The 143561-nt window shown below is 43.8% G+C and overlaps 6 protein-coding genes across 21 annotated transcripts; 1 reads left to right on the forward strand and 5 right to left on the reverse strand.

The window, feature by feature from the left end:
• Positions 1-4483: 4483 nt before the first annotated feature.
• On the reverse strand, positions 4484-20768 carry LOC124046540 (tRNA (adenine(58)-N(1))-methyltransferase catalytic subunit TRMT61A-like). Its single transcript, XM_046367015.1, has 4 exons — positions 20498-20768; positions 19182-19544; positions 12449-12715; positions 4484-5427 (listed from the first exon to the last, which is right to left on the reverse strand). Exons 2-4 carry the CDS (start codon positions 19510-19512, stop codon positions 5135-5137), a joined length of 891 nt encoding a protein of 296 aa, XP_046222971.1. The 5' UTR covers positions 19513-19544; positions 20498-20768; the 3' UTR covers positions 4484-5134.
• A 1623-nt stretch (positions 20769-22391) lies between these two features.
• LOC124046544 (creatine kinase, testis isozyme-like) lies at positions 22392-26835 on the forward strand. Its single transcript, XM_046367031.1, has 8 exons — positions 22392-22548; positions 23257-23458; positions 24298-24452; positions 24587-24719; positions 25231-25402; positions 25695-25818; positions 25971-26160; positions 26536-26835. Exons 2-8 carry the CDS (start codon positions 23266-23268, stop codon positions 26712-26714), a joined length of 1146 nt encoding a protein of 381 aa, XP_046222987.1. The 5' UTR covers positions 22392-22548; positions 23257-23265; the 3' UTR covers positions 26715-26835.
• Positions 26836-26906: 71 nt separating this feature from the next.
• LOC124046541 (MAP/microtubule affinity-regulating kinase 3-like) lies at positions 26907-64724 on the reverse strand. 12 transcript variants are annotated; one of them, XM_046367026.1, is made up of 20 exons: positions 63393-64724; positions 61747-61929; positions 61443-61496; positions 51241-51289; positions 46284-46349; positions 40701-40771; positions 39134-39190; positions 38290-38526; positions 38013-38153; positions 36586-36685; positions 35362-35474; positions 35119-35266; positions 34801-35003; positions 34574-34698; positions 32340-32606; positions 31774-31800; positions 30790-30869; positions 30568-30621; positions 27959-28003; positions 27507-27598 (listed from the first exon to the last, which is right to left on the reverse strand). In XM_046367026.1, the coding sequence occupies exons 1-18, from the start codon at positions 63441-63443 to the stop codon at positions 30569-30571; spliced, it is 2025 nt and encodes a 674-aa protein (XP_046222982.1). In that variant the 5' UTR covers positions 63444-64724; the 3' UTR covers positions 27507-27598; positions 27959-28003; position 30568. The 12 variants fall into 12 exon arrangements, with proteins under 12 accessions (XP_046222976.1, XP_046222973.1, XP_046222975.1 ...); XM_046367024.1 differs by lacking the exon at positions 30568-30621 and having other exon boundaries at positions 27384-27598; XM_046367027.1 differs by lacking the exon at positions 31774-31800.
• A 202-nt stretch (positions 64725-64926) lies between these two features.
• Positions 64927-71890, reverse strand: LOC124046543 (eukaryotic translation initiation factor 5-like). 2 transcript variants are annotated; one of them, XM_046367030.1, is made up of 12 exons: positions 71725-71890; positions 71025-71232; positions 70056-70335; positions 69791-69872; positions 69458-69630; positions 68508-68619; positions 68276-68397; positions 67927-68088; positions 67550-67711; positions 67249-67413; positions 66966-67103; positions 64927-65287 (listed from the first exon to the last, which is right to left on the reverse strand). In XM_046367030.1, exons 3-12 carry the CDS (start codon positions 70125-70127, stop codon positions 65189-65191), a joined length of 1287 nt encoding a protein of 428 aa, XP_046222986.1. In that variant the 5' UTR covers positions 70128-70335; positions 71025-71232; positions 71725-71890; the 3' UTR covers positions 64927-65188. The 2 variants fall into 2 exon arrangements, with proteins under 2 accessions (XP_046222986.1, XP_046222985.1); XM_046367029.1 differs by lacking the exon at positions 71725-71890 and adding an exon at positions 71477-71629.
• A 1837-nt stretch (positions 71891-73727) lies between these two features.
• LOC124046545 (tumor necrosis factor alpha-induced protein 2-like) lies at positions 73728-89911 on the reverse strand. Of its 2 annotated transcripts, none has more exons than XM_046367032.1 (13): positions 88477-89911; positions 87852-88064; positions 86372-87020; positions 86162-86273; positions 85822-85944; positions 84715-84809; positions 84485-84580; positions 81864-81990; positions 81565-81687; positions 81320-81475; positions 81115-81236; positions 80746-80878; positions 73728-73787 (listed from the first exon to the last, which is right to left on the reverse strand). In XM_046367032.1, exons 2-13 carry the CDS (start codon positions 88060-88062, stop codon positions 73752-73754), a joined length of 1983 nt encoding a protein of 660 aa, XP_046222988.1. In that variant the 5' UTR covers positions 88063-88064; positions 88477-89911; the 3' UTR covers positions 73728-73751. The 2 variants fall into 2 exon arrangements, with proteins under 2 accessions (XP_046222988.1, XP_046222990.1); XM_046367034.1 differs by having other exon boundaries at positions 73737-73794.
• Positions 89912-98175: 8264 nt separating this feature from the next.
• exoc3l4 (exocyst complex component 3-like 4) lies at positions 98176-115145 on the reverse strand. Of its 3 annotated transcripts, XM_046367036.1 has the most exons (15): positions 114957-115145; positions 114627-114669; positions 113409-113780; positions 112759-112881; positions 112365-112580; positions 111529-112162; positions 109751-109868; positions 109465-109593; positions 109207-109307; positions 108965-109063; positions 102653-102776; positions 102239-102361; positions 100203-100355; positions 99834-99955; positions 98176-99138 (listed from the first exon to the last, which is right to left on the reverse strand). In XM_046367036.1, the coding sequence occupies exons 3-15, from the start codon at positions 113731-113733 to the stop codon at positions 98910-98912; spliced, it is 2496 nt and encodes an 831-aa protein (XP_046222992.1). In that variant the 5' UTR covers positions 113734-113780; positions 114627-114669; positions 114957-115145; the 3' UTR covers positions 98176-98909. The 3 variants fall into 3 exon arrangements, with proteins under 3 accessions (XP_046222992.1, XP_046222993.1, XP_046222991.1); XM_046367037.1 differs by lacking the exon at positions 114627-114669 and having other exon boundaries at positions 113409-113775; XM_046367035.1 differs by lacking the exon at positions 114627-114669.
• Positions 115146-143561: the final 28416 nt, after the last annotated feature.

Consider the following 143561-nt stretch of genomic DNA (forward strand, 5'->3'; position numbering starts at 1 on the left):
AGGTGCAGTTATTATAATGAACTTATCCTCTGCAGTAGTATCCTCCGCTGGTGATTTTCTGATCCACCTCTACGCAAAAGACACCATTCTGTATATTTATGGCCCTTCTTTAGACACTGTGTAAACAAACATCCAGACAAGCTTCAATGCCATACAACTCTCCTTCTGTGGCCTCCAACTGCTCTTAAATGCAAGTAAAACTAAATGCATGCTCTTCAACCGATCGCTGCCCACACCTGCCCGCCCGTCTAGCATCACTACTCTGGACGGTTCTGACTTAGAATATGTGAACAACTACAAATACTTAGGTGTCTGGTTAGACTGTAAACTCTCCTTCCAGACTCACATTAATCTCCAATCTCCAATCCAAAATTAAATCTAGAATTGGCTTCCTATTTTGCAACAAAGCATCCTTCACTCATGCTGCCAAACATAACCTCGTAAAACGGACTATCCTTGTGATCCTTGACTTTGGCAATGTCATTTACAAAATAGCCTCCAACATTCTACCAACATTGGCTGGCCCTTACTTCATATTCGTTGCCAATCCCACTGGCTCCAGGTCATCTATAAGTCTTTGCTAGGTAAAGCCCCGCCTTATCTCAGCTCACTGGTCACCATAGCAGCACCCACCCGTAGCATGTGCTCTAGCAGGTATATTTCACTGGTCACCCATAAAGCCAACTACTCCTTTGGCCACCTTTCCTTCCAGTTCTCTGCTGCCTATGACTGGAACAAATTGCAAAAATCATCACTGAAGCTGGAGACTCATATCTCTCTCACTAACTTTAAGCATCAGCTGTCAGAGCAGCTTACAGATCATTGCACCTGTACATTGCCCATCTGTAAATAGCCCACCCAACTACCTCATCCCCATATTGTTATTTATTATATGTTTCTGCTCCTTTGCACCCCAGTATCCCTACTTGCACATTCATCTTCTGCCCATCTATCACTCGTGTTTAATTGCTAAATTGTCATTATTTCGCCACTATGGCCTATTTATTGCCTTACCTCCCTAATCTTACTTCATTTGCACTCACTGTATATAGACTCTACTATATTGTTATTGACTTGAACTCTTTATTTACACATGTTTACACTCTTTAGTTACACATGTTGATTCCATGTGTAACTCTGTGTTGTTTGTGTCACACTGCTTTGCTTTATCTTGGCCAGGTTGCAGTTGTAAATGAGAACTTGTTCTCAAATGGCCTACCTGGTTAAATAAAGGTTAAATAAAATAAATAAAAGGGTAACTCTGGGTCTTGCTTTCCTGTGGCGGTCCTCATGAGAGGCAATTTCATCATAGCATTGATGGTTTTTGTGATTGTACTTGAAGAAACTTTCAAGAAACATGAGCAATGGACACTAGACCAGTGGAAATTTGTCCAATTTTTAGATTTTTGGTTCCAACCGCTGTGTCTTTGTGAGACGCAGAGTAGGTAAACGGATGATCTCCGCATGTGTGGTTCCCACCGTAAAGCATTGAGGAGGTGTGATGGTGCTTTGCTGGTGACACTGTCTGTGATGTATTTTGAATTCAAGGCACACTTAACCAGCATGACTACCACATAATTCTGCAGGGATAAGCCATCCCATCTGGTTGCACTTAGTAGGACTATCATTTGTTTCTCAACAGGACAATGACCCCAAACACACCTCCAGGCTGTGTATTTGAACAAGGAGAGTGATGTCAATTAATTATAGTCAATTAACTAACCACTGATCATAATCTTGATGTGATTGGCCTAACTGAAACATGGCTAAAGCCTGATGAATTTACTGTGTTAAATGAGGATGCACCTCCTGGTTACACTAGTGACCATATCCCCCGTGCCTCCCGCAAAGGCGGAGGTGTTGCTAACATTTACGATAGCAAATTTCAATTAACAAAATAAAAATGACGCTTTTGTCTTTTGAGCTTCTTGTCATGAAATCTATGCAGTCTACTCAATCACTTTTCATAGCTACTGTTTTACAGGCCTCCTGGGCCATATACAGCGTTCCTCATTGTGTTCCCTTAATTCCTATCAGACCTTGTAGTCATAGCAGATAATATTCAAATTTTTGGTGACTTTAATATTCACATGGAAAAATCCACAGACCCACTCCAAAAGGCTTTTGGAGCCATCATCGACTCAGTGGGTTTTGTCCAACATGTCTCTGGACCTACTCACTGTCACAGTCATACTCTGGACCTAGTTTTGTCCCATGGAATAAATGTTGTGGATCTTAATGTTTTTCCTCATAATCCTGGACTATCGGACCACCATTTTATTACGTTTGCAAATGCAACAAATAATCTGCTCAGACCCCAACCAAGGAGCATCAAAAGTCGTGCTATAAATTCACAGACAACACAAAGATTCCTTGATGCCCTTCCAGACTCCCTCTGTCTACCCAAGGACGTCAGAGGACAAAAATCAGTTAACCACCTAACTGAGGAACTCAATTTAACCTTGCGCAATACCCTAGATGCAGTTGCACCCCTAAAAACTAAAAACATTTCTCATAAGAAACTAGCTCCCTGGTATACAGAAAATACCCGAGCTCTGAAGCAAGCTTCCAGAAAATTGGAACGGAAATGGCGCCACACCAAACTGGAAGTCTTCCGACTAGCTTGGAAAGACAGTACCGTGCAGTATCGAAGAGCCCTTACTGCTGCTCAATCATCCTATTTTTCCAACTTAATTGAGGAAAGTAAGAACAGTCAAATTTATTTTTGATACTGTCGCAAAGCTAACTAAAAAGCAGCATTCCCCAAGTGAGGATGGCTTTCACTTCAGCAGTAATACATTCATGAACTTCTATCCACCGGATGTGTACCAAACTCACTAAAAGTGGCAGTAATAAAGCCTCTCTTGAAAAAGCCAAACCTTGACCCAGAAAATATCAAAAACTATCAGCCTATATCGAATCTTCCATTCCTCTCAAAAATTTTTGAAAAGGCTGTTGCGCAGCAACTCACTGCCTTCCTGAAGACAAACAATGTATACGAAATGCTTCAGTCTGGTTTTAGACCCCATCATAGCACCGAGACTGCACTTGTGAAAGTGGTAAATGACTTTTTAATGGCATCAGACCGAGGCTTTGCATCTGTCCTCGTACTCCGAGACCTTAGTGCTGCTTTTGATACCATCGATCACCACATTCTTTTGGAGAGATTGGAAACCCAAATTGGTCTACACGGACAAGTTCTGGCCTGGTTTAGATCTTATCTGTCGGAAATATATCAGTTTGTCTCTGTGAATGGTTTGTCCTCTGACAAATCGACTGTAAATGTCGGTGTTCCTCAAGGTTCCGTTTTAGGACCACTATTGTTTTTACTATATATATTTTACCTCTTGGCGATATCATTCAAAAACATAATGTTAACTTTAACTGCTATGCGGATGACACACCGCTGTACATTTCAATGAAAACCTTAAGTGTTTTTCAAAAGTATTTGTAATCCGAATACAATACTTTAGCTGGTAATGTAACCGATTAGTTAGTACCACAACTCAGCTCAGCAGGGCAAATGACAAGCTGATTAAGGGCAGGATTTCCAGGGGCTCAGAGCTGCTATTCCCAGTTTCTGTCCTCCAGATTAGACCTCCTTTAGCTGGGGACAGGCTGATGACACCAGACTGCAGGTGAGACAATGCTCTCATTTGGATTGACAATGATTTATTGTTTAAAAAAACATATGACTGAGTTTAAGAAATTAAGATTTACATAAACAGATTTAGTCTCTCTCTAGTTAGCAGATTGTGCAGCCAACCTTTCTATATGTTCTTGATTATGCTTAAACACTTGGCAGACGTTTTTCAAAGCGCCCTTCTTTTTATCACAGGAGAGTTTTATTACTCATCACTGTATTCTTTACATAAAGGTTGGGTGGACCTCTTTGAAGTCATGTAGATCACATCACTCTCTTTTTGTTTCAAAGTCCTGCTCCACAACTTCCGATTAACCTAACATCACTGTTAAGATTTAAAATGTCAAGTTACCAAACCCGTTCAAAGGGCTGGTTAACTCTAGAGACACCTTTGGTGTCTAGATGAGTTAGGCAAATCAGACATCAATTTCCTGGAATGATCTACAATACAAATATTGCCTCTAGAACATTTCAGGTTGTTAGGGGACCTTTTTACAGAAGAATGTATTTTTTATGATTGTGTTTGTGTATAATAACATGTCTTTTGTATATATGAATGTGTAGTTTAATGTTTGTGTATTGTGGCGCTATACTGGGCTAATATGGAAAAGAGACCTTGGTTTCAGCATTAAAAATAAAGGTTCAATAAAAAATATCCCACCAATCAAAGAGTGAGGTTTACAGTCTCTTACAAAGAGAAAGAGCAGTGGAGAACATCTCCTCCTCCCAGCCTAGAACGGCTGCCATTTCTCTGCCTTTTTTGGTCTGGAGCCACCGGCCATCCAGCAATGACGATAATAGCAGACCATAGTTAAAGAAAACATCACAAGCAGAGGGCAGTAGGAAGAACGGTAAGGTGTTTATTTAGCCTTGTTACAGCATCCCCCTCAGCTGAGACAAAACACAATTTCTCCCACCATTCTACAAATGTAAAAATTGCAACAAAAAAACTGTCCCCGAGAGAGAGATAAACTGAGTAACAACGGGGGATAAGATACTATTATTTCAATCCTGAATGATGCAAGAACATATCAGTAGCGTGATTAGAGCGATTGTACATGACAGACTAAGAGCAAACCTCTTAGACAGCTCTTCACAGCCCTGTGTAGAGACCCTCAGCAATCAGCAGCCCATTTATAGAATCCCACTTAGCCCGCTCTTCCTCCCTCTGTTAAAGTGTGTTAGGGATGTGTGGGTTTGTGTGTATACATTCATCAAAGTCTACGAAAGACACTGGAAATAGCCTAAAACGGCAGCAATTTCTCAATCATGTCTCTCTCCAAAAGGATGTCAGCTGTCGACTGAAATGTCGAGTTTTAGCTGAGCAGCGGAAAGGAAGGTAAAGTACAGTATATCAGTCTGAGCAGGTTTTCCACCCGTGTCAGGTTAGGTCTCAAGTCATCAGCACTGCATTTAGACCTTGTGTAGTTCCCCAGCCATAGACTCCTAGACAACAGTCTCTGCCCACTCCAACCTCCAGCAGTCAGTCCTCTACACAGAGGGTTTGGTGGCGAAGGTAAGGTAGCCAGTGTGCCCTGCCATGTCCCTGGGCGGCGTGGTTGTCTTACAGAGAACAGAAGCATTGCTAGGGACTCGGGTGTCAGTCGGGGTCTCCAAGGGCTGGTCGGACCCAAAGTCCGGCAAGGGGAGTGTGATTGAGCGCACGTCATGCACCCGTAACAGAACCTCTAGAGTGCTGATCTCCTGGAAACCCTCATCAGCCAGCGCCTCAACAGTCTTCTGCACCTGCTCAATACACGGGGAGAAGGAGCACACACGACCCCCTGCAGAGAGAGAGAGGTGGGGACAGAAGGAGATGACAGAATAGAGAAAGGGGTGGGGACAGAAGGAGATGACAGAATAGAGAAAGGGGTGGGGACAGAAGGAGATGACAGAATAGAGAAAGGGGTGGGGACAGAAGGAGATGACAGAATAGAGAAAGGGGTGGGGACAGAAGGAGATGACAGAATAGAGAAAGGGGTGGGGACAGAAGGAGATGACAGAATAGAGAAAGGGGTGGGGACAGAAGGAGATGACAGAATAGAGAAAGGGGTGGGGACAGAAGGAGATGACAGAATAGAGAAAGGGGTGGGGACAGAAGGAGATGACAGAATAGAGAAAGGGGTGGGGACAGAAGGAGATGACAGAATAGAGAAAGGGGTGGGGACAGAAGGAGATGACAGAATAGAGAAAGGGGTGGGGACAGAAGGAGATGACAGAATAGAGAAAGGGGTGGGGACAGAAGGAGATGACAGAATAGAGAAAGGGGTGGGGACAGAAGGAGATGACAGAATAGAGAAAGGGGTGGGGACAGAAGGAGATGACAGAATAGAGAAAGGGGTGGGGACAGAAGGAGATGACAGAATAGAGAAAGGGGTGGGGACAGAAGGAGATGACAGAATAGAGAAAGGGGTGGGGACAGAAGGAGATGACAGAATAGAGAAAGGGGTGGGGACAGAAGGAGATGACAGAATAGAGAAAGGGGTGGGGACAGAAGGAGATGACAGAATAGAGAAAGGGGTGGGGACAGAAGGAGATGACAGAATAGAGAAAGGGGTGGGGACAGAAGGAGATGACAGAATAGAGAAAGGGGTGGGGACAGAAGGAGATGACAGAATAGAGAAAGGGGTGGGGACAGAAGGAGATGACAGAATAGAGAAAGGGGTGGGGACAGAAGGAGATGACAGAATAGAGAAAGGGGTGGGGACAGAAGGAGATGACAGAATAGAGAAAGGGGTGGGGACAGAGAGAGGACAAATAAGCAGAGAAAAGGAGAGCCAGTTATTGAGTCAGTTATTCCGTTTTAATCTCACACACTTTACTTTTGGCAGTATCTATGTAAACTTCCAGAGTTTGGTTTATTCATCCCTAATGGAGATTTTGGACACTCCTCTAGCCACCTTTAAGAGGCATATTGTGATTCACAAGACAGACTCGGCTGGTGAATTGGATTCCAATGCTGACATCAAACACGTCAAGAGATTTACAAAGCCAAAGATTTTTAGATATCCACAACAACGAAATATTGGCCTAATCATAAACATCTTATTGTTCTTGTGTGTTATGTTGACCACAGAAGAAGCAAGTCAACCATTTTAAAAGCAAGGAGTAAAATGCTATACACATGATCCGTGTTTAGTTTAACATCTGAGATAGCCTTGCATTCTGACCAAGGCTGCCTTGCCTCAGATGTTTTGACTAGCTAGTTGTCGAATGCCTTGAACAATGGCTCTCACACACTTTCTGGATTTGTGTTGTCGACAACCTGGTCACCACTAGCTCCACCTCTTCTGCTTCTCTCAATCAACCACTGGTCAACAAGGGTCATCACCATAGCAACATACAAATAATTTCAAAGTGCATTTAAATAAGAGAAAATCAATTCTATATCTATTTTTTTACATTATATTTTATCTCATAAAAGTCTTCAAGGAAGGGTAGGCCAGCCGATCAAGATGAGTCAATGGTGCAATATGCAGAAATTGCCCCACCAATTCCTGGTTGCTAAAATTCTAACAGTTCACCTAATTTCAGTTTATGTGACAAAATAAGCACCCAGAATGTAGAGAATCATTGTACCATTTAAACCGCAGTGAAATATATTTTCAATAACAAACATTTTATTTTCAGCTGGTGTACAAAATCAAAAGTAAAAGAAGTAAAAACTAAAGTTAGGAATGGGAAACATAGAAATGGCGCACAAAAAAAAACAAATGTACTGCTTAGACTTTTCATCTTTAAGGCCTGCTTTAAAAGCCCCAACAGTCTAAGCAGTCCTGAGACTGTCAGGAATTGTCAAGTGCCCTCATCATTAAACAGGGACGTTCTGTGTGGCCAGGCCTAATAAGGATAACAGAGGGTTGTGTAAGGACAGATGGGGTAAAGCAGTTGGAGCAGGACTAGGACAGGTGGAGTGGGAGAGAGGGACAGCCCTGCCACTCATTAGCGTAGTTTAACAGGATCACAGCAGATCCACTTAACCCAGGATCACTAGAATCGTCTCCTCCTCCTGCTCTCTAGTCTACCTCCACCACCTCCTCCTCCTCTCTGGCCAAAATCTGGACGTGCAACACTCAGGCTCCAGGGAGGAGATTGTGTTTGTGCGCATGTTTTGCTTCTATGGTGACAAGAAATCAGTCACAGGACCAGTGTTGTAATACGCAGATCTGAAAGATGAAGCAGAATGCAATACGAGTGGGTAGAATCACAAACACACAAGACTATGCATGCGTTTCCACTGGGCTAAAATATCCAGAGAAACAGCCTACACACATCATTAAATATCTTCAAGAACCTTGACAGACTTGAGGAAAGAATGTTGTCTAAATCACACATCTATTACACAAGCCAAAATCAAAGAATTTATCGTTAAATCTACAAAGTGAGGTGGCTTTTTAGCCTAACGAATCCAGCAAGCAACACATGCAGACATTTACTAGTATGTGACAAGTACACACACACACACAAAGTTGAAGTAAAGTAAGATATGCCTTACTAGACAAGACCTTTGAAAAACTAGTGGCCACGTCTGAATACCTGTACTTGCATTACAAATAGCAGGCATTTTGGATAGGCGAAAAAATAAATGTTTATGGTATGTGAAATTCTGAAACTGTAGTATGCTTTAAATGCCAGGATGTCATACTGCACACTATTGAGAATTAGCTGCACACTATTGAGGAAGAGAATTGTCTTTCGAGACCCATGTGTGTCTGACACCAGCTGAGGGGTTACACTGTACTAAAAATCAACGAATGGCGGGAATCAACGCAATTGTGCATTAAAATCCAAACCGGCTGCACGCGCCATCGTGCATACATTTCTGTTGTCCCCCTACACCAGGGGTGTCAAAGTCAAATGGACGGAGGGCCAAATAAAAAATTTAGCTACAAGCCGAGGGCCGGACTGTTCGAATGTTCATTGAAAATTTTTTAAATGACGCATATAGTCTAGTGAACCTAATTGAACCTACTGAAAACCTAACAAATATATTCCAATATGATCAGATAAATAAAGCAATATTTTCTTATGGCTCTGTCAGTAATCTTTAATTTTCAACAGACACAAAAGACAAATTTCCTTTATATAAAAATCCCCATAACATGAACATTAAATGAAAGAAACCGGTATTCAAGGCACCATCAGTAGCCTATATTTTCTATTTTAGCAAAAGTGGGCTAAATTTACTTCAAAGAAAAAAACAATAATAGCAATTTTCTATCATCCACTCAACTTGGTTTTAAATGCCTTCACTGTACTGTACATATCAGAGATGACACGATCCCGACCCTGCAGCTGCAAGTTCATTGCATTCAGATGACTCGTAATGTCACACAGAAAAGCCATTTCACACAGAAACATTTCGTCTCGGAGTTGTGTTGTGTCTTTCCCTTTGCTGTCCAAGAACAGACAAATCTCCTCACGAAGCTCGAAACATCTTTGAAGCACCTTTCCCTGGCTTAGCCATCGCACCTCTGTGTGATAAGGCAAATCACCATGCTCCGTTTCTAACTCCGTCAGAAATGCCTTGAACTGGCGGTGATTCAAACCTTTGGCTCTGATAAAGTTAACTGTGCGCGTGATGATGCTCATTACATGCTCCATTTTCAAGGCTTTACCGCACAACGCTTCCTGGTGTATGATACAATGATAAGCTGTCAGCTCACCTGTCGCGTTTTCCTCTTGCATCTTTTCCCGTATCTTTGCCACCAGTCCGCTCCTGTGTCCACACATCGCAGGTGCTCCGTCGGTTGTCAAACCCACGAGTTTTTCCCAAGGCAGCTCCATCTCATTTACACATCTTGACACCTCTTCATACAAATCATGCCCCGTAGTTGTGCCATGCATAGGACGTAAAGCCAAAAACTCCTCTGTCACGCTTAGGCTGGAGTCCACTCCGCGGATGAAAATTGACAACTGGGCAATGTCAGAAATGTCGGTGCTCTCATCCACAGCCAAGGAATATGCAATGAAATCTTTTCCCTTTTTCACAAGCTGCTCTTTTAGATTGATGGACAACTGGTCTACTCTCTCGGCAATGGTGTTTCTGCTCAGACTCACATTTAAAAAGAGTTGCCTTTTTTCTGGGCAAACTTCGTCACAAACTTTAATCATGCAGTTTTTGATGAAATCCCCCTCCGTAAATGGCCGGGCTGATTTAGCGATCTCTTCTGCCAAAATAAAACTGGCCTTGACAGCAGCCTGGCCTTGTGATTTGGCTTTTTTGAACAGAGCCTGTCGAGATTTGAGGCCTCGTTTTAATTCCTCTGCCTTTTGTAGCCTTTGTTCCATGTCCATATTCTTGTTTTTGTCCGCGTGTTTCGTTTCATAATGTCGTCTCAGATTATACTCTTTCAGTACCGCCACACTTTCTCCACACAGAAGACACACAGGTTTTCCAGCTACCTCCGTGAACAAATACTCCGACTCCCACCTTGTTTGAAACCCCCGGTTCTCAGTGTCCACCTTCCGTTTTGCCATTTTTGATGGGTATCTGAAAGTTAATTTTACTGTGATGCTGACAACTGCTGTGCCAATAAATATTGAAATGAAGCAGCCTACTGCTCGGTGCGTCACCGTTGCATTGTGGGAAATGTAGTATTGGTGCGTGTAAAAGATCTGCGGGCTGCCGGCTTGCTGCGGTCTGCGGGCCGGTTCTAATAACAAATCAAGATCATCCCAGGGGCCGTAAAAAACCTTCTCGCGGGCCGGATGTGGCCCGCGGGCCTTGACTCTGACATATGTGCCCTACACCAAACGCGATCACGACACGCAGGTTAAAATATCAAAACAAACTCCGAACCATTTATATTAATTTGGGGACAGGTCGAAAAGCATGAAACATTTATGGCAATTTAGCTAGTTAGCTTGCACTTGCTAGCTAATTTGTCCTATTTAGTTAGCTTGCTGGTGCTAGTTAATTTGTTCTGCGTTATAAACATTAGGTTGTTTAGGTCTTCTACTCCGACAATTAATCCACACATAAAACGGTCAACCAAATTGTTTCTAGTCATCTCTCCTTCCAGGCTTTTTCGATCTTTGACCTTATATTGTGATTGGCATCTAAACTTTCATAGTATTACCACGACACCGGCAACACAGTTAGTCTTTCCATCACCCACGCGAGTAAAACCAATGAGAAGATGCCACGTGTGTACCTGCTTCTATAAACCAATGAGGAGATGGGAGAGGCAGGACAGGCAGCGCGATCTGCGTCAGGAATAGAAAGGACTTCTATTTTAGCCCTTGGCATCGCAGATGCTCATTGACGCGCGCGAGCAGTGTGGGTGCAATAATTGAGTAACAGATTTCTAAATATATTTTGCGTCGCTCGCGTCGTGTAGTCAGGGTATAAGATGACGTACTCTCAGAAGGATGAGCCTAGTATGCTGATATTCCTTTCTTACTGCATTCGATTTCACTAAACAGTACATTCTAAATGGTATGTAGTACGATTAGTACATTACGCAGTTTAAGTAAGTAATAGACAAGCCAGATTTCGGACACAGCCAATGTCTAGTGTTGGAAACTTGGGATCTCTCAGATAAGACGTTCCATTGACAAATAGGAGCAGCACTTCTCTCTGGAAAGCTCAAAACACAGCCCCAATCGGCCCCATGTCTTTGGCAAACAGAGGGGGTGTGTGGGGGGCATGAGGGTTTGTGCCAGGATCTAGGGTCCTCTGAGCACAGCTTCTCTAAATAAAAGGTGCAGGCCACTGGCCAAATAATGAAAAGAATTAGAGAAAAAAAGGCAGCCATTTCCTCTGCTCCACATTCTTCCTCTTACCCTGGTTCCCAAATACTACAGACCAAATCTAAAGCAGGGAAAGGAAAATGCACGGAAATCTCCTTTATTAGTGGTTACACAAGGACTGTAGTGGAGCATGTGAAGCTCACAAGGGCGGTATAATTGACAGGTCAAATGCTAGATGCCCTTGGCTGAAACATGGAGAGAGACGGCTCCATAGTGTCCAGTCCTCTAGAGGAGTGTGAGAGAGACTGGGACTACAGTGTCTCAGCCCTGAAGAGAGGGAACAAAATTGTGCCTTGCCTAAAGGAGACGCACACTACCTCCCTGCAGCACATAACCCTGTATGGTCATGAGACTGATCCTACATCCAGATATCTGTCTGTTTGCTTGTGGCTCTGTGTGTAAGGGGGAGTCGGATAGCTAGAGAGAGGAAAACGCAGACGTTAAAACCATAGAAGGGAGGAGTGAACAGTCTACCACGGGAGAGAAGGTAGGAAAGGGTGCTGGAGTCTCTCTGCACCGTTACTAGTCCATGTCCCACATTCCATCTGTTTATGCACCATGGGATTATACAAATATTTTATAAAGCTGTTTATAAACCAGTGATCCTAAGTAAGTAACTGTACTAGCCTAGGGCACTATGTGAATACTTCATAACCTTGTGATGTATTCTACCCATGTCCCACCTTTAGCCTATACAGTCACGCACACACACATACTGACCACCCCACAAAGCTGCCAACTTGCCCAGGCTTGTCCCCACTGTACATGGGTCCTGATCTCTATGGAGACCACTGCATGCTCTTTAGTCAGGTCACGTTATTCTGCATCCATGTGACAAGGAAGTAACAGAGAGGAACAAGCATGAGCTGAGCCAAGGGCACATTTAATGAGAGCTCTGCTGACCCGGATCAATATCCAATATGGCACTGACTGTACTACATTGCACAGCCAGGGAACAAAGGCTGGCTGGGATTCATGAGTGGACAAGCCAAAGTCATGTTCTCTGGAATACGTTCCTGGCTGCTTCTACACACGCACACCCCTTCTTACCCTGTCTCTTCATGGCATTCTTGGCATGTTTGATGGCCTCCCAGGGGGAGGGGATGTCCAGGAAGACAGCGTCTGCAACCCCAGTCACTCCAAAGCCCTCCTTGCAGACGTCCTGGTTGCGGACGGTGACCAGGTGGCCTACGCGGTGCTCCCTGAACTCCTCAGCTGCTTTCTCAGCACGCTGCTGGTGGAACTCCACAGTGTGTAGATGACCAGTAGGAGCGATGGTGCGCAGGATGGCGTGGGACAGAGAGCCGCTGCCCGTGCCTACAAACAAAACATACAGGGAATGTAATGGGTTATGAGACTAGTAGCAGTGGTGGTGTCATGAATCAGTGTTTCCCAAACTCAGTCCTGCCCCCCGGTGCACGTTTTGGTTTTTGCCCTAGCACACCGCTGATTCAAATGACCAACTCATCATCAAGCTTTGATTATTTGAATCTGCTTTGTAGTGCTAGGGCAAAAGGTCAGGACTGAGTTTGGGAAATCCTGTTATAGATGACTAGGGCGTTCACAACAACTGAGAAAAATGTAGAAAACAGATCAATACAGAAGTGCTTCCATTTTCATGTCATTATACTCAATCAACGTGTCTGATGTACAGTAGTACAGTTGTGCAAGCATCAAAAGTGTAATCAAACCTTGGAGTGTCATAACCACAACAACTGCAGTCGTGTCTGATCGCATCTGAAGTGATCATGTGACAAGGCAGGGGAACATGGCGATGGGCTACAGTGCTCCTGAAATTGCGTCACTGCTGCTTTTGTTCTCATGGCAACAATGGGGGCAATGTTTACCCCACAGCGGTACATTGACTTGCTAACGCCACAGCAGTCGACTAACCGGATGACTGACAGAGCCAGGGGCACAGCAGAGGGGCTGAGAGCTGTACTACTGAGTCTCTCTTGGACCTTCAACGGGATCACAAGTGATTGGTCTAAACAACAACTGTATATGAAGGGTCTGAAGGAAAGGATAATAATAATATAATATATGCCATTTAGCAGACGCTTTTATCCAAAGCGACTTACAGTCATGTGTGCATACATTCTACGTATGGGTGGTCCCGGGGATCGAACCCACTACCCTGGCGTTACAAGCGCCATGCTCTACCAACTGAGCTACAGAAGGACCACAATACTATGATGATGCTGTGTGTGGGTAGTGCTGCATGGTAAACCATTTCCAAGGCTTTGTATACTGAACAAAAATATAAAACACACAACAATTTCAAAAGATTTTACTGAGTTACAGTTCATATAAGGAAATCAGTCAATTGAAATAAATTCATTAGTCTATGGATTTCACATGACTGGGAATAAAGATATGCATCTGTTGGTCAGAAACACTTTTCTTTTTTTTAAGTAGGGGTGTGGATCAGAAAACCAGTCAGTGCCTGGTTCGATCACCATTTGCCTCATGCAGCCCAACATCTCCTTTGCATAGAGTTGATCAGGCTGTTGATTGTGGCCAGTGGAATGTTGTCCCACTCCTCTTCAATGTCTAGGGAAGTTCCTGGATATTGGTGGAAACTGGAACACACTGTCATACACGATAATCAGAGCGTTCCAAACTTGCTCAATTGGTGACATGCCTGGTGAGCATGTAGGCCATGAAAGAACTGGGATATTTTCAGCTTCCAGGAATTGTGTACATATATGTGCATTATCATGCTGAAACATGAGGTGATGGAGGTGGATGAATGACACAACAATGAGCCTCAGGATCTTGTCACATATCTATGTGCATTCAAATTGCCATCGATAAAAAATGTCTTTGATGTCCGTAGTTTACAGTGCATTCAGGAAGTATTCAGACCCCTTGAATTTTTCCACATTTTGTTAAGTTACAGCCTTATTCTAAAATGTATTCCCTCATTAATGTACACACAATACCCCATAATGACAAAGTGAAAACAGGTTTAGGCATTTTTGCAAATTTATAAAAAATATATTTACATAAGTATTCAGACTCTTTGCTATGAGACTCGAAATTTAGCTCAGGTGCATCCTGTTTCCATTGATCATCCTTGAGATGTTTCTACAACTTGATTGAAGTCCACCTGTGGTAAATTCAATTGATTGGACATGATTTGGAAAGGCACACACCTGTCTATATAAGGTCCCACAGTTGACAGTGCATATCAGAGCAAAAACCAAGCCATGAGGTCGAAGGAATTGTCCATAGAGCTTCGAGACAGGATTGTGTAGAGGCACAGATCTGGGAAGGGTACCAAATACTGTCTACATAATTGAAGGTCCCCAAGAACACAGTGGCCTCCATCATTCTTAAATTGAAGAAATTTGGAACCTCCAAGACTCTTGAGCTGGTCACCCGACCAAACTGAGCATTCTGGGGAGAATGGCGGCAAGGTAGCCGAGTGGTTAGAGCATTGGAATAGTAACCAAAAGGTTGCAAGTTCAAATCCCCGAGCTGACAAGGTACAAAATATGTCGTTCTGCCCCTGAACAGGCAGTTAACCCACTGTTCCTAGGCCGTCATTGAAAATAAGAATTTGTTCTTAACTGACTTGCCAAGTAAAATAAAGGTAAAATAAAACGGCCTTGGTCAGGGAGGTGACCAAGAACCCAATGGTCACTGACAGGGCTTCAGAGTTCCTCTGTGGAAATGGGAGAACCTTCCAGAAGGACAACCATCTCTGCAGCACTCCACCAATTAGGCCTTTATGGTAGAGTGGCCAGACGGAAGCCACTCCTCAGTAAAAGGCACATGACAGCCCGTTTAGAGTTTGCCAAAAGGCACCTAAAGGAAACTCAGACCATGAGAAACAAGATTCTTTGGTCTGATGAAACCAAGATGGAACTCTTTGGCCTGAAAGCCAAGCATCACTTCTGGAAAGAAACTTAGCAGCATCATGCTGTGGAGATGTTTTCGGCAGCAGGGACTGGGAGACTCGTCAGGATCGAGGGAAAGATGAAAAGAGCAAAGTACAGAGAGATCCTTGTGAAAACCCGCTCCAGAGCACTCAGGACCTCAGACAGGATTCACCTTCCAACAGGACAACAACCCTAAGCACACAGCCAAGACAATGCAGGAGTGGCTTTGGGACAAGTCTCTGAATGTCCTTGGAGTGGCCCAGCCAGAGCCCAGACTTGAACCCGATCAAACATCTCTGGAGAGACCTGAAAATAGCTGTGCAGCAACACTCCCCATCCAAACTAACAGAGCTTGAGAGAATCTGCAGAGAAGAATGGGAGAAACTCCCCAAATACTGATGTGCTAAGCTTGTAGCGTCATACCCAAGAAGTTGAGGCTGTAATCGCTGCCAAAGGTGCTTTAACAAAGTAATGCAACAACAAACAAAAAAACAGACAAAAACTAGTTTTGCTTTGTCATTATGGGGTATTGTGTGTAGATTGATAAGGGGAAAAAATTGCATTCATTTTAGAATAAGGCTGCAACATAAAATGTGTCAAGGGGTCTGAATACTTTCCAAAGGCACTGTATGCCTGCCCATACCATAAACCCACCATGGGGCACTCGGTTCAAAATGTAAAAGGACACTGGTGGCAGCTTATGGTAGAGAAATTAACATTCAATTATGTGGCAACTGCTCCGGTGGACATTCCTTCAATCAGCATGCTAATTGCACACTCTCTCAAAACATGAGACATCTGTGGCTTGTGTTGTGTGACAAAACTGCACATTTTAGTGGCCTTTTATTGTCCCAAGCACAAGGTTCACCTGTGTAATGATCATGCTGTTTAATCAGCTTCTTGATATGCCACACCTGTCAGGTGGATGGATTATCTTGGCAAAGGAGAAATGCTCACTAACAGGGATGTAAACAAATTTGTGCACAAAATTTGAGAGAACTAAGCTTTTCTTCCATATGGAACATTTTTGGGATCTTTTATTTCAGCTCGTGAAACCAACGCTTTATGTGTTGTGTTTATATTTTTGTTCAGTGTAGTTTACTGCCTAATTTAATTCACAACTATGCTCAAATCCTATTCAAGTGTGTGTGTGTGATCTTGTACTATGACAATTCTTACGCACTAAGGTGCTTCAAATCGCAAATATCTAAAACATCTAGTCACCTTCCATGGTACTACCAAGCAGGAACATTCCTCACGAAGTACATGTGAAGGCCTATTTGTTCTGCAAATTGTAGCATGGCATGCACTGAGGACATGCCATTTCTATCTTATTCAGAATCTGAGTGGCCTTGTTAATTTAATAAGCCTGCCATGTGAAAGCCAGAGACAAAGACTGAATGAGAGCGAAAGAGGTCAAGACCGAGGGATAGAGCACCATCTGTGAGTATGGTTTGGTGATGTGTGAAATTGACTGTCCAGGCACTTGTCATCTCCCGTCTTGACTACTGCAACTCGCTGTTGACTGGGCTCCCTGCTTGTGCCATCAACCCCCTGCAACTTATCCAGAACGCAGAACCCATGTCACCCCGCTCCTCTGCACACTCCACTGGCTTCCAGTTAAAGCTCGCATCCACTACAAGACCATGGTGCTTACCTACGGAGCAGCAAGAGGAACTACCCCTCCTTACCTTCAGCCTATGGTCAAACCCTACACCCCAACCCGAGCACTCCGTTCTGCCACCGCTGGTCTCTTGGCCCTCATACCTCTATGGGAGGGCAGCTCCTACTCAGCTCAGTCCAAGCTTTTCTCTGTCCTGGCACCACAATGGTGGAACCAGCTTCCCCCTGAAGCTAGGACAGCAGTCCCTGCCCATCTTCCGAAAGCACCTGAAACCCGACCTCTTCACAGAGCATCTTAAATAATCACCACACCCTTCTAGCTCTGACTTCGCTGATAGCTACTTTATTGAGAAAAAAATGTACTTACTATGCCTGTGATGTGGGTGTCCCACCTAGATATCTTAAGATGGATGCACAAAGTCACTCTGAATAAGAGCGTCTGCTAAATAACGAAAATGTAAATGAAGAGACATTGCACATTTCTGCTGCCTGCGGAGGATGAGCGGCAGGACAAGAGCCCAAAGTCTCTCCCCATCTCACAAAATGGCCATTAGCACTGGCACTCAGCCCATCACGAGGGTGCCACCTGATTGGATAACAAGGCAGCCGCATTTGGCATGTTCTTCAGAGGCTCTGAGCAGTGAGAACCCATTAGCTTTCCCATAAAGCCAGCGTTGATGAAAACAGCCCTGACCTGGGACTCCTATCAAAAGTTCTAATCTATTCCTGGCAGCAGGATGGAGCCTGGTCAGCGAAGAAATTAAACAATGACATGTGAAGGAGCAGAACATGAGACCTTCTGCTAGGGTTGGGGCTAGAATGGCGACCTTCAGCACAATCTAGATGATTCATCTATGTGACTGTGCATTTCCCCTACAACACATGGTGTGCTCAGAACAGCCAACTGATAAATCACTGCCTGTTTACATAGCTCCTTCAAAGTCACTCAGGACACAAAATATAAGTCACCCCTGAGATTGGACAAGTAATCGCTTAGATAGGCTTATTGTCGTCATCCAGTATTCATGTATTAGCAGGTAATAAAGTAGATTTTTACATATAATCAGTTGATAAGCTTCCAGTCTTGTCAGCCATTATAATCAACATTTAGGAATAACATCTGACCAGACATCCAATAAGTATTTATTTTCTACAGAGTGAAACATGGTTTCAATGTCAAAAAAAAAAATGAAAATCTAATGAGGGCAGGTGATACTCAGGTTGGTACATTAGGGATTTTCATCACTCAAATTAGGTTACATTATATTACACAAGTTCAAAACCAACCAACAAAAATGACTCAGCATGCAATGGTGCATTGTAGTAATGCCTTAGCTTTTTGCTCCCTGTGCATGTATTTGGGAACCAGACCTTTTTCAAAGCAAAGTAAACACCCACATGAAGAGGCTAATAAATGTGACAACACTGCAGACATGTTGCAGCTCCAGGGGCTGACCAAGCAGTTTTGTTCATCGATACGCCATCTGGGAATTCGCACAAGTTTACTGGTGTTCCATCTATAACCCGTGAATCGGGAAGGAAGGAACAGCACAGCAGTTAAACATGATGAAGCACTGCAGCAAAAGCAGCCATCTGCCCCCAGACCCTCCAAGCCAGACACGTACACAGCCCAGGCTGCGTCAACATCCATTAACCACCCACCACACACAATCACTTTACTTCTGCATTGAATTCAACCAGTTCACCCTCCTTACTCGGGGAATATTTCTAGATGGTACTACTGCGGTGTTCCATCTCAAGTCTAGTTCAGGTTATTGTCATAAATTACTGACTGCTTAACTGAATAGGTTAATAATGGGATGTAAAACCACAATATTAATTTCTCTCTGCTTTAAAAGAGCATAACTTCAACAGGCCTCAATGTAAATGTGATGCTGTGACCCAATGAAAACAGACGTCTTTCATAAACTCTTGTGTAAACCAAGTGTGATGTTGTCCCAACCACTTCCCAACCTCGGCTCTTGAGCGGGAGCTTTTGCTTACCGACCTCTGTTCAAAGAATAATTGGTGTCACATTTATCCTTTTGGTTTTTAAGTGGCTTACCACTAGTCTATGACAAATACTTCCTCCAGATGTTTTCTCATTATCTGTGTCCCTCTCTTACAGGGAACATGTAATATTTCTACTTTATGAGTATGCTAAGCAATTATTTAGTGCAATGGGTGAAGTTATGGAAAGATTAAAATGACTCATGTCCTCAGATAAAGTAGCTTACATAAAGTTGTAAAACAGCTGGTTTTGTCCCTCTCACCTGATTCACAGACAACAGAGCCAGGCTTGAGCTCCAGCATCATGGTGATGTTGGCAATGTCTGTTGTGTAGAGGATCTGGGTGCGGTGGGGCAGGTTGAGGGTCCACAATTCAGGAGTGGGGTGCAGCACATAGACCCAGCCACCTTTGCTGCAGGTGACCTTGGTGCCAAAGCGCTGGCCTATAAGGTCTTTGGAGTGGCGGATGACTCCGTAGCGTGTTTGTGTTTGGGCACCCTGCTGCACCTTGACCGGCATCATTGAGTCATGACCCAGGAAGATAATTGCAACGTCGCCCTCCTGGATGAACTCTGAATACTCTACAAAACTCATGGCCGGCCTTGTTTGACTCCTATAACGGGGGTCTACAAGAGGGAACCAAAGGGAAAAGTTTCAGGTGTTTTCACTACAAAGAAATGAAGTCAAAAGGAGTGGAAACTAGTGAAGATTTCCCATATTACAACCAGAACATCTTTTTCACAAAATAATACAAATACAAGTTTGATCAATGTATTGGGCTACATTAGCTTATAGTTTAGGTGAAATCAGTGAATCAGACCTGCCTCTTCTATGCGAGTTGAAAATGTACTTTTAAATTGACAATTGTGGTCTGTCAAATATGATCCAAACCAACCTCCAAATGGGTTTGTTTACTTTTATACTCATTCAAATGGTCATTTTGACTTTTAGATGTGTGTGTATTGTTAGATAGTACTGCACTGTTGGAGCTAGGAACACAAGCATTTCGCTACACCAGCAATAACATCTGCTAAATATTTTTTTAAATGTGCGTACACTGTATCGGCGTTTGTTATTGGTTTTGAAAACAAGTATGATTTAATCATTCTAAACGGTTTGTTTATTGTCGAATAAGAACAGTGGAGACACTTCAGTGTGACTGGCGGACAATAATATGGAGAAACTAAGTGGAAAGTCGTTTGTGAATTTTTAAATATATAACGTTAGTTATGATACTTTGTTAGCTCGCTAGTAAGTTAACATATCAATCTGGGTAGCTACTGTAGCTAGCTAACGTTAGATAAATTACATTTAAAACCGTTAACTAGCAAACTAAGCTTGGTCAATTTGGCTAACGTTAACCAACTATGTTAACGATAGTTTAACTTAACAACAAATATACCTAGCTAATCTTGATTTTGCAAGTCCGATATTCGGCAACTTCACTGTGGAAAACGTATCTCAATGGTTAACTAGCTCGCTACGTTAGCTAGCTACTTATGGAAACACGGTTGGACGCTAAATCTGACCCCATTCGTTATAGTCAATGAACAGTCACGGCGAGCAAACGTTGACATACCTTATCAAATGTAACTAGGTACTTGAAACTATAAAAGCAAAATTGAATTAGATTTTAGAAGTGACTTCTAGCTATGTTGAGAGGTTGATGATCAGTTAAGACTTGCTACTTGCTGTTCAAATGCTGCAGAGCTCACGTGTGGATTTGTCATCAGACTGACCAGACGAGGCTCCTGTTCACAAACATTTAAACTATTCGCTTTCACAGTAATCATGAATCCTGCAATGAATGAGGCAGTTTAGATGATATATAAATCAATGAAAACGCACAAATGCGGCGCTTTAAATTATTCTCAAACTGAGATGCGCAGGCTCCAGTTGATGACGTATGGCATTTCTTAAAAAGACAGAACATAATCTGCATTATTGCTTAACTATCTGTGACTGCATATTAAACTTTTTATGTATATTTTTTGTTGGATTTTTTTCTTTGTATGTTTGGTTGTTATGTTTTTGTCTCTTTGGGTTTAGGGGGGTATATATGTGTAAAAGAAAAAGAAGAAAGGCCGAACAATCCATTTTCTGTAAATCATCATTTTTCACAAGATGGTCCTACATTTGTTTATGAATCCCTAGGAATTGCAAACAGTTTTAGCAAAGAACAGTTATTTAGGCCCAGAGTCTGTGTATATACGCGCTCCAGCCGGTATATCTCACTGTTCACCCCCAAAGCCAATTCCTACTTTGGTCGTCTTTCCTTCCAGTTCTCTGCTGCCAATGACTGGAACGAACTGCAAAAATCACTGAAGCTGGAGACTCATATCTCCCTCACTAGCTTTAAGCACCAGCTGTCAGAGCAGCTCACAGATCACTGCACCTGTACATAGCCCATCTGTAAACAGCCCATCTATCTACCTCATCCCCATACTGTATTTATTTATTTATCTTGCTTCTTTGCACGCCAGTATCTCTACTTGCACATTCATCTTCTGCACATCTACCATTCCAGTGTTTAATTGCTATATTGTAATTACTTCGCCACCATAGCCTATTTATTGCCTTAACTCCCTTATCTTACCTCATTTGCACTCACTGTATAGAGACTTTTTGTTTTCTTTTTTTCTACTGTATTATTGACAGTATGTTTTGTTTATTCCATGTGTAACTCTGTGTTGTTGTATGTGTCGAATTGCTATGCTTTATCTTGGCCAGGTCGCAGTTGCAAATGAGAACTTGTTCTCAACTAGCCTACCTGGTTAAATAAAGGTTAAATACAATTTTACAAAATATATATATATATATATATATATATATATGGCTCTAGTTAGGCCAAAGAAGTTCATATAATTTAACATTGTGGAAAAAAATCCCACATTTAAATTCAACTGTTGTTATGTGATATCCGTAGCCAGGCTATACAATAAGAGAAAATGTGTAATTACCAATGATTTATATACACACTAGATTACTTATAAGGGGCGTTATGTTGAAGCCACCGCACCACCATCTCCGCACTCCTCTACACCGTTGTAAAACATATTTGTTTTTGCCACATGTAATATATTACAGACACCTTAATGCATACTTAAAAATTATATTATATGAGCTAAACATAAAAATAACAAATACAAATATTTTCCTTAACGTATTTAGTTTTTAGATTACTAATGTTATTGTCCCCACTATAAAAATAATAAATACTTAAATACGTGTAATTTTGTCAATTTAATTGAAATACTGTAGAATTCCATTCATTCCTATGGAGGCCATTCTGACCATTCTGAAGTGCCAATATGGCCGACCGCTGGCTTCAAAATCTCTCAATGGCCAATACATAGCATCAGCAGCAATCCAGGGTAGATATAGGCTACATCATTAGTAAAGAAAGACCAAAGGAACATATGAAAACTGCAATCTCGTATAGCCTAATAATCGACAAATAGATGGACTACAAATACTGACCAATGGGAGCAGAGTTCGCCTACTATAAAGAACCATCTCCAAGAACATTTTCCACGGGAGAGCCAAATAACACCAGTGATTGCTCGCCACGGTCGGAAAAAATAGGTCTCGTTGTGTCTTCCCCCTAGTAGTGACCAGCCACGGCAGCAGGTAGGACCACTATTTCTACTCGTTCAGGATGACATTCATTGATCAGAATGGCATGTCGTTTTAACCCCAAATCAGCTCATTGTGACTAAGCAAGTACTTGGTTTTTAACAGAGGCGAAATTTTATTGGCTATTTGTGGCCATCCATATTTATTTTTCATATTCTGTGAACATTTCGATAACAATAGACAATGAAAACAATTGTATAACGTCTGTAGCCATGTTCGAGCGCGAGACCCCGTTATTTTGAATATCTTGCTTTAGTCTGTTACAATCTCGCATAGCCTACCCTACATTTTCTTCTTTCAGGGTCTGAGTGATTTGGTTATGATTTCCAACATGATCACACGCATTTACCACTCCAGTCTAGAGCTCTATAAAATAGTTATTCGGATTGGAATGACGATACTGCGCAATCGTTGGCATTTGACTGGAGTTCCATCACTCCACCTCTCCAGAGGACAAAGCATAATTTTTCCTTTATCAACTGCCTGTCGACATCTGCCTATACTCGTCTGATTGTCGTTCAGTGCGGTGACTGCGGTCGGACATCATTGGTGCGGTCGCTACTTTGCAATGCGCATATTCAGCCTTGCACTCGCACGCACCTGATAAAAACCAAGTATTTGACTGAGTTATGTCGTATGCCTATTTGTAGTATTTTCAAGATCACATTCACCAGTTTTTACGCCACTCCGTGTTGCGTCCAGGGATCAGCCATGCCGTTCGGAAACACCCACAACGCGCTAAAGATGAAGTACGCTTCTAGTGAGGAGTACCCAGATCTCAGCCAGCACAATAATCATATGGCCAAGATCTTGACCCCTGCCATCTACGAGCGTCTGAGGAGCAAACAAACGCCCAGTGGTTTTACATTGGATGATGTCATTCAAACCGGGATTGATAACCCAGGTAAATACCCAAGCAGCTTTCAACCATTAAGCCATCTGTTCTGCTTCTTAAATGTGTTTTTAGTGAGGGCATGCCATTTTGTTCTGCATGGTAACCTTGCCGACGGGTAATATAACCCTATGAAAGTATGTCTTCAAGTGGAATGTTGCAGGTATTACATTGGCCTGCATCAGTACCAAACTCTCAAAGCACAATGTGGCATTGATTTGTTTCAGATAACCTTTTTTATTTCTGCTGTTATCCAGCAGGGGTCAAGCATCACTTAGGAATAATACTTATTGGTCAAGCCTACCATACTAATAACTTAGCAATATGGAAATCATCATAGGTTGTCACTGCAATTAGTGATGATCTGGTGACTCCATATGAACTGAAATAGTATAGCCTAACCATTTTTGAGGGGAAATGAGTAGTGTCCATATGCATTTTTTAAGCATAGCAGGTGGCTTTCCCCTTACCCTGTAGGAATGTGTTTTGTTATTGTTCAGCAATGATAAAATGGTCAAACAGACCATCAAGAGGCTGTCTGTTGCCCGAGGAGTTCCCTGACCTAGGCCAGCACAACAACAATATGGCCAAGGTCTTAACCCAGAACATGTTCACCAAACTCAGAGACCAGACCATGCCACCTCCAATGGCTTCACCATAGATGGTGTCATTCAGACAGGGGTTGCTATTCCTGGTAAAACTAACCCATCCGGAGTCTATCGACTCAGCATTTCATCAAGCTCTATACAGGCAAACTATTGAGTGAGGTTGTCGCTGTTTAATCTGTCACGCTCTACAATTAGTTTCCTAATTGAATCCATCCCGGATGAATTTTTCTTCCCCCATTCCAGGCCATCCCTTCATCATGACTGTGGGATGTGTGGCTGGAGATGAGGAGACATACGAGGTCTTCAAGGAGCTGCTGGATCCCATCATTGAGGACAGACATGGAGGATACAAGCCTACAGACAAGCACAAGACCGACCTCAACCCAATCAACCTGAAGGTACTGCCCTTTAAATGGCTCCCTGGTTGACAGTGTTTTGAGACTCATGTTCAACAGTGTACACTGCAGGGAAGTTGACCAGTATTGATAAACACAGAGAATTCAGAACTCAACTTTGGTGTCTGTTTTCACAGGGTGGAGATGACCTGGACCCCAACTACGTCCTTAGCTCCCGTGTCCGAACAGGAAGGAGCATCCGGGGGTTCTGTCTGCCCCCACACTGCAGCCGTGGAGAGCGAAGGGGCGTTGAGAAAATGTCTGTTGAAGGTACTCACCTAAACCCACCCAAAGGGGGCTGGGGCACTGAGTGGATGCCATTCTAGAACGATGCCTGGACCATGATGCAACATTACTGCGTAGAGTCCCCTCTAGTGGTGAACTATGTGAATGTATTTCTACATCTGTTACTGACCGGAAAGGATTGCTTTAGACCAGGGGTGTCTGTCATTTTGCCCGGGAGCTGCATTTGGTTATATTTCCCAGCCGTCAACATTTGGAAAAATTGGTCCTCTTTCATTTTTGGAATTTGATGCTCCCTGAATGAATGTTTAGCTTCAATTTGTGAATATTAGCGAGCTGGACAGTCTCAGACCACTGTCATTTCTATTTGGTTAGTTTTCCCCACCCGCAGGTGGTTTTATTCAAACCACCCGTGGGCCAGATTGGACCCCATCGCTAGTTGTATGGTTGTAACGTGATCACCAGATTCGTGAAAGCCATGTAATGGAGTCTCATCCAGTAACCTCAGACAATGTATCTGACATCTGTTCCTCTGCAGCTCTGGACTCCCTGTCCGGTGACCTGAAGGGGAAGTACTACGCCCTGAAAAACATGACAGATGCCGAGCAGCAGCAGCTGATTGATGATCACTTCCTGTTTGATAAGCCAGTGTCTCCTCTGCTGCTGGCCTCTGGCATGGCCCGGGACTGGCCCGATGGCAGGGGGATCTGGTAAGACAGTGATTTCCCATTCCCAAACTTGATGTCCTCAAAGGCATTACAATTTGGTTTTGTTCTTACTCACGGAAGTCATTCTTACTTTCTACCCTGTCCAACCTATTCAAGTAAATGACTGCCAAAAGGGATAGGAAATGTAGTTACCCTCAAACTAGGTGTTCCTAAATCTTTGTTAAGTCGAAGGGAAAAAGTTCATAATAGTTTATATGCTGGCGGTGGCTTCATAAGCCACTGTCCATGACCTTGTCAGAGGACCATAGAACATTTATTTATTCTAATCTTCAAGGCACAATGATACCAAGACCTTCCTGGTTTGGGTCAACGAGGAGGACCACCTGCGTGTCATCTCCATGCAGAAGGGTGGCAACATGAAGGAGGTGTTCAACCGTTTCTGTACTGGCCTCACAAAGGTGAGAGGGAATATCTGAGGAATACATTCATAAGGCTTTGATAATGAAATATGAATCATAATTTGCCATATTCATGTGTGAAAACACGCTGGCAATGATCAATGTTTGTATTCTTTTTCTTCTTTATTTGACCCCCCAAATCTCTTCCTCAGATTGAAACCCTGTTCAAAGATAAGGGCACTTCATTCATGTGGAACGAGCACTTAGGCTACGTGCTCACCTGCCCATCCAACCTGGGAACAGGGCTGCGTGCTGGAGTCCACGTCAAGATCCCCAACATGAGCAAGCACGCCAAATTCGAGGAGGTACTCAAGAGGCTAAGGCTTCAGAAACGTGGAACAGGTACAGAAAATGTTTAATTACTGAACCAGATACCGAATTTTGTTTGCTGTTCTGTTGCTCAGGGTAACTTACAAGCACATTATGACTGTAAAATGACCAACACTAGCAATAGTTCTAGCATTCCTCTAAAAGGACTATTGTAGCTATGTTAAAGGAGGAAATATTCACCCATTTTGAATTGTATGTTCTCATATGATGCAAAACTCATCATACCGGCTGTATTTCTGCCTGCTTGCACAGTGATGGCTCCGATACACATGGAAACATGAAATGACCCCAGGAATCGATAGAGCATTGCTCAGATGCACCAAAACGATACAATGTTCAAAATGGGTGAATCTTTCTTCAGTCCCTCTTCTGATGTCTCTATTTCAGGTGGAGTGGACACCGCAGCTGTGGGTGGCACCTTCGACATCTCCAATGCCGATCGCCTGGGCTTCTCCGAGGTGGAGCTGGTGCAGATGGTTGTGGATGGAGTCAAGCTGCTGGTTGAGATGGAGAAGAAGCTGGAGAAAGGCCAGTCTATCGACAACATCATGCCTGCCCAGAAGTGAAAAATCTTGCTTCCCTTTGCCATCTGAATGAATGTGTGACACTATCCCGGAATGCACTTACTCTCTCACAAGGTCCTCTATCATTGTGATAGTGGATCTGAAAATAAAAAAACTGTTTCAATCCATGTTTCTTTCTTTCCCATCTTTGATGAAGTTGCACATCCTCAGATTAGAATTTAAATATGCCACGAGTCAAGTTTACAGAATTTTATTGAGACACTGGTGATCTTACCATGTGAGCATTTACATGAACTCCACCTCTTATATATTCTTTGAAGTTAAAGAAATTGTGTATAACAATGTGTGGCTGTCTTGAAAATCAGATTCACTCTGAAAAGGTTAACTTTCATTAGATGACAAATAATATCAAAGACAAATGCTATTTTAGTCAATTTTCTCAGTATGACAAACCATATACAACTCCTGACGACCAGATTATATACTGTAGTTATTAGTAATTCCGTGATTATTGCCACACTCAGTATTTTGTAAAAAAAAAGATTGTACAGCGTATACTTTCTAGATATAGTTTTACCCTTTTTGTTCATAGCTTTAACTCATTGGCGACTTTGGAAGCAATGTTTTTAAAAGCGATGGATGAGCCTGATATCCTCTTGAATCTCACACCATTGAGGGAGAGACGGGGCAGCTTGCACACCTCCATCACCCATTGAACCAAGTTCTGAGCATCGCCATGGACACAGAGCAGCAGGAAACACTCTTGCTGTTCGTAGTCACAATTGTTGGCCTCGAGCACCTTGCGTATCTCCCGCATGATGTCACAAGGCTCCATGGAGCTGGTGGTCCTCATACTCCAAGTGAATCTGAGGGAGCGGGGTTCACTGTCTTTACTTTCCCCTTTCTGATCCCCAGGTACATGGCGACTGGTAGGAAGGAGATAGGAAAAAGTTGAATTCACTAAAGCTGTGCAGTTTACTATCTGTATAACAGAGTATTTACTTCAATCTGCTTTAAAGGGTATTCCATGAATATGCAAGGTGTTGATCAAAGGGTCAATTAGCAGAGCATGCAAAAAACAGATGGTCATGAAGCACCATGTACATTAGGAGTGGCACAACACTCAATGAGGAAACCATAATGATCTGAAATAACCACACCCAGAGACCACATCCATTGGGAAAAGGTGAGGCATGGGTAAACCCTATGAATTGACAGAGTGAACAGATATCAAGCCTATAGTCACAGGAATATCAGGCAACAGAAAGCAACAACCTACACCTCACCTTGAGCTCTCAAATCTCCCGTTTCTTTCAAACTCGGTTGAGACTCTGTGACAGTTGAGGGAGCAGAGCAAGATTAGAAGAAAAGTGGTAAAAAACACTAAATGTGAACTTCCAAAGAGTATTTTGTCATTTCAAGAACAACAGATAACACTGATATATAGTGTGAATATATATTGAAAGATATAACATGTATATTATACGGAGTTATAAAAACAAGAAAGCCACCAAGGTTACTATAACCTCATTATGGAAGTATTGACATGAAATGATCAGTCTCGCTGGTGTTCAAACTTTCTTGCTTCTTTAACACAAAATAAAAACGAGAGCAAAGGAACAAAAAAAGTGCTTAAACAGATGACAGAGCAAGGGGATACAGGAACGGATGACAGAGCAAGGGGATACAGGAACGGATGACAGAGCAAGGGGATACAGGAACGGATGACAGAGCAGGAGGGACAGAGCAAGGGGATACAGGAACGGATGACAGAGCAAGGGGATACAGGAACGGATGACAGAGCAAGGGATACAGGAACGGATGACAGAGCAAGGGGATACAGGAACGGATGACAGAGCAAGGGGATACAGGAACGGATGACAGAGCAATACAGGGGATGACAGAGCAAGGGGATACAGGAACGGATGACAGAGCAAGGGGATACAGGAACGGATGACAGAGCAAGGGGATACAGGACGGATGACAGAGACAGAAGGGGATACAGGAACGGATGACAGAGCAAGGGATGACAGAGCAGGGGATACAGGAACGGATGACAGAGCAATACAGGGGATGACAGAGGGGATACAGGAACGATGACAGAGCAAGGGGATACAGGAACGGATGACAGAGCAAGGGGATACAGGAACGGATGACAGAGCAAGGGGATACAGGAACGGATGACAGAGCAAGGGGATACAGGAACGGATGACAGAGCAAGGGGATACAGGAACGGATGACAGAGCAAGGGGATACAGGAACGGATGACAGAGCAAGGGGATACAGGAACGGATGACAGAGCAAGGGGATACAGGAACGGATGACAGAGCAAGGGGATACAGGAACGGATGACAGAGCAAGGGGATACAGGAACGGATGACAGAGCAAGGGGATACAGGAACGGATGACAGAGCAAGGGGATACAGGAACGGATGACAGAGCAAGGGGATACAGGAACAGAGATGACAGACAGAGCAAGGGGATACAGGAATGGATGACAGAGCAATACAGGGGATACAGGAATGGATGACAGAGCAAGGGGATACAGGATACAGGAATGGATGACAGAGCAAGGGGATACAGGAATGGATGACAGAGCAAGGGGATACAGGAACGGATGACAGAGCAAGGGGATACAGGAATGGATGACAGAGCAAGGGGATACAGGAACGGATGACAGAGCAAGGGGATACAGGAATGGATGACAGAGCAAGGGGATACAGGAATGAAAATGTGTTGAATGATGGTATGACAGCTTGGTGACGTGAAGAGATTCACCCCAACATGACAAAAACAAAATCATACAGTGGAACTACATTCCACACACCCACACGTTTGCACACACAATTATGCTGTGTTCGTAGCCAAGTGGGACGTGGGAATTTACCACATACGACTGGAAAAAATCCACTTCAACAGACCTCAAACTGGAAATTACTAGTGGGAAACTCGTCTATCATCCTGAGGTCACTTCTCTCATCCTGACATCACCTTCTAAATAAATGACCTCGATAACAGCAGTTAAATGCAACAAAACATTATTTATAAAAAGCTATGTTTTTTAAACACTATAATTTGTTTATGATTTACACAGCTTGTTGAGTTAAAATCATGTGAATGATCCAACTGTTTACGACTTCACAACTGGTAAATTCCACTTTGTTACGAATGCAGCATTTGGGTCAGTGCATGCAGACTGGGGCTATTGTGGGAGGACTCATGCGGTCTAGAGGTTGACAGACAGCAGAACAGTCCTACGTTTCTTCTCTCGGCGTGACACTGGATATGTTTAAAGAATTCATATTTCATTTTTAAAATGTAATCTTTGTTTAACTAGTCAGTTAAGAATACATTCTTATGTATTAATGATGGCCTAGGAACAGTGGGTTAACTGCCTTGTTCAGGGGCAGAACGACAGATTTTTACCTTGTCAGCTCAGGGATTCGATCTAGCAACCTTTCGGTTACTGGCCTAACTAGGCTACCTGCCGCCCCAAAGAATAGGGGGGTTGGTTAAAAAGACAATCGGGCAACCAGTCATAGGGCCATTGTAGACAGGGACTGCATACCAGGTCCACAGACCCTAATGAGTTTTGGGCTCCACACATGCAGACTAGCCTTGAAATGATTCTACAGGAGGGTAGAGGAAGTTAGATTCCTGGAGGGGTATTAGTTAGTGGGAAAGATAGCAGCCTCAAGCCAGGGGGATGAGGGACACAAAAAGGTCTGAGACTTTATCTGGGACAGGGAGATGGGTTGGGAGTGTCTGTCACATACACATACTGGAGAGAAGGGAATGTGACTATGTTGGGGTGTGTATACAAATTCCTTCTTTCCACACAGAACTCTGACACACTAACTCTTGTGGGGACATAAGGGTTGAAATGATCCCTTACTCTAGGTCTCCATCTGCGACTTCCTATAATTCTCTATATCTTCCGCTGCTGAATCTGGAAGAAAAAATGGATTCTGAAAAAAGCTTGTATTTTTTTACGGATACATGAAAAGAGAAAGAAACTTGATGTACGACATGATCACAGGCCGATGATGCCAGGATGACAAGGAAGAAGAAAAAGGGGGAGAAAAGAGGGGGAGGGGTGGGTGAACAGAAGACTTACTAAGAGTCTTTGCTCCCTGGGCAGAAGGGACGTTAGGCCCTGATTTGGCCGTCTGCCGTTTGGTCGGGTCAATACTGACCCTGAAGGGAGGAAGAGCAGTGAAAAGGTCCAAGGTTAAAGGGCACAGAAAGGTCAGGGAAACATTGGCACACAGCAGTACAATAGTGAGGAGAAGAGTGAAGGGAGGGAACAGAGAGCAAAGCGCATTGCCTACTACTGAGACAAGAGACTTCCTTCCCTATACTTAAACCAATCGTTTCCAAGATGTTACTCTGTGCAGAAATAAGAATCAACAGAGAAATGAAATGAGTGACAAGGACCTGGCGAATGAAGAAATATGGAAGGGTTGCAAAAGGTGACCACTTCCCGAGATGTAGAACTCCTGGTAGCCACTAGATGTCAGTGTGTCACTTAATCAATATTATAAATTGAAGTTCCCAAAGCCTTATAAACATTCATTCTTATCTTTACACTCTATATCCTGCATCGCCACATCACAAAGTCGATCACATTCCTACCAGCCAGCAAAGTTATTATCGGGAGCATTGGTCACAACTAATAAGATACAGCAAAATCCAAATATGGACATAGATAAAGACAAGTTAGAATAGACAAATAGAATCTGTCTACCTTTCAAGCACAGACCTGTCTACATAAAAAAAACACAAACTTACCTGGAACAACAGCTCAATACAGATTAATCATTACTTTGTGAAAAACAAATCCGAATCAACAGGACTGTCCCCACCGCATGCATTGGAAATTGATTAGTGTCAAGCTTTCTGTTGGCTGTTGATGGATTTTTTAACTGACCGATCGAGAGGGTAACACTGCCCTTACAATCTAACCCATCGTTAACTCCAGAAGCCTAAGGCCAATCACTGTCACAAAACAGAGGTTCTAAGCAGTATGTCAGCTCCAGCTTGTCCTAGTACTGGTTTTAGTTGATTAATTGCACACACTGAAGGTAATAGGGGGTCCTACCTTTTCGTAAACCCAAATGAAATGTTTCTACAACAGAATCAGCAAACACACAGAAACAGTGAAATGAGGCAAGAAACTGAAAGAAGATGATTGGTTGAAACTTGAAATGAGTGAACAGAAACAGGGTGGTTGGAATCAATGGCGAGGAGGAGAAGGTTCAAATGACAGATGTTGATTTCTATTCCTCATGTCAGGTTAGTCTCGGGACAACCCCGAATTGTTGACAGTAGCCTGGCTGCCTGTCTGAGATGTGTTCAATCTACTCCGTCTGGACAAAAATTCAAGTGGGTTTTCCCTGCTGGTTTACACTTGAGGTATGTTTAATTTGATGTCTTTCTCAGACTGGCACTCAGGCTACGTTATCAGTGCTTCTGGAACAATCTATTGTTAGTAGGACTGTGGATGTTCCACTCAATGTGACTCATGATACTAAAAAGCACACCTTTCAAAGCCCACTCAGAAGGATTAAAAACTAACCATATAACTAGATATAGTCATAGTATATTTTAGGGGCTTGGACTCATAGTTGAATTGAGTGGCATGGAGCTGTAGTCCCTGACACCTACCTGCGTGTGAGTTTGGAGGTGAGTTTGGAGAAGAGGTTACTGGAGCCGCGGCTGCGGGTCTGGGAAAGGGGCGCTGTGTCTTGGGACAGGGTGGGTGAGGCTGGGGGCCCGTTGTAGGTGGCCGTGCGGCGCTCCTTCAGCTGACCACTGTGGAAGGTGCTACGGCTCGCCGTGCCTCGTGGGAAACGTAGTCTGTCTGGCGTGGTGGCGCTGGTAATGCTGTGGGTGGATGCCACGGGGTTCCGCTGGCCAGGAGACACGGCCACACTGCAGGGAGGACGGAGGGAAGAGATCAGACGGAGAAGAAAGACAAACACCTGGCTGTACATGCCAGTTCTATACATAGAATCACCAGCTGGGCCATTATCATATCAACAGAACCTTACCTTCAAGTCCTAAATTCTAAAATGACATCTGATCTGTGTCAATAATGTTAATTTAGAGTTATTCTAGTAGTTCACTATAGTGTGATATTGTTGAAGTGAGTTGGAGTCCTAATATCCAGATCGAATATTGTTTGGTGAAACATGGAGTGAATAATACAGGTTTGGATAGTCAAGCCAGAGGTAGGTAGTAGAGCTGCCAGTGCTAGACCAGGACCAGACCAGGGATCACAGGTCCAAGCAGATGATGAAGGAACAATCGGGGAACAGAGGAGTGTGTATAATAAAGGGTGGGGCGGTCTCATACAAGAGGTTAGAGAGAGGGAGAGATGACATCATCACAACGGTTAGAGATGGAGTCCATGAAAGGGATGCATGTGGGAGCCTTGTCATGGGTTAGAGAGGGCCTGAGACAGTGAGACAGGTCTACTCATGGGAGGGTGAGAGGTCAGAAGTCCAGAGTGCAGTGGGAGTGGGGCAGTGTGGCCCAGTCTGAGGGGAAGGCAGACAGGGGGTCAGAGGCCTGGTTCATCAGCTGGACCGAGGTGGACGAGCCAGTCAACACGGGGGCAAAGCCAGAGGACGAGCCAGTCAACACGGGGGCAAAGCCAGAGGACGAGCCAGTCAACACGGGGGCAAAGCCAGAGGACGAGCCAGTCAACACGGGGGCAAAGCCAGAGGACGAGCCAGTCAACACGGGGGCAAAGCCAGAGGACGAGCCAGTCAACACAGGGGCAAAGCCAGAGGACGAGCCAGTCAACACGGAGGCAAAGCCAGAGGACGAGCCAGTCAACACGGGGGCAAAGCCAGAGGACGAGCCAGTCAACACGGGGGCAAAGCCAGAGGACGAGCCAGTCAACACGGGGGCAAAGCCAGAGGACGAGCTAGTCAACACGGGGGCAAAGCCAGAGGACGAGTCAGTCAACACGGGGGCAAAGCCAGAGGACGGAGGGAGGAAGTAGAGAAGCGGTGGTGAGGAAGTAGAGAAGCGGTGGTGAGGAAGTAGAGAAGCGGTGGTGAGGAAGTAGAGAAGCGGTGGTGAGGAAGTAGAGAAGCATTGGTGAGGAAGTAGAGAAGCATTGGTGAGGAAGTAGAGAAGCGGTGGTGAGGAAGTAGAGAAGCGATGGGGGGAAGTAGAGAAGCAATGGGGGGAAGTAGAGAAGCGATGGGGGGAAGTAGAGAAGCGGTGGTGAGGAAGTAGAGAAGCGGTGGTGAGGAAGTAGAGAAGCGGTGGTGAGGAAGTAGAGAAGCGGTGGTGAGGAAGTAGAGAAGCGGTGGTGAGGAAGTAGAGAAGCGGTGGTGAGGAAGTAGAGAAGCATTGGTGAGGAAGTAGAGAAGCATTGGTGAGGAAGTAGAGAAGCGATGGGGGGAAGTAGAGAAGTGGTGGTGAGGAAGTAGAGAAGCGGTGGTGAGGAAGTAGAGAAGCGATGGGGGAAGTAGAGAAGCGATGGGGGGAAGTAGAGAAGCGATGGGGGAAGTAGAGAAGCGATGGGGGAAGTAGAGAAGCGATGGGGGAAGTAGAGAAGCGATGGGGGAAGTAGAGAAGCGATGGGGGGAAGTAGAGAAGCGATGGGGGAAGTAGAGAAGCGATGGGGGGAAGTAGAGAAGCGATGGGGGCGAAGTAGAGAAGAGGTGGGGGGAAGTAGAAGAAGAGCACAACATTGAGGATATTTCTCCCCTGAAGGCCTGGTCTTGTTTTTCTTCAATAACTTCTCTCAATTTTAACATTATTGATACACATTGTTCTCTCCTCTGTGCCCCTGGGGGGAGGAACAGTGAAGGTGCTGTGTTGAATGCTGATTCCATGTGGAAAACACAGGGAACACAGTAAAATTCTAGCCTGTTCCTTACCTGTTCTCCTTCCCATTGGGAATGACAGAGAGACAGTCCATAGCGTTCCTGTCGCTGCACACATACGTGTTTCTCCTCGTCATCCCGTCAGATCCAGTGTTATTCTGCAGGGTGGAACAGAAACTCTGAAATCACAAATCATCAAATCGGAATGGAGGATTCATCCCCACTTCAACTGTAAGAATATGTTATACAATTGATAATGGGATGGAATAGCAGACACTCACGTTGGGAACAGTGGTAACCCCCTTCCTGCCATTGGGAATATCAGCGTTGTTTGGGTTGTTGGCGTTCCCCATCAAGGGGCTGGGTGGGGGGACACAGCGCCCCCCGGGGACACTGCGCCCTCCCTCCTCTTTGATGTTGTTTTCGGCCGTGCTGGTCTGACTCCTCTTAGGGTGTCCTGAACCTGGGGGAACATTCTGACCCACTGGAGAAGAGAGAGAAAACGAGGAAGAGAGGAAATGGTAGAGCTGAAACGCATTTGTCAAAGATGAGAATTCCCTCTAAATGGTTGTTAATGACTGACTGATAAAGTGTCTCACCCTGATCACTGTAGCGTCTCTGTTTCTGGTTGGAGGAGGCGCTCCGCTGGACTTTGAGGTGTGAGGGGGACTGGCCATTGAGCTCGCTGGTGGGCCTGGGTTTAGCCAGGGACAGGTTGCTGCTGGAGGTTGAAACACTGGGCTCCAGCTAGGTCAAAGGTTACACACACACACATTAAAAAAATTGGACACTAATGGATATACTAAGCACTAGACCACAACTATCCATAGTGTTGCTCTGACCTCAGAAGACTTCCTCCCCAGCAGTAGGTAGGTGGCAGTGATCTCATCATACTTCATCTTGGCCAGAGACTCCTGGATCTCCTCTGGAGAGAAGCCCATCCCCACCATTACATCTGGAACAGTACAGAGACATGAGTTCACATATACAGCCCTGGCCTCCACAAGCATTGTCAACAACTGTCTTATTTTAAGGGACCTATCATTTAAATGAATTGACCCCCAATCCTGCAGCCCAAAATGGCTGCCATAATACCAGAAAGGTTTTTATTCGCCAGTATCAGCAACCAATCGCAGCCCACATCCTTAGTGTGTTCTACATAGATATAAACAACTCATAAGCAATTATGCACACTTGCTCCTTTTTCACCATGACGACAAGAGATCTTTCACCACTTAATAAATGTAGCAGCAACCTCATCATGCGAGTGAGTCATTGCATTCTAGCTCAGGTGTCATCACCCGGCCCCCCTCCTCCCTCTCACCCCATCCGTCAGCAGAGGAGGACAGGTGATGCAAGCAGCACAGCGGGGGTGGAAGTGATTGGTTGGGAGGCAGAGGAAGATGGGGAGTGATTACACCCCCACTGCGCTACTTGCATCACATTGAGAGGAGCATGCCAGGTGGGGAAGCTCCCGGAGTGGCAGTTACACCATATATCAGCTCCCTCTATCCATCTCCCCGCTATACAGAGCTCCACAATCAATGTGTTCAGGCAGATCAGGCATCACCAAACCCACTGAGGAGTCAGTGCTTCTCCACTGGGTGAACGAGATGGGGAACGCCCTGAAACGTGATCTCTCTACACTAGACTACAGAGCCCTCAGTGAAACATGTGCTCTCCATTTCATCTCTCCCTCCCGCCCGCTCTCTCTCTGTGCTAGGTGACTGGCGGCTCCCTCTAACCAACGTGATCTGACACAGATCCCAGCTGCTGTTATGCAATACCCCCACACTCCAGAGGACATCTTTCAGCATGTACACCCTCTCTCCCCCTCCCTCTACCCCTTAGTGCTTTTATCCAGGCCAAGATGTGGAGTTTCTCTCTGTCTCATGTCTCTTCCTCTGAGGCTCCTGCAGAAGTTGTTTTTATGCTGCGTTTTATCTTTTCCTTTTGAAAACTGTAAAGTGCTTAAATACTGAGAGCGATTATGTTGCAGTGCTGCTGCCTACACACGTTAGAGTTCGTGAAGCTCAAAAACAAGAGTAGTTTTCTCCTCTTAGTACCTATTCTCTTCTGATCTGCGATGTCCTGTTCTGGTTCTACGAAAGGCTTGAGCTCGTCCTCCTCCGATCCCGCATTGATCCAGCGGTCTTTCATGATTTGCTGAAATAAAATGTTTTTAAAAAAGAGTCCTCATAGAACAGGGTCCTTTTACTACATGGTCCTATCCTCATGATCACAGGGTAGGTGGGGGGTTTATTTTCTTAAATCCACTTAAAGGTTCACTTATTTCACCTCATTGCACTCAAAAACAAATTGAATTGTGAAAATAAGAATTGGAAAAGAGATTTTGATTTGAATCAATGCTACACTGTTTGAAAGCTGAATCGTCATTTAAAGTCAGTCTAATCTAATTCTCAAACCAACTCACCAATCAATTGGGCGGTCGTGTACAATGGGTTTACAAGATAATGATAATAGAAAATGTTCAACCACGAGGCCGATATCTGTTCTAAATGACATATTTCAATGCAGGACTGTATGTAATCTGAACTTCTAGTGTGAAGAGGGATGAGGATGGATATGAGCACACAATGTGAACATACAGAAACCAAGACAACTATGTGCTGTGCCTGCATTTCGCTCTGCCTAAAACTCAGAAAACAAGAAAGATCATGAATTATGTATTGTGCCAACAGAGGAGAGAAAGAGAATGGAGAATATATAATCAGTACAAAAAGAGAGCAGTGTGATGAGTGTCGAGCAGATGCCGGCCCAAGGAATGGAGAGGTGGATGGATGGACAGATGGCAGGCAGGCGGATGGACAGATGGCAGGCAGGCGGATGGACAGATGGCAGGCAGGCGGATGGAGAGATGGCAGGCAGGCGGATGGAGAGATGGCAGGCAGGCGGATGGAGAGATGGCAGGCAGGCGGATGGACAGATGGCAGGCAGGCGGATGGACAGATGGCAGGCAGGCGGATGGAGAGATGGCAGGCAGGCGGATGGACAGATGGCAGGCAGGCGGATGGACAGATGGCAGGCAGGCGGATGGAGAGATGGCAGGCAGGCGGATGGAGAGATGGCAGGCAGGCGGATCGACAGATGGCAGGCAGGCGGATGGAGAGATGGCAGGCAGGCAGATGGAGAGATGGCAGGCAGGCGGATGGAGAGATGGCAGGCAGGCGGATGGAGAGATGGCAGGCAGGCCGATGGAGAGATGGCAGGCAGGCCGATGGAGAGATGGCAGGCAGGCCGATGGAGAGATGGCAGGCAGGCCGATGGAGAGATGGCAGGCAGGCGGATGGAGAGATGGCAGGCAGGCGGATGGAGAGATGGCAGGCAGGCGGATGGAGAGATGGCAGGCAGGCGGATGGAGAGATGGCAGGCAGGCGGATGGAGAGATGGCAGGCAGGCGGATCGACAGATGGCAGGCAGGCGAATCGACAGATGGCAGATGGATGGAGAGAATAAAGTGTTGAATATTTACATTTTCGCTGTCCTCCCTCACCTCGAGAGTCCCCCGCTTGGCCGGGTTGAGCACCAGGAAGCGCTTGAGGAGGTTCTCGCAGTCTGTGGACATGTAGAAGGGGATACGATATTTCCCCCTCAGAACCCTCTCCCTAAGCTCCTACAGAGAGACGGACAGGGAGAAAGAGTGAGTGAGGACATCTTATCTCAAGTTTTACCCCTGTTTCACTGACTATGAATCTCCCACAGACAAATGAACTGAGTATGGAAGTATTTCTATGAGTCTTACTACATACCTTAAGGTTCTGCCCGTCGAAGGGCAGAGAGCCGCTGACCAGTGTGTAGAGGATGACCCCCAGGCTCCAGACGTCCACCTCGGGCCCATCGTACTTCTTCCCCTGAAACAGCTCCGGGGCGGCGTAGGGTGGGGAGCCACAGAACGTGTCCAGCTTGTTCCCCATGGTGAACTCATTACTAAAGCCAAAGTCCGCTATCTTAATGTTCATGTCTGCATCCAGCAGCAGGTTCTCTGCCTAGAGACACAGGAGGGGAATTGGAGAAGAATGGGGTGATGAGGTGAGAGATGGCTGGGACATCAGATTGAAAGACAGAGGTAACAGACTACTTAGGACACAGGTAAAAGCATAACACATTTGAATAACCCACAAAGATCCATGCTGACAGAGTTCCAATCAGAGGTAGAGATGTCAAAGGCACAACAAATATCTACTGATCCCTCCACAGAAAAACCCCTCACAAAACAAAGTGCTCTACAAGTCAAAGTTAGTGTCAAACACACAGGGGGAGACAGCTGCTCTCTGCTCTTACATCTCAGTCCTCATGGATCATTCATGAAGCTCTACAGAGTAAACACTGTATGGACACGCTGCTGATGGAAAGGAGATGGGAGCTCTGAACAGAGTAACTCCCACTGAGGTCGACCACCTCACGCTAACCGAGATAAAAATACAGGAGCATCAATATTCATTCTACATGTGGCAGCATATCAGAAGCTGGCTAAATGGAATGGCATTTTAAGTGAGTATGTGGTGCAATGGAGAACATGTGAGCAGGGAAAAGCACCGCCTTTGGCCACTTTAGTCCCCCCCCCACACACACCCACCCTCACTGGGTCCTTACCTTCAGGTCTCTATGAACAATGTGCTTCTGGTGGCAGTACTGCACAGCAGAAACGATCTACAGAGAAACACACATATAGAGTGATACAGTTAGTCTTCCACCTGGCACAGTTTTCACACCTCCCGTAGGTGAAGGATATGGAGAGGAGATGTGGAGTACAACCCCCCTAGGTGAAGGATGTGGTGAGGAGATGTGGTGTACAACCCCCCTAGGTAAAGGATGTGGTGAGGAGATGTGGAGTACAACCACCCTGGGTGAAGGATGTGGTGAGGAGATGTGGTGTACCACCCCCCTAGGTGAAGGATGTGGTGAGGAGATGTGGAGTACAATCACCCTGGGTGAAGGATGTGGTGAGGAGATGTGGTGTACAACCCCCCCTAGGTGAAGGATATGGAGAGGAGATGTGGAGTACAACCACCCTGGGTGAAGGATGTGGTGAGGAGATGTGGTGTACCACCCCCCTAGGTGAAGGATGTGGTGAGGAGATGTGGTGCACAACCCCCCCTAGGTGAAGGATGTGGTGAGGAGATGTGGTGTACAACCCCGCTAGGTGAAGGATATGGAGAGGAGATGTGGTGTATAACCCCCCCTAGGTGAAGGATGTGGTGAGGAGATGTGGTGTACAACCCCCCCTAGGTGAAGGATATGGAGAGGAGATGTGGTGTACAACCACCCTAGGTGAAGGATGTGGTGAGGAGATGTGGTGTACAACCCCCCCTAGGTGAAGGATATGGAGAGGAGATGTGGTGTACAACCCCCCCTAGGTGAAGGATGTGGTGAGGAGATGTGGTGTACAACCCCCCCTAGGTGAAGGATGTGGTGAGGAGATGTGGTGTACAACCCCCCCTAGGTGAAGGATGTGGTGAGGAGATGTGGTGTACAACCCCCCTAGGTAAAGGATGTGGTGAGATGTGGTGTACAACCCCCCTAGGTGAAGGATGTGGTGAGATGTGGTGTACAACCCTCCTAGGTGAAGGATGTGGTGAGGAGATGTGGTGTACAACCCCCCTAGGTGAAGGATGTGGTGAGGAGATGTGGAGTACAACCACCCTAGGTGAAGGATGTGGTGAGGAGATGTGGAGTACAACCACCCTGGGTGAAGGTTGTGGTGAGGAGATGTGGTGTCGAGTGAGAAGACAGATACAACTAAAAAGAGACCATGTCTAAGAAACAGAGTGTAGACATGAAGCTTGGAGAAAACTGAGTCTCCTCTTCCTGTGTGAGCATCTGCTCGAGGTTTATCAGAGCTCCCAATGAAACTCTGCAGTAAGATGAACCTGCGGTCAGACCAGGGAATTAGTTAGCTATAGCCTCGACATTGCTGAGTGTGCCTGCCTATCCTCCCACTGCAGAGCGCTGTGTGGAGGCAGCACATCCCCAGTGTATCACTGACAGTGGGAGAGAGATAAGCGATGTGGTCAGCTCTGTGTTTTGCCATTTCTCATAACTTTACAGTAACAGCAGACTATCCTGGGTGGTTTAGGACACTGACCAGTGAGGAATCGGCAGGCAGACAGGCAAGGCAGGGTGAGAATCCAGCACACTGCGGGTAAAGTCCTGTACCTACCTGTCTAAATTTAGCCCTGGCCTCTTTTTCCTTCATCCTTCCGTGTGCAACAAGGTAGTCGAAGACCTCTCCTGCAAGAGAAAGAAGACAACAGTAAGGATATTAAATTGAAGGCTGTGTATTTCAAAGGGAAAACGGTACGAAAACACTTTGTACATCAAATAAGGTCAAGGTTTAGAGCAGGGCTGTTCAATTCCGGTTCTGGAGGGCCAAAATACTTCCGTGTCTTGTTTCTACCTGGTAGTTAATGGCACACACCTGGTGTCCCAAGTCGGAATTAAACCCTTATTAGGAGAGGATGAAAATCAGAAGTGTTTCGGCCCTCCAGGACTGACGTTGAACAGCCCTAGTTTAGAGAATAATCCAAATCAAATCAAGAACTACTTTAAAACACAGTAGGAGGAGGATGTGAACCTAACTGTTCCTCACGCCTACAGAGAGACACAGAACTCTAATTCCTTTACTGTAGTACTGTCCTGAAGGCACAAGCTTCTGAGTACGGCAACAACATCAGATGCTTTCTTCAGCCCACGCAGCTGTGTTGTGTTCTCTCAAACCCGTCCATGCTAAAACGTGACACAGCTCTCTCGTGTGCCAACAGCAGCTGAGAGGTTAGGGGGTGAGAAGGAGGGGGGTCCAGCATTAACAACTTGCCCCATAAAACCTTTTGTTCTGCATCCCCGAAACCCTCCCACACACAATCAGTGTTGATCTGCGGTGGCAGCAAGTGAGCGTGTGTGCGAAAGAGCGAGCTTGTAGGCCTATGTGCGCAAAAGAGAGTCACCAGTGCCCTCCAACTCTGCTCTAAATGCAGGACGTGTCAACACACATTTCAGATTTCCTAGAAGTAGGTTGCCAATGGCCACTATTGCAATGTACTGAATATGATATATTTCCTGTAGGGGCAGACCCCGTTTTGTTGAATGGTCGTTTGTTTGGTCAATAGGCTTTTGGTTGACTGAGATTTCTTTAGTCGGGAAGTAGTACATCATTTTTTTTTTTAAATGTTCATGGTGTACAAGACGCCTGTCTAATTGGCACCTGCCTGAGTGGACTAATCCATTATAGTGGCCGTGGGGATGGCACAGTCCATCACTCTAAGACATGTGCTACTGAAATTGTATATGGTTATATGACGTTGGAACAATGGTGCAACACTAATAAAAATAATATTTTATAACAGATGTGCGCTTTCTCCGGCGTTGGATAGCAGTCGCTGTCAGTGGTTCTGAAACACATCAGTGCACTGTTGGCGCCTAGACCATGTTGCTTTGTGCATAATAGCAAAGTTAACCAGCATATTGGTGTTGAGAACAATGCTGTGGAGGCAGCAGCAGAATGAGGAGATGAGAAAAACAGCCTTTTGACTTAATTGTAGCCTAACTGTTAAATGTGCCTGACTTTATAAATCATCAATATATCTACAGAAATAAGACAGATCCTGCTTCTGTTGCCTGTTTGTTTAATAGCCTACTGATTCCATGAGCACCAAGCCTTCGTAAGCACCAAACCCCACACAACATGTCGGATAAGCAATTTCACAAATTTGTCTGTTTGCTATACTGTAAAAGGCTTTATCTTGTTTTTCGTTAAATAATACCCGACAGGCTGTTCTATCATTTATTTAGTGTTACTTACACTGTTCCAAATGGTCAGAAAAATATTTATAATAACCCTCCTTTTTCTTGATTTCATTATTGTTGTGACTATTATTGTTATGATTATCATTGTTATAACAATAAGTCATGTCATTATCATTAGTAGGCTTAGTATAGCTGCATCGCATAACCGCCATTGAGCTGTAGGCCTAAGAGCGCATCCTGTTAATTAATCTTAATACTGAAACTTACTTTGGTCTATCTATAACTTACAGTACTGTAACAATCAATCACTCATTCATTAATGTCATCACACAGCATAAGTCATTCATGATTTTAAATGCAATCAAGCATTGACCCTTGAATAATTAGCGTGAACAATAAATAAACCGTTCCATTTAGCTGTAATAAAGACTTTACAAAACAAAAAGTTGTTTACATTGTTCCAAACAGTCAAATTATATTGTAATCTAACAGAACCTTTTTGGCACACATAATATGCACGGAGCGCTTGCTCCTTACCTTATGAGCTAAACTACTTCAATGCTTGCATCTAGGCAAATAACACTGAAACATGCATGAGAGCACCAGCTGTACCGGAACACTGTGTGTTCACCCTCTTCGCAGCCGATGTGAGTAAGACCTTTAGACAGGTCAACATTTACAAGGCAACTGGGCCAGACGGATTACCAGGACGTGTACTGCAAGCATGCGCTGACCAACTGTATTCACTGACATTTTCAACATCTCCCTGTCCGAGTCTGTAATACCAACATGTTTTAAGCAGACTTCCATAGTGCCTGTGCCCATGAACACTAAGGTAACCTGCCTAAATGACTACCAACCCGTAGCACTCACATCTGTAGCCAAGAAGTGCTTTGAAAGGCTGGTCATGGCTCACATCAACACCATCATCCCAGAAACCCTAGACCCACTTCAATTTGCATACCGCCCCAACAGGTCCACAGATGATGCAGTCTCCATTGCACTCCACACTGCCCTTTCCCACCTGGACAAAAGGAACACCTATGTGAGAATGCTATTCATTGACTACAGCTCAGCGTTCAACACCATAGTGCCCTCAAAGCTCATCAATAAGCTAAGGACCCTGGGACTAAACACCTCCCTCTGCAACTGGATCCTGGACTTCCTGACAGGCCGCCCCTAGGTGGTAAGGGTAATAATGACAATTACAACAATACTGAATGAACACTTATTTTTACTTAATATAATACATTAACCTGTTAATCCTACCCCCTACTTTTTAGAACATTCTGTTAAAAATCGCGCAACATTTCAGCGCCCTGCTACTCATGCCAGGAATATAGTATATGCATATGATTAGTATGTGTGGATAGAAAACACTCAGACGTTTATAAAACTGGTTAAATCACGGCTGTGACTATAACAGAACGTGCGTTTCATCGAAAAGCGCAGGAACATCTGATCACTGAAAATGGAAATATATATCCATGCGCGACTTGAACCCATTGATAAAGGTGAACCACATTTAATGGGGCTGAGGTTGCAATTACCTACAGCTTCCACACGTTGTCTAGAGTCTTGTCATTTGCCTAGGCTTTGTTTCTTGGTCAAACAGACGCAAGGCAACGCATTTCCTCCGGTCTCCGACCGGATATTTTGCTTGAGAATTACCCGGACATTATTTACAGACGGACAGCTAAAGAATATACTTCACCTCGTGATCAATTTGATCGCTTATTAACGTTTAATAATACCTAAAGTTGCATTACAAAAGTATTTCGAAGTGTTTTGTGAAAGTTTATCGTCGACTTTAATTTTAAAAAATGACGTTACGTTATAAGACGCTATTTTTTTCCGTTTATCACACAGTCTTCATAGATCGATATCTAGGCTATATATGGACCGATTTAATCGAGAGAAAAAAGACCCAATAGTGATTATGGGACATCTAGGAATTGCCAACAAAGAAGATGGTCAAAGGTAATGAATGTTTTATATTTTATTTGTGCGGTTTGTGTAGCGACGACTATGCTAATGATTTTGTTTACGTCCCCTGCGGGTCTTTTGGGGTGTTACATGCTATCAGATAATAGCTTCTCATGCTTTCGCCGAAAAGCATTTAAAAAATCTGACTTGTTGCCTGGATTCACAACGAGTGTAGCTTTAATTCAATACCCTGCATGTGTATTTTAATGAACGTTTGAGTTTTAACTAATAATAATAATATATGCCATTTAGCAGACGCTTTTATCCAAAGCGACTTACAGGTCATGTGTGCATACATTCTACGTATGGGTGGTCCCGGGAATCGAACCCACTACCCTGGCGTTACAAGCGCCATGCTCTACCAACTGAGCTACAGAAGGACCACTAGTACTATTAGCATAGTGCATTTGCATTTCCAGATGTCTAGATGGGACGCCTGCGTGCCAGGTAGGACCAAGAGGTTAATATATTTTTTTTTTTGCCTTAAATAAATAATGAAACATGTGCAATTTGGTTCAAATAATGCAAAAACAAAGTGTTGGAGAAGTAAAAGTGCAATATGTGCCATGTAAAAAAAGCTAACGTTTGAGTTCCTTGCTCAGAACAGGAGAACATATGAAAGTTGGTGGTTCCTTTTAACATGAGACTTCAATATTCCAAGGTAAGAGGTTTTAGGTTGTGGTTAATATAGTATTTATAGGACTATTTCTCTCTATACCATTTGTATTTCATATACCTTTGACTATTGGATGTTCTTATAGGCTATAGCTAGTATTGCCAGTGTAACAGTATAGCTTCCGTCCCTCTCCTCTCCCCGACCTGGGCTCGAACCAGGAACACATCGACAACAGCCACACTCAAAGCAGTGTTACCCATCGCTCCACAAAAGCCGCGGCCCTTGCAGAGCAAGGAGAATAACTACTCCAAGTCTCAGAGCGAGTGACGTTTGAAACGCTGTTAGCACGCACCCCACTAACTAGCTAGGCATTTCACATCGGTTACACCAGCTGATAGGCTTGAAGTCAAACAGCGCTGTGCTTGCGAAGAGCTGCTGGTAAAAATCACAAAAGTGCTGTTTGAATGAATTCTTACGAGCCTGCTGCTGGCTACCATCGCTCAGTCAGACTGCTCTATCAAATCATAGACTTAATTATAACATAACACACAGAAATACGAGCCTTTGGTCATTAATATGGTTGAATCCAGAAACTATCATTTCAAAAACAAAACATTTATTATTTCAGTGAAATACGGAACAGTTCGGTATTTTATCTAATGGGTGGCATCCCTAAGTCTAAATATTCTTGTTACATTGAACAACCTTCAATGTTACGTCATAATTACGTACAATTCTGGCAAATTAGTTCGCAATGAGCCAGGCTGCCCAAACTGTTGCATATACCCTGAGACTCTGTGTGCAATGAACGCAAGAGAAGTGACACAATTTCACCTTAATATTGCCTGCTAACCTGGATTTCTTTTAGCTAAATATGCAGGTTTAAAAATATATACTTCTGTGTATTGATTTTAAGAAAGGCTGTAAATATGTTGCAGCTTTAGCAGCACGAACAGCGCAATAACCACTGTGGTGGTCGCTGCAGCAGGGAGGAGAGAGCGACAATGGATGCTAGTCACACAGTCACTCACTGTCATTTTTTTAAACACATCAAGTCTGAGCCCGGCTCGACACAATCAAATCAATTGCGGTCAGACTCCCTCTAGTCATGTGTGTCTTAATTATTTAATCAAACAGTGCACTTAACGTATCAGACAAGCTCAGTGAATATACTGTAGTTGATTTGATTAAACACATAGGATTTGTCTACATATGGAAAAATACACTTGTGAAAATGTAGACCAATCGATGGGTCAATAGAACCGAGATGACTCTCAGTCGACCATGGTTTTTTTTCAGTCGGGGACAGCCCTAGTTTCCTGTATGACTCTTCACCATGCCCTATGCCACCACAGCAGTTACGGGGGCTGAGATGCCGAGGCATAACATACTACTCACCTCCACTGGCATACTCCATCACCAGGTACAGCGTCCTCTCTGTCTCGATCACCTCAAACAGCTTGACTATGTAGAAAAGAGAAAGATCTGTCCTTGAATTCAGGCCCACACTCAAAAACAATTAAGAATGTCATCTTTCTGGCTCAACTGTGTAAAAATGGGTGTCCTGGATAGCTGACGGCATTATCAGGGACCAGCGGTGTAAATGGATCCTGCTAAGAGAGAGACTCTGTACGCCCGACACTGAACTGCTTTCTGTGTCACTGTGACCCTACTATCTGCCCCGTGAGTTCCCCCAATTGTTTGTTACCGTTGTGTACATTCAACCTAAAGCTAATAGAACAAAGGCATCAGAGAGGATTTATAATCTGCCACAGAAACTGGAATCCATCTCCCCGATGCACCCAAATTTATTTTAGGTGATTTTAACAACTGTACCTTGCAAAGTCCTGCGCACATACCACCAGTATGTGAAATGTCACAATAGGAAAAATAGGACTCTTGACTTCTGCCATGGGACAATACCAAATGCACTTTCTGCCACCACCAGACCACCCCTGGGGACATCAGACCACAATGTGGTCTACCTCAGGCCAACCTACTGTCAGCTCCTGGAGAGGGAGAAACCCACAGTTAAAACTGTCCAGATCTGGAATGACAAGGGTATCACTTGTCTCCAGGGGTGTTTTGACTGTACTATGTGGGAGGTATTTGGTCTCCAGGGGTGTTTTGACTGTACTATGTGGGAGGTATTTGAGGACAGCAGCTCTGATCTTGATGAACTCACAGATGTTGTTTCAGACTTTGTAATCGTCTGTGTTGAGTCAGTTGTGCCTATTAAAACCTGTAAAATCTTCCCCAAAAATAAGCCTTGGGTATCAAAACATCTAAAATCACTATTTGATAGGAAGAAGGCAATTTATGCCAAGGGTGATAAGACAGGCTTTAAGAGATGTACAATGTGAGATCAAAAGATGGATACAGTGGGGCAAAAAAGTATTTAGTCAGCCACCAATTGTGCAAGTTCTCCCACTTAAAAAGATGAGGCCTGTAATTTTCATCATAGGTACACTTCAACTATCCAGAACTAAAAATCCAGAAAATCACATTGTAGGACTTTTAATGAATTTATTTGCAAATTATGGTGGAAAATAAGTATTTGGTCAATAACAAAAGTTTCTCTCAGTACTTTGCCCCACTGTACTGGTGAACAAGGAGGCATTCAAGCAAAGGGTGGAGAGGACCCATCTCCTCAGGAAACGCAAGCATGGCCTGGCCAAGGGATTAAATCGATGGCTAGTGCCCCCCACATAGGCAGGGGGAAAACCAGTGCTGACCATGGGAGATGTTTTCTTCTCAAGATTTGAATCAGACAACTTTGTGGAGGTAAAACAAACGGAAGCACCATTACAAATGTTTGAGAGATTTGTTAAACAGTCTGATGTTATAAAGTTGTTCAGGGGATGTAACACAGACAAAAAGCCCAGGCAAAATAAGTGGACATGTGTTGAATGACTACCGTCCTGTCGCCTTGACATCCTTAGTAATGAAATTCCTTGAGAAACTTGTGGAAAGTCATATTCTCAGCATCACCCAGAAGCTTCTCGACCCATTTCAGTTTGCCTATCAACCTAGCAGAGGAGTTGATGATGCCATTCTTACTCTCCTTAACATGGTCTATAGACATCTAGAGGATGCCAAATCCCATGTTAGGGTTCTGTTTGTTGACTTTTCTTCAGCGTTCAACACAATCCAGCCCTACATTCTGGCACAGAGACTCATTCAGGACTTCTCCTTAGATGGGGGGCTGGTTTTGGGGCTGTTGGGACTTCCTGAGCCAACGCTCACAGCGAGTCAAAATTAGGTCCCCATGTGTCGGACATACGCAATAGCAACACAGGCTCTCCTCAGGGATGTGTTTTGTCCCTACTCCTGTACACTAATAGTTGTACTAGTTCCCACCCTGACAGACACCTCGTTAAGTTCACTGATGACACTGCCTTGATCAGCCTGTTGCATGATGACGAGGAACATCATGGCCCGGTCCTAAATGGCTTTGTAGAGTGGTGTGAGGAATCACACTTGGTCCTCAATACCATCAAGACCAAAGAGATGTGCATAGATTTCAGGAAGTGTACAACACCTCTGCAACATCTATCAGTGGTCAGAATATAGAGATTGTAGAGGAATACAAAATACCTGGGTGTCCTCTTGGACAATAAGCTTCAGTGGAATAAATGTACAGACCTGATCTACAAAGAGCCAAACAGAGACTGTACTTTCTCAAAAAGCTGGGATCTTTTAATGTAGACTGTACTATACTGACTCTGTTTAACAAATATTTAATTGAGAGTATTTTAACTTTTTGTATTGTTTGTTGGTTTGGCAATGCCACTGTCAGACAGAGAAATATGCTGAGAAGGATTATCACCACAGCAAGCAATGTACTTGGAGTCAAACAAACAAGCCTGGATGAGATCTTTAAGGTCAGGGCCCTCCGCAAGGCTCACAAAATGTTTAGACCCAAGCCACCCCCTGTACCCGGACTTTGAATTACTCCCCTCTGGGCGCAGGTATAGGGCACCCCTCAGCAGGAAAAACAGAACTAGACAATCATTTGTGCTAACTTGGGCTAATGTTCCTATCGACTCAGTAAGGCCAACAGGCTAGTCTTTAATTATTATTATATTTTAAAGTTTATTGGTATGTTAAGAAAGTTGTATTGTCAATTCTGTTTTGTATTGAAACTGATCTTTAAAACATGTACATGACACTACAACAACATTTCCCCATGCGGAAAACAAAGTCAGTAAGTAAGAAAGATGGTTCTAGGGAGTTTATGTTCCTCAGTATCCAGAGCAAACAATCGTAGTTTAGAGCAAGGAATCCAGTTTACAATCATTCACATGTTCTACTGCTGATACAGTTGAAGTCAGAAGTTTACATACACTTAGGTTGGAGCTCAACAAATTTCTTGTTAACTAACTTTAGTTTTGGCAAGTCGGTTAGGACATCTACTTTGTGCATGATACAAGTAATTTTTCCAACAATTATTTACAGACAGATTATTTCACTTATAATTATCTGTATCACAATTCCAGTGGGTCAGAAGTTTACATATACTAAGTTGACTGTGCCTTTAAATAGCTTGGAAAATTCCAGAAAATTATGTCATGGCTTTAGAAGCTTCTGATAGGCTAATTTACATCATTTGAGTCAATTGGAGGTGTAACTGTGGATGTATTTCAAGGCCTACCTTCAAACTCAGCTTGACATCATGGGAAAATCAAAAGAAATCAGCCAAGACCTCAGAAAAAAAATTGTAGACCTCCACAAGTCTGGTTCATCCTTGGGAGCTATTTTCAAATGCCTGAAGGTACCACGTTCATCTGTACAAACATTAGTACGCAAGTATAAACAACATGGGACCACGCAGCTGTCAGAACGCATCTCCTTCTTGAGTGGTATGTCTCCTATAGATGAACGTACTTTGATGTGAAAAGTGCAAATCAATCCCAGAACAACAGCAGCAACAGCTACCTTGTGAAGATGCTAGAGGAAACAGGTACAACAGTATCTATATCCACAGTAAAATGAGTCCTATATCGACATAACCTGAAAGGCCGCTCAGCAAGGAAGAAGACACTGCTCCAAAACAGCCATAAAAAAGCCAGACTACTGTTTCCAACTGCACATGGGGACAAAGATCATACTTTTTGGAGAAATGTCCTTTGGTCTGATGAAACAAAAATAGAACTGTTTGGCTATAACGACCATCGTTATGTTTGGAGGGAAAAGGGGGAGGCTTACAAGCCGAAGAACACCATTCCAACCGTGAAGCACGTGGGTGGCAGCATCATGTTGTGGGGGTGCTTTGCTGCAGGAGGGACTGGTGCACTTTACAATATAAATGGCATCATGAGTGACGAAAATTATGTGGATATATTGAAGCAACATCTCAAGACAAAGCTTGGTCGCAAATGGGTCTTCCAAATGGACAATGACCCCAAACATACTTCCAAAGTTGTGGCAAAATGGCTTAAGGACAACCAAGTCAAGGTATTGGAGTGGCCATCACAAAGCCTCAACCTCAATCCCATAGAAAATTTGTGGCAGAACTGATAGTGTGTGCGAGCACGGTGACCTACAAACCTGACTCAGTTACACCAGCTCTGTCAGGAGGAATGGGCCAAAATTCACCCAACTTATTGTGGGAAGCTTATGGAAGGCTACCCGAAACAATTGACCCAAGTGAAACAATTTAAAGGCAATGCTACCAAAAGTACTAATTGGGCGTATGCAAACTTCTGACCCACTGGGAATGTGATGAAAGAAGCTGAAATAAATCACTCTACTATTATTCTGACATTTCACATTCTTAAAATAAAGTGGTGATTCTAAATGACCAAAGACATGGAATTTTTACTCTGATTAAATGCCAGGGATTGTGAAAAACTGAATTTAAATGTATTTGGCTAAGGTGTAAGTAAACTTCCGACTTCAACTGTAGCCTTGAAGAGCCTGAGGAAACTGAATAAATGTATTTCTCATTTCCTTTGATCACTCCTCCAACTAACTTCTCCACTCCCTCATCTTAGAATGGTGCGCGTGTTGCTGCATACACTCTCTGGCCTACCATTTCTCACATGTGGGCATATTATACAGGGAACTCGTGTTTATTGGGTATACAGTGTAAAATCAGCCCCCCTGCAGTCTTTTCAGTGAGCTGTTCTAACAGTCTCTGGATGAGTGGCTGAGAGCTCCATGGCTATATATAGTGGAGGTGGGATGGAGAAGAGGCTCCCTCTCGCTCTTTTAAATGGTTATCATTGCACATTTAATTATAACCACATTTGAGTAGAGGAAATCATGACGTACAAAATTAAACGCAATTAACAACGTATCCTGTCTCCATCTGTAAGGTGGTGTGTAGTGTATGTGTGTGTGTTCTGCTTACCTATATTTGGGTGGTTTAAAATCTTCATTATTCTTACTTCTCTGAAGAGCTGCAGGGAGAGAAAATGTATTAATTGTTCGGTGTTGGACTGGATGTGTCAGAAACGAGAAAGTAGGGAACTGTTCGAGGTGGAATTTTATATATATACACACACACACACACACACACACACACACACACACACACACACACACACACACACACACACACACACACACACACACACACACACACACAGTGGGGCGAACAAGTATTTGATAACCTGCAAAATCGGCAGTGTTTCATACTTACAAAGCATGTAGAGGTCTGTAATTTTTATCATAGGTACACTACAACTGTGAGACACGGAATCTAAAACAAAAATCCAGAAAATCGCATTGTATGATTTATAAGTAATTCATTTGCATTTTATTGCATGACATAAGTATTTGATCACCTACCAACCAGTAGGTGATCTGTTTGAACTCGTTACCTGTATAAAAGACACCTGTCCACACACTCAATCAAACAGACAGACTCCAACCTCTCCACAATGGCCAAGACCAGAGAGCTGTGTAAAGACGTCAGGGATAAAATTGTAGACCTGCACAAGGTAGGGATGGGCTATAGGCAAGCAGCTTGGTGAGAAGGCAACAACTGTTGGCGCAATTATTCGAAAATGGAAGAAGTTCAAGATGACGGTCAATCAACCTCGGTCTGGGGCTCCATGCAAGATCTCACCTTGTGGGGCATCAATGATCATGAGGAAAGTGAGGAATCAGCCCAGAACTACACAGCAGGACCTGGTCAATGACCTGAAGAGAGCTGGGACCACAGTCTCAGAGAAAACCATTAGTAACACACTACGCCGTCATGGATTAAAATCCTGCAGCGTACGCAAGGTCCCCCTGCTCAAGCCAGTGCATGTCCAGGCCCGTCTGAAGTTTGCCAATGACCATCTGGATGATCCAGAGGAGGAATAGGAGAATGTCATGTGGTCTGATGAGTCAAAAATAGAGCTTTTTGGTCTAAACTCCACTCGCCGTGTTTGGAAGAAGAAGGATGAGTACAAGCCCAAGAACACCATCCCAACCGTGAAGCATGGAGGTGGAAACATCCTTCTTTGGGGATGCTTTTCTGCAAAGGGGACAGGACGACTGTACCGTATTGAGGGGAGGATGATGGGGCCATGTATCGCGAGATCTCAGTAAGAGCATTGAAGATGGGTCGTGGCTGGGTCTTCCAGCATGACAACAACCCAAAACACACAGCCAGGACAACTAAGGAGTGGCTCCATAAGAAGCATCTCAAGGTCATGGAGTGGCCTAGCCAGTCTCCAGATCTGAACCCAATAGAAAATATTTGGAGGGAGCTGAAAGTCCGTATTGCCCAGTGACAGCCCCGAAACCTGAAGGATCTGGAGAAGGTCTGTATGGAGGAGTGGGCCCAAATCCCTGCTGCAGTGTGTGCAAACCTGGTCAAGAACTACAGGCAACGTATGATCTCTGTAATTGCAAACAAAGGTTTCTGTACCAAATATTAAGTTCTGCTTTTCTGATGTATCAAATACCTTTGTCATGCAATAAAATGCAAATTAATTACTTAAAAATCACACAATGTCTCTCACAGTTGAAATGTACCTATGATAAAAATTACAGACCTCTACATGCTTTGTAAGTCGGAAAATCTGCAAAATCGGCAGTATATCTCTCACACACACATACACTGAAAAAATATATAAATACAACAATTTCAAAGATTTTACTGAGCTACAGCTCATAAGGAAATCAGTCAATTTAAATAATTAATTAGGCCCTAATCTATGGATTTCACATGACTGGGAATACAGATATGCATCTGTTGGTCACAGATACCGTAAAGAGTAGGGGCGTGGATCAGAAAACCTGTCGGTCCCTGTTGTGACCACCATTTGCCTCATACGGCTCCTTCACAGAGATGATCTGGCTGTTGATTGTGGATCGTTGTCCCACTGCTCTTCAATGGCTGTGAGAAGTTACTGGATATTGGAGGGAACTGGAACACGCTGTCGTAGACCTTGATCCAGAGCATCCCAAATATGCTCAATGGGTGACATGTCTAGTAAGTATGCAGGCCACGGAAGAACTGGGACTTTTTCAGCTTCCAGAAATTGTGTACAGATCCTTGCGACATGCTGAAACATGAGGTGATGGCGATGGATGAATGGCACGACAATGGGCCTCAGGATCTCGTCACAGTATCGCTGTTTATTCAAATTGGCATCAATAAAATGCAATTGTGTTCGTTGTGTAACTTATGCCTTCCCATACCATAACCCCACCATGGGGCACTCAGTTCACAACGTTGACATCAGCAAATCACACACCCACATGACGCCATATACGTACGTGGTCATGGTTGTGCGGCCAGTTGGACGTACTGCCAGATTCTCTAAAACGCAGTTGGAGGCAGCTTATGGTATTGAAATTAACATTAAATTCTCTGGCAACAGCTCTGATGGACATTCTTGCAGTCAGCATGCCATTGCACACACTCTCACTCAAAACTTGCGACACCTGTGGGATTGTGTTGTGACAAAATTTCACATTTTAGAGATCCCTTTTATTGTCCCCAGCACAAGGTGTACCTGTTTCTTGATATGCCACACCTGTCAGATAAACTAATTTGTGCACAACATTTGAGAGAAATAAGCTTTTTGTGCATATGGAACATTTCCGGGATATTTTATTTCAGCTCATTAAACATGGGATCAACACTTTACATTTTACATTTTTGTTCAGTCTATATTCTTTATATGTCTTAAATAATACAATAGTCACTTCCACATACTGAGTGATATTGTTGGGGAATGTTACTATTTTGTACTAATAATGACCTATATTAATTGAGTGACTATGACATATGATAACCAACTAATACCCAGGGCCGATCAGGCTTTACAAAAACTGGATGATACTAACACATACAGTAGTAGTAGTAGTAGTAGTAGTAGTAGTAGTAAGAAAGGCAACATGTAGGAAAGACAGTTGACTGACACAAGAAAAAAAGTTCACGGACACGTGATGACAGGCACTGATGTGGTTTTCGCTTAAAGAGCATTTCTCTGAGAAAATGTATTCTCTGCCCAAATATTTCCCAAGCACTAGTCTGTTTTTTTTACAAACGTCTAGAATAAATTGTTGTGCTCTTAAAAGAAGCTGAAGTGAAGTTACGATTATTGTTCTCGCCTATCTTTCAGAGCCTTAGACTTTACCGGTATCAACGTTATTTGAGCAAGACGCCTGCACACACAGAAACAAGACAAATGCTCCATAACCATTAGAGAGTGATCTGAGTTGTGTCAGAGCCAAAAATACTCTTTAGGGTTCAATCTCAGTGGGAATAAAATAACTAAGTGCTATTTATTATTGATCCTCCTTTACGATAGCTCACTGTGCTCCCATCCCCCCTTCCGCCCATAAAATAATAAAAGTCATCCATATTTAAAAGAGCAGGAGCCGTGCCCGATGCTGTGCCATGTACTGGCCTTTCTAGCTTCTACTGTGCCTCCTGGCATTACCCAATACAAGGTGCTGCAGCAGTCAATGCATAGGAGGAAATATATCACCATGTCTGGAACATACAGCTTAATGCCATCCTAACTGTTCACGCATCAAGAAACACACGCTCTATTCTGGGGAAGCCAGGATGTTTGGAGGATGACAGACCAGGGTAGTGTTCACATTGAAACCCAACCTGAACATCGTTCATCTCCAAGTCTCTCAACTGAATAGTATGATTTCCGGTTTCGCTAAAATACTAAAGGGTTAATTAAACTTCAACAGAAAAACACTCTGAACACAATAGTAACAAACAAGCGTAGATTCGACTTGGTTCTTCCTTGCTAGGGGAAGAGAAGTCTTAGCCTTGACTTGAGGTCTAGCCCACTTTCATTACACTCTTCCCATTATACCCCTCTACCCATTTTGATAGCAAAATATTCTCAGAGTGCTGCGTAAACATAGAGAAATAAGTGTTGTATTTGCATTTATTAGGGATCCCCATTAGAGGTACTCTTCCTGGGGTCCAAACACATTGAGGCACCTACATCACACAAAACAAAAAGATAAAACAGTACATGATATAACATTATTACACCACAACAATACAAAATGTATAACACCACCGCAAAGTGTCAGATCTGGAGGAAACCTGGCACCATCCCTACGGTGAAGCATGGTGGTGGCAGCATCCAGAGGGAATGATGAACGGAGCAAAGTACAGAGAGATCCTTGATGAAAACTTGCTCCAGAGTGCTCAGAGCCTCAGACTGGGGCGAAGAATCACCTTCCAACAGGACAATGACCCTAAGCACACAGCAAAGACAATGCAGAAGTGGCTTTGGGACAAGTCTCAATGTCCTTGAGCGGCCCAGCCAGAGCCCGGACTTTAAACCGATCTAACATCTCTGGAGAGACCTGAAAATAGCTGTGCAGCAACCCTCCCCATACAACCTGACAGAGCTTGAGAGGATCTGCAGAGAAGAATGGGGGAAATCTCCAAATACAGGTGTGCCAAGCTTGTAGTGTCATATCCAAGAAGCCTGAAGGTTGTAATCGCTGCCAAATGTGCTTCAACAAAGTACTGAGTAAACGGTCTGAATAACTAATAAATGTTTTTGCTTTGTCGTTATTGGGTATTGTGTGTAGATTGATGAGGGATAAAAAAACATTTAAGACATTTTAGGATAAGGCTGTTAGGTAACAAAATCTGGAAAAAGTCAAGGGGTCTGAATAATTTCCAAATGCACTGTACCTGATGTGGAGTAGAGTTCCATGTAGTCATGGCTCTATGTAGTACTGTGCACCTCCCATAGTCTGTTCTGGACCATTTTCCATGTCATGGATAGGCAGGCAGACAGACTTATCATTGTTTCGTAAAAAACTGAGTTCCCCTATGTGTGGTTGCTGGATGGGTTTCGTGGTGTTCTCTAGAGAAAACCATAGGGAACAGACAACACTATCCTTACAGCAGTATTGACAGGCTTGTGTAGTGATAAAGAGTGGAACCGGTCAGTTCTTGCACACACACACACACAAACAGACCACATGGGAACCACCAGGCTAAGGCACCATAACAAAACATCACAATAGACACAACACTTCTATGTAGATTGTGTTGCCAACAATCCAGGCTTACTAGTAAGGCTGGGAATTGTCAGGGACCTCACTATACCATATTATCACAATACTTCAGTTTCGATACAATATGTATTGCATTTCTCACGATTCTATATCTATTGCAATTCGATATTGTGATTTTATTACATTTCGATGTTCCAAACATATTGCTCACCATACGTCTTCTGCAGAGGGACAAGAGAAAATGAGTTTTGGTCAGTCATGGAATTAAAAGTGCTGAAAACAAATTGGCTCCCTATTTAAAAAGAAGATGGCAAACAATCTATGAAGGACAAATACTGGAGTTTTGGTGCAGGTACAGCCAGTCAAAAACAATATTGCAATATTGTTAAAAAAACTATACAATATAGTGTCATAAACTATGGATTTTTTTCCCCCATCACTACTTACCAGTGCACTAATATATGGATCAGGAACCTTTACTTATACTACAAGGCTAATTGTCACAGCAGGTCCCATTTCAACAGTCAGTTCAACATTTATTTGTGAGCACTGCTTCTGCTCTCATTAGCCTATACTGAACTTAAAACAGGTTTAGTGCTGCTCTGTGGTAACTTTATGAGAAGGGAGTAGGAGAGCAGTAGAAGAAGAGGCCACACCACACCAGACTCCAAACATCTGAGAATCAACTGTTTTTACATTTAATCAAAGGCTTTGGCCATTTCCCTAACCTTTGCCCTCTAAACTGGGCAACAACAGCCTGGCCTGGTCATGTGACCTTCAGTGAAGAGGGAGTGAGTTAGGGAGGAATGGAGGTGAAAAGATTACAATGAGCTTGTCACGGATGCTCTTTCAAACTATTAAAACCGAGGATGAAAACAAAGATCTTGGCTTAAGACTATTTTTTGATTTACTGTCCCAATAACAGAACCACGCACATTTTGCAGTCTCCTCTTCTCAGTGTACCTCTTAGATTTGTTGGTGCTGAAGAGGTAGAGTTCCTTTTGTTCACAAATCATCACCCAAGTCAGACAAGGGGATTTCAATAGGCAAAGGCAACATTTAAAGAAGATATTGATAGCTTTGTAATACTAAAAATGAGTTACATCAAGTACCCAACACAACATGACTATTCCTAGGGGCTATTACTAAATTGTTAACAGAAGCTCCATGTGTTGTGTGTTTCCAACAAGCCACCTCATAAAGAGCCTCATGATTCAGATAGGGCTCAATGAAATTTGTTTTAATCAAATCACATTTTATCGGTCACATGCGCTGAATAAAACAGGTGTAGACCTTACCTTGAAATGCTTACTTACGAGCCCTTAACCAACAACGCAGTTCAAGAAATAAGAGTTTAGTAAAAACATTTACTAAATAAACTAAAGCAAAAAATACAATAAAAAGTAACACAATGGGGGAACCGGCACCGATTCAATGTGTGGGGGTACAGGTTAGTCGAGGTCATTTGTACATGTAGGTAGGGGTAAAGTGACTATGCATAGAAAATAAATAGCGAGTCACAGCAGTGTGAAAAAACAAAGGCGGGGGGGTTCAAAGTAAATAGTTCAGGTGACCATTTGATTAATTGTTCAGCAGTCTTGTGGCTTGGGGGTAGAAGCTGTTAAGGAAACTTTTGGACCTAGACTTCGGAACCATGGGGCAGCAGAGAGAAAAGTCTATGACTTGTGTGACTGGAGTCTTTGACCATTTCTGGGGCCTTTCTCTGACACTGCCTCGTAGATACAGTTTCAGTCGGAAGTTCACATACACTTACATGCTGATCAGACCGGACACGTCGCAAAATACATTTAGAAATCCATGTTATTCAATTATTGCACCCACACTGCTCGTGCGCGCTAACGAGCGTCTGCGATGCCAAGGGCTAAAATAGAAATCCTTTCTATTTCTGACGCAGATCTCGTTGAAAGTCCTGCCTCTCCCATCTCTTCATTGGTTTATAGAAGCAGGTACCCACGTGCCATCTCCTCATTGGTCATACCCACGTGGGTGATTGAAAGACTAACTGTTTTGCCGGTCGTCATGGTAATACTATGAAAGTTTAGATGCGATCACCATATAAGTTCAAAGATGAAAATGCCTGGAAGGAGGAGAGATGACAAGAAACGATTCAGTTGACTGTGTGGATTAATTGTCAGAGTAGAGGTCCTTGTGCATTTCAGGTAAAATAATAACTCAATGTTTATATCTCAGAACAAATTAGCTAGCACCAGCAAGCTAGCTCAATAGGACACATCAGTTTAGCAAGTGCAAGCTAACAAGCTAAATTGTCATACATGTTTAATGCTTTTCGACCTGTCCCCAAATGAATGTAATTGTTTCAGAGTTTGTTTTGACATTTTCACCTGCGTGTCGTGATCGCGTTTGGTGTAGGGGGACAAAATAAATGTATGCACGTTAGCGCACGCGCACAGCCGGATTGGGTTCCGTATTAGGTTGGAGTCAAAACTCATTTTTCAACCATTCTACAAATTTCTTGTTAATTAACTATAGTTTTGGCAAGTCGGTTAGGACATCAACTTTGTGCATGACAAGTAATTTTTCCAACAATTGTTTACAGACAGACTCACTGTATCACAATTCCAGTGGGTCAGAAGTTTACATACACTAAGTTGACTGTGCCTTTAAACAGCTTGGAAGATTCCAGATAATGATGCCATGGCTTTAAAAGCTTCTGATAGGCTAATTGACATAATTTGAGTCAATTGGAGGTGTACCTGTGAATGTATTTCAAGTCCAATCTTCAAACTCAGTGCCTCTTTGCTTGACATCATGGGAAAATCAAAAGAAATCAGCCAAGACCTCAGAAAAAAAATTGTAGACCTTCACAACTCTGGTTCATCCTTAGGAGTAATTTCCAAACGCCTGAAGGTACCACATTCATCTGTACAAACAATTGTACGCAGGTATAAACACCATAGGACCACGCAGCTGTCATAGCGCTCAGGAAGGAGACACATTGTCTCCTAGAGATTAACATACTTTTGTGTGAAAAGTGCATATCAATCATCGATGCACTAACTGATGTATATTATCCGTGTCGCCGTTTAGCCACGACTCGGCGAAACATGATATTATAGTTTTTTATGTCCAGTTGGTAGGATAGTCGTGAACGGATATCCAGTTTATTTTCCAGTGATTACATGTTGGCCAATAGAACGGATGGTAGAGGTGGGTTACCCACTTGCCGACAAATTCTAACAAGGCACCCTGATCGCCACCCCCTGTATTTCTGTATTTTCTTCACAAGAATGACAGGGATTTGGGCCTGGTCTCTGAGAAACATTTTATCCTTCACATTGGGTGAGTAATGGCTGTTCTGATATCCATAAGCTATTTTTGTTCATATGAGACGGTAGCAGCAGCATTATGTACAAAATAAGTTACAAAAAATGCAAAACGGCAGCCATCCCCTCTGGCGCCATTGTAAAAGAGTTTTGTAATCTTTGCACGCTTCTGTTCTCCGTTTTGTTTTTCCAGGTTTTCAACAAAATTGGATGTTCTAAGTCCACAAAAATGCTTAAACCACATCAGGAGACCACTTTTGAGGTCTGGAAAAATCTACGAAATTTAGATTTTTGGGTGTAGTTACCCTTTATTTCAAGTACGCACCAGCCAGTGACCGTTGTTTGGTTAATAATGTTTCTGTAGCGCTCATGTGATTGCAGTTTGCAAAACAAACGGCCATTGGATTGATGCAAATAATCATATCATTCTGCCAGGTAGGGATAGGCCACTTTGTAGTTAGCATTTCATTGAGAAGGTTTTTGGGAAAAACTTTCTATCTCTACCAGAAGGTCATCATAAAAAAAAAAGTAGAAATATATACACACACAGGGGCATTCCTGTGCTGTTTCAAAAAGTTGCAGGACAAAGATGAATCACTGATGCATTTTGTCTTATTACTAACATGGGCAAATTAATGAATTTTAGAATAAATTAAATATATTTATACTGAATAAAAATATAAACGCAACACGTATTCACAGAAATGTTCCATACGCACGAAAAGCTTATTTATCTCACATTTGTGCACATAATTTGTTTACATTTCTCCTTTGCCAATATAATCCATCCACCTGACAGGTGGGGCATAAGCAAGGAGCTGATTAAACGGCATGATCATTACACAGGTGCACCTTGTGCTGGGGACAATAAAAGGCCACTTTAAAATGTGCAGTTTTGTCACACAACACAATTCCACAGATGTTTTGAGGGAGTGTGCAATTGGCATACTGACTGCAGGAATGTCCACCGTAGAGCACAGGACCTCCACATCCTGCTTCTTCACCTGCGGGATGTCGGAGGAGGGGTGGGTCGATGAAAAGTATTTCTGTCTGTAATTAAAACCCTTTTTATGGGGAAACTCATTCTGATTGGCTGGGCCTGGCTACCCAGTGAGTGGGCCTATGCTCTCCCAGGCGAACCAATGGTTGTGCCCCTGCCCAGTCATGTGAAATCCACAGATTAGGGCCTAATTAATTTCTTTAAATTGACTGATTTCCTTATATGAACTGTAACTCAGGAAAATCTTTGAAATTGCTGCATGTTGAGTTTATATTTTTGTTCAGTGGTTGATTTCCTACTGAAGTTCAATACATTTTTTACATTGTTGAATTCCATTTTAATGTCTGGATTCCGTGATTCTGTCCACAACGCTGATTTTATAGGGCCCTACTCAGAGTTTCTGTTGACTTAGCACAGCCTATGTCAAAGGACCTGTCTTTAAATACAAAGCACCGAATCAATGGTGCTTTGGAAAAACAGATGGAAACTACAGCTAAGCAGCGAGTGAGAGAGATGCTTACTCTGAGTCTCAGTGGGGCAGGCAGAATACCAACGACCACCCCAGCATTCTGGGTAAGCCCTGGCCATGCTCTCTGTCCGTCTGTCAAACCCTGCCTGCTGCAGCACATCAGTCATATCAATAATGCCCTCTGACTGGCAAAAACCACCACCAGGGCACAGGCACAAAACTACACAGGTCAGTGGTTACACAGCCACGAAAAAAATTTATCTATGTTTGCCACATAACCTCAATAAGAGTACTGGGAATCACAGCCACACAGGGAGGATCCTTACCTTTTGAAGGCTGTTTGGGTTCAGTTGTGTCTTATCGATAATCTTTATCGCCACCTGAGGAGAGAGCAAAAACAAAGTGTGTAAACAATTATGCTCTGAGGACCCTTCACTGGGATCAACACAGCACACACATACATAACTTATCTTTTATTTTTATGTCCCCCACTTATGAACAAGATACAATTCATATTTGCACAACAAGAACAATGCTATTGAGAGGGGAAATAATAGACTAGTGAAGCTAGGTAAACCAGAAAGGGGCTACAGCAGCCTGTCCTGCTGCAGGCCTAGTCTCTCCTCTCACCTCTCTGCCAGTGAGGATGTGACGGGCCAGCTTGACCTTGGCGAAGTTGCCCTTCCCAATGGTCTTCAGGAGTCGGTAGTTCCCCACATGAGGCTGCTCGTCGGCACCAGAGTTCCGGGTGCGGACCCCTGAGCGGACAGAGCGAGCGGTGACCTCCTGGCGCCCATTGCTGTGAGACGTATGCTGTGGACATACACAGACAGACATGAGTAGAACAGCGCACTGTGGATGGACTCAAGGACGGACAGACAGACAAAGGAGTGGAACAGCTCTGCACTAGCAGTGGCTAATGCTTGGGATTCCATCCACTGTAAGGTTCCAAAACAACTCTCCTATTAATTAAATCTTTAATGAACAGATTATAATCAAGCTAACCAAGCAGGTAAAGAAAGGTTAGTGTAGGTGACGGACTAATGCAGCCTGATTATCAAGTGTATGTACAGCATACTGATGTCCTGACCCTGGTTAAAAGCCCACAACAGCCCACCCCAAAATCAGATAGATACTTTTCTATGGGTCAGTATCAACTCCAACCCAGGTCAGCTCCATTAGCAGGGCCTGCTCTGTTCTCTAACTCCGCCCTAACAACCCCACCCCTAACCTGAGCATCAGTGGTTACTTGGCCGCACAGCTACACCACAGACAGTTGGAGTTGTGGGAAAGATGTACAGCGCTGAACTGGATGAAAAGGAAAAACAGATTAAAATGATTCTGATGTTTGCATTGATCAGGATGTTACCAGTAAGAACGCATTAGATTCAGCAGAACGCTGCGCTCCTCAGTCTGTTGGACAAGGCTAGACTTCCAGTATATCCAACTATAACACTGGGTTACAGTGCTGTTACCACTCACAGGGAATGCCAGGGATGCTTTATTTTCTGTTGTGATCCACTAACAACCTATCTAAATGTGAGAACAATTCACCTCTTATAAATTGCATTAAGTAGGTCACACTTTAAAAATATATATATACCCTGGGAATATGTTTCAATATAATATTCCTTTCTTATGAACCAGAATGGATGACAGGATACAGAGTATTAGAACATCTAGATACAACTGCATGACATCAAAATCGAATTAACAAAAATACATTCCAAGAGAGGCATCATCCTCATTTGGCTAAATTAAAGTTACTGGTAGCCTACTGAGATTTTTATTAAAATGTCCTTACTTACTACACTGATGGGATGTCTTTTCATTGCTTGCCGGATACTCTGAGCAAGAATGAAAACTGTCAAGACGATTGTCATTGAACTAAAGCGGTGGGAAATCAGTGTAAGCCTATATCTTTGATAGAAAGCAATTGAACTTGAAAACTAGTCAGAACCTAGTCTAACAGGTAAGGTTGTTTGGATGGAGATACAAATGAGTAGGCTATTTATCACTATCCACAGTCCAAACAGAGCATCTGGCGTGACATCAGGTAACATATTACAGCCAGGGCGTGCACGGCAGAGGATTTTGTTTGTGCCGAACATATGCCTGTCTCCCGCGTGACACAATGTATCGAACACTCAGATACAATATAACCAGTATGAAAAACCATATGACACAATGTAAGAGAAATAGTTTCGTGGTTAGGCCTACTTTCTATTGTCAGAGACAGCACACCTCTAACTGGCTAATAATAACAGTTTACTTACGCTCTCCGTCTCTTTCTCATTGACTGTAGGTAGAGGAGTTTTTGTTGACATTTTCTCGTTGAAATGTTGTCTATTTCTCTATATTCTGCACCTCCTTTGGCAATACGAGGGGAGGCGATTGTATTCTTGCATTTGGACACAAACCATGAATTCGGCAACTGTCTCAACATCGATCCATCCAATCCAAATGTGTCTCAAGATGTCCCGAAGACTCAGACAGAATTGAATGACATGTATTTCCCTATAACGCTCTTCGGCAGCAGGGCATTCGCCCTATCGTTCTTTATGTTCAGAATTAATGATGTTAACTATTTTTCATTGCAAAAAAAATACAATACATTAGCTGTTAAATTGAACTAAGCTGCGGCTGATCGACTCCAATCTAGGCTACTTAGTGGACTGCGGATGGTTCAGATGTCACCGCTCCCAAAATCGCAATTTTGTTGTGATGTTATCCGTGTGTGCCTTGATATCCGTCTGTATTCCTGGGTTTCAGAATTGTTGAGATTTTGGACTTGCTGTCGGTTCCATTTCTTCCATCTTCGATTCCGAATGAAACTAGTGTTTTAGGTGGGAGCAAAATGGCTACCACTCACGGGCTCTGTTGGATCGGCCCAAATCCTGTCAGATAGTGATGGGTCGTTCGCGAACGGCTCTTTTTGGCGAACATTAGGAACCGAATCGCTTCGGCTAAAGGGCATTTTATTTGGCTCCCCGATTTGCGTACTGCTACTGCTTTTTGTAAGCGTCAAAACGATAATCTGCAAATAAATTACAAAATCATTCTCTGAAGAGGAATCATTGCAGAAACAAAGTGTGCACGTCAATCTAGTCCATTTGGCAAACAAATGAAGGCGATCAAAATTTGTCCAGGTAAAATTTTATTTTAACGTGCATATCACGACCTGACAATGGTAGACGCCTTTTTTGGTTTTATGTGCACGTTTTCCCCTCGTTCTTGGGCTATTTTCAAGCATTTAATCGAAGAGCAGTTTGGGAGCCAAAGGATGCAGCTCACCGAAAATAATTGGGTCCGGAATGCCATCACTGCCTCAGATCACTACTGTCTAATGGCAGACGTGAGGAAACAAGCGACCCATTGGCGCTCAGTAGACAGTGATGGTAGCACCATTACTGCTCAGTGATTCACAATGACAGATTGGAATTAAAGTTTATGCCTTTCCCTACAGAAACAATGAGTCAGGGCTCATGCTTCCAAAATTAGCTTTGTTAAGACTGGATGGGCTGTTGCAATATACAGAAAACAACTGGGATAAGGAGTCACCCTGATGTGTCATAATTCCAGTGTTTTCTGTGCTCTCATTTCTCAAAACAGTTTTGTATTCAATATCTGCCGAGATTGCACTGCTGACTTGTCAAGGAGGGAATACCAATGCAGTGTTTAGTGACATCCCTAGTGGGCATGTAGTTTACACATACACCACTTATCTCAGACAAGTTCAAGAATCCCATTAACAATTAACCAAAGGTTGTTTATCTGTGACTAAAATTGAAGAATTTTTTTAAACAGTTGTGGATAGCAAAACATTATTTAATGACTGGAAAAAAAATACAACAGAAAAACTACAAAAATTAATGTGCAGTCAAGTAAATCCCCCAAAATACACCAATATCGCATAAATCAAATGTCTCAATTACAGAGTTAATGTGCAGTGACTAATAGCGCTATGTTAACAACATCAGTGAGATTATGGGAAAAGGAGAGTAGGGCTGGCAATTTGGCAGGATGAGAAAATGTGATTCAAAAATACAACTTCTCAAAATGGCCTCCTTGTTTAAATTGCATCAATATCAAAGTAGTCCTCTTCCTCCTCAGGCTTGTCCGGTTTTACGGTCTCCACTTTCAGTTCCCGAGCAGAAGAATCATATACAACCTGAGAAAGCAGGATGGAAAATAAGAGCGTTTATTTGTGCATTATACTGGCGTCAACTCAAACTTTTATCTCCACAATTTTGTGATATCCAAAATGGTAGTTAGTCTTGTCCCATCGCTGCAACTCCCGTACAGACTCAGGACAGGCAAAGGTCGAGAGCCATGCGTCCTCCGAAACACGACCCTGCCAAGCCGCACTGCTTCTTGACACTGCTTGCTTAACCCGGAAGCCAGTCGCACCAATGTGTCTGATGAAACACCGCCCAGCTTGCAGGTGCCCGGCCCGCCAAACCCTTCCTAACCTTGTCGACGCTAGGCCAATTGTGCACCGCCTCACAGGTCTCCCGGTCACGGTCAGTAGTGACACAGCCTGGGATTGAACCTGGGTCTGTAGCGACGCCTTAGACCACTGCGCCACTCGGTAATTATTTAATTTTATCTGATGTGGAATAGAGTTCCATGTAGCCATGGCTCTATGTAGGACTGTGCACCTTCCATAGTCTGTTCTTGACTTGGTGATTGTGAAGAGACCTTTGGTGGCATATCTTGTTGGGTATGCATGGATGTCCGAGCTGTGTGCTAGTAGTTTAGACAGACAGCTCGGTGCATTCAACAACTTCTTACAAAAACAAGTAGTGATGAAGTTAATCTCACCACCACTGAGCTTTACATGCATATTAATGTTAACGCTCAAGTGTACATTTAAGGGCCAGCCGGGGTGCCTTGTTCTGAACCAATTGTAATTTTACGAGGTCCCTCTGTGGCACCTGACCACACGACTGAACAGTAGTCCAGGTGTGGCAAAACTAGAGCCTGTAGGCCCTGCCTTGTTGATAGTTGTTAGAAAGGCATAGTAGCACTTTATTATGGACAGACTTCACCCTATTTTACCTACTGTTGTATCAACATGTTTTGACCATGACAGTCCACTTGCTCAATTTCTACATTTATTGCAAGAAATAGTTGCAGTTTAGAGTTTAGTGAATGTTTTGTCCCAAATACAATGCTTTTTAGTTTTGGAAATATTTAGGGCTAACTTATCCCTTGCCACCCACTCTGAAACTAACTGCAACTCTTTGTTGAGTGTTGCAGTCATTTCAGTTGCTGAAATAGCTGACGTGTATAGTGTTGAGTCATCCGCATACATATACACACTGGCTTTATTCAAGGCCCGTGGCATGTCGTTAGTAAAGATATTAAAAAGTAAGAGGTCTGGACAGCTACCCAGGGGAATTCCTGATTATACCTGGATTATGTTGGAGGCTTCCATTAAAGAACACCCTCTGTTCTGTTACAAGAAAATCTTTATCCACAGTATAGCAGGGGTTGTAAAGCCAAAACGTGCATTTTTCCCCATCAGCAGATTACGATCGTTAATGTCAAAAGCTGCACTGAAGTCTATCAATCATCAATCTCTCTCGGCCACTCATCAGTCGAGTGGCGCAGTTGTCTAAGGCACTGCATCTCAGTGCTAGAGGCATCACTACAGACACCCTGGTTTGAATCCAGACTATCACAACCGGCCGTGATTGGGAGTCCCATAGGGCGGCGCACAATTGGCCCAGCGTCATCCGGGTTTGGCCGGTGTTCACTAAGCATATCCTAGTAGCCCAACTCAAACCACAAAGTATAAACTGTGCAAGCTATGAAAATATATCAGTGGACAGTCTGACCAGTACCTCCACATTTTCATCCTCTGCCTCTTCTTCCTCACTGCCCTCGCTCTCTTCCTCCGCCTCCTTCAGCCACTTGATGAAAGGAGCTGCCTTCGCATGGATCTCTTTGGCAAGTTCCTTAGAGACATATTTCTTAGACACCTGAAATATATAAAGTAATGAGCAATGACACAAATTTTAACGACAAAAAGTTATATTTGACAAGAAACTAGGTATTAGGGTGATCAGTCTGACATGCAGCTGTATTGAACCGTGTTAGAGCATGTACAAGTTTAATCACACATACCTTCTCTGCCCAGGACAGTATTACATCCTCCTCCACTAGATCAGCATCATACAGGTCTTTGAGTATGACAGGCACACGGGACAGCAGCTGGGCTTGGTGCAGCTTTACCAGGCACTCAAATCCTCCCAGGAGGTATTTCTGGGCCTTCTTATTATTCACACAGAACTAAAGACAAAAAGTAACAAAACCACAATCAATTTGGCAAGGTTTTGGTCAACTTTGTCCCCTCTTGAACACATTACCACAGTGGTAAGAGGTTATGACTGAGGTCAACTGTAACAATGGGGGTTTGAAGACTCACGCGAAGGAAATGGCGTTTGTATTTCTTTATCTGGTCACGGATGTTTTCATCGAACAGTAGTTCACTCAGGATCAGCGGTCCCATGGCCGTCACATCCAGACGCTCTGCCTCTGCCAAGATCTCCTTATCTGCTGCATCAATAGCGCCATCCTCCCTTTTTTGCTGGAAGAAATAACCAGAGAAAGCTTTTAACATGATTTTCAAAATAAGCACAAAGATTGCTGTGTTGAATAGGAAAAAAATGATTTATGGCCAGTCAAAACTTCTAGGTCACCATCATAAAACATTCACTCATTGTACCTCTATATCAATGAGAAATTTTCACAATGGATCACTGACTTTCATTGTCCTTATAATTGATTTCAGGCACAACTTACTTTGACAAAGTTATAGAATATGTTGACCCTCTCCTCCAGAGTCTTCTCCAGGTCCTCACTGAGGGTCAGGTTTTTGGCATGGGCACTGATCTCCTCCATTCTTCTTCTCTGTGCCTCCTCCGTGGTCTCCTCTGCCCAATCCTCGTCATCATCATCACCGTCCTGATACACAACACACGTTCTCAAGGGATCAATAGCTGCTAGACAGACAGGCGTGGGTTACTGACAGACTAGTCCTTCAGAACAATAATAGCTTGGAGGGGGGTGATGGAGGTTGGTTCCCCTATTCAACCACTAGCATTAAGAACTTAAACTGACATGGTTTGCACACATTAATGAGGATACTCACCACGACAACAGGGGCATCTATGTCGTTATGGTTCCCAGCCTCTCCGCTGCCAGAGCCATTTTCCTTGTCCTTCTTACGGTTCTTCTTCTCTTTTTTCTCCTTCACAGATCCAGGTTCATTTTCTGTTGAGAAAAGACATTGGCGCTTTGTCACTCAACAGGCCACATATCAGACTTGACTTTAAGATAAGAAAAACAAACCGGTCATGGGCAAATTCTTATTGTGTACTTACCTGGTGGGTTTTTGAGGATAAACGTGCAGAGCTTGTGTCGAGTGTCTAACATGCCACGGTACCCACAGGCCTTACAGGAGTTACCAATGGTTTGTTTCTTAGGATTGATATGCTGCAATGAAAGGTCAACCAACCTATTAACATAATCACTCTTTATACCACCCATAATAGACAAGCAATCACATACCCAAAACAGACCATAACTGCATCGCAGGAGAAAAAGCCACTCGATCCCAAATGGCTGGGGCATGCACAAGCAGGACCCAAAAAGGCAGATGTAGCACAAGCAGGACCCAAAAAGGCAGATGTAGCACAAGCAGGACCCAAAAAGGCAGATGTAGCACAAGCAGGACCCAAAAAGGCAGATGTAGCACAAGCAGGACCCAAAAAGGCAGATGTAGCACAAGCAGGACCCAAAAAGGCAGATGTAGCACAAGCAGGACCCAAAAAGGCAGATGTAGCACAAGCAGGACCCAAAAAGGCAGATGTAGCACAAGCAGGACCCAAAAAGGCAGATGTAGCACAAGCAGGACCCAAAAAGGCAGATGTAGCACAAGCAGGACCCAAAAAGGCAGATGTAGCACAAGCAGGACCCAAAAAGGCAGATGTAGCACAAGCAGGACCCAAAAAGGCAGATGTAGCACAAGTCGGACCCAAAAAGGCAGATGTAGCACAAGTCAAGGTTGGCAGGATGTCAAATAAATCTACATAAAACCAAGTCTTTATTATATCTATATCTGAATTAAAAGACATGATTTTTTTTAAAAGGAAGAAACACTACCAGGAAAATAACTAACCAACATTTGTGGCTTTGATATATAAAAAAAAGTCCAATTATTTTGCGAAGTCCCACATATAAATGCACTCATCACATTTAATTCCTGTCCCACTCTTGATAGCACTACTCAAACACCCACCACAGAGGACAAATATGTTCATCAAATATTTACCAAATCGGTTTCAGGGTTATCACACTCAGGACACAGCACAAATTTACGGATAAATATGTCAAGCATGTCCTGCAACTTGTTCGCCTCATGGGATCCGTTGACGATGAAGCGGTCATTCTTTGCATCAAACTGGGTCTGCGCACCAAGCTCACAACCAAAGAACTTGGTCGGATCTGCAAAGAGGATATGAGTTGCAATCAACATTCAGCTAATGGATGGTTATGCACACAACACAGATACCTAACATTTAGTGAAGGTAACAATTCAATGTATGGTGCGAGTCAACATAACCATTTTAGAATCAACACTATGGTAGTGGGGAGGTCAACTTACATGTTGGAGGCCGACTCAGTGCCTTTGCAACATCAGTCATGTTGACAATGACCGTCTTGATTCCATTTCCCTTGCCCTCAACCTGGACACAAATCAAACCACAAAAACCATAAATAACTTAACAGAATCATTTTGCAAATGGACCACCATTGAGTCATGCACATTTGGAAAACATACAACTGACCAAGCATGCAAATATCAAGAATGTTGAATGACAATGCTATTTTCCTGACAGGATCATGACAAGATTATACCAGATAATCACCTTAGCAATCAGACGGGGCATCTTGTAGCGATAGAACTGGTCTGCCACGCTGCGGTTGACGTTGACCGACATTTTGACTGGCTACTAGCACTATCAGTAAGATAAAAAGATCTTGAATGGGGATTTTTTGGGATCTTCTGTCTGGAAAAGAGGGGATGACATAAACGACTGCAAGCGTGCTCAGTCTCTGACATGAAAAATAGTTTGCCACTGTGGCCGCAAGCGCCTTGATCGTAGACTAGGTTTCCTCCACACAGGTTCCAACAGCTGCGCAACAGCTCTGAAAAGAGGGGAGAAAGGCATGGACATCAACTCTAGTTCCACAGATTGATAACTTCCTTGATGGCAATGGCTTTTAGTGAATACCTAAGTATCCTATATAATTATCTGACTTGACCTTTTAGTTACAACCTGTATGTATAGTTGTTGGGTATGTAGCTAGCTACCCAATGTGTCAAAAGTTAGTGTGGCTCTTGTGAAATGTCGCCACTGACATTGTCAAACTCAATTACGAGACGAGACCCCGTGTGGCTCAGTTGGTGGCGCTTGCAACGCCTGAGTTGAGTTCGATTCCCACAGGGGGCCAGTACGAAAACGTATGCACTAGCTAACAGATAGCCAACTGATCTCGCTTTGCCGTGAGCTAAAACACAGCAAACGTGTCTAACGTTAACACATGTATGTATACGCATTCTTTCACTTCGATATACAAAGAGATCGGGTTGATTAGCAACCGGGAAGCCAGACTGATGAATCTAGGTAAGTTTGCGCTGCAGAGTGCGTCATGATTTATCAGATGGCACGAGTGATGGGAGACGCCATTTTGATATTCTTATTTAGCCGAGACATTACTACGCCACGAATTTCACTAGAAAAAAAGTAGCTACATCGAAATATACATACAACAAAAACAAAGCGTATATATTTACGACAGCTGCATATTTCTATAGCTGGTCGTTATGCACTCACCGTTTTCGTAAAACAAAGACATAAACAACGATGGTCGTCCAAGAGGCACAGTGAAGTGTTGCCTAGTACTGCTGCTGCCAATAGCTGGTGTGTTGCTGGGATTGTAATTCAATGATGCAAGGTGGCAGAATTTCGGAGGTGATAAACGATCTAGCAGATTCTTGCCCCTGTTGTGAAAATATTCGGGACGCCGTCAGAGTTGGGGTGTCTAAGAAAAAACAAAAATGAGTTAGTCAGCAGAAACTAGTTCGATAAAGCGACTAACGTTAGCTAGCTAAACACGTTTTGATACACTCGCGCTAACGTTAGATAGCTAGCTTTTTGTTTGTTGCCGTTAGCTAACTAGCTTTGGCTAAATACACCATGGACTCAAACCAGACATATCATACAACAATTATTAGTTAGCTAGACACCTAGCTATCAGATGGACGACAGTAAAATTGATTCGCTACCTCTCGAACGTTCTCTCAGACAGGATGATTATTCTGTAGCCAAAACGTGAACTTCTTCTTCGTTTAAGTTTAACGGCGGTTGGCACCCAATAAATGTTGCATTACCGCCACCTACTACTAGACTGTTGTACAACTCCCTTATACTTTGCTTGAAGAAATAAACAAATAACCCTAACATCTAAGTTAACACTGTATGCACAAAACAAGGACACCCCCCAACTCCACTATTTAAATCTATGTAGTCCTACCTCAGGTCAACAAGCTGAAAGGATGGGACAGCACCACTTAACACACCCAGGAACTCGTATGATGTCAAGTCTCGAACACCCAAATACCTCTCTGCAGCTGACACTACAACCTCAATTTTCTGCAACTTACGTTCCAACCTTGCAGTACAGTTGATAACCATTGCTATAAATGCTAAAAATCCAATCTTACTGAAACATATATCACTTGTTGCAAATCTACTACTCACACCACTCCTCTTAGGATCCCTCCCCCTTGACCCATCTTCCTCTACTTTCTTCACTTCCTCCACATATGAAAACTTCTGCACTATTCTAACCCTGGAAACCTCAACCTGCCTCACTCGCACGGGACATTTCTGATCCCCAGCCCCATGGGCACCCCTACAATTAACACATACCACTACTTTCCCAATGCTACACATTCCTTTGTCTCATGCCCTTATGCACACTTCTCACACCTAGGAATCTCCCTCCTACACACTGCTGCCACATGCCCATAAGCTTGACACCTGTAACAACGTAATGTATTCTGCACAAAAGCTCGTACAGGATAACTTATATATCCTAACATCCCTTTGTCAGGCAAAGAATCAACATCAAAACTCAAAAGAACAGACAATGACTCTTCTGTTTCACCACTCACGCCACCCTGTCTGTGTTGCACTAAATGATGAGCATCACAAACGCTGGGAATCTTCCCCTTCAGTTGGTCAACTTTTACATTTACAGCTACGCCAGTAATCACTCCTTTCAATAGTGCCCTTTTCTTGTGAGCAAAACAAATCACATTTCTTGCCCCCATTTGTTTAACACGGAGCGCCTTCTCCCTCTGACCAGCAGAAACACAAACAATTATCACAAGACCACTTCTGGTTACCCTCACCCATTCCACAGCACCCAACTCTGTTTTCACCCACCCTGAAACCACAAATGGATCAGCCAAAAGGCAATGGTCCACTTTTTCCCAAACCTTTACTTTTACTTTCACAGACTCATCTTTATAGTGACCCTCGGTGCAAGCCTCAGGCTCTGAGAACTTCACCACACCTACCACCTCCGATACTTCGTCCTCATTCACTTGAATTTATTATCCAGTCTTCAGCTCACTCTGCTTACATTTTCTACCATTCTTCTTTAATCAAATCTATTTATTTATTTATAAAGCCCTTCTTACATCAGCTGATATCTCAAAGTGCTGTACAGAAACCCAGCCTAAAACCCCAAACAGCAAGCAATGCAGGTGTAGATGCACGGTGGCTAGAAAAAACTCCCTAGGAAGAAACCTAGAGAGAAACCAGGCTATGAGGGGTGGCCAGTCCTCTTCTGGCTGTGCCGGGTGGAGATTATAACAGAACATGGTCAAGATCTTCAAATATTCATAGATGACGAACAGAGTCAAATAATAATAATCACAGTGGTTGTCGAGGGTGCAACAGATCAGCACCTCAGGAGTAAATGTCAGTTGGCTTTTCGTAGTCAAATCAAATCAAATTGTATTTGTCACATACACATGGTTAGCAGATGTTAGTGCGAGTGTAGCGAAATGCTTGTGCTTCTAGTTCCGACAATGCAGTAATAACCAACAAGTAATCTAGCTAACAATTCCAAAACTACTACCTTATAGACACAAGTGTAAGGGGATAAAGAATATGTACATAAAGATATATGAATGAGTGATGGTACAGAGCGGCATAAGAAAGATACAGTAGATGGTATTGAGTGCAGTATATACATATGAGAAGAGTATGTAAACAAAGTGGCATAGTTAAAGTGGCTAGTGATACATGTATTACATAAGGATGCAGTAGATGATAAAGAGTACAGTATATACGTATACATATGAGATGAATAATGTCGATCACATTCAGAGTATCTCGACCGCTCCTGCTGTCTCTAGAGAGTTGAAAACAGCAGTTCTGGGACAGGTAGCACAACCGGTGAACAGGTCAGGGTTCCATAGCCGCAGGCAGAACAGTTGAAACTGGAGCAGCAGCACGGCCAGGTGGACCGGGGACAGCAAGGAGTCATCAGGTCAGGTAGTCCTGAGGCATGGTCCTAGGGCTCTAGGTCCTCCGAGAATGAGAGAAAAAAAAGAAAGAAAGAAAGGAGAGAGAATTAGAGAGAGCATACTTAAATTCACACAGGACACCGGATAACACAGGAGAAAGACTCCAGATATAACAGACTGACCCTAGCCCCCCGACACATAAACTACTGCAGCATAAATACTGGAGGCTGAGACAGGAGGGGTCGGGAGACACTGTGGCCCCATCCCGACGACAAACCATCTCCCGTTTTTCTGCCATTTTTAACCGACTCAAGCTTACCCTCTTCCTCCCACTCTCTCTTAGACCTCCTCTGCCTCTCTTTTTTCATCCATTCCTTCTCCGTATTCCAAGTATACGTCTCCTTATGATAATACTGCACTTCTCCTGACATACATCGTGTTCTTGCCTTCTCAAAGGATGCCATTTAATTGGCTGTCACAATCTTCGTACAATCAGCACGAACCCCTCGGGATGTAGCACTCAACAGTGCATCCCACTTATAATGCAGCTACTTCATCTTGATGTTCTTCTTTATCAAAAGCTACCGCAACGCTTTTCCATTTCAAACAAGCACGCTCTTTCAACCACCATCCACCCTCTCGCTTCATGCGCTTCCAAAACGTGAACCAGTTTCTAAACCAGTTTTTGCGTGAACTGTCTGCACGATTTTTTGGTTACCCCTGTCCTCCCCTATCACCCATTGGACAAATTCACCTTCTCTGATTCATTGTTCTACATGTATTTGTACATTATGGTGCCACTGGCAGTCATAATGATGACAATACTGTTGATTTCACCAGATTTCTCTATATTTACACACAGATGAAGGGCCCTCCCTCATATCACTCCCTGCAGTCCTCCAACCCAAATATGTATGGCTCAGTGCCCTCAAAAGCATGTTCCCTTCTGATTAGTACTGACGAATAGATGTGATAGTAAACATGGACAATACAATTAGTATGATATGTTACAAATTCCAATTTGTGAGATATGTTGCAAATTGCAATTTGTGTACAAATTGCAATTCGTACAATATATTACGCATTTGCTAAACGTATGATATGTTACGAATTCCAATTTAGCTAGGCTATGAGTTAAAGTTAGGGTTAGGAGTTAGGTTAAAGGATCAAGGTTAGGGGTAGGGGAAGGGTTAGCTAACATGCTAAGTAATTGCAAAGTAGCTAAAAAGCAGTAAATGGTTGCAAAATTGCTAAACGTCTACCCATCCCCCGACCAATCACCCTACTTTAGTTTTTGCCATAAGTAACCTTATGTCTTATGTAACCATACCAAACACAATATATTATACTAATTTAAGATCTCCCGATTTACATTTACTATGTTACGTCTAGTCTATGAGACCAGGCTGGACAAAGATAGCCATATGGCTTCCCTCTTCCTCTCTGGTACTGATAAAAGTATTGCATCATCATTAGTTCAGCTTTGAATAATCATGATTGTCATGCTAACAAAAAGGAAAAGTTTTGAGCTCACTTGGGAAAATTCCCTTTATCCTGATACACAACCACTACCACACCCACTGGCAACACCATCTCTGGTTAGCTGTTGTAAAACAAACATCCTTTGGTTTGGTACTATATTTCACAGTAAATCAATATATTTCTACTGTGGCAGACACAAATATATGAACCTTTCCTCTTCTTTTTTCTCTCTCTATGAAACCAGGCCACCAGCATGTCAGGGCCAGTTATGAGTGGATAGCAATAATCCCAGGAGGAATGTTTGGGGAATTGAGTTGTATGAGTGTGGACTGAAACAACCAGGTAGAGCAGTTGTAACTATTCCCCCACTCCTTGAATTTTTTCCAGACCTAGGAAAGTTTGGGAAAATTCAAAAGGGTAGATCGTGTTCACCCATATAGGAAAGTTCTACACTGTAATAGGCTCCTGTGTGGCGCAGTGGTCTAAGGCACTGCATCTCAGTGCAAGAGTTGTCAGTAAAGTCTCTGGTTTGAATCCAAGCTGTATCACATCTGACTGTGATTGGGAGTACAATAGGGTGGTGTACAATTGGCCCAGTGTTGCCAGGGTAGGCCGTTGTTTTAAATAAGTGTTTGTTCTTAACTGATTTGCCTAGTTAAATAACCTCCAGCATGTTTATCTTTCAAACACATTTTAAATGTATTGTGTCCTTTCATCAGTTAGTCCTATTAACTATTAACAGGATTATCGTTTTAAAAAATTAGTCCTCACAATGAGTATATTGTTACAAAATGAAATGTTATATAGGCAGGCATCCAATACAATGCAGCCACAGAAACTGAAAGCAACACCATGACTGTGGAGTGTCACTAATGGGAAAATGGGGGAATTCCCTGCTCCAGCTCTACTGTACATAGTTTGGCAAACAGCCTCTTGTATGGACATTGGTGGTTGGTTGACAAACTGTGACTTCCAGTATTCCTCATTTGTACTACTGTACATGCACCTGCTCTATCCCCTCAAGATATTACATCCTAATATCTACCTACTTGGATTCTGACTGAGGACCAGTTGGGTTCAGCATTGGTACTTTTTGTGGCAATCGGTGTGTCAGACAATCAACCCAAAAGAGAACCATAAAGAGATTAATCTTGATGAACAGAAAAAGTAAGGAGGAAGGATGAGAGTCCTCTGATGAGGAACAGTACACTACCTGCAGATGGTGAGATCCAGATTCTTACTATGGTCTACCTATTGTTTGTCATTCATCATGTTTGTTCCAAAAGCAAGAAGATATGTCTACATTGCTTGGGATCAATTCATTATTTTAATGTAATGTATTATGACCAAAACAATCAGTATTCAATTTATATTGAATCGACTTAGAGTACATGTACGGTATAATAAAGGTACTTTCACCATATGGAGGCGTCTGTGGACAAACACTTCCCTAAACTGCCAGCAGAGGACACTATGAATCAACTGGAGTGCTACCTAAAGGAGGTGCAGAGAACTATGCTGGTGGAGCTCAACTATGCTGAGGCATTTGATTGCTTGCTATCATCTGTGTACGTTTGACTGTCTACACCGGATCTTCCAGCTTGTTGACACAATGGGGCAGCAGGTAGCCTAGTGGTTAGAGTGTTGGGCCAGTAACCAAAATGTTGCTGGATCAAATCCCTGAGCTGACAAGGTAAGCATCTGTTGTTCTGCCCCTGAACAAGGCAGTTCACCGGTTGGCTGTCATTGGAAATAATAATTTGTTCTTAACTGTCTTACCTAGTAGAATAAAGGAGGTCTTTACTGTGTTCTACACAGGTACTCAGTCTAACAATGACATGTTTTGGGTTATTTTTCCAGTCAGGAGCTGCTAGGACACCCTGACCTCTGGAATGAGGCTCTCCAAGCAGTTGACCTTCTCCTTGTGATAGACTGGTTCCCACAGGCTGAGAGGCAATTACTGGCCACTGTGCAGGTGAATCACGTATAGGATCGTTAATGTCATCTCAAAACTAACAAATCAGTACAGGTGTCCTACTTCTAGAGGGTTAGATTTCTAACATGTATCGAGTTTTAAACATATATTTGTGATAATAATCCAAGCAGTTCCTGTGAATATAATATTTAACTCATTTCGGTCTATCAGTACACCTCCTGAGTCTCTCTCTCTTTCTTTCTGACCCACTGTAGGAAGACATCTCTACAACACTGAGTAATGAATAGTCAGGTAGAGAGGTGTATGTGTCTGGGAAAGATGCCTTCATCCGCCTGCATCAGGATGTCATTCAGGTACTTTAACCAGCAGGCATGTGCACAGAGAATGTACCGTGTATCACTATAAGCCTATACTAAGACATTTCTCTCCATGTCTCTTTTCTTCCTCTGCGTAGTGCATCAATTCTGTGCTCCAAAGAGCAAAGATGATGAGCCAAACTCTGATGCTCATGGCACATATAGTCTGTTGGCAAGAGCTACAGGACTTCATAAAAAGGCAGGTCTCGCTTTTTCTTAGTACCACAACTGTTTCATGGTCTATACCTGTTTGACTAGGCACAATGTTGAATTAATGTGCTAAACTTTGCAGGTATGTCAATGTTGAAAATAAACACCTTCAGAAACAAGCAAGAATGGGCTTGTCAGGTGCAATGCACTTCAAGACTTTCAACACCTGCAATGAACTCAAGTGAGTTTCTCTATTCTTCTTACGCTGTTTGCAATCAGTAGTGATATTATTTTTTTCATTACAATGAGCATGACATAAAATCAAATCTCATGTATCATTGTTGGACCATGGTAATCATTATGATTATAAATTATCATGTTTCTTTTGCAGGCAGTATGCTCCAACGATTTCCAGAGATGACACAAGTTTTGACTGTGTTAAAACCATTTCAACACTTGAGGGGATGGAAGCTCTCGCTTTGAAGTTTCTCCTGGAAAGAACAATTAAATTTGCACAGGTGCACCCCCCCCCAGCTGCAAATAAATGATTTAGCAATTAGCAGTTAGCCTCTGTTAAAAATCAACAAATTCCCCACTTTCAATGTGCACTCTTCACCATCCTAGAAACACATTAATATTGTCATTGTAATTTCTTATTTAATGATATTGAAAACATTAAGAGAAACTGGACGATGTTACAATGTTTTATGATCCCCAGATTTTCCTGAAGAAGTATTTCAAAAGAGAGGATGAACAAATGGAAAATCAAATGAAAGAGATTGAAGAAATGTTCCAGAACCTTCCCAAAGACCAGGACATGCAGAAGGTGTGTTTACTGTTCACATCTGGTGTGAGAGCATTACTATTGCACTTATAACAAAACTGTAAAGTGAGGTACTCAACACTTGTCTCTTGTGCTGTTGGGAATATTGTATTATACATATTTTTTCCCTTCTCTCTGCAGATTGTGATTAACAAAGCCTTTCTGTACCTCCGCCCTTCTGTACCTTCAACACCTGGTGCAGAGCAACCATGGGAAGCCGGTGAAGAGATGGGATTAACGTGGGCAAAATAATGACGCATGATGCCGAGCTCTTTTACTCCATATTCTCAGGCCTGGTGAGATAGCTAGACTTGTACACCAGTTACTATACATTTATTCTCTCTACCTGATCAGATACAGCTGGTTCATCTCAGAATGTGTAATGACAGAAAAGGGCCAAAATTCTTCTGACATTAGTTTTTTAAATCAGAATTGTGATGTTGAACAGTGGAACCTCATACAGCTGAAAGTGAGAGAAGTGCTGGAGAGCAGCGATGTTGAAAGTCTCAAGATAACAGTCAGTGAGATACTGAGGGACTGCTCCAGGACAAGGTAAAACAGCCCCTCCTAACACTGAGTATACCACAGGGTTTTCCAAAGTCTGCATGATTTATTACATAGAGATTAGCTCGAGTACATGCTTGATATATACAGTATTATGTATTGATCAATGTTTATCTCGTTGTAGTACGGAGCACCTGCCAGCCCTACTGCGTTGGAAGGGAGGCCTGTCACGGACACAGACCTGGGAGCTGCTGGAGGCAAGCCAGGAGGTGTACCTGACTTACCTGTCCCAAACAAGGTCTGGAACCTGGTACGGCTGCCTTCTCTGTTGCTGAGGGTGGGACGCCTCAGGTGGATGACCGCACTAAACATGACCTTCAAGTTCGCAACTGACCACACAATATTTGGAGCTCTGTTTAAAAAGTTGGCAAAATATGTAAAGGTACTTATTATTTTTAATGTATCAAAGATAAATAATAAGATATCTGAAATTGGATAAAATCAAGTTTTTCATTTTGAGGTCAAGTGTTTTAATCCTAAAACATGCCTTGTGGAATGACTTGTCCATGTGCAATGAGTGTATAACCAATAGCGCCCTGTAGATGGAGATAGGCAGTAAGGCTATTGGTCATTGCTCTTCTCCTGAGAAGGAGAAGCCCCGAACAGTCTGCTTGGCTTGTGGGAGTAGTTATCTAATATTGTAAATTCCAAAACGTATAGTAATTCACAACACATACAGTAATCAGTAACTCAATTTGAATGCGTTTTGTATGGCCCCATTAGAGACATAGGATGGAATTTAGCTTATATTTTTTAATGGAAAAGCCACCAACGGCATGCTTCCTTAATTGACTCCCAGGGGATATTATCATCAAGGTCTGGTGTTTCCCCTTAAATCCTTATCACAACATATTATCAAAACACTGACAGTCTTCCAGGGGAGCTAGAGACATTAACCTGGACGTATTGGCAGCCTATCCTGTTAATGTCGTTTCCTTCCTCTTTCCAAAGTAATAGGCAGCTTACTGGTAATGTGAGCATTTACCTTGGAACTGATACACAAAACAAATCACAGTCGGCTAGACAAGTACTTAGTGGTGTATACTTCCCTTTTTCGTTGACAAAATAGTAACAATGACTTAGAATGGTTGACTAGCCAATTTTAGGGAAATCCTTGAGTAAGGAAGGAAACACTCAATAAACTCGTACTTCTTGAATCCATGAAGACGAAATGACAGGGAACTATACAGAGGTGCCTTACAGATTAAATGCGTACTCCTTGTTATTACATAAATAATTAAACATGCAAAATACAACATACAAATCTATAAGAAGCAATAACACAGTATTCTCATGGAGGAAAAAACTGCAGTAACCTAAAATAACCGTATTATACAATATAACAAATGTCTACTTTTCACAGCACCCTCAAAGGCTCATAAGACACAGCAATGTGAAATAAGTCCCTTTAAGAATGCCCATATACAAAAGGCAAGCTATTTTGCAACAATCTAATACACTACAGACTTGATTCAAGATGGCATATATTATTATTATTATTATTGTTCAACAATCATTTGACCTGTTGTCACTAGTTACCACAGCCACAAAATCATAAACCATACCCATTTTTCCAATTTCTCGTGTCAAAATATGATTTTAAAACTCTAGCCTTAACCTTAACCACACTGCTAACCTCATGACTAACCCTAACATTAAATTAAGACCAAAACGCTAGTGGTGACTAGTGGAAACCCAATACCTTGGAGAAAAAGGATGGGCCATCCTGGGAGCTGGTGGTGTCTTGGATGTCCAGGAGGGTCTTCTTTATCCTCTTCACAGCTGAGGCAGAAAGGTTGGACTTGAGGCTAAGCAGGGTGGTCACCTGGACGTCACTGTGGGTCAAAGGGGAAAAGGGTGAGCTCATCTGTTGTTCAATTCAAACACAGAATCATCTGCAGTGTGTTATTGGCCTTGTGCAATGAACTTTAACTGAATTTAGCATTATGACCTGAAATATTTCTGTATCAATATCAGCCATCACTACATAGTATGCAAAGGAGATACAAAATCACATAGCGACAGTGTTGTGTAATAACAGTTATGTGAGTAAGAAGTATGACAGTTCAACCTGAGATCAGGGTAAGCTTGCCCCAGAGTTACTATTTCCAGCTGTATGGAGGAAATGTCTTGGAGTTTCAGCACTTCAGCAATCCTGGCCAGAATGTCACTCAGCCACTCCTCCCTGGAACCCTGTGAAAACAGTCACAATGTTATTTCCAGTGTGTGTGTGTGTGTGTGTGTGTGTGTGTGCGTCCGTGTACGTGTATTCTCACCGCTTCAGTGAAAAGTTGGTTTAGTCTCTGGCCATCCTCCCACACCGACCTGGCAGCCTGCTCCTGCATCTCTTTGTCTCTCAGCTTGATCTTCCTCTTCAGTAGCCTCCTCACGTACTCCACTGTCACCTCCAAGTGCAGCTGGCTCAGCAGCTCCTTCATAACCAGCCATTCAATCAATCAACTTCTCAATCCGTCAATAAATCAGCCATTACATCTTTCAATCGATCTGTCAATCAATTTACCTGATGGCAGGAGACAGTCAAGCCCATAACATCCTGGGTGTGTTTGTTAATTCCTTCCAACAGCTTCTCAAACACATGTTTCTTCTCCAACCATATGGGCGTTCCCAGACTTCTGTACTGAGACTGTGTGTGTGTGTGTGGGGGGGGGGGGGTAGTAAGATAGACAACAGATCAATATCAAGACCAATGACAGGCTAGTAGGTACATTCCACTTTATATGACTTCCTTTTCTCAGATGCAGAGTCAAACTTTTCACAAAGCCTGGATTTTAGATGTGTAAGTCCTTAGATGTGTAATACCTTGAGGTCTTTGTGTATGGGGCTTGTTAAATATCTGTAGCCACAATTTTTCATATCAGCTACTATGGACAAACAGCATTCCTTTATATCCACTGGGAAGAGATCTGCTTTCTTCACAATATAGTCCCTGTGTGGAATCATACAGGTAGAATGACTTAATAAGACGGCTCTGAAGAGAATGGCTGACATTTTACATGCTCCTGACCAATTGTGCTATTTTGTTAGCTTTTTTGCGTTGTTTGTAACTTAACAGGTACCCATTAACATCAACAGGGCTGTAGTGGAATGGGTCGAGAGTTTCAAGTTCCTTGGTGTCCACATCACCAATGAACTTTCATGGTCCAAACACACCAAGACAGTCGTGAAGAGGGCACAACAAAACATTTTCCCCCTCAGGAGACTGAAACGATTTGGCATGGGTCCCCAGATCCTCAAAATGTTCTACAGCTGCACCATCGAGAGCATCATGACCGGTTGCGTAACCTCCTGGTATGGCAACTACTCGGCAATCTGACTGTAAAGCGCTACAGAGGGTAGTGTGTAAGGCCCAGTACACCACTGGGGTCAAGCTTCCTGCTATTTAGGACCTACAGTGCCTTGCGAAAGTATTCGGCCCCCTTGAACTTTGCGACCTTTTCCACATTTCAGGCTTCAAACATAAAGATATAAAACTGTATTTTTTTTGTGAAGAATAAACAAGTGGGACACAATCATGAAGTGGAACGACATTTATTGGATATTTCAAACTTTTTTAACAAATCAAAAACTGAAAAATTGGGCGTGCAAAATTATTCAGCCCCTTTACTTTCAGTGCAGCAAACTCTCTCCAGAAGTTCAGTGAGGATCTCTGAATGATCCAATGTTGACCTAAATGACTAATGATGATAAATACAATCCACCTGTGTGTAATCAAGTCTCCGTATAAATTCACCTACACTGTGATAGTCTCAGATAGCCCGTTAAAAGCGTAGAGAGCATCATGAAGAACAAGGAACACACCAGGCAGGTCCGAGATACTGTTGTGAAGAAGTTTAAAGCCGGATTTGGATACAAAAAGATTTCCCAAGCTTTAAACATCCCAAGGAGCACTGTGCAAGCGTTAATATTGAAATGGAAGGAGTATCAGACCACTGAAAATCTACCAAGACCTGGCCGTCGCTCTAAACTTTCAGCTCATACAAGGAGAAGACTGATCAGAGATGCAGCCAAGAGGCCCATGATCACTCTGGATGAACTGCAGAGATCTACAGCTGAGGTGGGAGACTCTGTCCATAGGACAACAATCAGTCGTATATTGCACAAATCTGGCCTTTATGGAAGAGTGGCAAGAAGAAAGCCATTTCTTAAAGATATCCATAAAAAGTGTCGTTTAAAGTTCGCCACAAGCCACCTGGGAGACACACCAAACATGTGGAAGAAGGTGCTCTGGTCAGATGAAACCAAAATCGAACTTTTTGGCAACAATGCAAAACGTTATGTTTGGCGTAAAAGCAACACAGCGCATCACCCTGAACACACCATCCCCACTGTCAAACATGGTGGTGGCAGCATCATGGTTTGGGCCTGCTTTTCTTCAGCAGGGACAGGGAAGATGGTTAAAATTGATGGGAAGATGGATGGAGCCAAATACAGGACCATTCTGGAAGAAAACCTGATGGAGTCTGCAAAAGACCTGAGACTGGGACAGAGATTTGTCTTCCAACAAGACAATGATCCAAAACATAAAGCAAAATCTACAATGGAATGGTTAAAAAATAAACATATCCAGGTGTTAGAATGGCCAAGTCAAAGTCCAGACCTGAATCCAATCGAGAATCTGTGGAAATAACTGAAAACTGCTGTTCACAAATGCTCTCCATCCAACCTCACTGAGCTCGAGCTGTTTTGCAAGGAGGAATGGGAAAAAATTTCAGTCTCTCGATGTGCAAAACTGATAGAGACATACCCCAAGCGACTTACAGCTGTAATCGCAGCAAAAGGTGGCGCTACAAAGTATTAACTTAAGGGGGCTGAATAATTTTGCACGCCCAATTTTTCAGTTTTTCATTTGTTAAAAAAGTTTGAAATATCCAATAAATGTCGTTCCACTTCATGATTGTGTCCCACTTGTTGTTGATTCTTCACAAAAAAATACAGTTGTATATCTTTGTGTTTGAAGCCTGAAATGTGGAAAAGGTCGCAAAGTTCAAGGGGGCCGAATACTTTCGCAAGGCACTGTATATAATAGGGGGTGTCAGAGGAAAGCCCATAAAATTGTCAGGGACTCCAGTCACCCAAGTCATATACTTTTTTCTCTGCTACTGCATGGCAAGCGGCACCGGAGTGCCAAGTCTAGGACCAAAAGACTGCTTAACAGCTTCTACCCCCAAGCCATAAGACTGCTGGACAATTAATAAATTGCCACCAGGCTATTACATTGACCCCCTTACCCCCAGTTATTTTGGCAAATATTTTCATAACTCTGCTTGAACTGTACTGCTGGTTAAGGGCTTGTAAATAAGCATTTCCCGATAATGTCTACACTTGTATTCGGCGCATGTGACAAATTAGATGACTAGATTATGTCATGGTGGTCCTATCAATTTGGACATCACATCACACAAAGAGAAGATAAAACATACCTAAATTGTTCAACACAGGACAGATTGGCCATTATCACAGTTCCGCTGTTTCTATTGTTGCTTCCCTTGAGAACTTTCTCCTGGAATTTCTTGTAGCTGGAAGTGTGTAATTTGGTACATTAGTAATAGATCATCTAGATTTGATAGTATTTGGAGTAGAATACAACACAATGCATTGTTACTTCATGATTCATAGCATGCAATTCTGTCCTGCAAATAGCTTATATTACCTATTCAAGAAGTCCTTCAACAGGCACGCAATCATCTGGACTTTGGACGTGTCTCCCAAAACTGTCTCTACTGATTCGAATGCAGCATGAACAAACTAAAGGGTGTTGGGGATGAATCAGAATTAGTTGGGTAACATAGATAAGATGTTTTATTTTCACAATATGCTTGTGAGATATTTGTTATTAGAATGTATCTCTTTGGACTATAGGGTTGGCAGTTTGCAGTTATCCCTTCCCAGCTAGGGCTCAGTTACTTGGGGCCCAGAGAGGGGAGAGGTCAGGCTTGTCTTATCTGTGAATGTGTCTAACTATTCCTAAACCATGTGAAGGGATGGCGTGATTAATGGGGAACCAGTTAGTTGGCTCCACAATGTCTGCACACCAGTCACTCCCTACTTTTCCCATTTGGGGGAAGAGTATGGCAGTGTCTGGAACTATTGTATGTCCCCTCTGATGTTGCCCTTCTCTTGACCTAGTATAAGACTGAGAGGCTCACTCTCCTCTGTGAGCTTGTCCAGGAGGGGGTGTATTTGAGACGGGTGTATCTAGAATTGACAATTAATATGCCATTGGATGAGGTAATGTTTTGGTAATATGAAGTACCAAGAACGAGATTAGAACCTTATCTTAGAGAGCAAACTGAACGATAATGTATAGATAATGCTGTCTGGCTATGGGATACTCCTCTCTCAAGTAAAAGTCTTCCTTTGTGCAGTTTTCCTAAGACCTATGGTTTGCCATGTCGACTAGGGGGATCTTTGCTATAAAAGATCTCAGTTGACACTCTCAGAATTCATTTATAGACACTGAATTGATCTGAGAGTAAAAGGGCTATGGTGAAGCTCATATTATTAAAAGATGAAGTTTAAAGTATAACTCTGACTTGTGTGTGGTTTGTAAACTCTCCAATCACTTTGTAATACAGGAAATTACTACGACAAGGGACAGAGAAATAGAAAGTGAGCTGGTTAATTAAAAGATGGAGAATAAGTGACCTTTCCATTTGAAATTAATCTCTGTTGAAATAAACAACGTAATTTGTGACTAACTGAATAGTAAGAGCAATATAGGCATGAAGATGCCAAATATTTCCTATATGATGTCTACCTGAATGACATCGATGGCCAAGGGGCTAAAGTAACAGTTGTCTCTGAGCTCTGGCACAGATCCCTCCCTCCAGGCTTGCTCCTCTACATTCAGCACTTTGTTGATCAATGTCTGCACCTCTGTCTGAAAATAGAGCATAAACAAAACCATGCATTATCTAACAAGGGATATCTTTATCTCTGGGATAATTACTGTAAACTTAACTTTTTTTAATGATCTACAATCAATTATTGACATCTAGGTGGGTAAAGCTAATATTTTTCTGTTCGAAAACATAAACACATGGGTCAGAAAGCTGTGCTCCAATTTGCAGGACACATTTATATTAAATCATATTTACCTCTTGGTGAGTAAGATATTGATTCTCCAGGTGTGTTGTTAACTCTTCAGTCAACAGCTTTCCCAACGCTTCAGGGTTTATCGCCTTGGTCAGTTCCAGATTTTGTAGAATCCTAAAACAAAAACCAGGAGTTACTATGTTAGTCAGTCATATCTCCTAACCTCCTTTTATAGTATTTGAATAAGGAAACAAAAATAAGATATCACTCACTCTGGGTAGGCAACATTCACCCAATGCAGGAGGTAAGAGCAGTCATCCATGCCCAGCCCATACTCTGCAATCTTTCTCATCCCTGCGCTGAAGGCTTGGTGGTAAATTCTTCCATACAGGTTGCAGATATCCATGTCCTCTGGATAACAGCCCTTCACATCCTTCACCACCCTCAGCAGGTCCTCCTGCAGGCGTCTGCCCTTCCCACAGATGTCCCTCTGCAGGGAGGAGCGTAGCTTGTTGCTCTCTTCGGGGGGCAATTCGGCATTGACCATACACTGCTCCACCAGGCTCTGGATGACAGTGTCGTGGTGACGTCTACACTCACTGGGCCTCCAGAAAGGCTGTTTACTCTCCTGCTTCAGCCATCGCCTATCCTGCTCCTCCTCCTGTAGGATAGCCTTCACTGCAGACTTCAGAGCTTCCAGACGGTCTTTGTCCGGACTGAGAGAACTCTTCACAGCCAGGTCTATGTGGCTGAGGAGGCCTTTGCGATCTCTGGCGAGCTGCTCTTTCTCCTTCTCCCTCTCTGTGGTCGGCTGAACTACTTCTGAGATCCGTCCATATAGATGCTCCTCTCTGTCTATCAGCTGTTGGCCAGCAGCAGAGAGGCGATTTCTCTCAAGGTTCTGCTCAAAAGTCAGCAACTCTGAGGGAAAAGACAACAAAAACAGTGTTGTTTTTACAGTGTCTAAACTATTTGCCATAAAACATGTACATAGGAATGTATGACGTGTTAGAACCAGTGGTGGAAAAAGTACCCAATTGTCATACTTGAGTAAAAGTATAGATACCTTACTTAATATAAGGTTACGCAAGTAAAAGTGAAAGTCACCCAGCAAAATACTTACCTACTTGAGTAAAAGTCTAAAAGTATTTGTTTTAAACTATACTTAAGTATCAAAAGTAAATGTAATTGCTAAAATATACTTAGGTATCAGAAGTTAAAGTTAAAGCATAAATAATGTCAAAGTCCTTATATTAAGCAAAGCAGATGGCTCCATTTTCTTGTACACTCCAACCCTCAGACATTATTTACAAACAATGCACTTATATTTAGTAGGTATGACAGACCAGAGGCAGTAGGGATGACCACCTGTATTCTTGATAAGGGCGTGAATTTGACCATTTTCCTGTCCTGCTAAGCATTACTCATGTAACAAGTACTTTTGGGTGTCAGGGAAAATGTATGGAGTAAAAAGGAATGTAGTGAATTACAAGTAAAAATATAAATAGTAAAGTAATGTACAGCTACCCCAAAAAACTACTTAAGTAGTACTTTAAAGTACTTTTACATCATTGGTTAGAACTATCTACAGATGTGGTATAAACAAATAAATCAGCCATTAGAAAAATGTACATTTAATATCTGGGATTTTTTTGATAACCTATGATAACCTAGGAATTATAAAATGTTTTTTTTTTTAAGAAATGGAATTACAGATAGAGAAGGGGAGAACTCGTTGTAGGTTTCACTCACCCTTCTGGGGGGCAGCTATAAGACTGGATGTGTTGGGTACATCTGGAAAGGAGACGTGGCTGTTGCTCTTGGAATTTCGTCTAAGGATAGGGGGCAGTGTAAAATGTTTAAACTTTCTTCCAGCTGATGTTGTCTTTCCACTGTGTTCCACTGGAGATTCTGGTTTAGTGGATCCTATTCCTGGGGTGTTGCTGGTCCGCAGGGTCCTCATTGCTACAAAGAGACAGATGGTCACTTACTGCATTTGCAATGTGTTCTAAACTGATTGTGTTCAATCTGCTGCATTGTTAAATATTGTAGCGATATTAACCCAACACCTAGCGACCTCAGCAAGAGGTTTGGACCTCTTAGCATAACGGTTGAATTATTGGTTTTGACTATCGCTTGACCATGGTTCGAGTCTTAGTCTGGCCACATCCCGCCGGGTACTCTACAATATTTAAAGGCGTTTTTATGTCACATTATCTCTATCTACCATTAACAAAAATTGGGTAAAAGGTTAGAAATACAGTCGGCATATGTATATATATATAATTGCCAAGTATATTTTGTAAATGAAAACATTTGACATCATAAGTAAACTTTCAGTATGCAGAGGCAAAATAAAGCATGCATAAAGACCTACCTGCTGAAGCCAGATAGAAAAATATGTGTGAACTGAAAGGAATCGATCTACTCTCATGACAGTACAGATCACGTCTGCATATCGTAAAAACACTTCCATTTATAGGCTGCAACAGGACAGGGTGGGCTCGCGTGGCAGCCTGGTCTCATAGACTAGACGTAACATAGTACACTTAAATCCAGGATACTCACATCATTATGATATGTTATGTTTGGTATGGTTGCACAAGACCACGGCCGACCCGCTCATTAGGCAGGATTAGGCGGAGACATTGTCTGAGGTAAACTGAATAAGACGCACCTCCAACAACAAAACATAAAACCTCACACAATTCTGCCCCAAAACAATGACAATTTCTCTCAACCAGTGGCATATGGGGGTTTTAGGTGAGCGCTGATGCCGCCCTGAGATAAGCAGTAAAAGACAGGGGTGCAAAATATTTTGCTTGTCCATTCCCAGTGCTCTCACCAGGGTGCTGTTGGAGTGGCAAAGCTAAAATACCACCTCTGCAAAATGAACAACTCAACTTGACCCTGCCTACCCAATAGCAGTCAGTTATCCCTTGTCATTCATCCCCCAGATCTGATTGATGCCACTCTGCTCTACCACTGAGCTAGTTTACAGCTAGGGACTGTTCCTCAAACTCAACAGTAAGGGCCATATGGTAAAGTGGGCTATCCTCAGTGCCTAGTGCCTATGCTGCCTCGCTCTCGTTCCACCAGGATCGTCCAGGCCAGAGCTTCCACCGTAGCCCACTATGAGAGGCCACTATTTCGTGGATTGACTAAGCCCAGAATCACCCCTCTTATGATGTGACCAATGCACTCAGTACCTATAGTTCGATCTCAGGTTCTTTTATTCCAGCAACTCGGGGTCACAATGGACAAATTATCCAATGTTAAAAATCCTCATTCAATCAAGTCAATCTCAGAAACCTAGAGTAAAACAACATGCACTTGTAAGACTATTTGATGACATAGGGTTTCAGAACAATAAAGCAAGTTTATTCAAAATTCAAGAAACAGGCATAAAAAGTCCCAGTTCAATCAATCAATATTGTAAAAGTTAGATACCTGGATTTCACATGACTGAATACAGATAAGCATCTGTTAGTCAAAGATACCTTAAAAAATGTATTGGATTAGAAAACCAGTCAGTATCTGGTGTGACCATTTGCCTCACACAGCACGACAAGCTGTTGAATGTTATCCCACTCCTCTAAAATGTCTGGGCGAAATTGCTGGATATTGGCAGGAACTGGAACACGCTGTCGTACACATCATTCCAGAACATCCCAAACTGGCTCAATGTGTAACATGTCTGGTGAGTATTTAGGCCATGGTGTCACGTTCTGACCTTAGTTCTGTTATTATATCTTTGATTTAGTATGGTGAGTTGGGTGGGTTGTCTATGTTCTTTTATCTATAATTTGGTATTTCTGTGTTCGGCCTAGTATGGTTCTCAATCAGGGGCAGCTGTCAATCGTTGTCCCTGATTGAGAATCATACATAGGTAGCCTGATTTCACTTTTGAGTTGTGGGTGTTTATTTTCCGTGTCAGTGTTTGTGCCACACGGGACTGTTTCGTTTGTGTCGTTGATTCACGTTTATTGTTTTGTATTTCTGTGTTAATTTTGATGAAACATTATGGACACTTACCACGCTGCACATCGGTCCTCCGATCCTTCTCACTACTCCTCCTCAGAAGAGGAGGACGAGAACCCTTACAGAAACACCCACCAACCAGGGACCAAGCAGCGTGGTAGCGGGCAGCAGCGATCTACGGACACCTGGACATGGGAGGAGATACTTGACGGCAAGGGACACTGGGCACAGGCTGGGGAATATCGCCGACAGAGCTGGAGGCAGCGAAAGCTAAGCGGCGGCGATATGAGGAGGCAGCATGGCAGTGCGACAGGCACGAGAGGCAGCACCAACATGTTTTTGGGAGGGGGCAGAGTAAGGTTGGAGACCTGAGCCCACTCCTCGTGCTTATCGGAAGAAGCGCATTACTGGTCAGGCACCGTATTATGTGGTCAAATGCACGGTGTCGCCAGTACGCGCTCATAGCCCGGTGGGCTATAGGCCAGCCCCCCACAAGTGCCATGCAAGAGTAGGCATCCAGCCAGGGCGTGTTGTGCCAGCCCAGCGTGTTTGGTCTCCAGTACGCCGTTTCGGTCCAGGGTATCCTGCGCCGGCGCTGCGTGCTGTATCTCCAAGGCGCTGGGAGGGTGCAGTGCATTCTATGCCTGCGCTCCACCCGTGCCGGGCGAATGTGGGTATTGAGCCGAAGAGAGAGGTATGAGTGGTATGCACCAGAGCTCCAGTGCTTACCCACAGCCCGGTTCAACCTGTGCCTGCACTCGGGAGGGTCCGGGCTAAAGTGGTCATGCAGCCTGGAGGAGTGGTGCCAAGGCTGCGCACCAGAGTTCCAGTGCTCCCCCCACAGCCCGGTCCATCCGGTGCCTTCTCCATGCACCAGGCCTCCTGTAGGTCTCCCCAGCCTGGTGGGCCCTGTGACAGCCCCACGCACCAGGCTGTCTCTCTGTCTCCTCCCTACAGGTGCTCCCGCCTGTCCGGCGCTGCCGGAGTCGTCCTTCACTCCGGCGCTGCCGGAATCTCCCGTCCATTCGGGACCCGTGGCGAGGGTCCCCAGTCCGAGGTCGGCGGCGAGGGGCGCCGCTCTTAAGAGGCCACGGAGGCGAATAGAGAGGTGGAGAAGGACTATGTGTTATGCAGGTGAATGAGGACCCAAAAGCGACTTGGCGAAAACAGAGTCTTTAATCCAGTAAAGTAAATTTACAATCATAAGGCATAATTCCACTCGTAATGACGAGAACAGACTGGAGACTCGATCAAGAACTGCAGGTTGCCTCGGGAAGGCACTTGAACGTAGCAGACTCAGACACCTGCTCACCACGCAGCATCTGAGGGAAACACGACACGACAGGGCGATACACAGACACAGCACGGTGAACAATAGACAAGCATCCGACAGGGCAGAAACGGAAAACAAGGGGAGAAATAGGGACTCTAATCAGGGGGAAAGATAGGGAACAGGTGTGGGAAGACTAAATGATTGATTAGGGGAATAGGAACAGCTGGGAGCAGGAACGGAGCGATAGAGAGAAGAGAGAGAGGGAGGAAGAGAGAAAGAGGGGAACGAACCTAAAAAGACCAGCAGGGGGAAAACGAACAGAGGGAAAAGCAAAATGACAAGACAATCTAAGACAAAACATGACAGTACCCCCCCACTCACCGAGCGCCTCCTGGCGCACTCGAGGAGGAATCCTGGCGGCAACGGAGGAAATCATCAATAAGTGAACGGTCCAGCACGTCCCGAGACGGAACCCAACTCCTCTCCTCAGGACCGTAACCCTCCCAATCCACTAAGTATTGGTGACCCCGTCCCCGAGAACGCATGTCCATGATCCTACGTACCTTGTAAATAGGTGCGCTCTCGACAAGGACGGGAGGGAAGACGAACGGGGGTGCGAAGAAAGGGCTTGACACAGGAGACATGGAAGACAGGATGGACGCGACGAAGATGTCGCGGAAGAAGCAGTCGCACAGCGACAGGATTGACGACCTGGGAGACACGGAACGGACCAATGAACCGCGGAGTCAACTTACGAGAAGCTGTCGTAAGAGGAAGGTTGCGAGTGGAAAGCCACACTCTCTGGCCGCAACAATACCTTGGACTCTTAATCCTACGTTTATTGGCGGCTCTCACAGTCTGTGCCCTGTAACGGCAAAGTGCAGACCTCACCCTCCTCCAGGTGCGCTCACAACGTTGGACAAACGCTTGAGCGGAGGGAACGCTGGACTCGGCAAGCTGGGATGAGAACAGAGGAGGCTGGTAACCCAGACTACTCTGAAACGGAGATAACCCGGTAGCAGACGAAGGAAGCGAGTTGTGAGCGTATTCTGCCCAGGGGAGCTGTTCTGCCCAAGACGCAGGGTTTCTGAAAGAAAGGCTGCGTAGTATGCGACCAATCGTCTGATTGGCCCTCTCTGCTTGACCGTTAGACTGGGGATGAAACCCGGAAGAGAGACTGACGGACGCACGAATCAAACGACAGAACTCCCTCCAAAACTGTGACGTGAATTGCGGGCCTCTGTCTGAAACGGCGTCTAACGGGAGGCCATGAATTCTGAACACATTCTCGATGATGATTTGTGCCGTCTCCTTAGCGGAAGGAAGTTTAGCGAGGGGAATGAAATGTGCCGCCTTAGAGAACCTATCGACAACCGTAAGAATCACAGTCTTCCCCGCAGACATAGGCAGACCGGTAATGAAGTCTAGGGCGATGTGAGACCATGGTCGAGAAGGAATGGGGAGCGGTCTGAGACGACCGGCAGGAGGAGAGTTACCCGACTTAGTCTGCGAGCAGTCCGAACAAGCAGCCACGAAACGGCGCGTGTCACGCTCCTGAGTCGGCCACCAAAAGCGCTGGCGAATAGACGCAAGAGGGCCTCGAACACCGGGATGACCAGCTAACTTGGCAGAGTGAGCCCACTGAAGAACAGCCAGACGAGTGGAAACAGGAACGAAAAGGAGGTTACTAGGACAAGCGCGCGGCGACGCAGTGTGCGTGAGTGCTTGCTTAACCTGTCTTTCAATTCCCCAGACTGTCAACCCGACAACACGCCCATAAGGAAGAATCCCCTCGGGATCAGTAGAAGCCACAGAAGAACTAAACAGACGGGATAAGGCATCAGGCTTGGTATTTTTGCTACCCGGACGGTAAGAAATCACAAACTCGAAACGAGCGAAAAACAACGCCCAACGAGCTTGACGGGCATTAAGTCGTTTGGCAGAACGGATGTACTCAAGGTTCTTATGGTCTGTCCAAACGACAAAGGAACGGTCGCCCCCAACCACTGTCGCCATTCGCCTAGGGCTAAGCGGATGGCGAGCAGTTCGCGGTTACCCACATCATAGTTGCGTTCAGATGGCGACAGGCGATGAGAAAAATAAGCGCAAGGATGAACCTTATCGTCAGACTGGAAGCGCTGGGATAGAATGGCTCCCACGCCTACCTCTGAAGCGTCAACCTCGACAATGAATTGTCTAGTGACGTCAGGAGTAACGAGGATAGGAGCGGACGTAAAACGTTCTTTTAGAAGATCAAAAGCTCCCTGGGCGGAACCGGACCACTTAAAACACGTCTTGACAGAAGTAAGAGCTGTGAGAGGGGCAGCAACTTGACCGAAATTACGAATGAAACGCCGATAGAAATTAGCGAAACCTAAAAAGCGCTGCAACTCGACACGTGACCTTGGAACGGGCCAATCACTGACAGCTTGGACCTTAGCGGAATCCATCTGAATGCCTTCAGCGGAAATAACGGAACCGAGAAAAGTAACGGAGGAGACATGAAAAGAGCACTTCTCAGCCTTCACGTAGAGACAATTCTCTAAAAGGCGCTGTAGAACACGTCGAACGTGCTGAACATGAATCTCGAGTGACGGTGAAAAAATCAGGATATCGTCAAGATAGACAAAAACAAAGATGTTCAGCATGTCTCTCAGAACATCATTAACTAATGCCTGAAAAACAGCTGGCGCATTGGCGAGACCAAACGGCAGAACCCGGTACTCAAAATGCCCTAACGGAGTGTTAAACGCCGTTTTCCACTCGTCCCCCTCTCTGATGCGCACGAGATGGTAAGCGTTACGAAGGTCCAACTTAGTAAAGCACCTGGCTCCCTGCAGAATCTCGAAGGCTGATGACATAAGGGGAAGCGGATAACGATTCTTAACCGTTATGTCATTCAGCCCTCGATAATCCACGCAGGGGCGCAGAGTACCGTCCTTTTTCTTAACAAAAAGAACCCCGCCCCGGCCGGAGAGGAAGAAGGCACTATGGTACCGGCGTCAAGAGACACAGATAAATAATCCTCGAGAGCCTTACGTTCGGGAGCCGACAGAGAGTATAGTCTACCCCGAGGAGGAGTGGTCCCCGGAAGGAGATCAATACTACAATCATACGACCGGTGAGGAGGAAGGGAGTTGGCTCGGGACCGACTGAAGACCGTGCGCAGATCATGATATTCCTCCGGCACTCCTGTCAAATCGCCAGGTTCCTCCTGAGAAGTGGGGACAGAAGAAATGGGAGGGATGGCAGACATTAAACACTTCACATGACAAGAAACGTTCCAGGATAGGATAGAATTACTAGACCAATTAATAGAAGGATTATGGCATACTAGCCAGGGATGACCCAAAACAACAGGTGTAAAAGGTGAACGAAAAATCAAAAAAGAAATAGTCTCACTGTGGTTACCAGATACTGTGAGAGTTAAAGGTAGTGTCTCAAATCTGATACTGGGAAGATGACTACCATCTAAGGCAAACATGGGCGTAGGCTTATCTAACTGTCTGAAAGGAATGTCATGTTTCCGAGCCCATGCTTCGTCCATGAAACAACCCTCAGCCCCAGAGTCAATCAAGGCACTGCATGTAGCACCCGAACCGGTCCAGCGTAGATGGACCGACATAGTAGTACAGGATCTAGATGAAGAGACCTGAGTAGTAGCGCTCACCAGTAGCCCTCCGCTTACTGATGAGCTCTGGCCTTTACTGGACATGAATTGACAAAATGTCCATCAAATCCGCAATAGAGGCACAGGCGGTTGGTGATCCTCCGTTCCCTCTCCTTAGTCGAGATGCGAATACCTCCCAGCTGCATGGGCTCAGTCTCTGAGCCAGAGGAGGGAGATGGTTGCGATGCGGAGCAGGGAAACACCGTTGACGCGAGCTCTCTTCCACGAGCTTGGTGACGAAGATCTACCCGTCGTTCTATGCGGATGGCGAGAGCAATCAAAGAGTCCACACTGGAAGGAACCTCCCGAGAGAGAATCTCATCTTTGACCACTGCGTGGAGTCCCTCCAGAAAACGAGCGAGCAGCGCCGGCTCGTTCCAGTCACTAGAGGCAGCAAGAGTGCGAAACTCTATAGAGTAATCCGTTATGGATCGATCACCTTGGCATAGGGAAGCCAGGGCCCTAGAAGCCTCCCTACCAAAAACTGAACGGTCAAAAACCCGAATCATCTCCTCTTTAAAGTTCTGGTAATTGTTTGAACAATCAGCCCTTGCCTCCCAGATAGCTGTGCCCCACTCTCGAGCCCGGCCAGTAAGGAGTGAAATGACGTAAGCAACCCGAGCTCTCTCGCTAGAGTATGTGTTGGGTTGGAGAGAGAACACAATATCACACTGGGTGAGAAAGGAGCGGCACTCCGTGGGCTGCCCGGAGTAGCAAGGTGGGTTATTAACCCTAGGTTCCGGAGGCTCGGCAGGCCAGGAAGTAACAGGTGGCACGAGACGAAGACTCTGGAACTGTCCAGAGAGGTCGGAAACCTGAGCGGCCAGGTTCTCCACGGCATGGCGAGCAGCAGACAATTCCTGCTCGTGTCTGCCGAGCATGGCTCCTTGGATCTCGACGGCAGTGTTACGAGCGTCTGTAGTCGCTGGGTCCATTCTTTGGTTGGATCCTTCTGTTATGCAGGTGAATGAGGACCCAAAAGCGACTTGGCGAAAACAGAGTCTTTAATCCAGTAAAGTAAATTTACAATCATAAGGCATAATTCCACTCGTAATGACGAGAACAGACTGGAGACTCGATCAAGAACTGCAGGTTGCCTCGGGAAGGCACTTGAACGTAGCAGACTCAGACACCTGCTCACCACGCAGCATCTGAGGGAAACACGACACGACAGGGCGATACACAGACACAGCACGGTGAACAATAGACAAGGATCCGACAGGGCAGAAACGGAAAACAAGGGGAGAAATAGGGACTCTAATCAGGGGGAAAGATAGGGAACAGGTGTGGGAAGACTAAATGATTGATTAGGGGAATAGGAACAGCTGGGAGCAGGAACGGAGCGATAGAGAGAAGAGAGAGAGGGAGGAAGAGAGAAAGAGGGGAACGAACCTAAAAAGACCAGCAGGGGGAAAACGAACAGAGGGAAAAGCAAAATGACAAGACAATCTAAGACAAAACATGACACTATGGTGGAGTGGGGTCCACGTCCCGCGCCAGAGCCGCCACCGCGGACAGACACCCACCCAGACCCTCCCCTATAGGTTTAGGTTTTGCGGCCGGAGTCCGCACCTTTGGGGGGGGGGGATACTGTCACGTTCTGACCTTAGTTCTGTTATTATATCTTTGTTTTAGTATGGTCAGGGCGTGAGTTGGGTGGGTTGTCTATGTTCGTTTTTCTATAATTTGGGATTTCTGTGTTCGGCCTAGTATGGTTCTGAGGCAGCTGTCAATCGTTGTCCCTGATTGAGAATCATACTTAGGTAGCCTGGTTTCACTTTTGAGTTGTGGGTGTTAATTTTCTGTGTCAGTGTTTGTGCCACACGGGACTGTTTTGTTTGTGTCGTTGATTCACGTTTATTGTTTTGTATTACAGTGTTCATTTTGATTAAACATTATGGACACTTACCACGCTGAGTATTGGTCCTCCGATCCTTCTCGCTACTCCTCCTCAGAAGAGGGGGACGAGAATCCTTACACATGGATGAACTAGGACATTTTCAGCTTCCAGGAATTGTGTTCAGATCCTTGCGACATGGGGCCATGCATTATCATGCTGAAACATGAGGTGACGGTGGCAGATGAAATACACGACAAATGGGCCTCAGGATCTCATCATGGTATCTCTATGCATTCAAATTCCCCTTGATAAAATGCAATTGTGTTCGATGTCTGTAGCTTATGCCTGCTCATACCACAACAAAAATGTCCACAACATTTACATCAACAAACCGCTTGCCCAATAGATGCCATAGAGTTGAACCCGGGATTCAACCATGGGTTTCCGAGAGGCACAGCAGTCTGAAGCACTGCATTTCAGTGCAAGAGGCGTCACTACAGTCCCTGGTTTGAATCCAGGCAGTATCACATCCGGCCGTGATTGGGAGTCCCATAGAGCGACACACAATTGGCCCAGCGTCATCCGGGTTTAGCCTGGGATAGGCGTCATTGTAAATAAGAATTTGTTATTTAGTGACTTGCCTAGTTAAATAAAAAACTTCAAAATCAATGAAGAGCACACTTCTCCAGCGTGCCAGTGGCCATTGAAGGTGAGCGTTTGCCCACTGAAGTTGTTTACGATACTGAACTGCAGTCAGGTCAAGACTCTGGTGAGGATGACGAGCATGTAGATGAGCTTTCCTGAGATGGTCTCTGACAGTTTGAGTAGAAATTATTTGGCTGTTCAAATCCACAGTTTCCTCAGCTGTCTGGGTGGCTGGTCTCAGATGATCCCACAGGTGAAGAAGCCGGATGTGGAGGTCCTGGGCTGGCGTGGTTACACGTGGGGCCGGTTAGACTTACTGACAAAATTCTCTAAAACGACATTGGAGGTGGCTTATTTACATTTATGTCATTTAGCAGACGCTCTTATCCAGAGCGACTTGCTTATAGTAGAGAAATTAACATTACATTCTCTGGCAACAGCTCTGGTGGACATTCCTGCAGTAACATGCCAATAGTGCGCTCCCTTAAAACTTGAGACTTCAGTGGCTTTGTGTGACAAAACTGCACATCTTAGAGAGGCCTTTTATTGTCACAAGGTGCAGTGTGATGATTATGCTGTTTAATCAGCTTCTTGATATGCCACACCTATCAGGTGGATGGATTATCTTGGCAAAGGAGAAATGCTCACTAACTGTAAGGACAGACGCTGGAGACGAGACATTTAATGAAAACACAGACATGAAACAGAACACGGACAGCGTCTGGACAGGGGAAACGTAAACGACAATAATGCTGACACGGGGAACGAACGGAAGAACAGACCGATATAGATGGGGCAATCAACAAGGTGAAGGAGTCCAGTCCTGTCAAAGTGTCCAAAAATAATTAGAGGGGAACAAAAACTCTCACTTCCCTAACAACGGGAGAAACTTGTATTCGTTTGTGGTTTAGTGACATTATCAGATGTGATATTTTGAAACCTTGTTCTGACCACAAAACAACAGGACCGTGGACTGTGGGACTTTCTAAGGGAGTCTTTTCCATGTTGACAAGTAATATGCAGCGACACATTTGAATAGCTTGAAAATAGGTAAATCAATGGTACGGTTCATTCAACACTGAACATACATTTTGAGCCCTACCATGGAGTTCATTTAGCATCAGCTTTCTTTTGCAACAAAAGTGGGCTAAAGTGACTATATATATATTTTTTAAAGAAGGCTTAATCAATGAGGTGTCTTAAATAACCTCTGACTGCATGAACAAGATTTACCAGGTAAAGGTCCATTCACATTTAAATAATCATTAGACTGTTTGCTTTTTGCGTAGTGATCATACTGGTAATCATACAGTATGTCCTTTATAAGCCTCCTCAGGCCTTCTCAGACAGCTTGGTTAGGTTACCATCTCTGTGGTAGGCTTCTGTATCTAGGCCTGTAGATTAGCTGTCTGGGAGAAGAGAGGAGAGGCAGGAGAAAGGCATATTAGCCAGACAGTTTGTATTGGCGATGGTGACCTGCATATCAATGAAGAGGCCTCTTTTTTTATCTCCAGTGTTCCCTGCAGTTCCTAGTTTCTTCTTCAGCTCAGTGAGACACTGCAGGATTACCCGCTTCTCCCTGCCCCGCACCAAGCCCCTGAAGTACAGCACGGCCGATAGGTGCTTCTTACTGCAGACAGAGGGGAGAGAGGGTACAGAATATCACTCTTGGAGAATCAGCAGGAGAAATGAACCGTCAAATGTTTTGTGAAATTAATTGGTCTAAAATGACATCTCAACACCCAGAACCAAATCAGATAGCTACTCAATTTTGTTAATGGGGCTGTCATGACAAATAATAATATATATATATATATTTTTTAAGATAACATTTTTTTTAAATAAATAAAAATAATAATAATCTGTCAATCTTGATTTGGAGAAGTTAACTAGAGTTCAAATAAAAAATCAAATTAAATGGTTCACAAAAACCCAGACCAGGGAAATTGCCTGGGAAAGAACAGCACTTAAAGCCCTATTCCGAGAAACCTGGCGCAAGTGTTCACACCTCATCGGGGGTCTCCCACCTCTGTCTCTATCTCTCCCGGCTGGTCCTACCCCTCCTACATCCTGCTGTTGAGAATCAACACGGCTCTCTGTCATATTTGGAGCAGCACTATCTGGCTCTCAATCGGTCAGTGCCTAGTCAACACCCTTCCCCTGTCTGATGAACACTGCTGTCTTCATCTTCCACTGCTGTTCTTCTCAGTGCCATAACAGTCAGAGTAGAATTCATATGATGTGTTTTTACTCTGATTATATTTTGTTAAAAAAAATCACAAATCAACAGTTACAAAATGTGTCCACAGGAAGATGCAGGATTACCTGATGTCTGGGTAGTCCGCTACTAAATGTTTCAGGTGGTTCTTGATGTCTCTCTTGTTCTTTTCCCCAATTATATTACTCAGGTGGTCTCCTACTGGGTGGAGCCAGTCATGGGTTGTCTTCTACAAGAGGAAATTATTATGAGTGTGTCTACTAGTCATGAATGGTAATAACACATGTCATTTGTTTATGACAGCACTGAATATTCAAAGTAGCATTCCTCAAAGCACAAAGGCATAGCGCTGAGCCAAATTTATGTACTGTAGTATTTACAATTTTAGACAATGTTGAATGAACATGAAAAGTACAATTTGTGTGGATGTAAATTGGCCAAAATTCAGTTTGTAGTTCAGGATTAAGAAGTGTTACCATTTCCTCAAACAAATCATTGAGTTCATCCCACTGCACCCTCATCTTGGTGGCTGCTTTGTAATGCTTCCTGTTCTTACAGGAGTAGTTGTTTTTCATCAGCTGGGAGACATACTCTTTCACCACATAGTAGTGCAAGCTGCTCACAAACATCTGATGCAGAGGAACACAGGTCAGGCACAGTGGAGGCCAGAGAAAGGGATTACAAATAGACATGAAAGTCTTCTGTTTATTCTTTCGCTTTCAAGTGACTGCCATGACTAATCATCTGAGTGACACCCATCCTCCCTCTCTTTTCCTGCCATTTACTCCTATTGCCACAACAACTCAAATAATGTTCCATTCTATGTATGACCAAGCTCCAGTATGGTAAGGCCAGCAAATTATCGGGTCTTTTCCAGTAACTCCAACTTCCTATGGATCATCAGGGGCATGATTTCCTTCGCTTCCTTGAGTGTACAGTACCGGTCAAATGTTTGGACACATCCTACTCATTCAAGGGTTTTTCTTTATTTTTTACTATTTTCTACATTGTAGAATAATATTGAAGACATCAAAACTATGAAATAACACATATGGAATCATTTAGTAATAAAAAAAGTGTTAAACAAATCCAAATATATTTTATATTTGAGATTCTTCAAAGTAGCTACCCTTTGCCTTGATGACAGCATTGCACACTCTTGGCATTCTCTCAACCAGCTTCACCTGCAATGCTTTTCCAACAGTCTTGAAGGAGTTTTCACATATGCTGAGCATTTATTGGCTGTTTATCCTTCACTCTGCGGTCCAACTCATCCCAAACCAACTCAATTGGGTTGAGGTCGGGTGAATGTTGAGGCCAGGTCATCTGATGCAGGACTCCATCACTCTCCTTCTTGGTCAAATAGCCCTTACACAGCCTGGAAGTGTGTTGGGTCATTGTCCTGTTGAAAAACAAATGATAGTCCCACAAAGCACAAACCAGATGGGATGGTGTATCGCTGCAGTATGCTGTGATGGCCATGCTGGTTAAGTGTGCCTTGAATTCTAAATAAATCACAGACAGTGTCACCAGCAAAGCACTGCCACACCATCACACCTCCTCCATGTTTAACGGTGGGAACCACACATGTGGAGATCATCCGTTCACCTACTCTGATTCCTACCAAGACGCGGTGGTTGGAACCAAAAATCTCAAATTTGAACTCATCAGACCAAAGGACAGATTTCCACCGGTCTAATGTCCATTGCTCGTGTTTCTTGGCCCAAGCAAGTCTCTTCTTATTGGTGTCCTTTAGTAGTGGTTTCTTTGCAGCAATTTGACCATGAAGGCCTGATTCATGCAGTCTCCGCTTAACAGTTGATGTTGAGATGTGTCTGCTACTTAAACTCTGTGAAACATTTATTTGGGCTGCAATTTCTGAGGCTGGTAACTCTAATGAACTTATCCTCTGCAGCAGAGGTAACTCTGGGTCTTTTGCGACTGCACTTGAAGAAACTTTCAACGTTCTTGAAATTGTCCGTATTGATTGACCTTCATGTCTTAAAGTAATGATGAACTATCATTTCTCTTTGCTTATTTGAGCTGTTCTTGTCACAATATGGACTTGGTCTTTTACCAAATAGGGCTATCTTCTGTATACCACCCTTACTTTGTTACAACACAGCTGATTGGCTCAAACGCATTAAGAAGGAAAGAAATTCCACAAATGAACTTTTAACAAGGCACACCTGTAAATTGAACTGCATTCCAGGTGACTACCTCATGAAGCTGGTTGAGAGAATGCCAAGAGTGTGCAAAACTATTATCAAGGCAATGGCTGGCTACTTTGAAGAGTCTCAAATATAACATATATTTTTATTTGTTTAACACTTTTTTGGTTGCTACATGATTCCATGTGTTATTTCATAGTTTTGATGTCTTCACTATTCTACAATGTAGAAAATAGGGGAAAAAAGAAAAACCTTTGAATGAGTAGGTGTTCTAAAACTTTTGACTGGTATAGTATATCCTGCATTTAAAACAATATGAACAGCACTTACCCATTACTTACCTGTACATATGGATGTCTCATTTGTGAACAGCGCTGGGACAGCTTCTCTGTCCTGCTCAACAGCTGTTGGAAGTCCTCATCTGTGGAGAGCCACTTCCTCGTCATCATTCTCCTGAGGTAAGGCTGGAAAAAGCAACAGACACATATTAACCCATCTATTCACTCACTAATTTGTTCATTCATTAATTTATTTGTTTGTTCACCCATCCATAACATTGACAGCAGGAGCGATTGAGAGAAAGCCTTTACAGAAATGTGTGCAAAGAAATCAGTAGACTACCAAACTAAGTAACTTCCAGGTCACCCGAGACAAGTAGGAAATATGTCAATCACCTTAACACACTGCTCAACATAGGGGCATTTGTAGAATGAGGACAAGACCAAAGGTCAATCAAACTTCTCCCCCTCACGTACCCTGACATCATTCTTAAACTGGTCCTCCAGGCCCTGGACCAGTCTATGGACCAAGCCATCCACCTCTCTGCTGAGATGGTCCACCTGTGTCGGGCAGCACTCCCTATAACCTTCCATGTGCTCCCTGGAGGAAGAGAAAAGAGGTAATGTAAATGTAAAACAGGTCTGAGATTAGGTCAGGTTATCATGCATACACACCTATGCGACAGAGTTTCTAAACCCAGAGGCACCACATTGCGAGACTTCCCGAACGATTGCGAAACAGACCACGGGAAGGGTTTCAACAGGGGTTGTAAGCAATGTTCACTTCATTTTTGGGGGGCACTGAGCAAATTTAATCTCTGCTGAGTGCAAACTTGAAGATTCTGTGCAAATTCCAGTGTGCGTTTACTGTGAACCCCGAGGCTGTACCCGCTTTAAATTAGTTTCAGACAGTAGTCAATTGGCCTACTGTGGATGATCATAATGTAGGCCTACAAGAGTGGCCTACCATCAAAAGCAATGGAGTAAATGCATCCCATAACATGGAAATAGCTGTTCTATCATTCAGCCTACAGTAGCAGCCAATGTGTGGTGTTCAATGTAGGCTTACATTCCATGAGACTTTTGAAATAAACATGCAGGGCTTGACATTAACCTGTTCATCCACTTGTCCTTTGAAAATTAGGTGATGTTTGATGCTAGAATCCACTTTACAAAATAAAATGCATTATTTTTACCATACCATTATTACCGAGAATCAGACAAATTATGCTACCCTCTGCCTAATGGCTACTTAGCTTATTGAAGCCTGTCTCAAAGTACATCTTGACCTGACTCGCTTTTCAAAGATGTCTAGAAATGTAAACGTTTTGTGCTCTTGTTAGAAGCAATCACTCCCCCATTGCTGACTACAAATGATCTATAACTGGGCTAATAACTCACTAACTAGCAAAGAATATGTACACATGTGCACACGTGGCTACATACTAATATTGCGTTGATTCAATCACAATTCCCACAGAAAAAGGGAAACGTTGATTGTGTAAACTAAGGGGGAAATTCTAGAAAGTTGAGTAAAGTTCAATCTCGAGCTTCTCTGCACAGGCTGATATTTCTTCTTGCGAGGTAGTCCCGGGGGAGCTGCGCGCCTGAGCACGTGCGCAGTTTAGATGGAACATTGGTTGTAAGAATGTTAACAATTTCTGATGTTTTGCTTGTGTAACTACAGTTGAAGTCGGAAGTTTACATACACCTTAGCTAAATACATTTAAACTCAGATTTTCACAATTACTGACATTTAATCCTAGTAATAATTCCCTGTCAATTAGGATCACCACTTTATTTTAAGAATGGGAAATGTCAGAATAATAGTAGAGAGAATGATTTATTTCAGCTTGTATTTCTTTCATCACATTCCCAGTGGGTCAGAAGTTTACATACACTCAATTAGTATTTGGTAGCATTGCCTTTAAATTGTTTAACTTGGGACAAACGTTGCGGGTAGCCTTCCACAAGCTTCCCACAATAAGTTGGGTGAATTTTGGCCCATTCCTCCTGACAGAGCTGGTGTAACTGAGTCAGGTTTGTAGGCCTCCTTGCTCACACATGCTTTTTCAGTTCTGCCCAACACTTTTCTATAGTTTGAGGTCAGGGCTTTGTGATGGCCACTCCAATACCTTGACTTTGTTGTCCTTAAGCCATTTTGCCACAACTTTGGAAGTATTCTTGGGGTCATTGTCCATTTAGAAGACCCATTTGTGGCCAAGCTTTAACTTCCTGACTGATGTCTTGAGATGTTGCTTCAATATATCCACATAATTTTTTCACCTCATGATGCCATCTATTTTGTGAAGTGCACCAGGCCCTCCTGCAGAAAAGCACCCCCACAACATGATGCTGCCAACCCCGTGCTTCACTGTTGTGATGGTGTTCTTTGGCTTGCAAGCATCCCACTTTTTCATCCAAACATAACGATGGTCATTATGGCCAAACAGTTCTACTCTTGTTTCATCAGACAAGAGGACATTTCTCCAAAAAGTACGATCTTTGTCCCCATGTGCAGTTGCAAACTGTAGTCTGGCTTTTTTTATGGCGGTTTTGGAGCAGTGTCTTCTTCCTTGCTGAGCAGCCTTTCAGGTTATGTCGATATAGAACTAGTTTTACTGTGGATATAGATACTTTTGTACCGGTTTTCTCCAGCATTTTCACAAGGTCCTTTGCTGTTGTTCTGGGATTGATTTGCACTTTTCGCACCAAAGTACGTTCATAACTCAGAGACAGAACACGTCTCCTTCCTGAGCGGTATGACGGCTGCGTGGGCCCATGGTGTTTATACTTGTGTACTATTGTTTGTACAGATGAACGTGGTAGCTTCAGGCATTTGGAAATTGCTCCCAAGGATGAACCAGACTTGTGGAGGTCTTGGCTGATTTCTTTTGATTTTCCCATGATGTCAAGCAAATAGGCACTGAGTTTGAAGTTAGGCTTTGAAATACATCCAAAGGTACACCTCCAATTGACTCAAATGATGTCAATTAGCCTATCAGAAGCTTCTAAAGCCATGACATCATTTTCTGGAATTTTCCAAGCTGTTTAAAGGCACAGTCAACTTAGTGTATGAAAACTTCTGACCCACTGAAATTGTGATACAATGAAATATAGGTGAAATAATCTGTCTGTAAACAATTGTTGGAAAAATTACCTGTGTCATGCACAAAGTAGATGTCCCAACCGACTTGCCAAACTATAGTTTGTTAACAAGAAATTTGTGGAGTGGTTGAAAAACGAGTTTTAATGACTCCAACCTAAGTGTTTGTAAAATTCTGACTTCAACTGTATGTGATTTTTGTATTTTTAAATAAGGACAAATAGTATAAAGTTATATCTGACCATCATTATTTTGAGTCTCCTGTCTCCTTGAATATGAATACCTAAATCTGCAGGAGCATTTTTTTTTACTGACAGAGACATGCTGTTGCTTGTTTCAGTGAAATTACAAGCTCTTTGAATATGGAGAGAGGGGGACATTCTATTTTTAGAGCTTGAACTACTCAGGCAATTCTCTTACACTAGCACAGTTTCCCGGAAACCACATGGTGTTTCTCTCTTTAGACAGGCACTGCAATACTCCAGAGATGCCTGTTGACTGGAAACAGCTTCCCAGCTAGCACATTTGGTTCCTTGGAAGTTGTGGGAACGTACGTTTTTGGTTTCCCATTGGTTCTGGAAACGAAGCCAAGCATTTCTTGACCAGTAGAACTGAAGATTTTTTTTTTTGAGAATGTAATGTACATTTTTTGTTGCAGGGTGGTTTTGAGAACGTTTTTACTATGGTTCCCTGAATGTTTTTCTGGGAGATTTAATTATTTTTTTAGTTATTTAGAGTTTTTTTAATAACTTCCTTAACTTTTATTGAATGTTTCAATAAGACATTTAAGAACACTGCTAGCTTCGTTTGGGTTAACTGTTTTGAACTCCAAGCACATATAGGACCCATGGAAATAAATTTTCTTAGGCATTAATCATGCAAACACATTTATTTTCATTGTGGGACAGTGTCATTGATCTTCTGTTCTCTATCCATTGAATTAGTCTACAGCACCAACAGGATGAGGCTACCAAGCTTTGTTTTGTTTTTTAACTCATACAAATCTGTTAATTTGAATCTATTCAAACAGATCCCATATCAAAGGAAACAAGTACTTATTAAGATCAGACATGGCCAATTAGTCGGCTCGGCCAAGACACTTGAACACACTTAACAAGATAAAGGATAGAGAGTTTTGTTGACGCTGAGAACGGATATGTATGTTTTTCAATTGTTTTACAATAACATTTACTACAGTTAATGTTTTGTGTTTTTTTTTATAGACTGTTTTCTTAAATGTTACTTTAAATAGTACCATGAGGAAACCTGGTGGAAACATTATGCTGAAGTATTGAAATTCCCACAGGAGAACGCTGTTTCTTAACGTTCTCTGAACTATTTGAGAACATTCCCAATGTCAAACCAGTTGGAGAATGTTCCGAAAACATTACCAAAATGTTTCTTAAATAAAATCATGTTTGGATGTTTCTGTCAAAGTAATGAAATAGCAGGTAAATAATGTTATTTTGCCAAGTTTCTTAAATGTGCTGAGAAGTTTCCAAAGCCAAGCAACTATCCTGTACCATTTCCAGAATATTGTGGGAAGTTTTATATAAAATCAAATCTAATTTTATTGGTCACATACACATGTTTAGCAGATTTTATTGCGGGTGTATCGAAATAATTTGGTTTCTAGCTCCAACAGTGCAGTAGTATTAAACAAGTAATATCTAACAATTTCACAACAATACACACAAATCTAAAGGAATGGCATTAAGAAAATATAAATATTTGGACGAGCAATGATGGAGCAGCATAGACTAAAATACAGTAGAATAGAATACAGTGGGGCAAAAAAGTATTTAGTTAGCCACCAATTGTGCAAGTTCTCCCACTTAAAAAGATGAGAGAGGCCTGTAATTTTCATCATAGGTACACTTCAACTATGACAGACAAAATGAGGGAAAAAATCCAGACAAATCACATTGTACGATTTTTTATGAATTTATTTGCAAATTATGGTGGAAAATAAGCATCGTCTGTGGATCTATTGGGGTGGTAAGAAAATTGAAGTGAGTCTAGGTTGTCAGGTAATGTAGAGGTGATATGATCCTTGACTAGTCTCTCAAAGCACTTCATGATGACAGAAGTGAGTGCTACAGGGTGATGGTCATTTAGTTCAGTTACTTTCTCTTTCTTGGGAACAGGAACAATGGTGGACATCTTGAAGCATGTGGGGACAGTAGACTGTGATAGGGAAAGATTGAATGTCCGTAAACACTCCAGCCAACTGGTCTGCGCATGCTCTGAGGATGCGGCTAGGGATGCCGTCTGGGCAGTCAGCCTTGTTAGGGTTAACATACTTAAATGTCTTACTCACGTCGGCCACAGAGAAGGAGAGTCCACAGTCCTAGGTAGCTGGTCGCGTCAGTGGCACCGTGTCATCCTCAAAGCGAGCGAAAAAGGTGTTTAGCTTATCCGGAAGCAAGACGTCGGTATCAGCGACGTGGCTGGTTTTCCCTCTGTAGTCCGTGATTGTTTGTAGATCCTGCCACATACGTCTCGTGTCTGAGCCTTTGAATTGAGACTTCACTTTGTCTCTGTACTGATGTTTTTCCTGTTTGATTGTCTTACGGAGGGAATAACTACACTGTTTGTATTCAGCTATATTCCCAGTCACCTTGCCATGGTTAAATGCGGTGGTTTGCGTAAATGTATTTATTTTATTTAACCTTTATTTAACTAGGCAAGACACTTAAGAACAAATTCGTATTTACAATGACGGCCTACACTGGCCAAACCCGGACGATGCTGGGCCAATTGTGCGCCACCCTATGGGACTCCCAATCATGGCTGGTTGTGATACAGCCTGGATTCGAACCAGGGTTTGCGAATGCTACCATCTATCCATGGTTTCTGGTTTGGGTAGGTTTTAATATTCACCGTAGGTAGAACATCTCCTATACATTTCCTGATAAACTCAGTTACTGTATCCGTTTATTCATCAATATTATTCTCAGAGGCTACCCGGAACATATCCCAGTCCGCGTAATCAAAACAATCTTGAAGCATGGAAACACATGGTTCTGAGAATGTTATGTGCTAGCTGGGTTTGGTCTTCAATAGTTTCACTGTAATTTATACAGTAATATGATATAGTGTGTCACTGTGCCTGCATGTTAGTGTGTTTGCGTATGTTTGTAAGATAGATAAGATGCATATTTAATCATAATTCAACATTTATTGGTGTGTGTTTTTTAAATGTTTATCTTGAACAGAATCTTGCAGGCTGGCTAAATGATCTAGTATGGGTTCCAGGAAATGCATGTGAAATAAATAGTAATTTCCCAGTCCCAGTTTTCCATCCCACTACTGTTAAATATCAGATCAGACTGAGTGAAGTTAAGCATTTAGGTCAAAGTTTGACATTATGCCACTAAAATACGGTTGCTCAAGTCCAAACAAAAAAGTGCATCAAATTACTGAGATACAATAATTAGTTTAATGCTGAGACTTTGTCTTTTGAGCCAAGACTTCTGTTCTCAGGTCAATCTTTTAGACTGCGGCCTTATTTTTTTATTTATTCACACCATCCTTTGGTAAATGTACCCCAAAGTGTCTGAAAAGCTGAACTGACTGTCTATCAACTGTTGTCTAGGACATTCCCGTCTACAGTGTGTTGAGGGCAGAGGAAAGGGGGAGGGTTGTTGAACAGGTGTAGTGAAGAGAGGAATCTGACTTACTTAAGAGCTTTAAAGCTGTTGATGTAGGTTATCTGATAGTCAGCCCAAAGTGAAGGGTTTTCCATACTGTTACAGCAGTACCTAAATTCATTCTCAAATCTATGGACATGTAGAGAGAGTGAAGGAGAGATAATGTCATGGAGTTATTAACAAGCAAAGGACAAGGTCCAGTTTTATGTTCCAGTGAATAATGGTTAGGATAGAGATAGAAAGAACAGACTCTGGACTGTTGCAGAACATACTGCTTGGGAAACTGCTGTAACTCTTCTAGGCAGGAACAGACTACTCCCATCTCCAGGTCTGCATCAATCCTCTTGGAGTTTACAGCATTGCTCTTAACTTTCTACACAGAGAACAACACCAGTTTCAAGTCCAGATTTACAGATTTATAGTAGCCTTAGTAGCCTGCCGCTATAATTAAAATGTAACTAAGTAGGCAATGTTGCCCTCAAATGGTGATATGATGCAATTGCATTTATAAAATCATGACAAAACAATACCGTCCAGATATCCATGTGTATGTCAGAGTTAAAGAAGTGTTCATCATCAGTCGCTGGTGCCTGTTTCTTTATCCACATGTCCTCATTTTCAAGCTCTAATATTTTATCCAGTGAAGCTCTCATTTCCTCCTGGAAAATACATGGAAAGCAAAAGAATAAAGGCTAAAGGACTAGAAGAGTTTAAAAAAACATTATTTTATTCTCATCAGTGTGGTACCTGCATTCAACCTGAATTCTTCCTAAATATCTATCCATCTGTCTCTTAGTGGAGTGTTCAATCCCTCACCTTTGCCCGCATGCAGTATTTCCCCTTGAGCTGGTCCAGGAAACCCTCCTCCAGGGAGAGGCCTATGTTCTCAGCTTCCATCTCTGGTCTCAATGAAGGACTACTCATTATCTTCTCACTGTTCAACAGGGATGGTGTCTCTCAGATACAATACTATTATCTTCTCACTGTTCAACAGGGATGGTGTCTCTCAGATACAATACTATTATCTTCTCACTGTTCAACAGGGATGTTGTCTCTCAGATACAATAATACTCATCATTTTGAGTCAAGAAGTGTGTGTGTGTGTGTATATATATATACAGTGCCTTGCGAAAGTATTCGGCCCCCTTGAACTTTGCGACCTTTTGCCACATTTCAGGCTTCAAACATAAAGATATAAAACTGTATTTTTTTGTGAAGAATCAACAACAATTGGGACACAATCATGAAGTGGAACGACATTTATTGGATATTTCAAACTTTTTTAACACTTCAAAAACTGAAAAGTTGGGCGTGCAAAATTATTCAGCCCCTGTACTTTCAGTGCAGCAAACTCTCTCCAGAAGTTCAGTGAGGATCTCTGAATGATCCAATGTTGACCTAAATGACTAATGATGATAAATACAATCCACCTGTGTGTAATCAAGTCTCTGTATAAATGCACCTGCACTGTGATAGTCTCAGAGGTCCGTTAAAAGGCCCATGATCACTCTGGATGAACTGCAGAGATCTACAGCTGAGGTGGGAGACTCTGTCCATAGGACAACAATCAGTTGTATATTGCACAAATCTGGCCTTTATGGAAGAGTGGCAAGAAGAAAGCCATTTCTTAAAGATATCCATAAAAAGTGTTGTTTAAAGTTTGCCACAAGCCACCTGGGAGACACACCAAACATGTGGAAGAAGGTGCTCTGGTCAGATGAAACCAAAATGGAACTTTTTGGCAACAATGCAAAACGTTATGTTTGGCGTAAAAGCAACACAGCTCATCACCCTGAACACACCATCCCCACTGTCAAACATGGTGGTGGCAGCATCATGGTTTGGGCCTGCTTTTCTTCAGCAGGGACAGGGAAGATGGTTAAAATTGATGGAAGATGGATAGAGCCAAATACAGGACCATTCTGGAAGAAAACCTGATGGAGTCTGCAAAAGACCTGAGACTGGGATGGAGATTTGTCTTCCAACAAGACAATGATCCAAAACATAAAGCAAAATCTACAATGGAATGGTTCAAAAATAAACATATCCAGGTGTTAGAATGGCCAAGTCAATGTCCAGACCTGAATCCAATCGAGAATCTGTGGAAAGAACTGAAAACTGCTGTTCACAAATGCTCTCCATCCAAACTCACTGAGCTCGAGCTGTTTTGCAAGGAGGAATGGGAAAAAAATTCAGTCTCTCGATGTGCAAAACTGATAGAGACATACCCCAAGCGACTTACAGCTGTAATCGCAGCAAAAGGTGGCGCTACAAAGTATTAACTTAAGGGGGCTGAATAATTTTGCACGCCCAATTTTTCAGTTTTTGATTTGTTAAAAAAGTTTGAAATATCCAATAAATGTCGTTCCACTTCATGATTGTGTCCCACTTGTTGTTGATTCTTCACAAAAAAATACAGTTTTATACCTTTTTGTTTGAAGCCTGAAATGTGGCAAAAGGTCGCAAAGTTCAAGGGGGCCGAATACTTTCGCAAGGCACTGTATATATATATATATATATATATATATACACACATACATATATATACGCACACACACTTCTTACTCAAGACAATGACTTTAAGTCTTCCTCACCTCTCATAGTGATTGATGATCCAGTCCAGCAGGTTGTAGTAGTCCTTCAGATCTGTCACCTGCTGCTGAAGCCTCTTCAGGTGCTGGCTGACAGCACCATGGTAACAGCTCACATAGGTGCTGAACACATCGAAGCTGGGTGGGTAAGAGCCTTGCAGCTCTCCCTTCACCTTCTTCAAGTCCTCCACGATGGCCTTGCCCAGCATACCCAGGTGGATAGCCAGCCAGGAGGCATTCTGCTCGGGCCTGTCCAAGTGAACACTCTTCAGCGTGGCCTGTACACCCTCGCTCACAGCCTCTCTCCAGGCCCTCCGCCAACCCCCAGGCCCAACCACGCCCCCGACCCCAGGCTCTGCCTCCCTCTTCTCCTCCTCCTGGATGACATGGGCCACATGCACCAAGAGATCCTTGTTGCGAGAGGGAAAGGAGTTGGAGTCCCGCACTATTTCCTTCACCTTGTCCAGCAGGGCATTGTAAAGGAGCCTCAGGTCCTTCTCCTTCTTGGCCAGCTCCATAGTGGAGGCCTCCTCCGTGCACTCCTCCCTCTCCCGCTGGAACTCCTGGCACATGGAGAGGAGGTTCAGATAGGCCTCCTCCAGCACCTCCATCCCAATCAGCTTATTGATCTGCATCACTGGAGTGTAAGGGCAAACAGAGTAAAGGCCTTAATGCATAGAAGCTTATGCTGTTATACCTAATACACACATACTGCACAGACACAGACACAACCATAGTGATTTACATCAAAAGTAATATATTTTGTGATATCTACTGCTAAAAAAAAAATGGACAAGAGGATGAGGGAGAGACAAAGACAGAGAGAGAACGAAACTCACCTGAGAGGGGTGTGAGGGGTATCTCTGGGAGTACGTATGACTCTTTTATCTCTACCCTCTCCTTCTCCCTCTCTCTCTTCTCATCCACAGTGATCTCAGTGACAGGCTGGAGCTGCTCTTGTTTGAGGGCCTTGTCTTTCTTATTTCCCACAAGTCGCAAACTCCGTCGGATGGAAGCCCCCTTCTTTAGAAGAGAGTCCCCAATTGCAGATGGGTCTATAGATGGACAATACAGATTACAGATTACGAAGACCTTACAAAGACTCAGAATATCCCAACGAGCTCTCTAGAATTCTCTCAGTAAATTATATGTATTTGTGCTTGTCTTTGAACAGTATTTATTGTCAACCATTGATTGAACAAGCTCTGGTTGGTTGGGTAAACAGTGGTGTACCTGAGCGTGTTCTGGTGTGCTTTTTCTGGAGTGAATCTTCTGCACTCTCTCCTCCCTCCTTCCTCTGGAAGGACCCACCTAGACCCTTCAGGGGAGAGGCCATAGGAGACCCAGCACTCAAACCTGAGCAAGATAAAGTTGCTGATCTCTATGACATTGAATAATGCTAGTAATTAAACTACTTTACTGTGTAATAGTTGGTGTGCTGACCGTACACACACAATCACATGGACAGTCGCACAGCCACACAAACGCATACGCACACACAGAATAAGTCAGACAACCTTGACAACTAGTTAAGCAGCATCTGTCAGATTCGTCATAAAAACAATCTGTGTTATTGTACAAAGGTTAATTATGTTAGTGTATATTCTGCTTGGTTGGCAGCTGTTTCCGAGTTTAGTATAAACTTCATTAAGATAGGAATGTCAGTAATTGAGTAATGATGAAAGCCCCCTGCTCAGACTGGCTCATGTCCAGCTGAAATTCCCAATACAGTGCATAAGAGAGTCCTTCCTGCCATTTCTACTGTCATTCTGTGTCTCCTGAGACGTACTCTTCCCATGACCTTGAGAAGCCATTTCTTGACTCAAGAGCATATTTCATAACTCACTTAATTAGACAGAGGGACAAATCTGAAGACAACTTACATGGTGAGGGAGGGGGTGGCAGCTGATGGGTTGGAGAGGTCACTTCAGGGTCAATACTGTGTCCCCCCTGTTCTGAATTGGATTTGTCCTTTGACTCTTTGCTGTTTGAGGCCAGATGACTCCTCTCTCCAACCCGCTTGATGCTCTCCCTGAATTGCTTCATCATCCCCAGTTTCTTCTCCTTCACTGGGCTGTCAGGTTGTGTCTTCACGTTCCTCTCCATGGTGGATTTGAGGGAGGATCTGTCCCCCTCTAGACACTGAGCTTCATTCACCTCCATGTCCCCAGGTTCCCCAATCTCTGCCATCTGATCTCTGCTTAGCATCGAATGTCCCTTGTTTCAGGCAAGGAGTTGTCTGAAACCAACCTGACCTGGCAAAGTACATCAAGTTAAAAAATAAGGGTAGCATTCCTATATGCATAAGAATCATATTATGGCTACATTGTGTATAACCTGTAATTACCATGAGTCACTGATAAGAATAGATTTTCCAATTCTGACATGAATGTGTAAGAGAGGTACAGATGTAGGATCTTAATTTGATCACCCTGTTGCAGGAGAACTTTCCTGCAATGCAGAAAATATCAATATTTGAGTTTTAAAAGGTTTCTGAAGTTTGTAATTTCCACTTTGACATTTCAGACTTAATTTTTCCTTACAAAAATGATAATTTAATTATAATCCAGATAATAAATCACATTTCCTGTACCTGCAGGATTATTTTCCTGCTGTAGCAAACTGGTTAAAATTAAGTTCCTACATCTGTAACCTGAGAATCAAAACCTAAAAAACAACCCATACCCTGTGAGAGGGACTAGCTTTTGGGGCCAGTGGCTGTTTGGTTTTGAAGGACTGAGTACAGACAACCAGGGTTGGATTACAGTTTGTTTACACTAAAATACCATTGTTATTGGTATGCACTGGTCCGAGGACCTATAACAGAAACAGGAAGGTACTGTCCAGAGGAAGAAGTATCTGACAGACAGTGTGACAAAGAACAGTCAAATGAGGGCAAAGAACAGTCAAATGAGGCAGCAGGCAATGGTTAATTAGTAAAACACATGAAGGCCTACTCCCTCTCTATTGATTTCTTTAGACACGTGTAAAATGTCTGTATAAAATGATTTTGTAATGGTAATCATTGAATATTTTCTCTACCACCTAATTGATTTGGCTTTTGAATATTCTTAACAAACTAATGAATAAAACAAACGTACATTTTCCCGAGAGAGCCTATTTGCAGTAACATGCTCAAATTGCCTGTATTTAAAAAAAGAGAAGTTAACTTTATCTATTGAACTATGTCTCTGCTTAGCCCTATACATCACCATTTTTAGAGCAATACATAGCACGCAGAGGCTAAACAGTTCAATTGCGTGACAAATGCACCATGATGCATGAAGCCCAGTCTGTAAAAAACAATCTGCCATAGCATAATCCTCTACTCTTATTTTAGACATATAGACAGACACATTTAGTTTACAAGAATATACCCTTTCACAATTCAAAAAACACCACAAGAGTTCAGGTAATATAGCCTCACTCACCTGAGCAACTCTACTGTCTGGAGCAGTGAGTGAGTAGCCTACCAGACCAGGGGTTTTCACATGGGTTTACAGCTGTTTTCATGTTCACCTCGCCAGGTATCTTAGAGAGCAGTCATGTGGTCACGAGACAACCTGCGCGAAGTTGGAAGTTGAGACGACTGCAAGAAACATGACAAATAAAATCCCCTTTAGGCCGCATGCCAAGCAGCATGAGAGAAGCAAAAATCACCATGTGACTCAGAGACTCGAGCGGTTTATTGTTAGAAAATAAGTTAATCATTACACTGTATTTGTTGGTGTAAAATATTTGTTGTAGGCCTACGTCCATGGCAAATGAAATGACACCGATGATGATAAACCGGACTGCACTATTTTCAGTCATAGTTTCGAGACATTTCAACGTCTACACTACGCAAAATAGGCGACAGGTCTATCTCTAAATAGTAAAACAATGCTTAGAAAAGAGAACTAGCCAAGCAATATTCGCCTGTCATTCCTGTTGCTTGTCACTGGAGGGCGACTGTAGACAATATTTAGACAACTTCCACAATGACCACATGTCAATTAGGCCTACTTGTACTGTAAACTGGAAATTACAGTATATATGGAATCACTTGTTGCTGACCTTAAGGCCCAGGGGTGATAACTATTTAGCTTACTTTAGGTGGAATTCTCCTAATTGTTCAACATCTTATCTATGATTGGCGCTATAGCAGGGATCATGAACTACATTCAGCCCCGGGGCTGGAACAGAAAAACCAAAAAAAATGTAGGCTGTAAATTGAACGCAATAAGCCCAAACAGACATAATATTGCATCTTGCCTATGCTAGTCTGTCATTGCTCATCCATATATATTTATATGGATATATTCTTATTCCATTCCTTTACTTAGATGTGTGTGTATAAGGTAGTTTTTGTGGAATTGTTAGATTACATGTTAGATATTTCTGCATTGTAGGATCTAGAAGCACAATCATTTCGCTACACTCGCAATAACATCTACTAACCATGCGTATGTGACCAATATAATTTGATTTGATCTTTGACTAAAACATAATAATTTTAAACCTTGCATACATTTGTATACGTTTACATATTATTATATTATGCATGGGAATACTTTGGAACAGATTTCCAAAATTAAAACCACATGGAGCTGATTTGCTGGTGTTTTTACAGTCTTTTATGTCCAACAATCAAAATAAAAGTGTTTTATTTATTTTTGCTCAGAAAACTTGTGGCCCATGAACCGCAAGTTGGGGAACCCTGCCCAATACCCTTGGTATTTGCTCTGATAGGGTGAAGTGTATCCTATTCTATGCCTTTAACACAACATGTAAATATAGCATGAATCTTTTACAAAAAAATATATATATATTTGGAGTATGTACGGTGCATTCGGAAAGTATTCAGACCCCAAGACTTTTCCACATTTTGCTACGTTACAGCCATATTCAATATTGATTCAATCGTTTTTTCCTTCATCAATTTACACACAATACCCCATACTGACAAAGCAAAAACAGGTTTTTAGAAGTTTTTGTAAATATATTAACAATAAAAAAGGAAATATCACAATTACATAAGTATTCAGACCCTTTACTCAGTACTTTGTTGAAGTACCTTTGGCAGTGATTACAACCTCGAGTCTTCTTGGGTATGACACTACAAGCTTGGCACACCTGTATTTGTGGTGTTTCTCACATTCTTCTCTGCAGATCCTCTCACGCTCTGTCAGGTAAGATGGGGAGCGTCACTGCACAGCTATTTTCAGGTCTCTCCAGAGATGTTCGATCGGGTTCAAGTCGGGCTCTGGCTGGGCCACTCAAGGACATTCAGAGACTTGTCCCAAAGCCACTCCTGCGTTGTCTTTGCTGTGTGCTTAGTGTCATTGTCCTTTTGGAAGGCAAACCTTTTCCCCATTATAAGGTTCTGAACCCTCTGGAACAGGTTTTCATCAAAGATCTCACTGTACTTTGCTCTGTTTATCTTTCCTCTCGATCCTGACTAGTCTCCCAGTGCCTGCCGCTGAAAAAACATCCCCACAGCATGATGCCACCACCACCATGCCTCAGCGTAGGGATGGTGCCAGGTTTCCTCCAGACTTGACACTTGCCATTCAGGCCAAAGAGTTCAATTTTGGTTTCATCAGACGAGAGAATATTGTCTCTCATGGTCTGAGAGTCCTTTAGGTGCCTTTTGGCAAACTCCAAGCGGGCTGTCATGTGCCTTTGACTGAGGAGTGGCTTCCGTCTGGCCACTCTACCATAAAGGCCTGATTGGTGGAGTGCTGCAGACGTGGTTGTCCTTCTGGAAGGTTCTCCCATCTCCTCAGAGAAACTCTGTAGCTCTGTCAGAGTAACCATTGGGTTCTTGGTCAGCTCCCTGACCAAGGCCCTTCTCCCCAGATTGTTCTTGGCGGCCAGCTCTAAAAAGAATAATGGAGGCCATTGTGTTTTTGGGGACCTTCAATGCTCTAGAAATGTTTTGGTACCCTTCCCCAGATCTGTGCCTCGACACAATCCTGTCTTCGAGCTCTACGGACAATTCCTTCGACCTCATGTCTTGGTTTTTGGTCTGACATGCACTGTCAACTGTGGGACAGGTGTGTGCCTTTCCAAATCATGTCTAATCAATTGAATTTACTAAGGTGGACTCCAATCACATTGTAGAAACATCTCAAGGATGGTCAATGGAAACAGGATGCACCTGAGCTCAATTTTGAGTCTCATAGGAAATGGTCTGAATACTTATGTAAATCAGGTATTTCTGTTTCTCATTTTTTTTGTCACGCCTTGGTCATTATATTTTGTGTTTTTGGTATATGTTTGGGTAAGCCAGGGTGTGACATGGGTTTATATGTTGTGTTTCATATTGGGGTTTGTAGTAATTGGGATTGTGTATGATTAGGGGTGTGTCTAGTTAGGATTGGCTGCCTGGGGCGATTCTCAATCAGAGTCAGGTGCTTGTCGTTGTCTCTGATTGAGAACCCTATTTAGACAGCCTGACTTTCGCGTTATATTTTGTGGGTGTTTGTTCCTGTCTTAATGTTGTAGTCACCAGATAGTGTTATGCAGGTGAATGAGGACCCAAAAGCGACTTGGCGAAAACAGAGTCTTTAATCCAGTTAAAGGAAATAGCAATACTCCTAGACAAATCGGAGCGGTAAATAAAGCATAAAAAACAATTCCACTCGTAATCACAAGAACTGACTGGAGACTCGATAATAAACTGCAGGTTGCCTCGGGAAGGCACTTGACCGTAGCAGACTCAGACACCTGCTCACCACGCAGCATCTGAGGGAAACACGACACGACAGGGCGATACAAAGACACAGCACGGTGAACAATATACAAGGATCCGACAGGACAGGAACGGAAAACAAGGGGAGAAATAGGGACTCTAATCAGGGGAAAAGATAGGGAACAGGTGTGGGAAGACTAAATGATTGATTAGGGGAATAGGAACAGCTGGGAGCAGGAACGGAACGATAGAGAGAAGAGAGAGAGAGAGGGAGAGAGAAAAAGGGGAACGAACCTAAAAGACCAGCAGGGGAAAACGAACAGAAGGAAAAGCAAAATGACAAGACAATATAAGACAAAACATGACAGTACCCCCCACTCACCGGCGCCTCCTGGCGCACTCGAGGAGGAATCCTGGCGGCAACGGAGGAAATCATCAATCAGTGAACGGTCCAGGACGTCCCGAGACGGAACCCAACTCCTCTCCTCAGGACCGTAACCCTCCCAATCCACTAAGTATTGGTGACCCCGTCCCCGAGAACGCATGTCCATGATCCTACGTACCTTGTAAATAGGTGCGCTCTCGACAAGGACGGGAGGGGGGGGAGGGAAGACAAACGGGGTGCGAAGAAAGGGCTTGACACAGGAGACATGGAAGACAGGATGGACGCGACGAAGATGTCGCGGAAGAAGCAGTCGCACAGCGACAGGATTGACGACCTGGGAGACACGGAACGGACCAATGAACCGCGGAGTCAACTTACGAGAAGCTGTCGTAAGAGGAAGGTTGCGAGTGGAAAGCCACACTCTCTGGCCGCAACAATACCTTGGACTCTTAATCCTACGTTTATTGGCGGCTCTCACAGTCTGTGCCCTGTAACGGCAAAGTGCAGACCTCACCCTCCTCCAGGTGCGCTCACAACGTTGGACAAACGCTTGAGCGGAGGGAACGCTGGACTCGGCAAGCTGGGATGAGAACAGAGGAGGCTGGTAACCCAGACTACTCTGAAACGGAGATAACCCGGTAGCAGACGAAGGAAGCGAGTTGTGAGCGTATTCTGCCCAGGGGAGCTGTTCTGCCCAAGACGCAGGGTTTCTGAAAGAAAGGCTGCGTAGTATGCGACCAATCGTCTGATTGGCCCTCTCTGCTTGACCGTTAGACTGGGGATGAAACCCGGAAGAGAGACTGACGGACGCACCAATCAAACGACAGAACTCCCTCCAAAACTGTGACGTGAATTGCGGACCTCTGTCTGAAACGGCGTCTAACGGAAGGCCATGAATTCTGAACACATTCTCGATTATGATTTGTGCCATCTCCTTAGCGGAAGGAAGTTTAGCGAGAGGAATGAAATGTGCCGCCTTAGAGAACCTATCGACAACCGTAAGAATCACAGTCTTCCCCGCAGACAAAGGCAGACCGGTAATGAAGTCTAGGGCGATGTGACACCATGGTCGAGAAGGAATGGGGAGCGGTCTGAGACGACCGGCAGGAGGAGAGTTACCTGACTTAGTCTGCGCGCAGTCCGAACAAGCAGCCACGAAACGGCGCGTGTCACGCTCCTGAGTCGGCCACCAAAAGCGCTGGCGAATAGAAGCAAGAGTGCCTCGAACACCGGGATGACCAGCTAACTTGGCAGAGTGAGCCCACTGAAGAACAGCCAGACGAGTGGAAACAGGAACGAAAAGAAGGTTACTAGGACAAGCGCGCGGCGACGCAGTGTGCGTGAGTGCTTGCTTAACCTGTCTTTCAATTCCCCAGACTGTCAACCCGACAACACGCCCATAAGGAAGAATCCCCTCGGGATCAGTAGAAGCCACAGAAGAACTAAAAAGACGGTATAAGGCATCAGGCTTGGTGTTCTTGCTACCCGGACGGTAAGAAATCACAAACTCGAAACGAGCGAAAAATAACGCCCAACGAGCTTGACGAGCATTAAGTCGTTTGGCAGAACGGATGTACTCAAGGTTCTTATGGTCTGTCCAAACGACAAAAGGAACGGTCGCCCCTCCAACCATTGTCGCCATTCGCCTAGGGCTAAGCGGATGGCGAGCAGTTCGCGGTTACCCACATCATAGTTGCGTTCAGATGGCGACAGGCGATGAGAAAAATAAGCGCAAGGATGAACCTTATCGTCAGACTGGAAGCGCTGGGATAGAATGGCTCCCACGCCTACCTCTGAAGCGTCAACCTCGACAATGAATTGTCTAGTGACGTCAGGAGTAACGAGGATAGGAGCGGACGTAAAACGTTCTTTTAGAAGATCAAAAGCTCCCTGGGCGGAACCGGACCACTTAAAGCACGTCTTGACAGAAGTAAGAGCTGTGAGAGGGGCAGCAACTTGACCGAAATTACGAATGAAACGCCGATAGAAATTAGCGAAACCTAGAAAGCGCTGCAACTCGACACGTGACCTTGGAACGGGCCACTCACTGACAGCTTGGACCTTAGCGGAATCCATCTGAATGCCTTCAGCGGAAATAACGGAACCGAGAAAAATAACGGAGGAGACATGAAAAGAGCACTTCTCAGCCTTCACGTAGAGACAATTCTCTAAAAGGCGCTGGAGAACACGTCGAACGTGCTGAACATGAATCTCGAGTGACGGTGAAAAAATCAGGATATCGTCAAGGTAGACAAAAACAAAGATGTTCAGCATGTCTCTCAGAACATCATTAACTAATGCCTGAAAAACAGCTGGCGCATTGGCGAGACCAAACGGCAGAACCCGGTACTCAAAATGCCCTAACGGAGTGTTAAACGCCGTTTTCCACTCGTCCCCCTCTCTGATGCGCACGAGATGGTAAGCGTTACGAAGGTCCAACTTAGTAAAGCACCTGGCTCCCTGCAGAATCTTGAAGGCTGATGACATAAGGGGAAGCGGATAACGATTCTTAACCGTTATGTCATTCAGCCCTCGATAATCCACGCAGGGGCGCAGAGTACCGTCCTTTTTCTTAACAAAAAAAACCCCGCCCCGGCCGGAGAGGAAGAAGGCACTATGGTACCGGCGTCAAGAGACACAGACAAATAATCCTTGAGAGCCTTACGTTCGGGAGCCGACAGAGAGTATAGTCTACCCCGAGGAGGAGTGGTCCCCGGAAGGAGATCAATACTACAATCATACGACCGGTGAGGAGGAAGGGAGTTGGCTCGGGACCGACTGAAGACCGTGCGCAGATCATGATATTCCTCCGGCACTCCTGTCAAATCGCCAGGTTCCTCCTGAGAAGTGGGGACAGAAGAAATGGGAGGGATGGCAGACATTAAACACTTCACATGACAAGAAACGTTCCAGGATAGGATAGAATTACTAGACCAATTAATAGAAGGATTATGACATACTAGCCAGGGATGACCCAAAACAACAGGTGTAAAAGGTGAACGAAAAATAAAAAAAGAAATAGTCTCACTGTGGTTACCAGATACTGTGAGGGTTAAAGGTAGTGTCTCAAATCTGATACAGGGAAGATGACTACCATCTAAGGCGAACATGGGCGTAGGCTTGTCTAACTGTCTGAAAGGAATGTCATGTTTCCGAGCCCATGCTTCGTCCATGAAACAACCCTCAGCCCCAGAGTCTATCAAGGCACTGCATGTAGCACCCGAACCGGTACAGCGTAGATGGACCGACATAGTAGTACAGGATCTAGATGGAGAGACCTGAGTAGTAGCGCTCACCAGTAGCCCTCCGCTTACTGATGAGCTCTGGCTTTACTGGACATGAATTGACAAAATGTCCATCAAATCCGCAATAGAGGCACAGGCGGTTGGTGATCCTCCGTTCCCTCTCCTTAGTCGAGATGCGAATACCTCCCAGCTGCATGGGCTCAGTCTCTGAGCCAGAGGAGGGAGATGGTTGCGATGCGGAGCAGGGAAACACCGTTGACGCGAGCTCTCTTCCACGAGCTTGGTGACGAAGATCTACCCGTCGTTCTATGCGGATGGCGAGAGCAATCAAAGAGTCCACACTGGAAGGAACCTCCCGGGAGAGAATCTCATCTTTAACCACTGCGTGAGTCCCTCCAGAAAACGAGCGAGCAGCGCCGGCTCGTTCCAGTCACTAGAGGCAGCAAGAGTGCGAAACTCTATAGAGTAATCCGTTATGGATCGATCACCTTGGCATAGGGAAGCCAGGGCCCTAGAAGCCTCCCTACCAAAAACTGAATGGTCAAAAACCCGAATCATCTCCTCTTTAAAGTTCTGGTAATAGTTTGAACAATCAGCCCTTGCCTCCCAGATAGCTGTGCCCCACTCTCGAGCCCGGCCAGTAAGGAGTGAAATGACGTAAGCAACCCGAGCTCTCTCTCTAGAGTATGTGTTGGGTTGGAGAGAGAACACAATATCACACTGGGTGAGAAAGGAGCGGCACTCCTTGGGCTGCCCGGAGTAGCAAGGTGGGTTATTAACCCTAGGTTCCGGAGGCTCGGCAGACCAGGAAGTAACAGGTGGCACGAGACGAAGACTCTGGAACTGTCCAGAGAGGTCGGAAACCTGAGCGGCCAGGTTCTCCATGGCATGACGAGCAGCAGACAATTCCTGCTCGTGTCTGCCGAGCATGGCTCCTTGGATCTCGACGGCAGTGTTACGAGCGTCTGTAGTCGCTGGGTCCATTCTTTGGTCGGATCCTTCTGTTATGCAGGTGAATGAGGACCCAAAAGCGACTTGGCGAAAACAGAGTCTTTAATCCAGTTAAAGGAAATAGCAATACTCCTAGACAAATCGGAACGGTAAATAAAGCATAAAAAACAATTCCACTCGTAATCACGAGAACTGACTGGAGACTCGATAATAAACTGCAGGTTGCCTCGGGAAGGCACTTGACCGTAGCAGACTCAGACACCTGCTCACCACGCAGCATCTGAGGGAAACACGACACGACAGGGCGATACAAAGACACAGCACGGTGAACAATATACAAGGATCCGACAGGACAGGAACGGAAAACAAGGGGAGAAATAGGGACTCTAATCAGGGGAAAAGATGGGGAACAGGTGTGGGAAGACTAAATGATTGATTAGGGGAATAGGAACAGCTGGGAGCAGGAACGGAACGATAGAGAGAAGAGAGAGAGAGAGGGAGAGAGAAAAAGGGGAACGAACCTAAAAAGACCAGCAGGGGGAAAACGAACCGAAGGAAAAGCAAAATGACAAGACAATATAAGACAAAACATGACAGATAGGCTGTAATAGGTTTCACGTTTCGTTTGTTGTTTTCATATACAGTTATTTCATGTACTGCGATTATCTTCATTAAAGTCATGAATAACCTACACGCTGCATTTCGGTCTGACTCTCTTCATTCAACAGAGGAATGATGTTACATTTTTTTTAAATTTCAAACATTCTAAAAATTTGATTTTTGCTTTGTCATTATGGGATATTGTGTTTTTGATGAGGATTTGTATTTATTTAATCCATTTTAGAATAATGCTGTAATGTAACAAAATGTGGAAAAAGGGAAAGGGTCTGAATACTTTCTGAATGCAAGTGTCTCCTTTACAGGCAAATACAAATTACGTGGACAACACTTCAAATTAGTGGATTCTGCTTTTTCAGCCACACCTGTTGCTGAAAGGTGTATAAAATTGAGCACATAGCCATGCAATCTCCAAAGACAAACATTGGCAGTAGAATTGCCTTACTGAAGAGCTCAGAAACTTTCAACGTGGCATTGTCATAGGACGCCACCTTTCCAACTAGTCAGTCAACTGTAAATGCTGTTATTGTGAAGCAGAAACGTCTAGGAGAAACAACGGCTCAAACACACAAGCTCACAGAATGGGACTGCCAAGTGGTGAAATGTCTGTCCTCGGTTGCAACACTCACTACCGAGTTCCAAACTGCCTCAGGAAGCAACATCATCACAAGAACTGTTCGTCAGAATCTCTATGAAATGGGTTTCCTTGGCCGAGCAGCCACACACAAGCCTAAGATCACCATGCGCAATGCCAAGCGTAGGCTGGAGTGGTGTAAAGCTCGCCGCAATTGGACTCTTGGAGCAGTGGAAATGCTTTCTCTGGTGTGATGAGTTATGCTTCACCATCTGGAAGTCCGACTGACAAATCTGGGTTTGATGGATGTCAGGAGAACGCTACCTGCCCAAATGCATAGTGCCAACTGCAGTCCCTGGTTCGAATCCAGGCTGTATCACATCCGGCTGTGATTGGGAGTCCCATTGGGCGACGCACAATTGGCCCATCATTGTCCAGGTTTGGCCGGGGTAGGCCGTCATTGTAAATAAGAATTTGTTCTGAACTGACTTGCCTAGTTAAATAAATGTATAACCAAAAAAATTAAAGAAAACGGAAATCGGAGCCCAAAAATACAGATTTCCGATTTAATCGGTCGACCTCTACTACAGACCATGGTTACAGACCCATGCCAAAACCTTGGATGCTATTCTCTGAATTAGAGCGGTTGGATTACATGCAGGAGACACATTTCACTTGTACAACTGACTAGGTATCCCCCCTTTTCACATCTTGACTAGAAATGTTTACTTATGTCCTTGGCTGTAGGACAAAACCTTTTGCCCACAATCAAGGGATGTTGCCCATTATGTATCCTTATGGGAGAGTGACTATCATATAGCCTATGATAACAAATTATTTGAAAATATACACCACATGGCCAAAGGTATGTGGATGCCTGCTTGAACCACTCGAACATCTCATTCCAAACTCATGGGCATTAATATGGAGTTGGTACCCCCTTTCCATGGCTTCTGGTTGGGATATGTACGTACAGTCACTGTGGGGATGACGTCATCTATGCACTTATTAATGAAGCCAATGACTGAGGTGGTGTATTTCTCAATGCCATTGGATGAATCCCGGAACATATTCCAGTCTGTGTTAGCAAAACAGTCCTGTAGTGTAGCATCCGTGTCATCTGACCACTTCCGTGTCCGTATTGAACGAGTCACTGGTACTTCCTGCTTTAGTTTTTCTTGTAAGCAGGAATCAGAGGATAGAATTGTGGTCAGATTCGCCAAATGGAGGGTGGGGGAGAACTTTGTATGTATCTCTGTGTGTGGAGTAAAGGAGGTCTAGAATTGTTTTCCTCCTTGTTGCACATGTGACATGCTGGTAAAAATGTGGTAAAACTGATTTAAGTTCGCCTGCATTAAAGTCCCCGGCCACTGGGAGCGCCCCTTCTGGGTGAGCATTTTCTTCTTTGCTTATGGCCTTATAGAGTTGGTTGAGAGCGGTCTTAGTGCCAGCTTTGCTTTGTGGTGGTAAATAGACAGCTACGAATAATACAGATGAGAACTCTCTTGGTAGATAGTGTGGTTGACAACTTATCATAAGGTACTCTACCTCAGGGGAGAAATACCTCGATACTTCTTTAAAATTAGACATCGCGCACCAGCTGTTATTGACCATTTTTAATGTCCTGTTGGTAGGGCAATTTTAATAATAGGTCATCAATTTTATTTTCTAACAATTGCAATTTAGCAGGGAGAATGGAAGGCATTGAGAGTTTACTTGCTCACCTTCGGCTGCTCATAAGGATCCCCGATCTGCGTCCCCTTTGGATCTGGGCCTGTTCCAGTGAAAGCAAGATATCCTCGTTGGACTCGTTAAAGGAAAAGGTTTCTTCCAGTCCGTGGTGAGTAATTGCTTTTCTGATGTCCAGAAGTTATTTTCGTTCATAAGAGATGGTAGAAGCAACATTATGTACACAATGCGTTTTTTTTTTAAAGTTACACAAAACTAAAAACTAAAAAAAATTGCACAATTGGTTGAGAGAATGTAAAACATCAGCCATGTTTTTCGGCGCCATCTTAATTTGTCTCATTCTACTGTGTGGGAGTAGTTAAAAGCATGTCTAAGGTGCCAAATGATTTAATACACAGCATATGACAAAAAAACGCACTAAACGCTTATCGGAGCTATCTCAACCCATTCCAGATGTGGACAACATGGATTCCTCAAAAAGTGATGATGAAGCCACTCTGGCAATCCAGTCCATGTAGAATGGCAAAGCTTCTGGGCCTGATGGCTCCCATATTGAATTTTATAAAGCATTCTCCTCTAAACGATCCCCTATCCTCAGCTCAATGTACAATGAAATCTTTTCTAGTCAGAAACTGCCCAAGACACTTTCGGTTTTGCTTAAAAAGGACAAGAATCCCCTAGACTGTGACTCATACTGCCCTATAAGCCTTTTGTGCTGCATTATAAAAATGTGCTCTCCCAACTCAACAGCCAGAGGTTGTCATCTCTCTTGATGCTGAGAAGGTGTTCGACCGGGTTGAGTGGGAATATCTATTTACAGTACTAGAGATACTTGGGTTTGACCCGTCATTCCTTTCCTGGATTAAGATTTGTACTCGTCCCCAGAGGCTTGTGTTCGCAACAACAATGTTACCTCCAGCTACTTCCCTCCCCACAGGGGGGCCAGGCAGGTTTACTGTTTATCCCCTTTCCTATTTGATATGGCTATGGAGCCTCTTGCTGTCGCCCTGCATGCGGAGGAAAGGATTTAGGGAATACAAAGGGGCGACATAATTCACAAGGTGTCCTTATATGCAGAATATCTTATTTTATACATCTCTAACCCTGTGGAGTCTATACCCCATCTCTTGGACATGCTACAAGGTTTTGGGGCATTCTCTGGTTATAAGTTAAACCTAACAAAAAGTGTGCTCCTCCCCATTAATCAGTTAGCAGAAGGAATTGGGTATGCCAATTTCCTATTTAAGGTGGAGCATCAGGTCTTTACTTATTTGGGGATAAAGGTCACATGCTCATTTAAGGCTATGTTTAACCTCTCTGGGATAAGTGGAACGGTAGCGTCCCACCTCACCAACAGCCAGTGAAAGTGCAGGGCGCCAAATTCAAAACAACAAAAATCTCATAATTAAAATTCCTCAAGCATACAAGTATTTTACACCATTTTAAAGATCAAATTCTTGTTAAATCAGCCACAGTGTCTGATTTCAAAAATGCTTTACAGCGAAAGCACCACAAACGATTATGTTAGGTCACCACCAACTCACAGATAAACACAGCCATTTTTCCAGCCAAAGAGAGGAGTCACAAAAAGCACAACTAGAGATAAAATTAATCACTAACCTTTGATGATCTTCATCAGATGACACTCATAGGACTTCATGTTACACAATACATGTATGTTTTGTTCGATAAAGTGCATATTTATATCAAAAGATCTAATTTTACATTGGCGCGTTACCTTCAGTAGTTCTAAAACATGCGGTGATTGTGCAGAGAGTCACATCTATTTACAGAAATACTCATTATAAATGTTGATGAAAATACAAGTGTTATACATGGAATTAGAGATATACTTCTCCTCCAAACGCTGTGTCATATTTAAAAAAAAACTTTACAGACAAAGCAAACCATGCAATAATCTGAGTACAGCGTTCAGACAACAAAGCAGCCAAAAAGATATCTGCCATATTGGGTGGTCAACATTAGTCAGAAATAGCATTATAAATATTCACTTACCTTTGATGATCTTCATCAGAATGCACTCCCAGGAATCGCAGTTCTACAATAAATGTTTGTTTTGTTCGATAATGTCCATAATTTATGTCCAAATAGCTTCTTTTGTTCGGGCGTTTGGTACACAAATCCAAAAGTGCGTTCAGGTCCAGCCGAACGTCAGACAAAAAGTTCAAAAAGTTCCGTTACAGCCGTAGAAACTTGTCAAACTAAGTATAGAATCAACCTTTAGGATGTTTTTATCATAAATCTTCAATATTGTTCCACCTGGAGAATTCCTATGTCTGTAGAAAAGCAATGGAATGAGAGCTAACTCTCTCATGACCGCGCCTCAGAGCCTGTGGCACTCTGCCAGATACCTTGCACATTCCTCTCTCATTCGGTCCCACTTCACAGTAGAAGCCTCAAACAAAGTTCTAAAGACGGCTGACATCTAGTGGAAGCCTTAGGAAGTGACATAACCAATATCCCACTGTATCTACAATAGGGGCTGAGTTTTAAAAAACTACAAGCCTCAGATTCCCCACTTCCTGGGTGGATTCTTCTCAGGTTTTCGCCTGCCATATGAGTTTTGTTATACTCACAGACATCATTCAAACAGTTTTAGAAACGTCAGAGTGTTTTCTATCCAACACTACCAATAATATGGAATTATTAGCATCTGGGACAGAGTAGCAGGCAGTTTACTCTGGGCACCTTATTCATCCAAACTACTCAATACTGCCCCCCTGTCACCAAGAAGTTTTAAACGTAACTTCAAATCACCCCTGGAGCGCACTAAGCAGAATTTAATTTCATTAGCAGGTCGCATTAATTCTGTCAAGATGACTGTACTACCTAGGTTTTCATACTTATTCCAAATTATTCCTATTTTTCTGCCAAAGTCTATGTTCAAACAACTGGACAGCTACATTTCCAACTTCATTTGGAGTAAGTCAAATCCACGAATGATAAAGGTATATTTAGAGAGACCTATAAGCCCCAATTTTATACACTACTATTGGTCAGCAAGTATATCTAAATGTGTTTATTGGGTTTCTACATTTGAAAACAAGGATGGTCCAATTTCGGCCATCATGGAGTTACAGTCAAGCCTTCCAACTTCTCCTGTCTCGCTCCTGTGCTCCCCACTGCCCACTGCCCGCTGCCCATGAACCTTGGCACCCATGTATTGAATCCCATTGTCAAGAACTCCCTTAAAATCTGGTCCCAATTACAAAATCACTTTAGGTTTAAACAAGCAAGCGGCTTCTCTCTATTAACATTTAATGATCTCTTACCAACATCACAGATTGACACAACGTTCTGGTATAGGAATGGTCTGGTGTTTTTTTGTGACCTATTTGTTGATTGATGCACATTTGTCTCATTCGATACTCTGACGGTTGACCATAATATTCCCAATACCCACTTTTTTAGATATCTGCAAACTCGCAGCTTTGCCAAAAAACATTTCCATTCATTTCCACTTGAGCCCACCAGATTATATGACATAATACAGAACATTAATCTGCCTTCCTTGGCAGGTACAAAATCTGCATGGTAGCAAGACATTGGTGTTGTCCTACCCAATGATATATGACAACAAAGTATTGAGCATATCCACACCTCATTATTTTGCACAAGGCATCTCAAACACATGGGCTCATTCATTACTCAAATGACAGATTGTCAAAAATATATCCAAATGTTGACCCCAAGTGTTTGAGATGCCACCATTTCAGCGACTGTGGGACACATGTTTTGGTCATGCCAATCTTTGAGTGGCTTCTGGGATCCCATTTATGAGGCATTCTCACATATGTGTCATACAACTGTTAGCCACAACCCGTTCACTGCCGTTTTTGGAGAGCCTGTCTTTTACTTAGTGTTTAAAAACTTTTTCCATTGTTTTTGTTTGTATTAGTGTTTGCTTCTGTCATATTTAATGTACTTTTCTAGCATATGATGTCTTGGTGGGTGGGTGGGTTGTTGGAGGGATGGATGGATGGATGGGAGGGAGGGAGGGAGGGAGGGGGAGGGAGGGAGGGAGGGAGGGAGGGAGGGAGGGAGGGAGGGAGGGAGGGAGGGAGGGAGGGGAAAATGAGGTGTTACTGTTTCTGTTCTCATCTGAAAATCTATAAATTAAGTTATACATTTTTTTTAAAGAAGTTAAACATTCACATCACTATACCCTTGTCCTAACACAGTTAAACTAGGCTGTGTCTAATAGTCAGTATATCGGTGGAAACCTAACATTTATTCTCCCTTTTTTCTCCCTTTTAAAATGGAAATCAGCTCCTCTGCATTCAGGCTACAAAGCCCTACATCCATTGTAAAATAAAACTTCCATACCTCATCACCACCACCCAGACAGAGCCCAGACAGAGCCCAGACATAGTGTGTCAGGTCTGGTTTTAGCTTCAGAGAGATAAACCTGCACAACCAGGGAGATGGAGGTCACTGAGGAAAGGTCCATCCTCTCCACAGTCACTCATGAACAGCACAGCAACCAGGAAAGGAATAGAGACACAATTTGTCACTTTAGTGCTGCCTACTTTGTGTTAAATTATACATTCCCAGTACAGTAGAGAGCGAGATAGATTATCGACTGTCATCCCCAAAGCTAAGAGTTTTAAATAGCCTTGTCAGCTCTCTCAGAGGAGGCTTTTAGGATTGGGACTTTGCAGTGTTTAATGCTTAGTGATATTAATGTTTTCCTATGTTGACACTGTGAGACCAGAATCACCTATTGTATGTGATAGTTACAGTTTTAGGTTGACTGTCTTTATTTTAGGTACTACTCTTTATTTTGCTCACTACTTGATGTAATTTATTGTAAAATAAAAATGTGTGACGCACCTGTCAGGTATTCCCCCTTCCCCCCGCTCCCCCTCTCCAGAGCTCGATGTCGCCGGTCTACTAACCAACGTCCCTTACGCACACCTGGACTTCATCATCACCTTGATTACTTTCCCTTTATTTAGCCCTAAGTAGCCTCAGTCATCAGGCAGAATTGGTTTATCTTCACGTACAATACGCTGCCTTGCATCATCATCATCATCAGCATTAAAGTTTATTTCTGAATCTGCCTCCTGACTCCCTGCATATACAGTATGTGATAGAATACTGCCTCAGAATATGGAAGCAACACAGGATAAAACCATTTTCCAGACGTTCAAGGAACAGGGTCATCTACTCCATCAACACCACGACCAGCTGGTGCAACTGGGTACGGCCATGGAGGAGCTCCTCCACATTTTCCACCGCCTTGACACCACCAGCGAGGCTCTCCCTACCCCTATCAGAGGGCATCCTACCACTGGTCGTCACAGTGAGCCAGTCCCCCAGCCTACCCAGCCATCTGCCCAGGTCGGCGATGTCCGACTATCCCTTTCGGATAAGTATGACGGTACTCGATCGAAATACCATTGCATCCCACTCCAGTGCTCCCTCTATTTTGCCCATCAGAAGGGAGCTCCCACTACCGAGAGGTCCAAGGTTGCCACGGTAATTTCCCTGCTGACCTGACGGGCGTTGGAGTGGGCTGCTGCCGTCTGGGAGAGAGGAGAGGAAGATCTAGGTTCCAATGAGTGGTTCATGGCTCTATTCTGGGAGGTCTTCGACCATCCTGCAGTTGGCAGAGAGGGAGGTGAACGACTTCTCCAATTCCAGCAGGGTGCCTAGAACACTGTGGAGTATGCCCTCACCTTTCGGACTGTGTCAGCCCCCAACGGAGAGCACTGTGCGAAGAGGATCACAACACATCCTTGGACAAACTCATCCCGATGGCCATCCGTCTGGATAACCTTCTTCGGGAATGCCGGCACCTACCTCTGTCCTCACCCTCCACCTTCAGCTGTCCTGAGGCATAGCCTGAACCCATGGAGGTAGGGGCCACACACCTCTCTGTCCCTATTGCGGCCAGGAGGGGCACCAGCTTCTGTGGTCACCCAAGCATCCTAACCTGGGGTCCAATATGGCAGAGGGGCGGACTTCGTTACTGATCTTCCCCCGTCTGATGGTTTCACCACTGTTATGGTTGTTGTGGATAGATTCTCCAAATCCTACCATGTTATCCCTCTCTCTGCTCTCCTTACAGCTCCTAAGGAGTCACTGCCAGGACCGACTTTACTGGACGGAGTATGCCCAGAACTCACTCCATCACTCCTCCCCCTTGGACTCCGAGTCAGAACGAGGCCCCTGCAGTGGACGAGTGGTTGCGGCATGTGGAATGCAGCCCACGTGAGGTTCCAGCGCACTGTCTACCATCAGAAGGATCAGGCAGACCGTCACTGCAGTGAGGTTCCTGTGTTCTGTCCTGGTGATCGCGTCTGACTCTCCACCAGGAACTTCCCTCACCGCCTGCCCTGCTGAAAGCTGAGACCCTGGTCTGTGGGGCATTTCAAGGTCCTCTGGAGGGCCAATGAGGTCATTTACCATTTACAACTCCCCACCAACTACTGGATCTCACCCTCTTTTCATATTTCCCTCCTTATGCCGGTGGTTCATGGTCTCATGGCTGATGCCGCACACCGCGACACCACTCCACCTCCCCTGGACATCGATGGGAGCCCTGCCAATGTTGTCAGGTCCCTACTGGACTCCCAACGTCGTAGGGGTTGGCTTCAGTACCTGGTGGACTGGGAGGGGTACAGCTCAGAGGAGCACTGTTGGGTTTTGGCAGCCGACATCCTGGACCACAACATCATCTGGGATTTCCAACTCCGCTGTCTGGACCGGCCCGCTCCTCGCCCTCGGGCCGTCCTCCCGGTCGATGCCCTCCTACAACTGTAGCTGCCTGTCTGGGGGAATATTGTCATGCCTATTTCCGCTCCCCCACTCCAGCGCTCGACGACACTGGTCTACTAACCACTGGCCCTGGAAACCATTATTACGCACAGCTGCTCCCCATTATTACGCACACCTGCTCCCCATCATTACACACACCTGGACTTCATCATCACCTTGATTACCTTCCCTTTATTTAGCCCTCAGTAGCCTCAGTCATCAGGCAGTATTGATTTATTTTCACATTCAGTACACTACCCTTTTGTTCATCTACCTAGCATCATCATTATTAAACTCTCTTTCTGCACCTGCTTCTTGACTCCCTTGTGTATACGTGATAGAGGTGAATCACACAAAGTGCTTTTTAATGTAATTCTGTCTATCAATGTTCTGCTCATGTATGTGTCTAACTTCAGCATGATATGAAGATTATCCCCCTCCCACCTTCAGCAGTACAGGAGTGTCAGGAAACCTGAATTATGCAACAAATCTGTCTGTTTAATTCCTCCAGTCTCTCTGTGCCATGACTCATCCTGTTCCCTCTCTCTCACTGAGGAAGGAGAACACCCAGGTGAAATGTGTTTCTCTCCAGCCCAATGTTGTCAGAGTAGCTTTTATGAAAATGTGTGTGAGTGAGAGAAAGGGCAAAAAGAGCTGGAGAAGAGGGGTGAAATGTTTTCTCTCTCTCTCTCTCGGTTGTCAGAAGAGCTTTGTGGGATGTGTTCGAGCCATGTTCAGTGGAACTTTCCTCAGACAATTCAGACCGTTGGGCTTTTACACCAGCCATGGTCACAGATACAGTTGAAGACAGAAGTTTACATACACCTTAGCCAAATACATTTAATCTCAGTTTTCACAATTCCTGACATGTAATCCTTGTAAAAATTCCCTGTCTTGGGTCAGTTAGGATCACCACTTTATTTTAAGAATGTGAAATGTCAGAATAATAGTAGAGGGAATTATTTATTTCAGCTTTTATTTCTTTCATCACATTCCCAGTGGGTCAGAAGCTTACATACACTCAATTAGTATTTGGTAGCATTGCCTTTAAATTGTTTAACTTGGGTCAATCGTTTCAGGTAGCCTTCCACAAGCTTCTCAAAATAAGTTGGGTGAATTTTGGCTCATTCCTCCTGACCGAGCTGGTGTAACCGAGTTTGTAGGCCTCATTGCTCGCGCACGCTTTTTCAGTTCTGCCCACAATTTTTGTATTGAAATGTTGCTTCAATATTTCCACATAATTTCCCTCCCTCATGATGCCATCTATTTTGTGAAGTGCACCAGGCCCTCCTGCAGCAAAGCACCCCCACAACATGATGCCGCCACTCCCGTGCTTCACAGTTGGGATGGTGTTCTTCACCTTGCAAGCATCCCCCTTTTTCCTCCAAACATAACGATGGCCATTATGGCCAAACAGTTCTAGTTTTGTTTCATCAGACCAGAGGACATTTCTCCAAAAAGTACGATCTTTGGCCCTATGTGCAGTTGCAAACCATAGTCTGGCTTTTTTTTATGGCGGTTTTGGAGCAGTGGTTTCTTCCTGCTGAGCAGCCTTTCAGGTTATGTCAATATAGGACTCGTTTTACTGTGGATATAGATACTTTTGTACCCGTTTTCTCCAGCTTCTTCACAAGGTCCTTTGCTGTTGTTCTGGGATTGATTTGCACTTTTTGAACCAAAGTACATTCATCTCTAGGAGACAGAACGCGTCTACTTCCTGAGCGGTATGATGGCTGCGTGGTCCCATGGTGTTTATACTTGCGTACTATTGTTTGTACAGATGAACGTGGTAGCTTCAGGCGTTTGGAAATTGCTCCCAAGGATGAACCAGACTTGTGGAGGTCTACAATTATTTTTCTGATTTCTTGGCAAGCAAAGAGGCAACCGAGTTTGAAGGTAGGCCTTGAAATACATCCACAGGTACACCTCCAATTGACTCAAATTATGTCAATTAGCCTATCAGAAGCTTCCAACGTCATGACATAATTTTCTGGAATTTTCCAAGCTGTTTAAAGGCATAGTCAACTTAGTGTATCCTAACCGACTTGCCAAAACTATAGTTTGTTAACAAGAAATTTGTGGAGTGGTTGAAAAACAAGCTTTAATGACTCCAACCTAAGTGTAGGTAAACTTCCGACTTCCACTGTATCAGCTGGTGGCTGGAGCATGTGAGCAACAGCCTTAATGGTTGCCCTATAATCCACTGAGAGCTTTACCATTTGAAAAGAATACATTTACTTTAACAAGAGCATTTTCACAACAGTTTAAATGGTGTGTGTTGTGAGAAAGGTCACATAAGTGAACAGACTTATGGAGGCAAAAATGTAGGTGTATTATGTACGATATCAGCGTAGGCTACTGTCAATCATCTATAAATGTACTGTTTGATCAGTACATTTAGCATATGATAAAATTATACCAGGTAGTGGTAGTGACATCTGCTCAATGTATTTTATATTATCTTGTTATGCTGTCTATTTCAATGATACATATGTTTTTTTATACTATCGATATATTGTGTGACCATGATACTCTAGAGTAGGTTTCAGAAGCCTCCTTTATTACCTGGCACTAACATGCGCCCTTCGTCCTGATCTGGTCCACATTCTGATTGTGCCCACATTTACAGAAATATATCTACACATGGTAATAAACCGTTTTTCATATCCATTCACTGTGTCAGTATTGTGACCCGATCTACTGGTCCCTCCCTGTATGTAAATTATTTGTCAGCTATTCTTTCAAAATAATATTTATTTATTTTATACACATATTGATTTTATTGATTTTTATTTTTTAGATATTTTTTTCACCTTTATTTAACCAGGTAGGCAAGTTGAGAACAAGTTCTCATTTACAATTGCGACCTGGCCAAGATAAAGCAAAGCAGTTCGACACATACAACAACATAGAGTTACACATGGAGTAAAACAAACATACAGTCAATAATACAGTAGAAAAATACGTCTATATACAATGTGAGCAAATGAGGTGAGATAAGGGAGGTAAAGGCAAAAAAAAGGCCATGGTGGCGAGGTAAATACAATATAGAAAGTAAAACACTGGAATGGTAGTTTTGCAATGGAAGAATATGCAAAGTAGAAATAGAAATAATGGGGTGCAAAGGAGCAAAATAAATAAATACAGTAGGGGAAGAGGTAGTTGTTTGGGCTAAATTATAGATTAGCTATGTACAGGTGCAGTAATCTGTGAGCTGCCCTGATAGCTGGCGCTTAAAGCTAGTGAGGGAGATAAGTGTTTCCAGTTTCAGAGATTTTTCTAGTTTGTTCCAGTCATTGGCAGCAGAGAACTGGAAGGAGAGGCGGCCAAAGGAGGAATTAGCTTTGGGGGTGACCAGAGAGATATACCTGCTGGAGCACGTGCTACAGGTGGGTGCTGCTAAGGTGACCAGCGAGCTGAGATAAGGGGGGACTTTACCTAGCAGGGCCTTGTAGATGACCAGGAGCCAATGGGTTTGGCGACGAGTATGAAGTGAGGGCCAGCCAACGAGAGTGTACAGGTCGCAGTGGTGGGTAGTATATGTGGCTTTGGTGACAAAACGGATGGCACTGTGATAGACTGCATCCAATTTATTGAGTAGGGTATTGGAGGCTATTTTGTAAATGACATTGCCGAAGTCGAGGATTGGTAGGATGGTCAGTTTTAGGAGGGTATGTTTGGCAGCATGAGTGAAAGATGCTTTGTTGCGAAATAGGAAGCCAATTCTAGATTTAACTTTGGATTGGAGATGTTTGATGTGAGTTTGGAAGGAGAGTTTACAGTATAACCAGACACCTAGATATTTGTAGTTGTCCACGTATTCTAAGTCAGAGCCGTCCAGAGTAGTGATTCTGAACGGGCGGGCAGGTGCAGGCAGCGATCGCTTGAAGAGCATTAATTTAGTTTTACTTGTATTTAAGAGCAGTTGGAGGCCACGGAAGGAGAGTTGTATGGCATTGAAGCTTGATGCCATAAGTCAATGGTGCCACCTGTAAATTATTTTAGAAGGTGGGATAATGATGATTGAAATGGTTCCACTGTCCAGATCAGTCTACACTTGTAAGTGTTCAATGTGTGCCTGACTACCTACGAAAGTAGTCAGGAAGATCTGATCACAATTCACTCCTTGCTCCCCTCCTGGCACTGAGGATGTCAAATGGTAGTAGCCCAGCTGTGAGTTGTGCCACCAGAGAGGAGGATCATCTCACTTCCTGTATGAGATGGACATGCCAGCCATTGTGATTGCATTTGACAAGCAGACTGGCTGTAAGATGCCTGGATGGGCTCAGTGAGTAAGTTCTCTCTCCGGGAGAGAAACATGTGAAAGTGACAGAGAGGAAAGAGGGCACAACAGCAAATAGGAGATGAGGAATAACCATAGACTTAAACCTGTCATGTTTGTCATTTATTGTCATGTCTTGTCCCTGTGCTCCCCATGCTGTTCGTTTCCCTCTGCTGGTCTTGTTTGGTTCTTTCCCTCCTTCTGTCCCTCTCTCTCCCCCCTCCCTCTCTCACTCTCTCGCTCTCTCTTCTCTCTGTCGTTCCGTTCCTGCTCCCAGCTGTTCCTATTCCCCCTGGTCATCATTTGGTCTTCCCACACCTGTTCCCGGTCCTTTCCCCTGATTAGAGTCCCTATTTATTCCTTTGTGGTCCGTTCCTGTCCCGTCGGTTCCTTGTATTGTATTCACCATGCTGTGATTGCGTTTCGCCCTGTCCTGTCGTGTTTTTGCCGTGATTGTGTATCACCCTGTCCTGTCGTGTTTTGTGCCTTCATCAGATGCTGCGTGTGAGCAGGTGTCTCAGTCGACTACGGCCTGCGCCTACCCGGCGACCTGCAGTCTGTGGCCGCTTCTCCAGTTGTTTCCCTCTACAAGTCTAGAGGATTTCTGTTATTCCGTTTTGGACTTTAATAAACTCTGTTTCTGTTAAGTCGCGTTTGGGTCCTCTTTCACCTGCATGACAGAAGGAACCGACCAAGGAATGGACCCAGCGACTTCAGACGCTCGTTACACTGCCGTCGAGATCCAAGGAGCCATGCTCGGCAGACACGAGCAGGAATTGTCTGCTGCTCGCCATGCCGTGGAAAACCTGGCTGCTCAGGTTTCCGACCTCTCTGGACAGTTCCAGAGTCTACGTCTCGTGCCACCTGTTACTTCCTGGCCTGCCGAGCCTCCAGAACCTAGGGTTAATAACCCACCTTGCTACTCCGGGCAGCCCACTGAGTGCCGCTCCTTTCTCACGCAGTGTGAGATTGTGTTCTCTCTCCAACCCAACACATACTCTAGAGAGAGAGCTCGGGTTGCTTACGTCATTTCACTCCTTACTGGCCGGGCTCGAGAATGGGGCACAGCTATCTGGGAGGCAAGGGCTGATTGCTCTAACGATTTCCAGAACTTTAAAGAGGAGATGATTCGGGTTTTTGACCGTTCAGTTTTTGGTGGGGAGGCTTCTAGGGCCCTGGCTTCCTTATGCCAAGGTGAACGGTCCATAACGGATTATTCCATTGAGTTTCGCACTCTTGCTGCCTCTAGTGAGTGGAACGAGCCGGCGCTGCTCGCTCGTTTTCTGGAGGGACTCCACGCAGTGGTTAAGGATGAGATTCTCTCCCGGGAGGTTCCATCAGATGTGGATTCTTTGATTGCTCTCGCCATCCGCATAGAACGACGGGTAGATCTTCGTCACCGGGCTCGTGGAAGAGAGCTCGCATCAACGGTGTTTCCCTGCTCCGCATCGCAACCATCTCCCTCCTCTGGCTTTGAGACTGAGCCCATGCAGCTGGGAGGGATTCGCATCTCGAATAAGGAGAGGGAACGGAGGATCACCAACCGCCTGTGCCTCTATTGCGGAGTTGCTGGACATTTTGTTAATTCATGTCCAGTAAGAGGCCAGAGTCCATCAGTAAGCGGAGGGCTACTGGTGAGCGCTACTACTCAGGTCCCTTCATCTAGATCTTGTACTACTATGTCGGTCCATCTACGCTGGACCGGTTCGGGTGCTACATGCAGTGCTTTGATTGACTCTGGGGCTGAGGGTTGTTTCATGGACGAAGCATGGGCTCGGAAACATAACATTCCTTTCAGACCGTTAGACAGGCCTACGCCCATGTTTGCCTTAGATGGTAGTCATCTTCCCAGTATCAAATTTGAGACACTACCTTTAACTCTCACAGTATCTGGTAACCACAGTGAGACTATTTCTTTTTTGATTTTCCGTTCACCGTTTACACCTGTTGTTTTGGGTCATCCCTGGCTAGTATGTCATAATCCTTCTATTAATTGGTCTAGTAATTCTATCCTATCCTGGAACGTTTCTTGTCATGTGAAGTGTTTAATGTCTGCCATCCCTCCCGTTTCTTCTGTCCCTACTTCTCAGGAGGAACCTGGCGATTTGACAGGAGTGCCGGAGGAATATCATGATCTGCGCACGGTCTTCAGTCGGTCCCGAGCCAACTCCCTTCCTCCTCACCGGTCGTATGATTGTAGTATTGATCTCCTTCCGGGGACCACTCCTCCTCGAGGTAGACTATACTCTCTGTCGGCTCCCGAACGTAAGGCTCTCGAGGATTATTTGTCTGTGTCTCTTGACGCCGGTACCATAGTGCCTTCTTCTTCTCCGGCCGGGGCGGGGTTCTTTTTTGTTAAAAAGAAGGACGGTACTCTGCGCCCCTGCGTGATTATCGAGGGCTGAATGACATAACGGTTAAGAATCGTTATCCGCTTCCCCCTTATGTCATCAGCCTTCGAGATTCTGCAGGGAGCCAGGTGCTTTACTAAGTTGGACCTTCGTAACGCTTACCATCTCGTGCGCATCAGAGAGGGGGACGAGTGGAAAACGGCGTTTAACACTCCGTTAGGGCATTTTGAGTACCGGGTTCTGCCGTTCGGTCTCGCCAATGCGCCAGCTGTTTTTCAGGCATTAGTTAATGATGTTCTGAGAGACATGCTGAACATTTTTGTTTTTGTCTATCTTGACGATATCCTGATTTTTTCTCCGTCACTCGAGATTCATGTTCAGCACGTTCGACGTGTTCTACAGCGCCTTTAGAGAATTGTCTCTACGTAAAGGCTGAGAAGTGCTCTTTCATGTCTCCTCCGTTACTTTTCTCGGTTCCGTTATTTCCGCTGAAGGCATTCAGATGGATTCCGCTAAGGTCCAAGCTGTCAGTGATTGGCCCGTTCCAAGGTCACGTGTCGAGTTGCAGCGCTTTTTAGGTTTCGCTAATTTCTATCGGCGTTTCATTCGTAATTTCGGTCAAGTTGCTGCCCCTCTCACAGCTCTTACTTCTGTCAAGACGTGTTTTAAGTGGTCCGGTTCCGCCCAGGGAGCTTTTGATCTTCTAAAAGAACGCTTTACGTCCGCTCCTATCCTCGTTACTCCTGACGTCACTAGACAATTCATTGTCGAGGTTGACGCTTCAGAGGTAGGCGTGGGAGCCATCCTATCCCAGCGCTTCCAGTCTGACGATAAGGTTCATCCTTGCGCTTATTTTTCTCATCGCCTGTCGCCATCTGAGCGCAACTATGATGTGGGTAACCGTGAACTGCTCGCCATCCGCTTAGCCCTAGGCGAATGGCGACAGTGGTTGGAGGGGGCGACCGTTCCTTTTGTCGTTTGGACAGACCATAAGAACCTTGAGTACATCCGTTCTGCCAAACGACTTAATGCCCGTCAAGCTCGTTGGGCGTTGTTTTTCGCTCGTTTCGAGTTTGTGATTTCTTACCGTCCGGGTAGCAAGAACACCAAGCCTGATGCCTTATCCCGTCTGTTTAGTTCTTCTGTGGCTTCTACTGATCCCGAGGGGATTCTTCCTTATGGGCGTGTTGTCGGGTTAACAGTCTGGGGAATTGAAAGACAGGTTAAGCAAGCACTCACGCACACTGCGTCGCCGCGCGCTTGTCCTAGTAACCTCCTTTTCGTTCCTGTTTCCACTCGTCTGGCTGTTCTTCAGTGGGCTCACTCTGCCAAGTTAGCGGGTCATCCCGGTGTTCGAGGCACTCTTGCGTCTATTCGCCAGCGCTTTTGGTGGCCGACTCAGGAGCGTGACACGCGCCGTTTCGTGGCTGCTTGTTCGGACTGCGCGCAGACTAAGTCGGGTAACTCTCCTCCTGCCGGTCGTCTCAGACCGCTCCCCATTCCTTCTCGACCATGGTCTCACATTGCCTTAGACTTCATTACCGGTCTGCCTTTGTCTGCGGGGAAGACTGTGATTCTGACGGTTGTCGATAGGTTCTCTAAGGCGGCACATTTCATTCCCCTCGCTAAACTTCCTTCCGCTAAGGAGACGGCACAAATCATTATTGAGAATGTATTCAGAATTCATGGCCTCCCGTTAGACGCCGTTTCAGACAGAGGCCCGCAATTCACGTCACAGTTTTGGAGGGAGTTCTGTCGTTTGATTGGTGCGTCCGTCAGTCTCTCTTCCGGGTTTCATCCCCAGTCTAACGGTCAAGCAGAGAGGGCCAATCAGACGATTGGTCGCATACTACGCAGCCTTTCTTTCAGAAACCCTGCGTCTTGGGCAGAACAGCTCCCCTGGGCAGAATACGCTCACAATTCGCTTCCTTCGTCTGCTACCGGGTTATCTCCGTTTCAGAGTAGTCTGGGTTACCAGCCTCCTCTGTTCTCATCCCAGCTTGCCGAGTCCAGCGTTCCCTCCGCTCAAGCGTTTGTCCAACGTTGTGAGCGCACCTGGAGGAGGGTGAGGTCTGCACTTTGCCGTTACAGGGCACAGACGGTGAGAGCCGCCAATAAACGCAGGATTAAGAGTCCAAGGTATTGTTGCGGCCAGAGAGTGTGGCTTTCCACTCGCAACCTTCCTCTTACGACAGCTTCTCGTAAGTTGACTCCGCGGTTCATTGGTCCGTTCCGTGTCTCCCAGGTCGTCAATCCTGTCGCTGTGCGACTGCTTCTTCCGCGACATCTTCGTCGCGTCCATCCTGTCTTCCATGTCTCCTGTGTTAAGCCCTTTCTTCGCACCCCGTTCGTCTTCCCTCCCCCTCCCGTCCTTGTCGAGAGCGCACCTATTTACAAGGTACATAAGATTATGGACATGCGTTCTCGGGACGGGGTCACCAATACCTAGTGGATTGGGAGGGTTACGGTCCTGAGGAGAGGAGTTGGGTTCCGTCTCGGGACGTGCTGGACCGTTCGCTCATCGATGATTTCCTCCGTTGCCGCCAGGATTCCTCCTCGAGTGCGCCAGGAGGCGCTCGGTGAGTGGGGGGTACTGTCATGTTTGTCATTTATTGTCATGTCTTGTCCCTGTGCTCCCCATGCTGTTCGTTTCCCTCTGCTGGTCTTGTTTGGTTCTTTCCTCCTTCTGTCCCTCTCTCTCCCCTCCCTCTCTCACTCTCTCGCTCTCTCTTCTCTCTGTCGTTCCGTTCCTGCTCCCAGCTGTTCCTATTCCCCTGGTCATCATTTGGTCTTCCCACACCTGTTCCCGGTCCTTTCCCCTGATTAGAGTCCCTATTTATTCCTTTGTGGTCCGTTCCTGTCCCGTCGGTTCCTTGTATTGTATTCACCATGCTGTGATTGCGTTTCGCCCTGTCCTGTCGTGTTTTTGCCGTGATTGTGTATCACCCTGTAGACTTAGCTAGAAGACTCATATTTTTATTTGTCCCATTAGGTGTCTGTGAGAGCAAGGGCAGTGCCATTGATGACTGAAACAAATATTGTGTGTCATTCATTTATTGTTGCCACCAGTGGTGTAAACAACTTTTTTTTTACGTCACTATATTCCTAAAGAAAAGTATGTACTTTTTTACTCCATACATTTTCCCTGACAGCCAAAAGTACTTGTTACATTTTGAGAGGTGGAGGGTGACAGGAAAATGGTCCAATTCACATACTTATCAAGAGAACATCCCTGGTCACCTGTACTGCCTCTGATCTGGCGGACTCACTAAACACAAATGCTTCATTTGTAAATGATGTCTGAGTGTTGGAGTGGGCCCCTGGCTATCAGTAAATTAAACAAAACAAGAAATCTGTGCTGTCTGGTTAGCTAAATATAACTATTTTGAAATGATTTATACTTTTACTTTTGATACTTAAGTATATTGTAGCATATATAATTACTTTTGATACTTAAGTATATTTAAAACCCAATACTTTTAGATTTTTACTCAAGTAGTATTTTACTTGGTGACTTCCACTTTTACTTTTACTTTTATGTTAAGGTATCTTTACTTTTACTTTTATGTTAAGGTATCTTTACTTTTACTTTTATGTTAAGGTATCTTTACTTTTACTTTTATGTTAAGGTATCTACTTTTACTTTTATGTTAAGGTATCTTTACTTTTACTTTTATGTTAAGGTATCTTTACTTTTACTTTTATGTTAAGGTATCTTTACTTTTACTTTTATGTTAAGGTATCTTTACTTTTACTTTTATGTTAAGGTATCTTTACTTTTACTTTTATGTTAAGGTATCTTTACTTTTACTTTTATGTTAAGGTATCTTTACTTTTACTTTTATGTTAAGGTATCTTTACTTTTACTTTTATGTTAAGGTATCTTTACTTTTACTTTTATGTTAAGGTATCTTTACTTTTACTCAGGTATGACAATTGGGTACTTTTTACACCACTGGTTGCCAGTAGATGGCGGTGATATAGCTTAAAGCCACTTACAAACAATAGCACCCAATTTGAAGAAGAAAACAATGCTCTGATCATTGGCTGACTGCTCCCAACCCATAGGAATCCCCAGCCCACTATTTTAAAATGGTGGAAGCCCTCAATGGTAATGTCCTTGGGAAAAGGGGTTACTTCTAAGGAGAGATCCCTTTCCATCTCTATATGACGAAGATAGAGGAATGGATTTAGCCTTGAGGTAACAAAAATTATAACAAAATATTGTATGAAAATATGGTGTATTTAGGGGCATTGTAGTAAATCTTTCAGCACAGAAAATCATATGCTCCAACAACACGAGTCGCGAAGCAAAAACAAAAACTTCTCTTCTAATGTCATCTAATACCCAAAGATCGATAAACTCACATCAGAGGGATTCCAGCGTAGCCTGAGGCCATCCGGTAGCAGGAAGGTGGTCTGTTTTCCAGGCTATTCTGCTGCAACTATCCACCCTGATCGGTCAGTGTCACTGACATAGGT

This window comes from Oncorhynchus gorbuscha, linkage group LG10, assembly GCF_021184085.1.
Source record: "Oncorhynchus gorbuscha isolate QuinsamMale2020 ecotype Even-year linkage group LG10, OgorEven_v1.0, whole genome shotgun sequence".
NCBI lineage: Eukaryota > Metazoa > Chordata > Actinopteri > Salmoniformes > Salmonidae > Oncorhynchus > Oncorhynchus gorbuscha.

What these genes read in the sequence shown, in the direction of transcription:
- LOC124046540 (XM_046367015.1), bottom strand. Translation starts at nt 19,512, where the DNA reads ATGAGTTTTGTAGAGTATTCAGAGTTCATCCAGGAGGGCGACGTTGCA. An exon ending in CTCTGTTGTCTGTGAATCAG is followed by an intron (nt 12,716 to 19,181) that starts GTGAGAGGGACA and finishes TTTTGTTTGTAG; the next exon opens with GCACGGGCAGCGGCTCTCTG. An exon ending in GAATGCCATGAAGAGACAGG is followed by an intron (nt 5,428 to 12,448) that starts GTAAGAAGGGGT and finishes CTCTCTCTGCAG; the next exon opens with GGGGTCGTGTGTGCTCCTTC.
- LOC124046544 (XM_046367031.1), top strand. Translation starts at nt 23,266, where the DNA reads ATGCCGTTCGGAAACACCCACAACGCGCTAAAGATGAAGTACGCTTCT. An exon ending in TCAACCCAATCAACCTGAAG is followed by an intron (nt 24,453 to 24,586) that starts GTACTGCCCTTT and finishes CTGTTTTCACAG; the next exon opens with GGTGGAGATGACCTGGACCC. An exon ending in TGAGAAAATGTCTGTTGAAG is followed by an intron (nt 24,720 to 25,230) that starts GTACTCACCTAA and finishes GTTCCTCTGCAG; the next exon opens with CTCTGGACTCCCTGTCCGGT.
- LOC124046541 (XM_046367016.1), bottom strand. Translation starts at nt 63,443, where the DNA reads ATGTCAACAAAAACTCCTCTACCTACAGTCAATGAGAAAGAGACGGAG. An exon ending in ACATCCTCACTGGCAGAGAG is followed by an intron (nt 61,497 to 61,746) that starts GTGAGAGGAGAG and finishes CTCTCTCCTCAG; the next exon opens with GTGGCGATAAAGATTATCGA. An exon ending in CCCAATGGGAAGGAGAACAG is followed by an intron (nt 32,607 to 34,573) that starts GTAAGGAACAGG and finishes TCCTCCCTGCAG; the next exon opens with TGTGGCCGTGTCTCCTGGCC.
- LOC124046543 (XM_046367030.1), bottom strand. Translation starts at nt 70,127, where the DNA reads ATGTCGGTCAACGTCAACCGCAGCGTGGCAGACCAGTTCTATCGCTAC. An exon ending in ATAACCCTGAAACCGATTTG is followed by an intron (nt 68,620 to 69,457) that starts GTAAATATTTGA and finishes CTTTCATTGCAG; the next exon opens with CATATCAATCCTAAGAAACA. An exon ending in CAGAGGATGAAAATGTGGAG is followed by an intron (nt 65,288 to 66,965) that starts GTACTGGTCAGA and finishes CTGCTTTCTCAG; the next exon opens with GTTGTATATGATTCTTCTGC.
- LOC124046545 (XM_046367032.1), bottom strand. Translation starts at nt 88,062, where the DNA reads ATGAGGACCCTGCGGACCAGCAACACCCCAGGAATAGGATCCACTAAA. An exon ending in AATATCTTACTCACCAAGAG is followed by an intron (nt 85,945 to 86,161) that starts GTAAATATGATT and finishes CTCTATTTTCAG; the next exon opens with ACAGAGGTGCAGACATTGAT. An exon ending in ACCAACTTTTCACTGAAGCG is followed by an intron (nt 81,237 to 81,319) that starts GTGAGAATACAC and finishes CTGTTTTCACAG; the next exon opens with GGTTCCAGGGAGGAGTGGCT.
- exoc3l4 (XM_046367037.1), bottom strand. Translation starts at nt 113,733, where the DNA reads ATGCTAAGCAGAGATCAGATGGCAGAGATTGGGGAACCTGGGGACATG. An exon ending in ACCCCTCACACCCCTCTCAG is followed by an intron (nt 112,163 to 112,364) that starts GTGAGTTTCGTT and finishes CTTACACTCCAG; the next exon opens with TGATGCAGATCAATAAGCTG. An exon ending in AATACTGCATGCGGGCAAAG is followed by an intron (nt 109,594 to 109,750) that starts GTGAGGGATTGA and finishes TGTATTTTCCAG; the next exon opens with GAGGAAATGAGAGCTTCACT.